Source organism: Neofelis nebulosa, chromosome X, assembly GCF_028018385.1.
Source record: "Neofelis nebulosa isolate mNeoNeb1 chromosome X, mNeoNeb1.pri, whole genome shotgun sequence".
Classification (NCBI taxonomy): Eukaryota; Metazoa; Chordata; class Mammalia; order Carnivora; family Felidae; genus Neofelis; species Neofelis nebulosa.
In genome coordinates, this window is record NC_080800.1 from 55,283,010 (window position 1) to 55,427,188 (window position 144,179).

The 144,179-nt window shown below is 37.6% G+C and overlaps 1 protein-coding gene across 1 annotated transcript; it reads right to left on the reverse strand.

Annotated features, from left to right (window-relative positions):
- Window positions 1–40,684: 40,684 nt before the first annotated feature.
- Window positions 40,685–101,339, reverse strand: EDA2R (ectodysplasin A2 receptor). Its single transcript, XM_058713093.1, is given in 9 exon segments — window positions 40,685–41,377; window positions 41,550–41,604; window positions 44,139–44,140; window positions 44,766–44,885; window positions 44,888–44,929; window positions 47,101–47,184; window positions 47,723–47,903; window positions 77,949–78,045; window positions 101,195–101,339. Coding segments are annotated over 8 exon segments (954 nt in total). The 5' UTR covers window positions 78,036–78,045; window positions 101,195–101,339; the 3' UTR covers window positions 40,685–40,994.
- Window positions 101,340–144,179: the final 42,840 nt, after the last annotated feature.

A 144,179-nucleotide genomic window follows, 5' to 3' on the forward strand; every position in this document is an offset into this window, starting at 1 on the left:
TCATGGTCTGTTTGTTCTGCCTTTTCTCCGAGAGAAGAATCAATGCCCTACAAGCTTCCCCAGAGCCAAGCCCACTGATCTTTAAAACTCCAGGCTTTAAACCCCACTGGTTTCAAGAACTTAAAATTTTGGCCCCCCATGTTCCAAGCTAATTGAAATTGGGATTTGTTTTTTCCCCACACTCTCCCCTGTGTGCTTCTTTGCTTCTCATTCTTCTCTGCAAATGTGGCTTCTTCTGAACTACAGTGGCCATGATCCACTTCTCTTCCAAGATGTCTCTCCACACTTCCTACCTTAATGTGATCTCTTCTCTACCTTTAGTTGTAGAATTTGTTGTGCAAGTTTTCAGATAGTTTTCTGTGGCATTTATGGTGATTTGATATTTATCTAGTTGTATTTACAGGATGAGGGTCCTATATACATTATACTATATTAATTATAAATATTATATAATTTTGTGTATATAATACCTTACCTTATTTATATATCATTTATATTATATATTGTAATATTATAATTAATTTTAATTAATTAATTATAATTATATAATTATAATAAATTATTTATTTATTATAAAATTACTAATTATAATTAATTATAATTAACGAATATTATTGCAATATATAATTGATATATAAATAAGATAATGTATTATATACATAATTATATAATTATAATATAGTAATATATGATAATTATATATAATATACAATATAATATATATATTAATATATGTATATATAATATGTATAGTCCTTTTATATATTCTATTTTTTCAGTCCTTTAAATTATATCCAGACTTGTTTTAAGGCCTAAGATATTATCTATCCTACAGAATGTTCCATAAGTACCTGAGAATAATGTGTATTCTGATGTTTGGATGCCGTGTTCTTTACTTTAAATTTTTTTTTTTAATGTTTGTTTATTTCTGAGACAGAGAGAGACAGAGCATGGGCGGGGAAGGGGCAGAGAGAGAGGGAGACACAGAATCAGAAGCAGGCTCCAGTCTCTGAGCTGTCAGCACAGAGCCTGACGCGGGGCTTGAACTCACAGATTGTGAGATCATGACCTGAGCCAAAGTCGGACACTAAACCGACTGAGCCACCCAGTCGCCCCTGTGCAGTGTTCTTTAGATGTCTAATTGGTTTATAGTGTTGTTCAAGTCTCCTATTCCATTCCATTTATCTTCATATTTGTTCTATCCATTATTTAAATTGGGTATTGAAGTCTCCAACTATAGTTGAAAGCATATATATTTCTTCAATTCAGTCAGTTTTGACTCATGTGATTTGGGATTCTCTGTTAGGGACATGTATGTTTCTAATTGACATATCTTCCTGATTGATTTTTTTCATCATAAAATGTCCTTCCATGTATTAAGTGGATGCATATTTATTGAATTACAATTAGTTCTATATTAGTTTCAGGCATGAAATACACTGATTCAACAATTATATACATTACTCAGTGCTCATCAGAATAAATGTACTCTTTATTCCCTTTATCTATTTCCTGCAATGACCTTCCCTCTGGCAACCACCAGTTTCTCCATAATTACAAATTGTTTTTATTTGTTTGTTTGTTTCTCTATTTTATTTTTACTTTGAGCATTTATATTTTTTCTTAAATTCCACATATGAGTGAAATCATGTTATCTGTCTTTCTCAGATGACATGTCACTTAGCATTATATGCTCTAGATCCATCCATGTTGTTTCCAATGGAAAGATTCTTTTTATTGCTGAGGAATATTCTGTCGTATATAAATATCACATTTTATTTATCCATTCATCTATGGATGGACACTTGTGTTGCTTTCATATTTGGACTATTATAAATAATGGTTCAATAAACATATAGATGCATATATCTTTTCAAATTAGTGTTTTTGCACTCCTTGGGTAAATATTCAGTAGTAAAATTTCTGGGTCACATAGTAATTCTATTTTTAATTTTATTATGAACCTCCACACTGTTTTCCAGAATACCTGCACCAGTTTTCATTACCACCCTTAGTACACAAGAGTTCCTTAATCTTCACATCCTTGTCAACGCTTTTTGTTTCTTGTGTTTTTTATTTTAGCTATTCTGACAGATGTGAGGAGACATCTCATTGTGGTTTTGATTTGCATTTCCCTGATGATTTGTGATGTTGATCATCTTTTATTTCCCTTTTTTTTAAGATTATGTATTTTGAGATAGAGAGCGAGCAAGTTGGGAAGAAGCAGAGAGAGAGGGAGAGAGAATCCCAAGCAGGCTCCACTTTTAGTGCAGAGACTGACATGGGGCTTGATCTCACAAACTCTAAGATCATGACCTGAGCTGAAATCAAGAGTTGAACGCTTAACTGACTGAGCCACCCAGGCACCCCTCCATCTTTTCATGTGTCTTTTGGTCGTATGCATGTCTTCTTTGAAGAAATATCTGTTCATATCTTTGGCCTATTTTTAATTGAATTATTTGTTTTTAAGTGTAGAATTGTATAAGCTCTTTATATAATTTAGTAGGTTGTCTTTTAATTTTGTTGATTGTTTCCTTGCAGTGGAAAAGCTTTTTATTTTGATATAGTCCCAATAACTTATTTTTGCTTTTGTTTTCTTTGCCAAAGAGGCATATCTATAAAAATGTTGCTATGGTTGCTGTCAGAGAAATTACTACCTTTGTCCCCTTCTATGATTTTTATGGTTTCAGAACTCGTATTTAGGGCTTAAATCCATTTTGTGTTTATTTTTGTGTATGGTATAAGAAAACAGTCCTCTTTCATTCCTTTGCATGTAGCTGTACAGTTTTCCCAGCACAATATGTTGACTAGACTGTCTTTTCCCATTGAATATTCTTGCCTCCTTTATTGAAGATTGGTTAAGTTTATAGCTAGGTATTTTATTATTTTTGGTCCATGTAATTGACCATATAATTGTGGGTTTATTCCTGGGTTCTCTATTCTGTTTTATTGATCTCTGTATCTATTTTTGTGACAATATCATAGTGTTGTGATTACTAAAGCTTTGTACTACATCTTCAAATCTGAGATTGTGATACCTCCAACTGTTTTCTTCTTTCTCAAAATTCTTCTGTCCATTTGGGATATTTTGTAACTACAAAGTGCCATACAAATTTTAGGATCATTTGTTCTATTTATGTGAAAAATGCTACTGGTATTTTGATAAGGATTGAAATAAATGTGTAGACTACTTTGTGTAGTATAGATATATTCACAATATTTGAGATTCCAATCCATTAGCATAAAATATCTTTCCATTTGTTTGTGTCATATTCAAATTCTTTCACCAGTGTTTTATGGTTTTCAGAGTACAGGTCTTTCATCTTGTTGGTTAAGTTTATAGCTAGGTATTTTATTATTTTTGGTCCAATTGTAAATGGGATTTTTTTTCTTAAATCCTCTTTCTGCTACTTTATTATTGGTGTATAGAAATGCAAACGATTTCTGTATATTGATTTTGTGTCCTTTGTCCTTACTCAAATCATTTATCAGCTCTAGTAGTTTTTGGTGGAGTTTTTAGGGTTTTCTTTATATATTATCTTGTCACCTGCAAAGAGCGAAAGTTTTACCTCTTCTTTGTAAATTTGGATACTTTTTTTTTTGTTGTCTGATTAAAGTGGCTAAAATTTCCAGTACCGTGTTCAATAAAAGGGGGAGATGGACACCTGAGTGGCTCATTTGGTTGGGCGTCCAACTTCAGCTCAGGTCATGATCTCACGGTTTGTGGGTTTGAGCCCCATATCGGGCTCTGTGCTGACAGCTCAGAGCCTGGAGCTTGCCTCTGATTCTGTGTCTTCCTCACTCTTTGCCCCTCCCCTGATCATGCACTGTCTCTCTCTGTCTCTCAAAAATAAATGTAAAAAAACAATTTAAAAAGGGGGAGATTGACATCCTTGTCTTGTTTCTGACTTCAGGGGAAAGAATCAGTTTTTCTCCACTGAGTATGAGGTAGGCTATGAGTTTTTGATATATATGACATTTATTTTGTTGAGGTATATTTCCTCTAAACCTGCTTTGCTAAATGTTTTTATCATGAATGGATATTGTACTGTGTCAAATGGTTTTCCCTCACCTATTACAATGATTATATGGTTTTGATTCTTAATCTTGTTGATGTGATATATCATGTTGATTAATTTGCAAATATTGAACCACTCTTGCATTCCAGGGGTAAATTCTACTTTATCATGGTGAATGATTTTCTTAATATTTTGTTAGATATTGTTTGCTAATATTTTTTGAGGATTTTTGTGTCTATGTTCTTCAGATATTGACCAGTAGTTCTCTTTTTTTAAGTGTCTTTATCTGGTTTTTGTATCAGAATAATGTTGGCCTCATGGAATAAATGTGGAAACTTTCCTTTGCCTTCAATTTTTTTGAGTATTTTGTGAAGAATAAATATTAACTCTTTTGATATTTTTAAAAATTTACCTGTGAAGTCATCTGGTCCTGGACTTTTTATTTAAGTTTTTATTTAAATTTCAATTACTCAACCTACAATGTAATATTAGTTTCAGGTGAAAAATATAGTGATTTAGCACTTCCATACAACATCTGGTGCTCATGAAAAGTACACTCCTAAAACCCCATCACCTATTTAACCCATTCCCCCACCCTTCTTCCCTCTGGTTAGCCAGCCATTTCTTCTCCATAGTTAAGGGTCTGTTTCTTGGTTTGCCTCTGTTTTTTCTTTGCTTGTTTCTTTTGTTTCTTAAGTTACACATATGAGTGAAATCATAATGCATTAGTCTTTTTTTGACTGATTTGTTTCACTTAGCAAAATACCCTTTAGCTCCATCTACATTGCTGCAAAAGGCAAGATTTCATTCTTGTTTATAGCTGAGTAAAATTCCATTACACACACACACACACACACACACACATCTGGTGCATGTATCCCTTTGAATTAGTATTTTTGTATCCTTTGGGTAAATACCTACTAGTGCAAATTCTGGTTCATAGGGTATTTCTATTTTTAATTTTTTGAGGAACCTCCATACTGTTTTCCAGAGTGGCTGCACTAGTTTGCATTTCCATCAACAGTGTAAGGTGGTTCCCCTTTCTCCACATCCTTGCCAACACCTATTATTTCTTGTGTTGTTAATTTTAGCAAATTAGACAGGTGAGAGGTGATATATCATTGTAGTTTTGATTTACAGTTCCCTGATGATGAGTGATGTTGTGCATCTTTTCATATTTCTGTTGGTCGTCTGTATGTCTTCTTTGGAAAAATGTCTATTCGTGTCTTCTGCCCATTTTTAAATTATATTTTTCATTTTCAGGGTGTTGAGTTTTAAAAGTTTTTTATATATTTTAGATAGTAACCTTTTATCAGATTTGCCATTTGCAAATCTTCCATCCCGTATGTTGCCTTTACAGTTTTGTTGATTATGTCCTTCCTTGTGGCAGAAGTTTTGTATTTTGATGAATCTGCACTTTTGTTTGTTGGGAATCATTTGTTTTTTTTTATTTTTTACTAGTGATTTAATTTCATGGCTGGTAATTGGTCTGTTCAGATTTTCTATTTCTTCCTGATTCAATTTTGGGAGGAAATAAGTTTGTTATGTTATAATCCTTTGTATTTCTGTAATGTCAGTTGTTATTTCTCCCCTTTAATTTCTGATTTTGTTTACTTAAATTCTGTCTCTCTCTCTCTCTCTCTTTCTCTCTCTCTCTTTCTCTCTCTCTCTGAGTCTGGTTAAGGCTTATCAGTTTTATTGATATTTTTAAAGAACCGGTTCTTGGATTCATTAATCTGTGTTAGGTTTTTTTTTGTTTTTTTTTAATTTCAAGTATTTCTGCTCTCATTTTTATTTTTTTTCTCCTTCTTGGAATTTTGTTTGTTGTACTTTTTCTAGAACATTTAGACGTAAGTTTAAGTTGTTCATTTGAGGGTTTTGTTTCTTGTGATAGGTCTGTATTGCTATAAACTTCCCTTTCAAAACAGCTTTTGCTACATCACAAAAACTTGGAATGGGTGTGTTTTTATTTTAATTTATGCATATGTAATTTTTTATTTCTTCTTTGATTCTTGGTTGACCCATTCAGTGTTTAGTAGCATGATATTTAACCTCCATGTATGTGTGTTTTTTTCTGATCTTTTCCTTGTGATTGATTCCTAGTTTCAGAGCTTGTTGGAAAGAAAAGGTGCATGGTAAGAATTCAATCTTCTAAAATTTGTTGAGACTTGTTTTGTGGCCTAACATGTGGCCTATTCTGGAGAATGTTCCATATGCATGTGGAAACAATTTGTAGTATGCTATTTTAGGATGAAACGTTCTGAATATATCTTTATATCCATCTGGCCCAGTGTATCATAAAAGATAATTATTTCCTTGTTGGTTTTCTATTTTGAAGATCTATCCATTCATGTAAGTGGGCGAATAAGTTTTCCTACTATTATTTTTTTACTATCAGTTACATTCTTTATATTGGTTATTAGCTGTTTTAAGTATTTGATTATTTCCGTGTTGGGTGCATAAATATTTACAATTGTTATATCTTGTTGGAATCTTCTTTCCAAGATTATGTACTGTCCTTCGTTGTCTCTTCTTATGTCTTTTTTTAAGGTCTTTTTTTTCCAATATAAATAATGATACCCCAGCTTTTTTACTTTTCACTTCCTTTTACATAATAAATGCTTTTCCTTCACCTTTACTTTCAATCTGCATGTGTCTAAAGGTTTGTAATGGGTCTTTTGTGTACACATATAAAAGGGCCTTGATTTTTATCCATTCAGTCCCCCCATGTATTTTGACACATTTAGTCTGTTTACATTGAAAGTAATTATTCATAGGTATGTACTTATTTCCATTTTGTTACTTAGTTAATGGTTGTTTTTGTAGTTATTGTCTATTCATTTCTTCTCTTCTCTCAAATTTTGCTGGCTTTCTTTAGTGATATGCTTTGATTCCTTTCTCTTTATTTTGCATCTCTATTACCAGTTTTTGATTGTGGTTACCCTTAGGTACATATATAACATCTTATACATATAAGATTCTATATTAAGCTGATGACTGCTTAAGTTTGAGCCCATTCTAAAAGCACTAAATGTTATTTATCCTTTCCCCATGTATCATGTATTTGATGTCATATTTTACATTCTTTCATTTTGTGAATGCCTTGAGTGATTTTGATAGATATACTTAATTTTACTACTTTTGTGGTTCATACTTTTCTTACTCCTGCTTATAGTATTTTCATTCCAAAATTTTTCTTTATTTCTTGTAAGTCTCATTTAGTGGTGACAAATTTCTTTAACTTTTGTTTATTTGGGAAACTATCTCTCCTATTTTGAATGATAGCCTGCTGGATAGAATTTATTTTGTTTTTAGGTGTTTTTTGTTTATTTTGTACTTCATTTTTGTTTTTTATGTTTCACCACTTTGAATATATCATGCCGCTCCCTTGTTGTCTGCAAATTCTCTACTGAAAAATCATTTGGCAGCCTTATGGGGTTTCCTAGAATGTGACTGTTTTCTTTTTTCTTGCTGCTTTAAAATTTTTCCCTTCATCACTATGTTTTGCCATTTAAATTACTATTTGTCTTGATGTTGCTCTCCTTTGGTTAATTTTGTTGAGGGTAATCTGTGCCTCCTGTGTTTGGATTTCTGATTTTTCCTCCCCATTCAGGAAATTTTAAGCTATTATTGCTTCAAATAAATTTTATGCCCCGTTTTCTGTCTCTTCAGGTATCCCTATAAGGCAAATGTGATTAAACTAATGTTGCTGAGATCCCTTAATCTATTCTCACTTTTTATTAGTCTATTAGCTTAATTGTTTTCCATTACTCTGTCCTTTAGAATGCTGATTCATTCTTCTACTGCCCCTAGTGTGCTATTTATTCCCTTTTGTATATTTTTAATTTCAAGTATTGACTTCTTCATTTCTGATTGGTTCTTTTTTTAGTTTTTTTTTCCTTTGCTGAGGATCTCATTGAGATCCTCCACTCTTTTCTCAAGTACAGTGAGTATCTTTATGAGCATTAACTTAAATTCTGTACCATGCATATTATTTACCTCCATATTTCATTTAGCTGTCTTGCTGTAATTTTGTTCTTTTATTTTGGAAATATACCTTTGTCTCTTCACTTCATCTAACTCTTTCCATCTTTTTCTTTGTGTTGGGAAAGTCATATACATCTACTACTTTTGAAAGTAATTTCCTTATGAAGAAAATTTCCTGTGGTGCCCTGTAGTGCAATGTCCCATATTCACCAAAATTTGGTGCTTCAAGAGTGTCTCCTGTGAGTGTTTTGTATTTACTACAGTTGTAGCTGAGCCACATTTACCTTGAGTCCAGTTGTCTGCAATGAATGTCAGATCTAAATAAACTTTTCTTTCCAAATATGACATACACATGAACAACAAGTACATGAAAAATGTCCAAATTCCTAAATATCAAGAAAATGTTGATCAAAACAACATTGAGATATTATCTCACACTTGTAATAGCTAGTATCATAAAGACCAGAAATAGCAAGTGTTTGTGAAAATGTGAAGAATAGGGAACCCTTGCTCACTGTTAGGCATATAAATTGATGCAGCGCTATGGGAAAAAAAATTATGAATGTTTCTCAAAACATTGAAAATAAACACAATAAATACAATCTTTCAGTTACCCTTCTTGGTATTTACCTGAAGAAAATAAAATGCTAACTTTAAAAAATATATATTTCTGGGGGAGGATCCAAGATGGCGGAACATCATGGAAGTTTTTTGTGTGTTTTGTGTCCATGAAATATAGCCAGACCAACACTAAACCATCCTACACACCTAGAAAACTGATTGGAGGATTAACACAACAATCTGCACAGTCTGAACCACAGAATTCAGCAATAACGTGGTGCAGAGAGTTGAAATTGGGGAGCAAGAAGGAGCAGGAAAGGAAGTGCTTTTGTGAGCAAAAAGAGGACAGAGACTGAGGGGAGTAGAATATGGGAAAAGCACCCCTCCCCAAAAGCAGCTGGAGAGAAAGTGGAAAATTGGAAGCAGTCACAGGGACTAAAATAAAAAGGGAGAAAGGAGAAAGGAGAGGATTTAAATTCCATTAAAACTGTAAACAAGGGGAGCACAGTCTGCAACTCTGCAGCTTGATACCTGGCAGTGCTCTGGTGGGAAATGTAAATCCCCAGGAATAGAGTGAGGTCCGGGAGTTTCTCAGACCACACAGGGAAAAGCGGTTCCACTGCTGGAAGGAAATTTGGTAGAGACTGTTGATGCCACCTGATCGTAGCAGAACCCAGAAAATGGCCACATCTGATGATGCTAGAACAAGGTCTTTAAGGGTGAAGCCTAGTGCCAGATGTGTGTTGTGATTTTCCATAATCCCTGAAAAGCTGCTGTTACACTATCTCACTTTTTCTGGGGCAGGCTGGCACCTGGTCGCAGTCTCAAGGCATTGGCAGCAGCAGGGTCCACCAAGCATTCCTGGGTGCAACTGACATTCGGCCATTGCTCATTCAGCCATTGCTCGGTGAGGCCCTCCCAAAGAGGGCTGAAACGGGTCAAAACCACTGTCCTTCAGAAGTAAGGGGCTGGGGAAAACAGACTCATCTGAGAAAAAACTCTGGAGAGAGGTACTGCCTGGGGCCTGGTCACAGTGAAAAAGTGGAGAGTGGATGAAAGCTGAAGACAGAGTACAAGTGTGAGATTGCTGATCCAGGAGAACAGAGTTCCAAAACTAGAGACTGGGTACAACAGAGTTCCAAAACTAGAGACTGGGTAGGTGGGTGGTGCCATTTTCACCACTCCCACGCATGTGCATATGCACTCCACCCCAGTAGGCTAGCAGCGCCATCTAAGGAAGATCGGAGCCCTTACACTGAGCCCTGCCCAACTGGGCCAACTTTGCTCTTCAGGAACACAAGTCTCACCACCTGCTTAGTTTATGGACTACAAAGCGCTACATAGTCTGACTTCTAGGGGAAAATGAAGTAATTTCAGTCCTACTTCATTCTGTCAGCAGGTCTATCTATTCAATTTTATTTTTTTCTTTTTCACTTGTTTTTGTTGAATACAGAAAGAGAAAAAAATCATTTTTATCTTCAACTTTTATTAAAAATATTTTTCAATTTTTATTACTATACATTTTACTTTTGTGTAATTTTTTTCAAATTCTACTTTACTTCCATCATCTCATTTTAGTCTACTTCAGTGTATTCATTTTTTCAAATTCTCAAAAGATTTCCTTTTTTTTCTCCCCCCCCTTTTTTTCTCTAATCTGTCAAACCACTTTCAACACCGAGAGAAAAACACAGGATCTAGCATCATTTATTCTATTTTGTGTGTGAGTGTGTGTGTTCAATTTTTTATTTTTAATATTTTTTAATTTTATTTTTTTTAATTTTAACTTTTCTACCTCATTAATTCATTTTCTCCCTTCAAAATGACAAAACGAAGGAATTCACCCCAAAAGAAAGGGCATGAAAAAATGACAGCCAGGGATTTAACCAAAACAGATACAAGCAAGATATCTGAACCAAAATTTAGAATCACGATAATAAGAATACTAGACCCCGAATAGCCAAAGCGATCTTGAAAAAGAAAACAAAAGCAAGACGCATCACAATCCCAGACTTCAAGCTATACTACAAAACTGTAATCATCAATACAGTATTGTACTAGCACAAGAACAGACAGATCAATGGAACAGAATAGGAAACCCAGAAACGGACCCACCAACATAGGGCCAACTAATCTTTGACAAAGCAGGAAAGAATATCCAATAGAATAAAGACAGTCTCTTCAGCAAGTGGTGCTGGGAAAACGGGACAGCGACATGCAGAAGAATGAACCTGGACCACTTTCTTACACCCTACACAAAAATAAACTCAAACTGGATGAAAGACCTCAATGTAATACAAGAAGCCATCAAAATCCTCGAGGAGAAAGCAGGCAAAAACCTCTTTGATCCTGGCCACAGCAACTTCTTACTCAACGGAGGGAAGGGAAACAAAATAAAAAATGAGCTACTGGGACTTCATCAAAATAAAAAAGCTTCTATACAGTGAAGGAAACAATCAGCAAAACCAAAAGGCAACCAACAGAAGGGGAGAAGATATTTGCAAATGACATATCAGATAAAGGGGTAGTATCCAAAATCTATAAAGAACCTATCAAACTCAACACCCAAAAAACAAATAATCCAGTGAAGAAATGGGCAAAGACATGAATAGACACTTCTCCAAAGAAGACATCCAGATGGCCTACCGACACATGAAAAATTGCTCAACATCAGTCATCATTAGGGAAATAAAAGTCAGAACCACAATGAGATACTACTTTACACTTGCCAGAATTGCTAACATTAACAACTCAGGAAACAACAGATGTTGGCGAGGATGGGGAGAAAGAGGATCTCTTTTGCATTGTCTGTGTCAATGCAAGCTGGTGCAGCCACTCTGGAAAACAGTATGGATGTTCCTCAAAAAACTAAAAATAGAACTACCCTATGACCCAGCAATTGCACTACTAGGCATTTATCCACGTGATACAGGTGTGCTGTTTCAAAGGGACACATGCACCCCCATGTTTATAGCCACACTATCAACAATAGCCAAAGTATGGAAAGAGCCCAAATGTCCATCAGTGGATGAATGGAGAAAGAAAATATGGTCTATGTATACAACAGAGTATTACTCGGTGACCAAAAAGAATGTAATCTTGCCATTTGCAACTACATGGATGGAACTCGAGGGTAGTATGCTAAGTGAAATTAATCAGAGAAAGACAAAAATCATATGACTTCACTCATATGAGTACTTTAAGAGACAAAACAAATGAACTTAAGGGAAGGAAAACAAAAATAATATAAAAACAGGAAGGGGGACAAAACAGAAGAGACCCATAAATATGGAGAACAAACTGAGGGTTGCTGGAGGGGTTGCGGGAGGGGGAATGGGTTAAATGGGTAAGGGGCATTAAGGAATATACTCCTAAAATCTATATGCTAACTAATTTGGATGTAACTTTTAATAAATTAAAAATAAAATTAAAAGAAAATGTGTGCGTGTGTGTATGTGTGTATATATATATATATATATATATATCCATGTTCATTACAGTATCGTTTACCATACCCATGATATGGAAACAATCTTAATTGTTCATCAATGAATACATGGATAAAGAGAATGTGGTATATATATGCAATGTAGTATTATTCAGCTGTAAAAAAGAATAAAATCTTGCCATTCGTGAGAACATAGATGGATCTCAAAGATTTTGGGTTATGTGAAGTAAGTCAGATAGAGAAAGAAAAGTACCATATAATCTCATTTATATGTGGAATCTGAAAAAAACAGAAACTTAAAAACAAACTAAAAAGCCATGTTCATCGACACAAAGAACAGATTAGTGGTGTTAGAGGTGGGGAGTAGCAGTGGGAGAAATATGTGAAGGGGGTCAAATGGTAAAAGTTTCCACTTATAAAGTAAAAAAGTAATGGGAATGTAGTGTACAGTATGGTAAGTACCGTTAATAATACTGGCAGTGCATGTTTGAAAGTTGCTGAGTAGTTTTTAAAAGTTCTATTCACTAGGGGCGCCTGGGTGGCTCGGTCGGTTAAGCGTCCGACTTCAGCTCAGGTCATGATCTCACAGTCCGTGAGTTCGAGCCCCGCATCGGGCTCTGTGCTGACAGCTCAGAGTCTGGAGCCTGCTTCTGATTCTGTGTCTCCCTCTCTCTCTGACCCTCCCCCGCTCATGCTCTGTCTCTCTCTGTCTCAAAAAATAAATAAACGTTAAAAAAAAAAAAAAAAGAATTAAAAAAAAAAAAAAAAAGTTCTATTCACTAGAAAAATTTATCTTGTAATTAAGGTGACTGATGTTAACTGAATTTATTGTAATAATTTCACAATGTATACAAACAATTGTGTTGTACACTGAAACTCATATAATCTTATATGTCAATTATACTTCAATTGGAAAAAATTTAAAAAGAAAATATTGTTTTCCTTTAAGACTATAAAAATAATACATACTCAGAGTTGAAGTGTGGACAATACTTAAGCACCTGCAATCATATCTGAGATAACTACAGTCTGAAGTATTTACTTCAAGTTCTTAAAATTATGCATATTGATTTTTATTTTTACATAATTACATAATTACATTTTAATTATACACACAAGGTACACATACGTATCCTAGTTAATTTTTACTAAATATTACTTTTATTTGTTAATGTTATTACAGACTTGCTTTAGAATATGATTTTCCTGAAATATGCAGGTATTGGGGGGGTTAAGATGGATAAGTAGTATGGGGACCCTGAGCTTGTCTTGACCCTGAAACACAGCTAGATCAACATCAAACCATTTTGAACACCTAGGAAACTGATCTGAGGATTAATGCAACAATCTTCATAATTAGGCAAGTACCTTGGCAAGTATGTGGTGCTGAGCAGTGAATTGGGGGAGAGAAAAGCCACAGTACTGCGCAAGGTAGGGAGTTGTTTTTGTGGAGGTAGAACATAGAAAAAGTAGGAGAGAATGCAGTGCATTGAGATTATGCAAGAAAACCATTCCCCCTGAAAGTAGCTGGAAGGAAAGAGGGAGGGAAAGAGAGAAAACACTTGCAGGGGACTGGACAAGAAATCTGTTCCCCAAAAACATTGATGGGGAAAAAGAAGAGGATGTCAATACTGCCATTGCTTTTATAAACCATGGACTGCAGCGTCTGAAGTTTTGGAGCTCAGTTCCTGGAGGTGCTCTGGTGAGGAAGTAGGCAGTGTGGTCTGAGGGGCCCCTGTTCCACATGGGGTGAAACAGTTCCCCAACTTGGAGTGCATTTGGTAAAGGTGATATGGCCTCTCTGTGAGCAAAATCCCCAGAGAGTTGCCATATTTACTGGTATGAGAACAAAGACATTGGCTGAGGGCAGCAAATCCTGGTGCTGGCTGTGTGTTGCAAATTACCATAAACTCTGAGCCACTGCCACTATAGGAACAAGTGAGTCCTTTCTGGGATAAGTAGGTACCCGGCCATTGCTTGGGAGACTCTCCCCCAGAGGATCAACAAGGACCGAGCTGCAGGGGTCTCTGAAGTGTGAGGTTTTGAATTTGAATGTATTTTGTTTGTTTGTTTGTTTCTTTGGAGAGTGGGGGGAGGGGAAAGGGCAGAGGGGGGAAAGAGAGAATCTCAAGCAAGATGGGAGCTATCAGCAAAGAGCCCAATGCAGGGTTGAATCCCATAAACTGTGAGATGACCTGAGCTGAAATCATGAGTCTGACACCTAAGCAACTGAGCCACCTAAGGACAACTGCAGTGTGAAGTTTTGAAACACAGCCCCATCTGAGATAAAAGTCTGGAAGGATCAAAAAGAAAAAGGAAAGGACCCAAATAAATAAAACCAAGAATAAAAGAGGAGAGATCACAACCAACACAGCAGAAATAAAAACAATAAGAGAATATTATGAGCAATTATATGCCAATAAAATGGGCAATCTGTAAGAAATGGACCAATTCCTAGAAACATATACACTACCAAAACTGAAACAAGAAGAAATAGAAAATTTGAACAGACCCATAACCAGTAAGAAATCAAATTAGTAATCAAAACTCTCCCCCCCCAAAAAAAAACAGACTTCAGGGCCAGATGGCTCTCCAGGGGAATTCTACCAAATATTTAAGGAAGAGTTAACACCTTTTCTCTTGAAGATGTTCCAAAAAATAGAAACGGAAGGAAAACTTCCAAACTCTTTCTATGAAGCCAGCATTACCTTGATTTCAAAACCAGAGACCTCACTAAAAAGGAGAACTATAGACCAATTTCCCTGATGAACATGGATGCAAAAATCCTCAGCAAGATATTAGCCAACTGGATCCAACAATACATTTAAAAAAATATTCACCATGACCAAGTGGGATTTATACCTGGGATGCAGGGCTAGTTCAATATCTGCAAAACAATTAACATGATTCATCACATCAATAAAAGAAAGGACAAGAACCATAAGATCCTCTTAATAGGCACAGAGAAAGAATTTGACAAAATACAGGATCCTTTCCTGATAAAAACCCTCAAGAAAGTAGGGATAGAAGGAGCATACCTCGAGATCATAAAACCCATATCTGAATGACCCAATGCTAATATCATCCTCAATGGAGAAAAACTGAGAGCTTTCCCCCTAAGGTCAGGGACAAGAGATGGATGTCCACTCTTGCCACTGTTATTCAACATAGTATTGGAAGTCTTAGCCTCTGCAATCAGACAACACAAAGAAATAAAAGGCATCCAAATCGGCCAGGAGGAGGTCAAACTTTCACTCTTTGCAGATGACATGATACTCTATATGGAAAACCCAAAGTATTCCACCAAAAAACTGCTAGACTGATTCATGAATTCAGCAAAAAGGCAGGGTATAAAAATTAATGCACAGAAATCTGTTGAATTCCTATATATCAACAATGAAGTGACAGAAAGAGAAATCAAGGAATCGATCCCATTTACAGGTACACCAAAAACCATAAAATACCTAGGAATAAATCAAACCAAAGAGTTGAAAAACCATACACTGAAAATTATAGAAAGCTTATGAAAGAAATTGAAGAAGACACACAAAAAAAGGAAAAAAAAATCCCATGCTCCTGGATTGGAGGAAAAAATATTGTTAAAATGTTGATACTACACAAAGCAATCTACATATTCAATGCAATCCCTATCAAAGTAACACCAGCATTCTTTACAGAGCTAGAACAAACAATCCTAAAATTTGTATGCAACCAGAAAAGACTGCAAATAGCCAAAGCAAACTTGAAAAAGAAAACCAAAGCAGGAGTCATCACAATTCCAGACTTCAAGCTATAGTACAAAGCTGGAATCAAGACAGTATTGTAGTGGCACAAGAACAGACACTCATATCAATGGAACAGAATAGGGAACCCAGAAATGGACCAACCAACGTATGGCCAACCAATCTTTGACAAAGCAGGAAAGAATATCCAATAGAATAAAGACAGTCTCTTCAGCAAGTGGTGCTGGGAAAACAGGACAGCGATATGCAGAAGAATAAACCTGGACTGCTTTCTAACACCATACACAAAAATAAACTCAAACTGGATGAAAGACCTCAATGTAAGACAGGAAGCAATCCAAATCCTTGAGGAGAAAACAGGCAAAAACCTCTTTGATCTTGGCCGCAGCAACTTCTTACCCAACATGTCTCCAGAGGCAAGGGAAACGAAAGCAAAAATGACCTACTGGGACCTCATGAAATAAAAAGCTTCTGCACAGCAAAGGAAACAATCAGCAAAACTAAAAGGCATCCGACAGAATGCGAGAAGATATTTGCAAACGACATATCAGATACAGGGTTAGTATACAAAATCTACAAAGAACTTCTCAAACTCAACACCCAAAAAACAAAGAATCCAGGGAAGAAATGGGCAAAAGACATGAATAGACACTTCTCCAGAGAAGATATCCAGATGGCCAACTGACACATGAAAAAGTGCTCACCATCACTCATCATCAGGGAAATACAAATCAGAACCACAATGAGATATCACCTCACACCTGTCAGAATGGCTAACATTAACAACTCAGGCAACAACAGATGTTGGCGAGGATGGGGAGAAAGAGGATCTCTTTTGCATTGTTTGTGGCAATGCAAGCTGGTGCAGCCACTCTGGAAAACAGTATGGAGGTTCCTCAAAATACTAATAATAGAACTACCCTACGACCCAGCAATTGCACTACCTGACATTTATCCACAGAATACAGGTGTGCTGTTTCAAAGGGACACATGCACCCCCATATTTATAGCTGCACTATCAACAATAACCCAAGTATGGAAAGAGCCCAAATATCTACCAATGGATGAATGGATAAAGAAAATGTGATATATATATATATATATATATATATATATATATATACACACACACACAACGGAGTATTATTCGAAAATCAAAAGGAATGAAATCTTGGCATTTGCAACTATGTGGATCGAACTGGAGGGTATTATGCTATGTGAAATTAGTCAGTGAAAGACAAGTGTCCTATGACTTCACTCATATGAGGACTTTCAGAGACAAAACGGATGAACATAAGGGAAGGGAAACAAAAATAATATAAAACAGGGAGGGGGACAAAACAAAATAGACTCACAAATATGGAGAACAAACTTAGGGTTGCTGGAAGGGTTGTGGGAACTGGGATGGGCTAAATGGGTAAGGGCCATTAAGAAATCTACTCCTGAAATCACTGCTTCACTATATGCTAACTAATTTGGATGTAAATTTAAAAAAAATTAAAAAAAATAAAGTTAAATCAAAAAGAAAAAAGAATACTAGTTCAGGTTGAAAAAGCATAGAAGACAAAAAGAATACCTTTCTACAGAGATAAAGGAACCAAAATCTAACCAGACAGGAAGTAAAAATTCTATTACTGAGATACATTCTCAAATGGATACCATGATGGCAAAGATAGACAAAGCAGAATAGTGAATCAGTCATATAGAAGATAAAATTATGTAAAATAATGAAACTGAAAAGAAGAGGGAAACAAAGGCAGAAGATCATGATACAAGACATAGAGAACTCAGTGAGTTGTTAAAGAGGAATAACATTCATATCATAGGACTCATGGAAGATGAAGAGAGAAAAAAAAAGGGGGCAGAAGATGTTTACTTGAGCAAATTATAGCTGAAAAATTCCCTAATCTGGGGAAGGACACAGACAACAAAATCTAACAAACACAGAAACTCCCATTAAATTCAATAAGAGCCTACCATCACCAAAGAATATCATAGTTAAATTCACAAAATACTACATAAAATGGAAGAATCATGAAATTAGGAAGGTAATAAAAGTCCTTAACAGACAAGGGGAGAAAGATCAGGTAGGCAGAAATCTGTTCACAGAAACTTGGCAGGCCTGAATGGAGTGCCAAGGATGTGTTCAAATTGCTGAATGGGAAAATTATGCACCAATAATTCTTTATCCAGCAACGATACTATTCAGAAGAGTGGGAGAGATAAGAGTTTCTCAGGAAAGCAAAAACTAAGAGTTTGTGACCACTAAACTAGCCCTGCAAGGAACTTGAAGGGGGACTCTATGAGTGGAGGAAAAAAAAGACCAAAAGCAACAAAGACTAGAAAGGATCATAGAACACCACCAGAAACACTAACTCTACAGGCAACACAATGGCACTAAATTCATACCTTTCAATAATTACTTTGAATGTAAATGGACTAAATGCTCCAATCAAAAGACATAAGGTATCATAATGGATTAAAAAATAAGATCCATCTATATGCTGCCTACAGGAGACTCATTTGAGACATGAAGACACCTGCAGATTGAAAGTGAGGGGAAGGATAACATCTATCATGGTAATGGATGCAAAAAGAAAGCCTTATTAGCCATACTTATACACACAAACTAGATTTTAAAATAAGACTGTAAGAAGAGTTGAAGAAGAGCATTATATCATAATTGAGGAGTCTATCCCTCAAGATCTAACAATTGTAAATTCTTATGATCCCAACATGGAATTCCCTAAATATATAAATAAGTTAATCACAAACATAAATAATCTCAATGATAATAATAAGATAATAGTAGGGTACTTTAACACCGGCCTTACAACAATGAACAAATCATCCAAGCAGAAAATTAACAAGGAAACAATGGATTAAAATAACACACTGGACCAGATGGACTTAACAGATATATTCAGAAGATTTCATTATAAAGCAGCAGAATAGACATTCTTCTCAAGTACACATGGAACATTCTCCAGAATATATAACATATTGGATCATAAATCATCTCTCAACAGGTACAAAAAGATTGAGATAAAACCATGCATATTTTAAGATCACAATACTATGAAACATGAAATCAACCACAAGAAAACATTTGGAAAAACCAGAAATACTTGGAGGTTAAAGAACATCCTACTAAAGAATGAATGGTTTACCAAAGAAATTAAACAGAAATTAAAAATTACATGAAAGCCAATGAAAAGGAAAACACCCTAGTGCAAAATTTTGGGATGTAGCAAAGGCAGTCAAAAGAAGGAAGTAGATAGCAATTGAGGTCTTCCTAAAGAAGGAAAAAAAATGTCTTAAATACACAACGTAACCTTACACTTAAAGGAACTAGAAAAGAACAGCATATAAAGCATAAAACAAGCAAAAGAAGTAAAATAATAAAGATTAAAGCAGAAATCAATGATGTTGAAATAAAGAAGAAAAAAAAACAGTAAGAGAGATCAATGACACTAGGAGTTGGTTATTTGAAAGAATTAAAAAAAAATTGATAAACTTCTATCCAGGCTCACCAAAAAGAAAGTAGAAAGGACCTGGGGTGCCTGGGTGGCTCAGTCGGTTAAGCGGCCGACTTCAGCTCAGGTCACGATCTCGCAGTCCGTGAGTTCAAGCCCTGCGTCGGGCTCTGGGCTGATGGCTCAGAGCCTGGAGCCTGCTTCCGATTCTGTGTCTCCCTCTCTCTCTGCCCTCCCCCATTCATGCTCTGTCTCTCTCTGTCTCAAAAATAAATAAAACGTAAAAAAAAAAGAAAGTAGAAAGGACCCAAATAAATAAAATCATAAATGAAAGAGGAGACATCACAACCAACATTGTAGAAATACAAATAATAATAGAATATTATGAACAATTATATGCCATGAAAGTGGGCAATCAGGAAGAAATGGATAAATTCCTAGAAACATATAAATGACAAAAATTGAAACAGGAAGAAATAGGAAATTTGAGCAGACCCATAAGCAGTAAAGAAATTGAATATTTAATCTAAAATCTCCCAACAAATAACATTCCAGGGCCAGTTGGCTTCCCAGGGGAATTTTAACAAACATTTAAAGTAGAGTTAATACCTATCCTTTCGAAACTCTTCCAAAGAAAAGAAATGGAATGGGAAATTCAAACTCATTCTATGAAGTAAGCATTGCCTTGATTCTAAAACAACACGGATACCCCCACTAAAAAGGAAAAATACAGATTAATTTCCCTGATGAACATGTATGTAAAGTTTTCCAACAAGATATTAGCAAATTGAATCCAACAACAAATAAAAAAAATTATTTATCATGATCAAGTGGGATTTATACCTGGGGTACAGAGGTGGTTCAATATCTACAAATCAATCAACGTGATATACCTCATGAATAAGATAAAGGATAAGAACCTTATGATCCTCTAAATAGATGCAGGAAATGCATTTGACAAAATACAGCATCCTTTCTTGAATAAAAACTCTCAAGAAAGTAGGGATAAAAGGAACATACCTCGACATTATAAAGGCCATATACAAAAGACCCAGAACTAATATCCTCAACTGGAAAAATCGAGAGCTTTCCCCCTGAGATTAGTAATACAACAGTGATGTCCACTCTCAACATTGTTATTTAACATAGTACTGGAAGTTCTACCTTAAGCAATCAGACAAGAAAAATAAATAAAAGGCATATGAATTGGCAAAGAGGAAGTAAAATTTCCACTCTTCACGGATGACATGATATGCTACATGGAAAACCTGAAAGACTACACCAAAAAAATTGTTAGAACTGATACAAGAATTTAGCAAAGACACAGGATATCAAATCAACATACAGAAATCAGTTGCATATCTATACACCAATTATGAAGTAACAGAAAGAGGAATCAAGGAATCTATCCCATTTACAATTGCAACAAAAACCATAAGATACTGAGGAATAAACATAACTAAGGAGTAAAACATCTGTACTCTGAAAACTATAGAATGACACATTTCTTTATGAATTCATCAGTCAATGGGCATTTGGGTTCTTTCCATAATTTGTATACTGTTGATAATGCTTCTTATAAACGTTGGGGTGCATGTGCCCCTTCCAATCAGTATTTTTGTAACCTTTGGGTAAATAACTAGTAGTGCAAATGCTGGATTGTAGGGCCTTTCTATTTTTAAATTTTTAAAATATCCTCCATGCTGTTTTCTGGAGTGGCTGTACCAGTTTGCATTTCCAACAACAGTATAAGAGAGTCCCCCTTTCTCCACATCCTCAATAACAACTGCTGTTTCCTGTGTTGTTAATTTTACCATTCTGACTGTTGTGAGGAGATATTTCATTGTAGTTTTGACATATATTTCCCTGATGATGAGTGATGTTGAGCATATTTTCATGTGTCTGTTAGCAATCTAGATGTCTTCTTTGTTAAATATCTATTCGTGTCTTCTGCCCATGTTTTATATGGATTATTTCCTGTTTGGGTTTTGAGTTTGATAAGTTCCTTATTTTGGATACTAATCCTTTATCAGATATGTCATTTGCAAATATGTTCTCTCATTCTGAATGTTGCATTTTAATTTTCCTGTTTGCTTTCTTCACTGTGCAGAAGCTTTTTATCTTGATGAAGTACCAATAGTTTATATTTGCTGTTTTCCTTGCCTCAGGAGACATATCTAGTAAAAAGTTTCAAAGACTGATGTCAAAGAAACTACTGCCTGTGTTCTTCTCTAGGATTTTTATAGTTTCCTGTCTCATATTTAAGGCTTTGCCTCCTGGATCTGGATGTCTATTTCCTTCCCCAGACTAGGGAAATTTTCAGCTACAATTTCCTTAATTAAGCCTTCTGCCCCTTTTCTCTCTCTTCCTCTGGGACTCCTAAGATACAAATGTTATTATGTAACATGGAGTTACTGAGTTCCCTTAGTCTACTTTAATGATACAAAATTTGTCTTTCTTTTGTTTCTTAAGCTTCATTATTTTCTATCTTCTATATGACTTATTTGTTCCTCTGTTTCATCAATCCTTGTGGTCATTACAACGTGTCAGTTTCAAATCTCGGTTATTGTACTTTTCATTTCAGTCTGTTTTTTTTTTTTTAGCCTGGCTACTACCTTTCTGATTGTTGCTTTATCTTCTGTATAACTCATATTACTTATATCTGCTTTGATTAGATCTCTGGCAATGAACTTGTTCTTTTTTGGGGGATGAATTCCTCCATCCTGGCATTTTGTCTAGGTCTCTGTATTCTTCTCTTTGTTAGAGAAACCTGTTATGTTACATGCTCCTGAGAGTAATGGCTTTATGAAGAAGAGATCATATAATGTCCAGGGCTTACTGTCTCAGGAAGTGTCTCTGGTGTATGCCACTGCATGAATTCTGCTCCTGTGTTTTGGCTGCTCTATCCCTCAAGTCAGTCTTATGCAGATGTCTCCTTGCTTGAAGTATGGAGTGTTTGGGCTTTGGCCAGAATGTGGTGAGTTTTAACTAGGTGTGCTCTGTTTTGCTTGTTAAAAGAGACCTTATCCTATTTCCACTAGAGCTGAAGCTTTGCAGAACTCTATGATCAGTAGATGAGGTGCCTGTGGAGGTTTGTGCCAGTTTTCTGGGGAAGGTCTTTGCTGTGCTGGTCCTTAAACACATTTGCTCAAGAAAAGCAATACCAGCAGAGTGCAGGGGCCAGAACTTGGTGTAAACAAGTTAGACCATCAGTGTTGGCCCTGCACTGTTGCTGATGTTGGTTTATCCTGAGGGGCAGGGGAGGAAAATAGCACCAGTCTTTTCCTTTGTCCCTATAGAGGGGAGTTCATTCTATTTGCTGCCAGTGAAGCACTTACAGAGGAACAAAAATCTTCCCCTCATGTGTCACAGGTATTTGTCAGATCACTGTTTTCACACTGTCTCTGGGTCAGTGGCCTGCCTAGAACAGTGCAGTGCACCGTAGGCTCTAACCCAGCAAGGCCTGCTGATTTTTAAAATTCCAAACTTCAGTGATCTGTTGTGGCTGGGACCTATGCTGGTCCTCAGAAAACGGTCTCACCCTGGTGGAACTGATGCAGTTATGATTAAAAAGGGCAGTTGTGTCAGAGTGTAGGGGAGTGGGATTTGGAGCAAAGCACATTAAACAGTGTCTAGGTTAGCCACCTTCATCAGTTGTCTCTTTGTGGGAAGTGAAATGGCTTCTGACTGTCTTGCCCCCAGAGAGGTAATACTACCTCTCAAACATGAGCTCCAACTGTCTCTCCCTATGTGCCTTAGGCAATCCTCAGATTGTGCAGTCTGCTCCAGGGTCATTTGCCTGCCTCTTTTCCAGGTGTAGGGAGGCATCTTAAGGTTCTGTATTCCAGCCAATCCTGGAGACCTCTAAAACTTCAGTCTTTGAGCCCCACTGGTTGCAAAAACTCATGAAAACAAGCCCCTCTATTTTCCCCAGCCAATGGCATTGGGGAAGTGTTCTCCTTATGCATATCCATGTGCTCTCCTCTCTCTCTCTTGCCTTCCCTTATGACCATGGCTCCCTCCCCTCCACAGTACCTGAGATCCATTCCTCCCCCAAACCACTTCTCCCTACTTCCTACCTTCCTCAGTGTGGCCTCTTCTCTGTCTCTCGTTGTGCAGTTTGTTCTCTCAGTCCTCAGTTCAATTTCTTGGGTATTCAGAATTATTTTATCATTATCTAGCTGTGTTCAATGGATGAAGGGATGAAGCAAGGTGTCCATTGATAGATTAATGGATAAAGAAGATAGGTATATTTATACAATGGAAAATCATTCAGCCATAAAAAAGAATGAAATATTGCCATTTGCTACACCATGGGTGGATATAAAGAGTATAGTGCTAAAAAAAATAAGTCAGAAAAACAAATGTCATGTGATTCAATCATATGTGGAATTTAAGAAATAAAACAAGCAACCAAAATAGAGAGAGACGAACCAAAGAAACGGACGCTTAACTATAGACAACAAACATAGTGAATAGGGAATCTGCATGGAGGATGGGTAAAGTAAATGAATAGGATTAAAAGTACACTTACCTTGATGAGCACTGAACAATATATGGAATTTTTGAATCACTATATTGTACACCTGAAAGTAATATAACATTGTATGTTCACTACAATGGAATTAAAATAAAATAAAATAAAATAAAATAATTAAAAACTATTAACTGAAAATAAAGAATTGTTAAATCGTCATTCTGTACACCTGCAACTAATATAGCACTGTATCTTAGTTATACTTCAATAAAAATTAAAAAAAATATATAAACATATTTAAATATACATAACATTTTATATAAAATCTAAAGAGAAATTGAATGGCCAATGGTGGCCAAGTGGGGTAAGAATATTTGAAAAGATCTGTTCTTGTTTTTCCTCCTGTTTTCTAAATTCCCTGCTATACGGTCATATTGCTTTTTTAAGAAAGTAGAAGAATAAAATCTATGTAGAATGTGGATATGTTTGAGTTGTGATATTAAGCAAAAAGCAGAATGCAAAGCTGGATCAACAATATAATTACAAGTGTATAAAAACAAGCATAGAAAAAATACTGGAATGATGTATTTCAAGTTGCTAAAAGTGTTTTTGTTTTGAGAGTTGAATTAAAGAGATTTTATCCATGTTCTCAATTTCAAAAATGCTGTAAAATGTGGTTAAATTACTTGTATAATATTTAAAGAGTAGATTAATTATGAATACTTCTTAGAACCTCGGAAAATATTTATAAAATAAGTGTCAATAGCCCCTCATACTGGGCTGAAGGTATGGTTACAATTATGATTAAATCGTTCTGCCTTTAAATAAGGTGTTACTTTAAAGGAAGAAAGAAAAGCATAATGTTATCGTGTTAGGGTGGTATGGTGAAATATGTTATTTTCCTTCTTTTTAAACGTTCAAAAGTCACAATGTTTTTCAATGAAGTGATGGTTTGGAGTATTAAAAAGCAATATGGAAAGAAGGAAAAGTGAAAGATCCAGAATAATATAATTAGCTGAACTCTTTGCATACAATTTTTAAATATATTTTTAATGTTTATTTTTGAGAGAATAACAGATCATGAGCAGGGGAGGTGAAGAGAGAGAGAGAGAGAGGAAGACAGAATCCGTAGTAGGCTCCAGGTTCTGAGCTGTCAGGACAGAGCTTAATGTGGGGCTCCAACCCAGGAACCACAGGATCATGACCTGAGCCAAAGTTGGATACTTAACCAACTGAGCCACCCAGGCATCCCTATTTTTTTAAAGTATGTACAAGCTGAGAAAATGTTGAAATGAAATAGAACAGAGTGATCAACAGTGACCTATGTTCCAGTGTTTTGTTTTGTTTTGTTTTGTATTTTGTATTAGGGTATTTTGTCTTCTCTGCAGTCTCCAAGTATTCTGTATTGTGATTATTTTCCTTATATAATTAGTAAATGTTCTTTTTTAAAATGAAGGAATAGACTACATGATATCTAACAGATGAAAAGGTGGTTAGATCTGAGGCCCAAGGCTGTATTCTAGTTATAATGTTTAAAGATGAAATGGAAGATTAGAAGTGGTTGACTCACTGACTAGTTCACTGCTGGTGGTTCTGCCAAACAAGTGAAAGAGACGCAGTTCCACAGAGTGGAATGTAATGCAAATGGTGTCAACTCAAGACTTCACATTGCTCCCTGTAAAGAAGATGGGAATATGAAGTAGGTATTGACTAGAAAATTAACCTCACAGGAGGAGTTAAGATGGTAGAAGTGAAGGGGAACCCTAAGCTTGTCTCATCCCTGGAACACAGCTAGATAGTAATCACATCACTTTGAACACCCAAGAAATCAATTGGAGGTGTAAAGGAACAAAGAAACCCTGCAAGTCCACAAGTAGAAAAGCAAAAATGTTTTGGAAGTTAGGAGGTGCAGAGAGTTGACTTGGGGGAGATATAAGTGAATATGATGGCAGGGATGGAGCCTGCTTATAGGAAGCTACTATAAAATATTATAAACAGCGGAGCACAAAATCTGAACTTTTACAAGTCCACTACTGTGGCAGACATGCCTGGCTTAAAGATTTTCAGGTGGAAAAGCAGGGTGGAGTCCCAGGAGTGACAGAAAAGATGGAGAATCCCCTGGGTTGCAAGAAGAAACCAGAGTGGTGCCAAAGTGCAGCACTCCTACCAGACATAGAAACAGGGACTCTAGCTGCAGGAAATGAGCTGGGGGGCTGACTTAGTTCTCTATTTTGCCATAAACTTTGAACTGCTGGAGTCATGCAACCACTTTCCTTGCATGACCAACAAATGGCAAAAGCGTGGTGAGACCCTCCTCCAGAGGAACAGTGCAGGTCTGAACTGGAAGAGTTTCTAAAATTTGGAGTTTCAAAACTCAGTCTCACGCCTGAGATACAAATGTTTGGACACAAGCAGGGCAAATACAAGGTTAGATGAAAACTGGGGACAGAAGAGGGGTAACTATTTGCTCCTCTGTGAGGGTTCTCTGAAAACTGGGGCTAGATAATGGGGTGCTAACATATTCATCCCTTGCATCAATGCTAAAGGCCTTCAGAGAGCAAAACAGCACCACCTAGTGGAGCCCAAATCTATGTACACCAAGCCCAGCCCCTCTACCTCAGAGGTGCATTTACACTACAGCAAGTCCACTTAAGAATCAGTGCAACAGGACCCTGCCCCAGAAGACCAACACAAACAACTCCCTTGCAGCTATTCTACTGATTGTAGGGTGCTGCAAATTTCAGTTCTTCGGGAAATGGGATCAATTTTCCTTTTAGTTTTACTCTTTATTTTTTATTATTATTTTTCATTTATTTGCTTATTTTTTCAATTCCTATTATTCATTATTATTATTTTTTTATATTTCTATTTAAATTTTAAGTTTATTTATTTTGAGAGACGGAGACAGAGACGGCATGAGTGGGAGAGGAACAGAGAGAGACAGAAAGAGAGAAAGAATCCTAAGCAGGCTACATGCTGTTAGCATGGAGCCTGACATGGGGCTCAAACTCACAGTGAGATCCTGACCCTAACCAAATCAAGAACCAGACACTCAATCGTCTGATTGAGGTGTCCTATATATAGGACATAGGTGTCTTGTATATATAATTTTTGTGTATTTATTTTATTTTATTTTTTTCTATTATTAGATCTAGTTATTTTAACAAGCAGACTAAAACACACCCAAGATCTCTTTTTTGTTTTGTTTTGTTTTGTTTTGTTTTGTTTCTTTGTTTTTTGTTTTGTATTTTTTATTTGTTTTGGTTCAATTTTCTTTTATGGACAAAATGACAAGATGGAAAAATTCAACCCAAAAGAAAAAAACAGGATCTATACCTCATGACCAGGAATTTAATCAATATAGATATAAGTAAGCTGTCTGAACTAGAATTTTTTTTTTTATTTTTTTTTTATTTTTATTTATTTTATTTTATTTTATTTTTTTTTTGGGACAGAGAGAGGCAGAGCATGAACGGGGGAGGGGCAGAGAGAGAGGGAGACACAGAATCGGAAACAGGCTCCAGGCTCCGAGCCATCAGCCCAGAGCCTGACGCGGGGCTCGAACTCACGGACCGCGAGATCGTGACCTGGCTGAAGTCGGACGCTTAACCGACTGCGCCACCCAGGCGCCCCTGAACTAGAATTTAAAATAACAATTATAAGGATACTATACTAGCTGGGCTTGAAAAAAGTATGAAAGACAATAGAGAATGCCTTTCTGCATAGATAAGAAAACTAAAATGTAATAAAGCAGAAATTTAAAAAGCTACAATGAAGATGTAAACCCAAATGAAAGCCATAAAAGCGAGGATAGGTGAAGCAGAGGAGCAAATCAGTGATATAAAAGATAAAATTATGGAAAATAATTAAGCTGAAATGGAGAGAGAAAGAAAGGTAATGGATTATGAATGTAGACATAGGGAACTCAGTGACTTATTAACATGGAATAACATTCATATCATAGGAGTCTCAGAAGATAAAAAGAGAAAAAGAGGCAGAAGGTTTATGTCAGCAAATTATAGCTGAAAAATTTCCTAATCTAGGGAAGGACACAGACATCAACATCCAAGAAGCAAAGAGAACTCTCATTAAATACATCAAAAGCTGACCATTGCCAAGACATATCATAGTCAAATTCACAAAACGCACAAAGAAAGAATCCTGAAAGCAGTAAGGGAAAAAAAAATCCTGAACCTACGAAGGAAAACATATCAGGTTCACAGCAGATCTGTCTACAGAAACGTGGTGGGCCAGAAAGGAGTGGCAGGATATATTTAACTCGCTGAATGCGAAAAATATGCAGTCAGTAATTTTTTATCCAGCAAACTATCATTTAGAATAGAAGGAGAAATAAAGGGTTTCCAATGCAAACAAAATGTAAAAGAGTTCGTGATCACTAAACAAGCCCTGCAAAAAATTTTAAGAGGGACTCTTTGAAGGGAGAAAAATAGACCAAAGCAACAAAGACTAGAAAGAACCACAGAACATCACCAGGAACACCAATGCTACAGGCAACACAATGACACAAATTAATATCTTTCAATAATCACTCTGAATATAAATGGACTAAATGCTCAAATCAAAAGACATAAGTTATGAGAATTAATTAAAAAAAAAAGATCCATCTATATGCTGCCTATAAGAGACTGATTTTAGACCTAAAGATGCCTGCAGATTGAAAGGGATGGAGAATAATCTGTCATGCTAATGGTTGTCAAAAGAAAGTCAGAGTAGCCATACTTATAACAGACATACTAGATTTTAAAACAAAGACTGAGGGATCCTGGGTGGCTCAATCACTTAAGCACCCGCCTGTTGGTTTTGGCTCAGGTCATGATCTCACGGTTCATGGAATCAAGCCCTGCATTGGGGTCTGCGCTGACAATGCAGAGGCTTCTTGGGATTCTCTGTCTCCCTCTCTCTCTGCTGTTCCCCCACTTGTGCTGTCTCTGTCTCTCTCAAAATAAATAAATAAATAAAACTAAATAAACTTTTAAAAATTTGAAGCAAAATTGTAACAAGAGATGAAGAAAGGCATTGTATCATAATTGAGGGGTCTATCCATCAAGAAGATATAAACATTATAAACAATTTTGCCCCCAAAGTGGAATCACCCACCATATAAATTAATCGATAAACAATGAAACAACAGAAAGAGAATTCAAGGAATCGATCACATTTACAATTACAATAAAACCATAAAATACCTAGGAATAAATCTAACCAAAGAGGTGAAAAAAGTATACACTTGAAAACCATAGAAAGCTTATGAAAGAAATGGAAGAAGACACACACAAAAAAGGAAAAAGATTCCATGCTCCTGGATAGGAAGAACAAATATTATTAAAATGTTGATACTACCCAAAGCAATCTACATATTCAATGCAAACCCTATCAAAATAACACCAGCATTCTTCACAGAGCTAGGACAAACAATCCTAAAATCTGTATGGAACCAGAAAAGACCCCGAATAGCAAAAGCAATCTTGAAAAAGAAAACCAAAGCAGGAGGCATCACAATCCCAGACTTCAAGCTATACTACAAAGCTGGAATCATCAAGACAGTATGGTACTGGCACAAGAACAGACACTCAGATCAATGGAACAGAATAGAGAACCAGGAAATGGACCCACCAACATAGGGCCAACTAATCTTTAACAAAGCAGGAAAGAATATCCAATGGAGTAAAGACAGTCTTTTCAGCAAGTGGTGCTGAGAAAACGGGACAGCGACATGAAGAAGAATGAACCTGGACCACTTTCTTACACCATACATGAAAATAAACTCAAACTGGATGAAAGACCTCAATGTAAGACGGGAAGCCTTCAAAATCCTCGAGGAGAAAGCAGGCAAAAACCTCTTTGACCTTGGCTGCAGCAACTTCTTACTCAACATGTATCCAGAGGCAAGTGAAACAAAAGCAAAGTGAACTATTGGGACCTAATCAAAATGAAAAGCTTCTGCACAGCAAAGGAAACAATCAGCAAAACTAAAAGGCAACCGACTGAATGGGAGAAGATATTTACAAACGACATGTCAGATAAAGGGTTAATATCCAAAATCTACAAAGAACTTCTCAAACTCAACACCCAAAAAACAAAGAATTCAGTGAAGAAATGGGCAAAAGACATGAATGGACACTTCTCCAGAGAAGATATCCAGATGGCCAACTGACACATGAAAAAGTGCTCAACATCACTCATCATCAGGGAATCACAAATCAAAACCACCATGAGATACCACGTTACACCTGCCAGAATGGCTAACATTAACAAGTCAGGCAACAACAGATGTTGGCGTGGATGGGGGAAAGAGGATCTCTTTTGCATTGTTTGTGGCAATGCAAGCTGGTGCAGCCACTCTGCAAAAGAGTATGGAGGTTCCTCAAAAAATTATAAATAAAACTACCCTATGACCCAGCAATTGCACTACTAGGTATTTATCCATGGGATACAGGTGTGTTATTTCAAAGGCACACATTCACCCGAATGTTTATAGCAGCACTATCAACAATAGCCAAAGTATGGAAAGAGCCCAAATGTCTATCGATGGATGAATGGATAAAGAAGATGTGGTATATATATACAATGGGGTATTACTTGGCAATCAAAAGGAATGAAATCTTGCCATTTTCAACTACGTGGAGGGTATTATGCTAAGCGAAATTCAACAGTCAGAGAAAGACAAATGTCATATGACTTCACTCGTATGAGGACTTTAAGAGACAAAACAGATGAACATAAGGAAGGGAAGTAAAAATAATATAAAAACAGGGAGGAGGACAAAACATAAAAGACTTAAATATGGAAAACAAACAGAGAGTAACTGGAGAGGTTTTGGGAGGAGGGATGGCTAAATGGTAAGGGGCAGTAAGGAATCTACTCCTGAAATCATTTTTGCACTATATTCTAACTAACTTGGATGTAAATTAAAGATAATAATAATAATAACATTTTGTCTTAAAAATAAATAAATTTAACAATAAAGTAATGAATGTGTAAAAAAGATGTGATTATATATATTTCTCAGCCATAAAAATGAATGAAATATTGCCATTTACAAGGACATGGAAGGAGGTATTGTTTATTATGGTAAGCGAAATACATCAATAAGAGAAAGACCCTATGAATTCACTCATTTGTGGAATTTACGAAACGAAAAGAATGCTCATAGGGGAAGAAAAGAGAGAGGCAATTAATTAATTATGTAATTAATTAATTAATTACAACATAATTAATTGTAATTAATTATTAGAGAACAAACTGATGGTTACCAGAGGGGAAGTAGGTGGGGGTGGATGTGTTAAATAGGTGAAGGTGATTAATGAGGGCACTTGTGATGAGCACCGGGTCTTGTTTGTAAGGGTGGAATAACTACATTATACACTTGAAACTAATATTACCCTGTATGTTAATTAACTGGAACTTAAACACTTAAAAAGTGAGGTATATCTATATTTTTATTTTTTTAATGTTTATTTATTTTGAGAGGGGGAGAGAGGCAGAGAGAGAGAGAGAGGGAGACACAGAATCTGAAGCAGGCTCCAGGCTCTGAACTGTCAGCACAGAGCATGTTGTGGGGCTCGAACTCACCAACCGCGAGTTCATGACCTGAGCTGAAGTTGGATGCTCAACTGACTGAGCCACCTAGGCACTCTAAGATATATACTTTTTAAAGTTTTATCTGTTTTGAGAGAGAAAAAGAAAGGATGGGGGGACATAAGGGAGGGACAGAGAGAGAGAGTATCCCAAACCAGCTCCACACTGTCAGCAAGGAGCTCCCCATGGGGCTCAACCCACAACAGGTGAGATCATGACCTGAGCCTAGGCAAGAGTTGGACACTTAACTGTCTGAGCCACCCAGGGGCACTGAGATATGGTTTTATAGATAGCGCATGAATGAGTAGAAAAGTTATATATGCACCATTATATATGTCTCTTTGTTGTTCCTACTTAAGGAAAGTTTACTTTCTTAGGAGCTGCTGGAAGATCTGTGGATAATCGTTAGGGGTACGTTTTAATCAAAATTTGGTTAAAATGTCAGGGGATTAAAAAAAGCTGATTCCAAAATGGAATGAAAAGCATCAATAAAGTTCATAAATTGTAAAAAAAATCACCTCTTGTTATTCACTCAGTTGTTTTCTAGTCACCATTTCTGGTTATTCTTTTCCTGCCTCTCCTTTGAGAACTCCTGCTACCAAGAGTGAGTCTACAGCAAAGCTAGATCTTTCATGTTCATTACCTATCAGTGTTGTAAGGCTCTTAGAGATCATTGTGTCTAATCTCCTTTGCGCACCAAGGGGAAAACTGAGGCCAAGGAAAGGGGGAAGGGTATTTCACCTAGGGAATGATGGAGGTGCAATAAGAACTCAGAACTACAGGATGCTCTCTCATTGACAGCATTGTGGCCAAAAGACAGCATAAGCAATGTGGTTCTTCTGATAATATGGGAATGATCATCATGAGCTGATAATACATTGACACTATTTTGTTATACATAGAAATTCCCAGGGAGACTCTTTGATGTAGCCTTCTAAACTTGGAACTATGAGAAATCCAGTGGGATAAATAGGATTCTCTTTTCTGGGGTCTGTCTTAGGGAGGCAGCTGTGGCATAATGGGGAATGCTTATGCTTCAGAATCAGAAAGACTGGGGCTGGAATTCAAGCCCAGCACTTACTACTGTATAACCATAGAAAAATCATTAAATCTTTTTGGGCTTCAGTTTCTTCTTTCGTAAAATAAAGCTTATAAAGAACACTCATCACCTAGGAACATCATGAGTATTAAATGAAACAAAATATGAAAGTGAGAAAACACATGAAAGGTAATTTGTAAGGGCTCAAAAAAAAAAAACAACAACTGAATAGGACTCAGGTTCTATCTCTTTTGTCCTGAATTGAGTAATTGGGTGTTGTGTGTGTGTGTGTGTGTGTGTGTGTGTGTGCGTGCATGCACGTGTGTGTATGTGTGTGTATATGGGGGAGGGGCAGGGGAGAGAGGTAGAAAGATAAATTGAAATTGTTTGGGATTATTTTTGGCAATGCAGGTGTTTGGAAAGTAATAAAATTGGTAGACACCAGAGTCTACTCATAAATCCGTGATCATAGAATATTTTTAAAAACAGCTTCTTTGAAGTATACTTTACATACTGTAAAATCCATTGACTTTGAGTGCATGTTTTAATAATTTTTATTACCTTTACAGAATTTTGCAGTCATCATTATCATAACCCAATTTTAGAACACTTTAATCCCCAAATAAGATCCTTCATGTCTATTTACATTTAATATTTTTTTCTCACCTCCAGCTCCAGGCAACCACTAATGTACTTTATGTCTCTATTAGCTTGCCTTTATGAACACTTTATAGAAATTGAATCATACAATATGTAGTCTGTTGTATCTTCCTTTTTCAATTAGCATGCTTTGAGGCTCATCTATAACATACTGTGTGTCAATTCAATCCTTTTTTATGACTGAATAGTATTCCATTATGTATATATGATTATTTGTTTATCCATGCACAATTGATAGACATTTGGGTTGTTCCTAATTTATGGATGTTATATGTTATGGATGTTATAATGTTTCTATAAATATTTGTGTAAATATTTTCAGAAGGTCTAAATAGAATAAGCTTGCATTTAAAAAATATGATAAAAATGAAAAAAAAACCACACACAAACTCCTACAAATTGCAGACTTCAGAAGACATATGCACAGTGTTTCAGAACCATGGAATCCTGTTTAAGAAGTATTAGTTTAGAACTCAACAATTTCTAGTACATCTATAGCCCAGATTAGAAGATAAATGTTATAAACAATTTAAAAGATAGAAGGATAGCTTGGGCTATAATCCAGATATTCTGAGTGACAAGTTACTGGATTCCACTTCCCCTGATGCTGCACCCACTGTAAGAAACACATTTTCTTATTTCCTTTCTGTATTCACTGAGCAAAGATACACCAGCCAAGTGAAACACTCTGGTTTTTTAAAAATAGAGGAAAAAAAGTGTTTGGAAGTATTTCTGTTTACTGGCTAATATGAAATTTTTCCAGAACATCAAAAACAAAACCTAACTCTGCCGGTAGCCACACATACATATGACTCAAGATTTAACAAAATTTCTATAAATTACCAATTTATGAGGGAAAAGTAATTAGAATTTAGTTACATTCAAAGTTAAACACCAAAGAACTTGATAGTAAGGTGGGCAGGGTGTTAGGGGCATGACAGATTATCTTCCAAGTATAGTAGGACTGTGTGTTGTGGAAAGAGTGTAGCAGTAGTGACATTCTTACCTAGCCTGAGTATGAGAAACTTGGAGAAGAAAATTACTCTCCCAGATTCTTTCCTGTCAAAATCCAAATCCAGGTATACAGAGAGGAATATAGTGAACCAAAAAGCAAACTCATTCCCAGCAAATATCTCCCCTCCCATACAAACAAAAGCAACCTATTTGGCTAGTTCAAATACAGACAACTCAACAATTATGTAGACTTGGGGGCATGTTGAAAATGTTTTTATCAGGGGCACCTGGGTGGCTCAATTGGTTAAGTGTCCAACTTTTGATTTCGGCTCAAGTGATGATCTCATGGTTCATGGGATCAAGCCCCACATCGAACTCCATGCTGATCATGAAACTTGCTTTGCATTCTCTCCTTCTCTGTCTGCTCTTCCCCAACTTGCGCTTTTTCTCTCTCTCTAAAAATAAATAAACATTAAAAAAGTTTTAAAAATTGTATTCATCAAGTGCCCTTTGTTCTTCCACTGACCAATAACTCTCCAGTAGAAAATAAATAAATACATACATAAAAACAAGGCACTCAAACAAAGATACCCACACTTTAACAACAATGGGAAGGAAATCTTTAAAAGTATTCTCCAGAAGCAAACAATTGAGTGTGATATTTGACATGGCCAAACAGCAATTACAAAGAATAAAAATATGTTTTACCTCACCTCTACATAAGACACCTTAAAAAGCAAAGTAAAACTTCATTTCCCTATTCCAATTGCCAATGCCAATTTTTGAACTTTAGAAAGGAAATTAGAACCAAGGTGATTCTGAGTATATTTTGGGGTGGACACATTGTGTTCATACTATGTGGACTTTGCTGTTGGCTGCCACACCTGTGAACTAAGGTAGCCCGAGCAACCAAGGCTTGTATTTTCATTGCTACAGGAAAAGTCAGTGCTAAGAAGCTCTTCTGGGCTAGGTATTCCATCAAAGAAGTCTGTTGTCTTGGGTGGAGCTCACACTGACCTTTGTAGTTACTGTGTTTATAGACACACCACTGGGGAATTTTGCTACCTGGAAGCTGCTTTTGTTTTGTTTTGTTTTGTTTTGTTTTGTTTTGTTTTGTGTTCTACAGTGTTGCCCCTAATGCCACTATGGTAACTGTACATTAAAACAGTTGTTAAAGGGGAATCCATGAAGCAAAGGAGAAAGCTTGCTTTGGGAATTAGAAGACTTGGGCCAGACTGACCTCTGGCCTGACAAGCCATATATCTAATCTGAGCTTGTTTCCTCTTCTTTAAAAAGGGATATAATAACACCCAATTCAGTATATCTTTCTCTGTCCCTTGTGGGATTTCCTTGCTCTCTCTCTCTCTCTCTCTCTTTCTCTCTCTCTCTCTTCTTCTCCCTCTCCCTTTCCCTCTCCCTTTCTGTCCCTCATTCACTTGTGCCCTCTCTGTCTCTCAAAAATGAATAAATAAATAAACAACAGCCAATTCAGGGTCTTATGGGGATGAAATGGGTGTAAATGAGCTTTGTAAATTATAAAGTCTAGAACAGGAAGAGTGAAGAGTGCCATGTCATTTTTGTCATTGTATTATTGTTGTTATTGCTGTGTTACAATCACTATTTTTTCCATAGAACAGCAGTGTTGGACTTGAACCACTGCCAGATGCATGGTGACATTTGAACACCTAAGGCCTGCTCAAGCTGAGTTATCTTCTTTTTTTTCCTTTTTGAGAGTGAAAGGGGGAGGGGCAGAGGAAGAGGGAGAGAGACATTCTCAAGCAGGATCCATGCCCAGCGTGGATTGAGCCACCCAGGCACCCCAATCTGAATAATCTGTTTGGGTACTAGTTCTTTCCCTACCAGAAGGTAAAGACATGACTAATAAAAGCCAGTGACATAAGAATAAACCATCTCAGAAATAAAAGAACAGAGAACCTAAATTCCAAGGCCTAAACCCTTGGTTCATACATATTTGCTAATACCTGTGTGATGTTAGGCTGCTTGGTGCAGACTTGTGTTCAATTGCTTCTAATACCCAGTACAGTACAATGGGGCCATTTTACTTTTTCTTAGGTGCTTTTAGCACCCTGATCAATGGGTTGCCCCAGGAGCCCTTAATCAATGATTATAGATGGACTAACTCCAAAGATGCATTTAATAAAATCCTGAAAGCAAAGAACTTGCTGTAGAGAACATTCCTTTGCCAGGTCTAAAACCTGATGATAAAGTGCACAAGCTGCCTAAAATACTTCGTTAACCACCAAGTATTTGTGGGGTGGGAGCTAGCTTTACAGTATTCAGAAAGATAACTGGATAATAAAGAAGAATACAGTCTCCAAGGAGCTTATTCCCCTCTACTCTAGAGATACATGAGTAGAAGCTAAAGCAAAAACACACTTCAGCATCATATGGGAAGGGGTTGTGAGAGACCTGGGATCCAATTAACATGATAATAGAAACACACAATGAGGCTCCTTCCCTCCTCCCACTCAGATGCCCCTAAATTGATTGGAGGATCTTTTTGGGAGACTTCTGGGAGGTAGTTTGGGGAAATTAAACTCCAGAAGGAGGGTCAGCTTGGCTCAGAAAGCTTCTGTAAGGTTCAAAGAAGGCAAGCCCCAGCCTTCCTCCCTTCTGGAGTTGCAGAATTATAGCACCTCAAATAAAGGGTGAGGCTCAGGTAATCCACTGGAAAATCACTTGCCCTGCCCTATGCTGCAGTACAGAAACATTGCTCTTCAAACATGTATTAAGAGCCTCCAGCTGAGCCAGGGAGTGCAGTGCATCTAGAGGAACCTGGAAAAAGGCAGAGGAAAACATAATGGCCATTGGAGGTAAGAACTATAGAGAGAGAAAAGAAAAAAGACAACTTTTATATCCTGGATGCAGATGAAATCCTATGTTATTTTTCAATGGAAGACCATTGTTACCTTAGCAATTTACAGACTATTGTATTGGGCCAGACGTTTTTCATAATAGTAGGGGTGAACTGCTTTAACCCATCTCCCATCTCTTAAGTCTCTTCCCTGGGAGCATTAGTGATCCTATAGGGTTATTTAGGCAATGTCTAGTGGAAAGAAATAACTAGTGCCCTTCAATAGTCTTCCCTGTCCTTTGTCATAACCATGGGCAGATTTTGCTCTACTTGTCCTTCCCTGGACTGCATATACGTTCATCCATAGGATCCACACTTAGGTCTGAGAGTGGGAGTGGGCATGTGGGACAGGTGGCATTTCCAAAATATGCATTGCTTTGGGTAAGTTACTACCTTTTTAGGCCTCACTTTCCTCATCTTTAAAATAGGCATAATGTGTGAATAAATTTTTATAGACTATGAAGTACTGAAGTTATAATTGACATGTTTGCTCAAATATCTGCAATTTACTTGGAGGAGGCTTTCAAAGATGAAATAACTGCACTCCTCCCACTTCCAAATAAAGTAAAAGTCTCAAGTCTTTGTCCAAACTAAGATCAGGGACTATGAAATTGGACATTGGAATGCGGGGAGAGGGCAGTAGAATGGATGCTCTCACTGGCTCCAGGCTTTATCTACTGTCTGTATACCACACAGGTAAAAGACAATAAGATAGACAGATAAAAAGAATCTTGTCTGGCCTTGCAGCCCTCCTCACTTTTTGACCTCTCAAGGGACAGTGCTAAATGGAAAGTCTCTTCGATTTACACTGGGGTCAGACTTGGCAGAGAATGTACATTCAGACTGGCTGCAGGGTGGGGGTAATGGAGTTTCTGGAAAGGGTAGAGGATAGACTTGGTACAGTGAGCAAGAATATTACCTCATTCACATCCAGGTATAAGAGCTTTATTTGTCTCTCCACCTTTTTTCTTCCAAAGATTATTGTTTTCTGGAACACATATGCCAGAAAATCAATATCTCTTTACTCAAAAACATTGTCTTCCAGAACATTAAATTTTCAAGAAATTAGAGAGGACTTGCTATTCACCCTGCATCACTGAGTAACTTAAGGCTAGTCACGTTCCATCTATGGACCTCAGTTTCATCATCTGCAAACTGGGAGTGGTAATCCTTGCCTTGCTCATCTTAGGGTTTGTATAAAGATCCAATAAGATAATGTCTGTAAACACACATTGCAAACTGTAAAGTGCAGCACCTGTATACGCAGTACATTTCAGCACTTTCACTCCTAGGATAACTGTGTCCTATCTCCATCCTTTGTTTTTACAAATTAAGTTACATCCAACATTCTGGACTATATAAGCTGTTCCAAAAGAAAGGAGAGAGTTGCTCTACTCATCTGGGAACTTTTTTTCTTCCAGATCTGATCTACTGTGGGGGAGTGTACATCAGATCAAGTGGCCCTTTATAGACATAAGAGGAACTTAAAAATAATCCATGATGCTCACATCTCAGCGCTGAGGTTCTCATTTGTCCTGTGCCATCAGTGTTGGAGAGTGAAGTTCCACCTTATTCTGGGAAGCAGGTGAAACTGGTGGTGAGTGCTCAGAAATTGATTTGTTCTGCTCTAAACCAAGAAAGCATCAATGGTCCCTGAGCTTCCCTAAGGTCAGACCTCAATGGGAAACATTGGCCCTCAGTGCTCCCACCCCAACCTCAAGAACTTCACTGTCACCTCAAAGACCAAAGTTCTGAAGTAAGTTTGGCCCTTGGGATCTACAGATTCAGCCTTGGGCTTTTAGATGACCAGCACCAGGAAGGGACAAAAGAGGCAAAAGTAGGAAGTTAAATAAAAATAGAAGGAACTTTAGGAAGTACCATTTTAAAGATCAAAAGGACATTGAGTTGAATCTCTGCTAAAGAAGGGTAGAGCCCTATATATGGGGAAGAAGACCCTGGTAAGTGGGCTAGATCCAGAGCTGTCCCAGCCACAGAAGTCTAGGAGATGAGTGGGGAATCAAGGTGTCAGGCCTCCCCCAAGATGCATATAGAGGTTTGTGTGCGTGTGTGTGTGTGTGTGTGTGTGTGTGTACTAAGAAGGGGGCAGTGTGAAGAAGCTAAAAGGGGAAGGATTTGATTTTGTCCCTAAAGTGCTAGATAGACATATCAATGTCTGAAGAAGAGGCCTCTCCTTCAGGTGTGCCAGACAAATATGCAAGGAGTAAAACTCTGCCCCATTCGTTGGCATCCCCTCCCTTTTTATCTATAACTAACTGAGGTAGGAACATGCCTGGTGGTTCCATGGCCAAATAATCTGGCTCTCCAAGCTGGCTAGAATAGGGAAGCAAGAAATGCTGCAGGTAAGTGTTGGGAAAATGGTGAAGAATCAGTCCTTGGTGGGATGGGATAAGATGTTCCCCATCCATAGAGCACTGGCTGTTGTGGATACCACATCCCAGGCCACTGCTACCATTGTGGTATAGGAACAAAGCAGGAGAGTCCAGAGAGAATGACTGGGCAAGGTTGCCAGAAGCCCAAGAGAACTAGGGAGGGAGGAAAGTAAGTTAGAAATCTGTGGGGGCAATCTCAATAGTTTCCTGAGCTCCTTATCTCTGAAAACAAAAACAAAAACAAAAACATAGTTTAGGTTAATCTTTGAGGATTCAATAGCAGAAATATATCACTTAGCTAGGTTGATGATAGTTCTACCCTCTTCTATACTAGTGAGACCACTCCTCATGAAACTGGGTTCAGTTCTAAGCCCCACATACTTTAGAGAAATCCAAAGTGATATTTTCTAGAGAAAAGATGCTTTATTCAGATCTTTATAGGGCTGTCAGAAGACAGAGGAATTAGATGAGGTCTGTGTGGCCCATGGAACAGAGCCAGGACCCATGAGTAGGTACTACAGGGAGACAGAGGTTTTTCTTTACATTGAGCTCCAGTCTACCAGTCACAGCTGCAATACACATTGGGCAGTAGTGAGCTCTCTGACATTGCAAGTATGTGAGCAAAGGTGACACAAATATTTGTTGGAGATATTACAAAAGGACCTCAAACATGGATTGGAAGACTTGGAGGGGAAGTTGGACTAGATAATCTGGAAGGTATCTAAGCTAACTGGTTTGATAGCAATATTAGGTTTCACCTACATGTTCACATTTTCTTAGGTAGATGTAGGTAAGGTAGAATCATTGAGAGGCCCGGACAATATCTTAGCTGCAGAAATATGGAAAAGGGTGTTAAAAGGTAGTTGGTTAGTTGTAAAGTAGGAATCTATCCACTCTGATGCCTCATATTGCCTCATGCTACTTAAAACTTTAAGAAAGTAACATTGGCTATGGAATAATTGCTTTGGTAAAGTTAAACAAACTCTGGAATGGAGGCCCCAAATGGGGCTCTAGCTTAGTTCTGCCACTGATTTGCTGTGTAACTTTCAGCAAACCACTTCCACTCTCTCAGTTCCTGCCTCAATAAAGTGAAGCTAACAAACCCTGACATGCTTACCACAAAGGTAACAAAAGGATGTTATGAAGATAAGACAAGTGTAGTCAATATGGAAAGTTGTGTAAATTATGTCTGGGGTGGAAAAAAATAACATGATTTAAACATCTTTAATACATCAGATGCCATAAAAAACACTTCAAACACTTCTTACTCAGCCCTCATAAGAACTTATGAGGTGAGTAGTACTTTCTACTTTTCACAGTTTAAGAACATGGAGTTCAAAGAGGTAAATTGATTTACACAAGGTTCACATAGCTATTAAGGAATAGAGGTAGATTTGAAACACAGGACTACCCGATGCCAAAGTTTCCATATTTTCCCACTGTTTCATGGTGCTTATACATGAGCAGAGATAATTGAATATTACTATTAGATATTGCATTCCTGAGAAAGCTTGTAAAAGGCCAGGATGGAAAGACTGGCAATCATATCAACCAAGCTACTACCTTGACAGCTGTAGGCCAAGAAATGTGATGTTTGGCTGACAGACTCCAAAGATTAGCATAATCACTGTTGCCCCCTTTAGTGTTTCCAGCTTGCTGTTCCTCTACCCCTAGCCCTACTGAACAACAGTACTGTAAAGAAAATTCCTTGAGGGTGGTACCCAATTTCTGGTCTTTCTGTCTCACCTTTCGAACTCACCTCTGTAGAGTTAATCACTGGGGACTTCAAAGGGCATATTGAACTCTAGCCTATCTTCAGAGTTTTCAGCTGTGCTCCCCCCCAATGTCTCAGATCCAGTGCAGGAGGGTGAGCTGGAAAACATTTGCAGGTCTAGTTCTGTGCATTCGATGGGGATGTGGAGCCAACGGGAGTGGCTTTCTGAGGCACAGGAGGCCATGGTAAAAGACTCCTGTGTGAGGAAGCCACAAGTTGAACTGCAGTCGTCATCCAGGATGGCGTTAAGTGGCTGGCTCTCAAAGATGCTTTCACCTAGTGGGGACTTAGGACTAGTCTCCTGGCCAGGTGGCATGGTGAAGAGAGATTCTTCCTCTGATGCCTTGTCAGCCTCAAACTGCAGCGAACATCCAGCAACTTGAAGCAGAAAGCCACTGGGTCACCCAGAGGCAAGAGCTCCTCTCAGTGGAGCACCTGGTCCTGAGTACAAGATAGGAAACCATTTGGAAACTAGTGTTCCCCTTCCCCTCCCTGAGGATCAAAGTACCTAGCACCAGGATGAGGTGATACACTTGGGAAACACCCTTACACTGAGGTGTCAAATTGAGGCTATCTAGTGGTGGATCAGGGAAAAGAGTCAATTTCTCCAGAGAAAGAGAAACCTTTTGTGAGCAGCAGGATTTTGACCCTCTTCCCCCATAATCTTTATCCTTTGGTGTTATGCTTGTGTGTTATGTTGTGTCATATGGCAAGAAGCACATTGCAAATGGAATTAAGATTATGGACCTTAAAATCGTGAGATTATCCTGGATTATCCAGGTGGGGCCAGTATAATTACATGTGCTCTTAATTTTTTTAATGTTTATTACTGACAGAGAGAGAGGGAGACAGAGCATGAGCAGGAGGGGCAGAGAGAGAGGGAGACACAGAATCCAAAGTAGGCTCCAGGCTCTGCGCTGTCAGCAAAGAGCCTGACAAGGGGCTGGAACTCACAGACCATGAGATCATGACCTGAGCCGAAGTCAGATGCTCAACCAAACTGAGCCACCCAGGCATCCCTTTTTTAATTTTTTTTTTAAATTTTTTACATGTATTCTTAAAAATAGAAAAGAAAAAGCAGAATAGTCAGAGAAAGTATCAGAGAGATGTAACATGGAAAGGACTTGACCCACCATTCTAGTTTTGAAAATGAAAAGTAGTCATAAGCCAAAGAATGTGGGTGTTCTCTAGAAACTGGAAAAGGTCCACAACTTATAGATAGCATATAAATGTCACCTCATCCCTAGAACTCTAAGTAATTGAATTATTCCATGTTCTGAAATGATAAAGAAAATGGATTCCCCCTAGAGCTTCCAGAAAGCAACACAGTCCTGTGAACACCTTGATTTTGGCCTTGTAGGACTCTAAACAGAGATCTAGCTGAGCCTACAAAGATTCTGACTCATGGAAATGGTGAAATAATAAATGGGTGCTGTTTTAATCTATTAAATTTGTGGTAATTTTTTTATGGCAGTGATAGAAAAGTAGTAAATGCTTCATGAATAAGTCTGATTCAGCATTGAGTTATAAACTGAGAGCCTATGGTATCTGTATTTATTTGACCCTCCGCATTGTGGTTGTTTTATTTGTTATTTACTTATTTATTTATTTATTTATTTATGATGGATGGATTAGAATTCATTGTCAGAGGTTAAAATTATTTCATACGGAAATTTAGATTTCTGGATTCTTTTGAAAATTCAACAGATCTCAAACATTGAATATTTCCTCATGGTAAAAAGAGAGAGAGAGAGAGAGAGAAAGAAAAAAGAAATTAAGTCACCTGGGCTGAGTAGCAGATTCCCATTTGGATAGGAAATGAACTCACTCTTTACTTTACCATAGCCCCTACTTCTCTCTATTGCACTGTTTATCAGATCTGATTCACACACTGATTTCCCCTATACAACTCCAGTACGCATAAGTCCTGATAAACTCCTGATAAACACCATTTCAAAAAAAAAAGGTTCATCCTCTTTCCCCTATGGAGACCCTAGTGAGCTGCTCACCTTCACATCCCCAGAGAAAGGTACTATATTATTATCTTGAGGACAGAAGAGGAGCAGAAAAGTGTTACCCATTTCTCATTTCCTGAAACAATAGGAAGGACACAGGCAGCTTTCAAACATTGCCTCATCTTCATCTTTCTGGGCTGTGACGCCCAAATGCTTCATTGTCCATATTTCATGCCCATGCCCAGACACTGGGTAGCAGCTTTCTTATTTGACAAACTGGCTCCAAAGTGGGAGACAAGATGGTCCACCCTGAGCCACAATGTTCCAGGATCCACCAAAGAGTAGAAGAGAAAGAAGCAGAGCTTGAGAAGGGTCATAAAGGGATAATAGTACTCCCTTTGTGTCCCTGCAGCCCATGAAAAGATAGATTCACCACTGCTTAAGTCAAAAATATAGGCTAGGTCTTTTGAAGATTAGCTGACATGTCTTACAGCCAAACTTACCCATGTCTATATAAAAGAAAGCTTCCCACAAAAATAGAGGGAGGTTAAAAAAGTGATATTGTTTTGTTCTTAGTATCCAGTGGGCTGAGGAGGAGTCCTGGGCACCAGTGTAAGAAAATTTATCCTGTAGGGGCGCCTGGGTGGCTCAATTGGTTGAGTGTCTGACTTTGGCTCAGATCATGATCTTGCATTTGTGGGTTTGAGTCCCATGTGGGGCTCTGTGCTGACAGCTCAGAGCCTGAAGCCTGCTTTGGATTCTGTGTCTCCCTCTCTCTCTGCCCCTCCCCTGCTCGCACTCTGTCTCTCTCTGTCTCAAAAAATAAAATAAAAACGTTATATATTTTTTTAAAATTATCCTCTCCTTTTCTTACTAAATACACTTTATTCACTAACATGGATTCCTGTTTAGGTATCTCTGCATAGATTTTAGTTCTCTCAATGACACTGAAGCTTCCCAGAGCCTTTGTACTCTTGGCTGGAGCTCTAAGTCTCTTACCTATTGCTGGTCTGTGCACCATCCCATCTCCCCCAATCTTTGCCCTCAGTGATCTGAACTTTCTGTCCCACATTTTGGCTAATGGCCAGAGTTGTGCTGAAACAGATCATAATGGTACTCTTGACTTTAAATATGACCTTCCATCTGCAATTTCACATGACAATCTCCTATGGGCTGGGCCAGACCTCTTTGGGTATCAGTACTGTCTGGGAAAAAATGTCTGGGTTCACCAACTCCTCTGGACACTGGGCTCTCAGTTACCCACATTTGAGATATTATTATACTAATAATAGTTGCCCAAGACCTCACCCACTTTTATTACAGTCATGTCTCAAATCCAGCCATCCATCCATCCTCCATTCCTGACAAGCTCCAGAGTCTATACATATAAGTAGAAATGGAGAATTGGAAAATAACTTGGAAACCGACTAATCCAACACCATCTCTCATTTTAAAGATTAGGGATAAAGAAGCCCAAAGAAGTTAGATGACTTGTCTACATTTACATAGTAATTTATGAGTTGATTTAGAACCTAGGTATCCAGATTCCTTCCCCGAGGGTTTTCTCATGATGTTGTGTTAATTTATGAATTCCCATACTTTAGGTGGATCAGGTTCCATAAGCTCATAGGGTTGAGCTCAGTTGTCTCTGAAGCCCCATACTTTCTACTGCCACCTCCAGATCATTTACCCCTAAGGTTTTCCAGAACTGTAGGGAAGGCCCATTAACTCTCATCCCCAGAAAATTCCTCTCTTCTGCTAATCAGAACCTTGCCCCTAAGTCATGCAATATGTGAAGCAGCCACCCTTACCACGCTGGCAATGTCTGTTGAAGAATTGCTTGCAGTAGAGGAAGAAGAGCCCCAGGAAGACCAGGGTAAACACCAGGAGAAGACTGCTCATCATTGCAACAGGTGTGGCCTCCTGAGGGGCACTGTGTGTACATCTGCCTTTATTAAGCTCAACTGGAAGGCACCTGTGAGACAAGAAAGTGGGGGAAGTCAGTCACTGTGTGCAGTCAATAAACACCCTGACCCTGGGCCTGGAATTCCTTAGGCCATTGCCCTCTCTCTATAACCTTCCCCAGTTAGGGTTGCTAAGCTGGTTTTAATTCTTTGTAGAGCAGGAAAAAATATAAAGAACAAAGTGAAGGAACTTGCATATACTGTTGGTATGGTATAAGTTAATACAATTATTTGAAGATGCACACATTGTGTAGTCTTTCTATGTCACATCTAGTTATATAACCTAGAAAAATGGAAACAAACTAAGATGTTCATCAGTAAGGCACAGGAAAAATAAATCATGATATAATCTTATGATTTAATATTATTATATATAATAATAAAATAAAAGACCTGTATGGATCAACATAAATAATCCAGAAGGGAAAAGCAAATTGAAGAAAGTGAGTATATAGCATGAAGTAGTTTATAGAAAACATCAAATATAAAATAATGGCATATATTTTATATGAATATATATCACTAAAAATGCAAGTGTTAAAATATGACAGTCATAGTTCTCGCCAATTATCCACCTGTGTTTCCTATACACCATTGTAGTAAGGCCATCAGAGTACTTCTGGCCAATGGTCTGTGAGTGTAAGTAATGTGTGTCCCTTGCAGACTGAAGTAGTTAAGAGCCACTATGTCTCTTCCATATTTCCCTTGTCCCATCAACCTAAAAGCCACATGGTGTAGATGGTATAGTCACAAGATGGAGGAATGCTTTTGTGCAGTAAAAAATAAACTTTTATTGTATTAAGTCATTGAGATTTAGAGATTTGTTGTAGCATAACCTACCAACAAGATGCATGCAATTTTATTTTATTTTATTTTATTTTATTTTTTTTATTTTTTTATTTTTTTATTTTTTATTTTTTAATATACGAAATTTACTGTCAAATTGGTTTCCATACAACACCCAGTGCTCATCCCAAAAGGTGCCCTCCTCAATACCCATCACCCACCCTGCCCTCCCTCCCACCCCCCATCAACCCTCAGTTTGTTCTCAGTTTTTAACAGTCTCTTATGCTTTGGCTCTCTCCCATTCTAACCTCTTTTTTTTTTTTTTTTTCCTTTCCCCTCCCCCATGGGTTTCTGTTACGTTTCTCAGGATCCACATAAGAGTGAAACCATATGGTATCTGTCTTTCTCTGTATGGCTTATTTCACTTAGCACAAGATGCATGCAATTTTATGACAGTCGTTGCCTTTGGGGAAGTAGGGAGAGAATGCAATTCAGGGAGGATCAAAAATGGAATTCTATTACACCTGTAGAATCTTTGTTCTTTTTTTAAAAAAAATTATTTTAATGTTTATTTATTTTTGAGAGAGAGAATGAATGTGAGAGCAAGGGAGGGGCAGAGAAAGGGGGAGACACAGAATCCAAAGCGGGCTCCAGGGTTTGAGCTGTCAGCACAGAGCTCGATGCGGGAATCGAACTCATAAACCCATGAGATCAAGACCTGAGTCGAAGCTGGATGCCCAACCAACTGAGCCACCCAAGTGTCCCAATTATTTGTTCTTTTAAAAAAGATCTAAAGCAAATATGCAAAACTTTAAAATGTATTAATTCTACATGTTGTGTAACTAGCCATTTCTATTTTTATTTTTTCTGGATTTTAAATATTTTTACATATTTGAAATATATCATGATAAAAAAGTTTCAAAAACTTAAAAAGAGTTAGTATATGTATGTATGGTAAATAGATAAAAATGATAGACAGATAAATGGATAGTGGTATGGGCATAGACTAGATCTTAGTATTTTATTCAGCCTTTTCTATTACTAAGCAGTAGAGATTCCTACAAACCTCATTATCATCTACAAATATACAAATGTTATAACTTATAAAGTGTTTTCTCAATATGTTAATTTATTAGACCTGGGCAGCCATCCAATAAGGTATGAAGAATGGTGATTATCATGGTTTACATTCTTTTCAGATGATGTGAAGAAGGTTGTGCATCTGCACAATATATTGTGAAACAATATATATTGTGAAACAAGAATTCAAATCTGATCCTTTACCAATCTGTTCTACAAGAAAGAGTACGACAGGATAGGGGAAGTCTTTACTATCCCATCTTGATACCACTCAATGGGTTGGGGAGAAAACTGGAGAAAAGAACTGGATACACACACTGAAACTCATAGGTGGGTGTCTGTTTTGTGCATGGGATACACTCTTGGTCTTGCAGTCCTCCAATGCATCTTTTGGTAGAAACTATGGTCAGAGATATAAAGAAAGGCAAGGTAATAAAATGAGCAATGCACTTGGCCTGATCTTTACTGAGACCATAAACAGCTTCTAAAAGTCTTGCCTTCTTGGAAGCCAGCACCCATTCCCAACCTTCATTAATTATTTGCCTCTATGTCTGATTCTGAATCAAAGTACCAGATGCTCCATGTCTTTGCTCATTCACCACACCCTATAGCCAAAGGGGAATTAGTCTCATAAGAGAGGGAGCACTGCTTTGACATCCACTGTTTCATAACCTCTTTGAGGTCTACAGTGGGATTTACCTTGAATCTTGGGTCTTGGCTTCAGCATGCCAGCAGGATGAAAAAGTAATTAAGTACTTATTTGTGGCTGACCATGCACTAGGCACGTTGTAGGTTGATCACAGGAAGACACTGCTTCTCCCTCATGGGAGCTTAAGCTCATCATGGTATGGACCATTAGAATGCTTCAACTAGACTCTGGGAAAAGACCTCCAAAGAATATAAAGGTCCAGAAAAGCTTTCTGTCATACAGCAGACACACCTAGGCAGACAGTCCCCACAGACGGCATTGGAGATAGCTGTGCAGTTGGCTTTTTGGATATGATTGATGACAGCACAGGTGATGCAAGTCTGACATCTACGGTGGCCCTAGGTGCTTTTGTATCTGCGGGGAAGGCAGGCTGTGCAGTATGCATCTCCACCTTCTCCATAACCACAATCCTGTAGAGAGATAGGAATCACTAACATTGCTCTACAGAAACTTGGAAAGAAGATCAGCTACAGGAAAAGTGGACATTGTATACAAGAGTGCTTTACAAACTGCAAGTTGCAATGCATTTATGACTCATGCTAGTTTAAGACTAGCATCGAAAATTGGGAAAAAAGACAAAATAATGATATCAAATATCAAAGTGCTTGTACTAAAGCTAAGTATGAATCAGCATAGGCTAGGTTATGCTATGGAATAAACAAATCCTAAATCTCAGTGTCTTTTTTGTTGTTCTTTTAAAAACAAAAGTTTATTTCTCACTCACACTATTTGCCTACCAGAGCTTTACTGGGAACTCTGCTTTATAATATTCTCACTGGGTTACACAGGGAGACAGAAACTTTATCTTTGTGTTGTCATGAGTGGAGCATCAGGGAAAAGAAAACATTGTGAATTGCCACTGGCTCTTACTTTCTTCCAGAAATAATCCATTTCACTTTGCTCACATCCTTTGACATATCACCTGATCATTAGTAACTACAAAAAGTAAAATAAAGTGAAATTCTACAATGTGCTAGAAGGTGGGGAGATAGAAAGATTTGACAAATAACTGCCTGTAATCATTACCTATACCTCAGTATTGTTTTGTAAATTTTTTTACAGATAAAATATATATAAGTATGTGTTAGATTGTGATGAAAAATGTATTCCTTACTCTTGGCAATGGTAAAAAATATGTTTGAATGCCGATGATATAGAGGAGAGATGAGTGATCTAGCTGGCTCTTGTCTTAGGTCTGATATTGTCTTAGTGTGGCTCTAGCCATTTCTGAGCATCACAGTCTCCAACATAGGACTAGGATGAAGTGGATAGTGTCTAAATATTCTTCCAATTCTGACATTCTAATTTAGGTATGGGGCTTCTGCCTGATATGTCATAGTTCTTTCTCCAAGACACAACTCTAGTTATCAAGGGATATTAACTATTTGTTAATTGTGGTAGAAGCTGGTTGATTATTTGCCAAACTCATTCTTCTTCCTAAGAATACCTCTAGCCAACATTCCCTAACCTCACTGTAGTTAGGTGGGGCCATGTGCCTAATTTTTACCAAATGGAACACGTATAAAATCATATATGCCTCTACTAAGTGTTAAAGGAGTGCTTCAGTATAGACCCAATCTGTAAAGACTGGGAGAGGTATGTTTTTGTTTGTTTGTTTTTGTTTCTTTTAACTTCTGGCAATCAAGGAAACTATCAAAATATTAGCTAACCATGATATAAATGAACACATATTAAATGATCACATATGTAAAGGAATACAGTGACTTCAAAAATAGTTTGGAAGTGGGGTGCCTGGATGGTTCAGTCAATTGAGCATCTGATCTCATGGTTATGGTTATGATCTCATGGTTCATGAGTTTGAGCCCCTGTTGGGCTCTGTGTTGATAGCTCTGAGCCTGGAGCCTGCTTCGGATTCTGTGTCTCCCCACCCCCTCTCTCTGGCCCTCCCCTCCTCATACTCTGAGTTTCTGTCTCTCAAAAATAAATAAACATTAAAAAATAGTTTGGAAAAACACCTAAATAAATGAACTTATATAGCCTTCAATGAATAAAATTTAAAAAGCTAAATGAAAGGAAGGAAAAAATCTGATTTCTAGTTACCAAATTATAATAAAAAATGACTAGTTTTGAACAAACAAAAAATGACAAGATATACAAAGAAACCCTAATGTATTAATCATTTAAAGAAACAAATAAAATTGATGAAAAGTGTTTCTGAAGGAGTCCAGCCATTGGACTTAGTAGCAATGACTGAAAGACTAAAATCTTAAATCTGTTCAAAGAAAACCATGAACTTTAAAAATCAGGAAATAAGTATGTGAACAAAATAGTATTATCAAAATTATAAAAAGAAACCAGAAAGAAATTATAGAGGTGAAAATTAAAATAACTGAAATGAAAACTTCACTATAAGAGTTCAATAGCAGCTTTCAAAAGGTACATAAAAGAATGAGCAAACTTGAAGGCAGGACAGTTGAAATTATCAAGTTCTGGGGAACAGAAAAAACAAGGAAGGAAGAGAGTAAACAAAATCTAACAGATACCACCAAGTAGACTAACATACAATTGGGATTCCCAGAAGGAAAAGAGAGAGATAAAAGAGCACAAAGAATATTTTAAGAGATGATGGCTGAAAACTTGCCAAATTTAATTAAAGACATGAATAAATACATCCACAATGTTCAATGAAATTTAAGTAGCAAAAATTCAGAGATCCATAATGAGACATATTACAAATAAGGTGTAGACCTTTGGGGTTCAAAGTCCTTTGGCATCAACATTTCTTTGTTTGAGAGACATGGGAAGTACGGATCGCACTTTCAACAATAGCCAAATTATGGCAAGAGTCTAAATGTCCATCAACTGATGAATGGATAAAGAAGATGTGGTTTACATATACAATGGAATACTACTTGGTAATGAGAAAGAATGAAATCTGGCCATTTGCAGCAACATGGATGGAACTGGAGGGTATTATGCTAAGTGAAATAAGCCAGGCAGAGAAAGACAGATACCATATGTTTTCACTCATATGTGGATCTTGAGAAACTTAACAGAAGACCATGGGGAAGGGAAAGGGGGAAAAAAAGTTACAGGGAGGGAGGGAGCCAAACTAAAAGAGGCTTTTAAGGACTGAGAACAAACTGAGGGCTGTTGGGAGGTGGGAGAGAGGGAAAAGTGAGTGATGGGCATGAAGGAGGGCACTTGTTGGGATGAGCACTAGGTGTTGTATGGAAACCAATTTGACTATATATATATATATATATATATGATGTAGATAGCCAAAGACATAGAAACATACTTATGCAGCAACACAGAAACAACTTGTCATGTACAATGGATCACATTTTTTTCTCAAAAAATTATGGAGGCTATGAGGCACCTGGGTGGATCAGTCAGTTAAGTGTCCAACTCTTGATTTTGTCTTAGGTCATTATCTCATGGTTCATGACTTTGAGTTCCATGTCAGGCTGACAGCTGGGAGCCTGCTTGGGATTTTCTCCCTTCTTTCTCTCTACCTCTCCTCTGCTTATGCTTGCTGTCTCTCTCTTTCTCTCTCAAAATAAATAAATAAACATTTTAAAATGTTGCTGTCAGAACAGAGACTGCTTTGGATCCTCTGTCCTCCTCTGTTTCTCTGTCTCTCTCGGTCTCTGTCTCTCTCAAGAATAAATAAAAAACGTTAAAAAATATTTTGAAAAAGATGATGTAGTGATGTCCAACAGACACATAATAAATGTTCAACATCACTAATCATCAAGGAAATGGAAATCAAAACCACAATGAGGTATTACCTCACACCAGTCAGATTGACTTTCATCAAAAAGAAAAAAAATAACTAGTGTTGGCAAGAATGTGGAGAGAAGGGAACCCTCATATACTGTTGGTGGGAATATAAATTGGTGCAACCATTATAGAAAACAGTATGGAGTTTCCTCAAAAAATTATAGACAGAAATATCATACAATCCAGCAATTCCACTTCTTTGTGGTTATCTGGAAGAAAACGAATACATCAATATGAAGAGAACTATGCACCCACTATGTTTGTTGCAACATTATTCACAATTGCCAAGCTATATGGCTTATGGAAGCAAACAATGTGTCTATCAACACATGAATAGATAAAGATGTGGTGTGTGTGTGTATGTGTGTGTGTGTATCCACACACACAATAGAATATTAATGATAAAAATAATGAAATATTATAATTTGCAACAACATGGATGGACCTAGAGTGTATTATGCTAAGTGAAATAAATCAGAGAAAGCCAAATACAACATAGCTTCATTTTTATGTGGAATTGAAAACAAAACAAAACAAGTAAACAAAACCAAATGGAAAAAGACTCATAGATACAGGGAACAAACTGTTGGTTACCAGAGGGAGAGTGTTTGGTGGTGGGGGTAATAAGCGAAGTAGATTAAGAGGTACAAAATTCCAATTATAAAGTAAACAAGTCACAGTGATGTTATGTACAGCATAGGGAATATAGTCAATAATATTGTAATAACTTTTTATAGTGACAGATGATAAGTAGATTTTGTGAGTATAATTTCTTGATGTATAGAAATATTCAATCGCTATGGTTTACACCTGAAACTAATAAGCTAAATGATAGTATGTGAATTATACTTCAATAAAATTTTTAAAAAATTAAAAATAAAATTATATTGAATTACTATTTTTTTACTTATTAGATTGACAAAAATCTAAAAAGATTGGCAACAGAGTTGCTAAACCTGTAGGGAAACAGGCATATTTTGGTGGTGATATAAAATGACACAACCCTTCTATAGGGGACTTCAGTAATATCTAACAAAATTGCATAAATATTTACTCTTTAACCCAACAATTGCAAATTTAGAGGTCTATCATACAGATACAATCACAAAAATACACAAAACCGTGGGCATTATTTTACTCATTGTAGCAATATTTTTAATAGCAAAACTGTCTATCAAGAGGAGACTGGTTGAATAAACTGTGAAAGATATACAGTGGAGTAACTTGCAGGTATAAAAAGAATTGTGGACTATCGATATATAATGGAATGCAATGATCTCCTAGATATATTGCCAATTGAAAAACATTAAGGTAGTGGAAAGCGTGATATCATTTATCTAAAAGGTGGGTTAGGCAAGTCTGGTCACAGTTCACACACACACACACACACACTTTGGTTTATATTACAAAAATAAAAATAATAAAATGGTAAGTGATAAAACTAAAAAACAAAGAACAACACCAACAACAAAACAGGAGAGAAATTGCCTTTAAAGGGAAGTGAAAGAATAGGTGGGATAGAACAAAGATAGAAGAATTTGAGAGTATCCCTTGTTTTGTACTTTTTACCTTGGAATAATGTGATTTTACATAATTATTAAACAAAATTAAATTTAGAAAAATAATCCCTAAAAATTCAAGTTAAAAAATTAACCTAAAATGGGAGAGTTTGCAGAAGGTGGCATAGTGGGAGGACCCTAGACTTTTCTGATCCCTTGAACACAGCTAGATAACTAGCAAATAATTCTAAATACTCAATAAATTGACCTGAAGACTGATTGAACAAACTGTACAACTACAGGGGGGAGAAGAGGCCACTGTGAGGAAGGAAGGAAGTACTGAGATAATGGTTACAGGGAGAAAAGGATTACAGATGATGCAGAGTGGAGGGAACCCTGGTCACAGAGAAAGGTGAAAGAGAGTGGAATGTACAAGGACATGCACAAGAAGAACAATTCCCCAAAGCCATTGGTTAGGAAAAAGACAGGGGCTGAATTTTGTGAGTTTTTGCAACCAGCAGGGCTCAAAGAACTAGTTTTAGAAGTCCCTGGGCTTGACTGGGATAGAGACTCTGAGGACGTTGTCCTAATCCTGGAGCAGAGGCAGGAAAACAACTCTGGAGCAGACTACATGATCTCAGGATCACCTAAAGGGCTCAGGGAGAGACTATTTGTATTTTTAGAGCATATCTGTGAGAGGTGGCATTGCTTCTGTAGGGATGAATGAACCAGAAGGCACCATTGCCCTCCTCTGCCCTTTAGCATACGCAGAGACACTGGCTGAGAGCAGCTAACCTGGAAACTGGCTATTTAGTCTGCTTGCTCTAAACCAACACCCCTAAACTCTTTCACGACTGCCTTTCTGGATCAAACCTGTATCAGTCCCAGTGCAATGAGACACTTTCATGGTACCAGTGTGGGTCCCTGCCACACCATGTCCCTGAAGTTTGGAATTTTAAAGTCAGGAGCCCTGGCTACAGTACAGCCCAAGTTGTGCTGCTCTACTCCAAGTAGGCAAGTGAACCAGAGACAGTGTGAAATCAGCAATATGAAAAATGCCTGTGATGCACAAAGAAACATATTTCCTCCCCTGAAAGTGTTTCCTTAAGAGAAGAAAGCAAAGACTTCCTTCTCCAGGGACAAAGGAGCAGGCTGGTACCATTTCCCTCCCCTGACCCTCAGCAACAAACAACTTCAGTAAATAGCACAATTCCAACACTGGTGGGCTAAAGGGCTTACACCAAGATCTACCACCTGCACTCTACTTGTACTGCTTTTCTTTTTTTTAATTAATTAATTTTATTTTTTTAACATTTATTTATTTTTGAGAGGCAGAGAGAGGCAGAGCATGAGCAGGGGAGGGGGAGAGAGAGGGAGATATAGAATCTGAAGCAGGCTCCAAGCTCTAAGCTGTTTGTTAGCACAGAGCCCGATGCAGGGCTCAAACTCATGAACTATGAGACCATTACCTGAGCTGAAGTCGGACGCTCAAATGACTGAGCCACCCAGGCACCCCTGCACTGCTTTTCTATAGCAAATGTGCCTAATGACCAGCATAGCAGATGCCTCCCACAAAACACCAGCACAAAACCCTGCAGGAACCATGTCTACTGATCATAGAGTTCTGTAAAATTTCAGTTCTAGAGGAAATAGCATGAGGCCTCTTTTAACAAGGAGACCGGAGCACACTTAGTTAGAACTTGCCATACTGTGGCCAACGTCAAAACACTCCCTAGGGCAAGAAAGAGAAATTCTGCATAGGACTTACCTGAGGGATACAACAGCCAAAACACAGCAGGTGAGTGCATGCAGAGACACTTCCTGAGTGCCAGGACCTCTACATTATAACCTCTTCTTCATAAAGCTATTACTCTTAGGAAGAGTTAAAATAACAGGCTTTCCTAACACAGAGAAGACAGAGACCTAGACAAAATGCCAAGATGGAAAATTTCATCCCAAAAGAAAACGTCATGGCCAGTAATCAAAACAGATATAATAAATATACCTGATCCAGAATTTAAGCAATACCCATAAGGATACTCACTAGGCTTGAGAAAAGCATAAAAGACTTCAGGGAGACCCTTATTGCAAAGATAAGAGGTAAAGAAATCAGTCCAAAATGAAAAAGGCAATAACTGAGATTAGAAACTGACTGAATGTAGGGGCACCTGGGGGGCTCAGTCGGTTAAGTGTCTGACTTTAGCTCAGGTCATGACCTCACGGTTGGTGACTTCGAGTCCCGCATTGGGCTCCATGCTGAAAACTCAGAGCCTGGAGCCTGCTTTGGATTCTTTGTCTCCCTCCCTCTGCCCCTCCCCTCACTCAAAAATAAATAAAACATTAAAAAAATTTAAAAAACAAACTGACTGACTGTAATGACCACAAGGATAAAAGAAGCAGAGGAACTTATAAGTGATATAGAAGATAGAATTATGGAAAGTAATGAAGCTAAACAAAAAATAGGAAAAATAGGAAGCTAAACAAAAAATTAGAGAACTCAGGGACTCCTTCAAACTTAATAACCTTTGTATTACAGGAATCCCAGAAAAAAAAGAGAGAAAAAAGCAGCTAAACGGTTTATTTGAGGTAATTATAACTGAAAACTTCCATAACCTGGTGGAGGAAACATATATCCAAATCTAGGAAGCACAAATAACTTCCATCCAGATCAACAAAAGCAGGCCAATACCAAGGCATTGTTAAATTTTCAAAATATTGTGATACAGAAAGAAAAAAAAAACAACTTAAAGCAGCAAGACAAAAGAAGTCCCAAACAAGATAAGGCCAATAGATTAACAGCAGATCTTTCCACAGAAACTTGGCAAGTCAGAAGGGAGTGGCATGATATATTCAAGGAGCTGAATGGGAAAAAAATATGCAGCCAAGACTGCCTTATTCAGCAAGTCTATCATGCAAAATAAAGAGAGATAAAGTTTCCCACACAAACAAAAACTAAAGGAATTTGTGACCACTAAACCAGCCCTGCAAGAATTTTTTTTTTAATATTTACTTATTTTTTGGGAGAGCACACAGAGGGACAGAACACCTTAAGTGGGCTCTGCGCTGGCAGGCTGACAGCATCAAGTCTGATGTGTGGCTCATATTCATGAACCATGAGATCATGACTGGAGCCGAAGTCAGACACTCAACCAGCTGAGACACCCAGGTGCCCCAGCCCCACAAGAAATATTAAAGGGGGTTCTTTGAGTGGGAAGGAAAGACAAAAAATGACAAAGACTAGAAAGGAACAAAGAAAATCCCCAGAAACAGTAAGACAACAAATAAAATGACATGAAATACTTATAATCAATAATTATATTGATGTAAATGATGAAATGTTCCAATCAAAAGACACAGGGCATCAGAATGGATAAAAAAAGACCCATCTATATGATGCCTACAATAAACTCATTTTAGATCTAATGATACCTGCAGATTGAAAGGGAGGGAATGGAGAAATATCTACCCTGAAAATTGATGTCAAAAGATAGCTGGAGTAGCAAAACTTATATCAGACAAATGAGATTTTAAACCAAAGACTGTAACAAGAGATAAAGGGGACTATCCAAAAAGAAGATATAACAATTGTAAATATTTATGTTGCTGACATGAAAACACCAAAATAGATAAAACAAGTAATAGCAAGCATAAAGGAACTCACTGATAATAATCCAACAATAATAGTAGGGGGATTCAACACCCCACTTAGAGCAATGGACAGATAATCTTAGCAGAAAAGCAACAAGGAAACGATGGCTTTGAAAGACACACTGGACTGCATTTACTCAACAGATATATTCACAGTATTTCATCCTAAAGCAGCAGAATACACTCTTTAAATGTACATGGGAAATTCTCCAGAATAGATCATATCCTACCTCACAAATCAGGCTTCAACAAATACAAAAAGATTGAGATCATACCATGCCTGCTTTATTTTATTTAATTTTTTATGTTTATTTATTTTTGAGAGAGAGAGAGAGAGAGGCAGAGAAAGGGAGACAGAATCCAAAGTAGCTACAGCCTCTGAGCTGTCAGCACATAGCCTGATGCAGGGCTTGACTCCACGAACTGTGAGATCATGGCCTGAGCCAAAGTCAGATGCCTAACCAACTGAGTGCCCCACCACGCATGCTTTATGACCACAATGCCAGGGAAATAGAAGTCAAACAGAAGAAAAAAAGATGGAAAGACCATAAATACATGGAGGTTAAAAGAACATGCTGTTGGGGTGCTGGGGTGGCTCAATCGTTTAAGCATCTGCTTTTGCCTTAAGTCATGATTTCATGATTCATGAATTTTAGCCCCACATTGGGCTCTCTGCTGTCAGCAGAGCCTGCTTTGGATCCTATGTCCACTCTCTCTCTGCCTCTTCCCTGCTCATGCTCTTTCTCTCTCAAAAATAAATAAGAAAAATAATTTTAAAAACATTCTGCTAAAGAATGAATGGGTCAAGAAGAAAATGAAAGAAGAAATAAAAAAATAATTACATGAAACCAAATGAACATGAAAACACCACAGTCCAAAACAACCGAGAAGGAGCAAAATTGTTCCTAGGAGGGAATTGTACAGCATTATAGGTCTACTTCAAGAAGCAAGAAAAATCTCAAATAAACCAGCCTTACATTTCAAAGAGGTAAAAAAGAAAAACAAATGAGGTCTAAATGCAGTAGAAAAATGGAAAAAATAAAGATTAGAGCAGAAATAAATGAAATAGAAAAAAACACATGGTAGAACAGATCAATAAAACTAAGAGCTGATTCTTCGGAAAAAAATAATAAAAGTGATAAACCTCTACACTGACTTATCAAAAAGAAAGATAAAGGACCCAAATAAATAAAATCACTAATGAGAAAGTACAAATAATACTCAACATGACAGAAATACAAACAAGTAAAAGAAAATATGAAAAATTATATGCCACCAAATCAGACAATCTGGAAGAATTCAATAAATTCCTAGATATGTATAAGCTACCAAAGTTGAAAAAAGAAGAAATATAAAACTTGAATAGACTGATAACCAGCAAAGATAGTGAATCAGTAATCAAAATTCTCCCAACAAACAAAAGTTCAGGGTTAGGTGGTTTCACAGGGTAATTCTACCAAACATTTAAGGAAAAGTTAGTACTTTTTTTTTTTCAAAATAGTCCAAAAATATAAATGGAAAGAAAAATTTCAAACTCACTTCATAAGGCTCTTATTACCTTCATTCCAAAACCCGTGAAGTCTCCACTAACAGAGAGAACTAACTACAGGCCAATATCCCTGATTAACATGAAGGTAAAAATTCTCAAAAAAATACTAGCCAATTGAATCCAACAATATATTAAAAGAATCATTCACCACTATCAAATGGGATTTACTCCTGGGCTGCAAGGTCGGTTCAATATTTGCAAATCAAACAACATGATATGCCACATTAATAAAAGAAACAATAAGAACCATATGTTCCTTTCAATAGATGCAGAAAAAGCCTTTGACAAAGTACAATACCCATCCATGATAAAAACTCTCAACAAAGTAGTTTGAGAGGGAACACACCTCAACATCATAAAGTCCATATACAAAACCCCTACAGATATCATCCTCAATGAGGAAAAAATGAGATCTTTTCCTCCACATTCAGGAGCAAGATACGGTTGTCCAGTCACCACTGGAAGTCCTAGTCACAGCAAACAGACAACAAAAAGAAATATAAGGCATCCAAACTGGTAAGGAAGAAGCCAAACACTACTTATAGATGACATGATACTCTATATACAAAATGTTAAAGACTCCACCAAAAAAATAGCCAGAACTGATACATGAATTGAGTAAAGTTGCAGGATATAAAATCAACATACAGAAATCTGTTGCATACAGATATTGGTGTCACATACACCAGTAATGAAGCAGCAGAAAGAGACATCAAGGAATCAATCACTTTTACAATTGCACCAAAAACCGTAAGATAGCTGGGAATAAACCTAACCAAAGAGGTAAAATAGTTGTACACTGAAAACTATAAAACACTGATGAAAGAAGGTGAAGATGACACAAAAAATGGGAAAACACTCCATGCTCATGGATTGGAAGAACAAATATAATTAAAATATTTATATTACCCAAAGCAATCTACACATTCAATTCAATCTCTATCAAAATACCACAAACATTTTTCACAGAACTCAAACAATCCTAAAATTTGTATGGAACCACACACAAAAAAAATAGGCAAATCAACCTTCAAAAAGAAAAGCAAAGCTGGAGACATCACAATTCTGGACTTTAAGTTATATTACAAAACTGTGGTGATGAAAACCCTATGGTACTGGCACAGAAAAAGACACATAGATCAATGGAACAGAAGAGTTATCCCATAAATGGACACACAACTATCTAGTCAACTAATCTTCAACAAAGCAAGAAAGAATATCCAATGGAAAAAAGACAGTCCCTGCAGCAAATGTTGATGGAAAAGCTGGGCAGCAACATGCAAAAGAATGAAACTGGACCACTTTTTTACACCTTACAAAAAATAAATTCAAAATTGTTGAAAGACCTAAATGTGAGACAGAAAACCATCAAAATCCTAGAGGAGAACACAGGCAGCAACCTTTTTGACATTGGCTGTAGTAAGTTACTAGATATAGCTCTTGAGTCAAGGGAAACAAAAGCAAACATGAACTATTGGGACTTCATCAAGATAAAAAGATTTTGCAAAGTGAAGGAAATAAATCAACAAATCTAAAAGAAAACTTTTGGAATGGGAGAAGATATTTGCAAATGGCATATCTGATAAAAGATTAGTATCCAAAATATATATATAAATTATCAAACACACAAAAAACCAAACAATCCAGTTAAGCAATAGGCAGAAAACTTGAGCAGACGTTTTTTGTTGTTGTTGTTGTTGTTGTTGTTGTTGTTGTTGTTGTTTTCCAGAGAAGATATACAGATGGCTAACAGACATATGAAAAGATGCTCAATATCACTCATTATCAGGGAAATACAAATCAAAACTACAATGAGATATCACTTCACTCCAGTCAGAAAGGCTAAAATTAACAACTCAGGAAACAACAGACAGGTTTTGGCAAAGGTACAGAGAAAGGGAACTCTTTTACACTGCTTTTGGGAATGCAAGTGGTGCATCCACTCTGGAAAATAGTATGGAGATTCCTCAAAAAGTTAAAAATAGAACTACTCTACAATCCAGCAATTTCATTAGTAGCTATCTATCCAAAAGTTACAAGGATACTGATTCAAAGGGGGTACATGTATCCCAATGTTAAGCTGTATTATGAAAAATAGCAAAATTATGGAAAAAGTCCAAATGGATAAAGAACATGTAGTATATATACAACAGAATATTAATAAGCTATAAAATATAATCAAATCTTGTCATTTGCAAAGATGTGGATGGAGCTAGTAAGTAGTAACCTAAATGAAATAAGTCTGTCAGAGAAAGACAAGTATTATATGATTTCACTCATATGTGGAATTAATGAACCAAAACAAATGAACATGGTGGAGGGAAAGACAGGCAAACTAGAATGCAGACTAGTAACTTAGAAAACAAACTGAGAATTGCTGGAGGGAAGGTGGGCTGGAAATTGCATTAAATAGGTGACAGGAATTAAGGAGGGTATTTGTTGTGATGAACACAGGGTGTTGTATGTCAGTCATGAATCACTAAATTCTACACCTGAAACTAATATTATATTGTATATTAACAAATTGGAATTTAATAAGCAACTTGGAAAAAATAAAATGAATGATAGAGTGGGGTGGAGAGGAAGAGGTATAGAGATAGAGAATATGAATGGATATAATATACTGTCATCATGCCTGGCATTAGTAAGTTCCAAACGAGGATTAGGTATTTTCTTTCAGGAGGAAAGTTTTTATATTATCAAAAGCACTGGAATCAGAAGACATGAACCTGACTCATCACTTATTCACTTACTGGAAAGGTAATGATGGGAGTTAGCTAGTGTTTACTGACAATTAACCATGTGTCAGCTACTTCTCAATATACTAATTCAGAATATATTATTGATCAACTACTATGTGCTAGGATGCTATTATGTATGTTATGTCCTGATAATTAAATTAATAAAACAAAAATTCCTTTCATGTACTTATATTCTTGTTTATTCCTCATAAATTTCTGTAAGGTGTGTATTGTCATTTATGTTTCACAAATAAGCAAATATGGGGCACAATGTTGTGTCATGAATGGTATCTCCTGGGAAGCTTCTTCCCTGTTACCCTGAGTCTCCTCATCCACAATTAGAGACACCAGGCCACAGGGGTACTGTCCAGAGGGATCTCAAAGACATAAGTGCCCAGTCCAAGAAGTTCCTTTGTCCTGTCAGTCTGATATTCATCTTCTCCACCTACAGACAATTTGCCATGGTGCACTGGCAAATGATATCCTATAACAGCAAGCAGTCTGACCTGGGATGTGTTCTTCCTCTCTACAACTGAGAGACTTCCTTTTTCAAGAGAAGTAACAGTTTCCTGGCCCAGAGAAATTCTTATACTCCTCAAGCAGCACCAGGAAAGAGTAGTGAGGGCCACAGTAGCATAAAATAAACCACATAGACCAAAGTCATACTATAAAACCATATAGACCAAAGTCATACTAAAAGATCATGAAAATCACAGCCAAGACAGGTATGCTAAACCTAAACAAGGGATCATCTCCTAAAATAAAAGATTTAAATAGAACACTTGGTCTCTTAGCAATTATGAAAATATCCAAGAGATATTTTTTTTTAATTTTTTTAATGTTTATTTATTTTTGAGACAGAGAGAGACAAAGCATGAACGGGGGAGGGTCAGAGAGAGGGAGACACAGAATCTGAAACAGGCTCCAGGCTCTGAGCTGTCAGCACAGAGCCCGACGTGGGGCTCGAACTCATGGACCACGAGATCATGACCCGAGCCGAAGTCGGACGCTTAACCGACTGAGCCACCCAGGCGCCCCTCCAAGAGATATGTTTAAAAACATCTCTTATCATAACAAGAATTAGGAAAATTTCACAAATGAGAAAAGGCAATCAACTGACACCAACACTTAAATAAATCAGATGTTGGAATTATCTAACAAGTATTTTAAAGCAGTCACCATACAAATGCTTCAGTCAGCAATTACAAATTATCTTGCAATAAAATAATTATTAGAAAATATCAGCAAGAAGTTACAAAATATTTTTCACATAGAAACTGTGAAAATAAAAAAAAAAAAGTTGAAATATAAATTAAAAACTCCCTGAATGGGCTCAATAGCATAGAGGAACTAACAGATGAAAGAATCAGTGAACTTGAGTACGAAGCAATAGAATTTATGCAAAATGAACAGGAAGGAAACAGACTGAAAATACAATGGACCTGTGGGAAAATAAAAAAAAATCATTAAACAATTATATTATCAGAGTCTCATTAAAATAGAAAGAAAATAATATATTTCTGAAAAAGTTTTCAAAGAAATAAAGACTGAAAACCACAAATTTGGTAAAAGACCTACAGATTCAAGAGGGTGAGTAAAACCCAAGTAGAATAAATTCAAATAAACGTATACCAGTAAGCATTAAAATGAAACTTCTGAAAACAAATGACAAAGGAGAAATCTTAGAAGCAGTCAGGAAAAAAAAATTACATTCTAAAGGCAACACCCATTGGAACGACCATGGATGGGTTTCTACTGAAGCCATGGAGGCCAGAAGGAAGTGACCAACATTTTTCAAGTGATGAAAGAAAATAACTTACAAATGTAAATTCTATATCTATCAAAACTACCCTATGGGAATGAAGGGGAAAGAAAGACAGTCTTTCTATGGCGAAGAATTTGATATTTAAAAGTGGAGAAAGCGGATGGCGGCGTAGGAGGATGCTGGGCTCACCGCGCGTCCTGCTGATCACTTAGATTCCACCTACACCTGCCTAAATGACTCAGAAAACCGCCAGAGGATTAGCAGAATGGAGTCTCTGGAGCCAAGCGCAGACGAGAGGCCCATGGAAGAGGGTAGGAAGGGTGGCGAGGCGGTGCGCACTCCACGGACTGGCAGGACAGAGCCAGGGCGGAGGGGCGGCCCGCCGGCCAAGCAGAGCCCCTGAATCTGGCTGGCAAAAGCGGAGGGGCCGGATGGACTGTGTTCTGACAGCAAGCGCGACTTAGCGTCTGGGAGGTCATAAGTTAACAGCTCTGCTCAGAAAGCGGGAAGGCTGGAGGACAAAGGGAGGGAGAGCTGCTGAGCCCCCGGACGACAGAGCTCAGTTTGGTGGGGAACAAAGGCGCTCGCCAGCGCCATCTCCCCCGCCCATCCCCTAGCCAAAATCCCAAAGGGAACCAGTTCCTGCCAGGGGACTTGCTCGCTCCGTGCAAACACCCAACTCTGTGCTTCTGCGCAGCCAAACCTCCGGCAGCGGATCTGACTCCCTCCTGCTGCCACAGGGCCCCTCTTGAAGTGGATCACCTAAGGAGAAGTGAGCTAAGCCTGCCCCTCCTGCCCCCGTGCACCTTGCCTACCCACCCCAGCTAATACGCCAGATACCCAGCACCACAAGCCTGGCAGTGTGCAAGTAGCCCAGATGGGCCACGCCACCCCACAGTGAATCCCGCCCCTAGAAGAGGGGAAGAGAAGGCACACACCAGTCTGACTGTGGCCCCAGCAATGGACTGGGGGCAGATATCAGGTCAGACTGCGGCCCCGCCCACCAACTCCAGTTATACACCACAGCACAGGGGAAGTGCCCTGCAGGTCCTCACCACTCCAGGGACTATCCAAAATGACCAAACGGAAGAATTCCCCTCAGAAGAATCTCCAGGAAATAACAACAGCTAATGAACTGATCAAAAAGGATTTAAATAATATAACAGAAAGTGAATTTAGAATAATAGTCATAAAATTAATCGCTGGGCTTGAAAACAGTATAGAGGACAGCAGAGAATCTCTTGCTACAGAGATCAAGGGACTAAGGAACAGTCACGAGGAGCTGAAAAGCGCTTTAAACAAAATGCAAAACAAAATGGAAACGACGACAGCTCAGATTGAAGAGGCAGAGGAGAGAATAGGTGAACTAGAAGATAAAGTTATGGAAAAAGAGGAAGCTGAGAGAAAGAGAGATAAAAAAAATCCAGGAGTATGAGGGAAAAATTAGAGAACTAAGTGATACACTAAAAAGAAAAAATATACGCATACTTGGTATCCCAGAGGAGGAAGAGAGAGGGAAAGGTGCTGAAGGGGTACTTGAAGAAGTAATAGCTGAGAACTTCCCTGAACTGGGGAAGGAAAAAAGGCATTGAAATCCAAGAGGCACAGAGAACTCCCTTCAGACGTAACTTGAATCGATCTTCTGCAGGACATATCATAGTGAAACTGGCAAAATACAAGGATAAAGAGACAATTCTGAAAGCAGCAAGGGATAAACGTGCCCTCACATATAAAGGGAGACCTATAAGACTCGCGACTGATCTCTCTTTTGAAACTTGGCAGGCCAGAAAGGATTGGCACGATATCTTCAGTGTGCTAAACAGAAAAAATATGCAGCCGAGAATCCTTTATCCAGCAAGTCTTTCATTTAGAATAGAAGGAGAAATAAAGGTCTTCCCAAACAAAAAAAACTGAAGGAATTTGTCACCACTAAACCAGTCCTACAAGAGATCCTAAGGGGGACCCTGTGAGACAAAGTACCAGAGACATCACTACAAGCATAAAACATACAGACATCACAAAGGCTCTAAACCCGTACCTTTCTAAAAGTGGAGAAAGCAAAGAAAACTAAATGGAAGTAATGTTTTGATACTTTACTCAGAATGGTAATTTTTTCCAGTTTTTTTGTGAAATAATTCACATTCTTCACTGTATATGTTTAAGGCATACAGTATGATGATGGTCTGATTTACATATATTGTGAAATGATTACCACAATGGGTTCAGCTAATATCCATCTTCTCATATACATACAATAAAAAGAAAAGAAGAAAAAGTCTCCCCTTGTGATGAGAACTGTTAGGATTTACTCTTTTAACAACATTCCTGTATATTATGTAGCAGGGCTAGTTATAGTCATCACATTGCACATTATGTCCCTAGCACTTATATATCTTACAACGGAAAGTTTGTACCATTTGATCATCTTTATTCACACCCCTCCCATCTTGACTCTGGTAACCATAAGTCTGATCTATTTTTCCATGAATTTTTGTTTTGTTTCAGATTCCACATGTAAGTGATATTATACAGGATTTTTCTTTCTCTGTCAGACTTGTTTCACTTAGCATAATGCCTTCAATGTCCATCCATGTTGTTGTAAATGGTAGGGTTTTCTCATTATTTATGGCTTAATAATATCTCATTATGTATGTAATAATATATCATTATGTATGTATGTATTTCTCTCTCCCTGTGTGTGTGTGTGTGCGTGAACCACAACGTCTTTATTTATTCACTCATACATGAAGAGTTAAGTTGTCTTCATGTCTTGACTATTGTAAATAATGATGCTATGACCATGGGAGTGCAGATATCTTTTCAAGTTAGTGTTTTTTTTTTTTTTAACCTTTGGATATATTCCCAGAAATAGAATCGCTGAATTATATGGTTGTTCTATTTTTAAATTTTTGAGGATCCTCCATAATGTTTTCCAATGGCTGTACCAATTTACAATTCCATCAAAGTTTCAGAAAGTTTATATGTATATGTATGTATATATATATATAGTTTATATATATATAGTATATATATATTATATAGTATATAGTATATATTATTATATATATAATATATTATATATAATATATAATATATATAATAATATATACTATTATATATTATATATTATATATTATATATATAATATATATATTATATAGTAATATATATACTATATAGTATATAATAGTATACTATAGTATATATAATACTAGATATACTATATATATATATTATAGATATATAATACTATATATACTATTATATACTATATATACTATATACTATTATATACTATATATACTATTATATACTATTATATACTATAATACTATATATAGTATACTATATAGTATATATAATATATATAGTATATATATATTACTATATAATATATAGATAGTATATATTATATATATATAATAGTTCTCAGCTATTACTTCTTCAAGTACCCCTTCAGCACCTTTCCCTCTCTCTTCCTCCTCTGGGATATATATATATATATATATAGCCTTTCTAACATGTGTAAGGTGATATTTTACTGTGATTTTAGTCTGCATTTCCATGACTAGTGATGTTGATCATTTTTCATGTACCTGTTGGAATTTCTTCTTTGGGGAAATGTCTGTTCAATTTCTTTGCCCATTTTTTAATTGGACTATTTGTTATTATGCTATTGAGTTGTATGAATTTTCATATGTTTAGTATATTAATCCCTTATGAGATATATGATTTATAAATATGTTTTTCCCATTCTGTAGGTTGTCTTTTCACTTTGTTGATGGTTTCTTTTGCTGTGCAGAGGCTTTTATGTTTGATATGGTCCCACTTGTTTATTTGTGGTGGTTGTTGCTTGTTCTTCAGGTGTAATATTAAACAAAATCACTACCAATACCCACGTCATGACATTTTGTTCTTATGCTTTCTTCTAGACTTTTTATGGCTTCAGATCTTACATTTAAGTCTTTTATTTATTTAAAGTTAATTTTTGTGAGTAGTTCAAGATATGCGTTGAGTTTAATTCTTATCAATGTAAATAATACAATTATCCCAGCATCATTTATTGAAGAGACTGTCTTTTCTCCATTGAGTACTCTTGTCCCCTTTGTCAAATATTAGTTGACTATATACTTGGGTTTATTTCTGGGATCTTGATTTTGTTCGATTGGTCTATGGGTCTGCATTTATGGCAGTACCATACTGTTTTGATGACTACAGATATATAGTATAGCTTGAAATCAGGAAGTGTGATTTTTTCTTCTTTGTCAGTATTTCTTTGGCTATTTGGGTTTTTTTGTGGTTCAATATAGAGGTTAGGAATGTTTTTTCTACTCTTATAAAAATGTCATAGGTATACTGAAATGAATTTCATTGAATCTATAGATAGCTTTTGGTAGTAGTGACATTTTAACAATATGAATTCTTCCATTTCATGAACATGAAATACCCTTCCATTTATTTATGTTTTCTTCAATTTCTTTCATCAGTGTTTTATAGTTTTCAGTGTAGAGATCTTTTCCTTCCTAAGTTAATCTATTCCTACTTATTGTTTTTGATGCTATTGTAAATGTACAGAAATGTTACTGATTTTGTATGTTAATTTGTATTCTGCAGCTACTGAATTCATTGATTAGATCTAACAGGTTTTTGATTGAGTCTTTAGGATTTTCTAGGTATAAAAGCATGCCATTTGCTAATACAGACAATTTTACTTACTTCTTTCCATATCTGATACATTTTATTTATTTTACTTGCTTAATTTCTCTAGCAAGGACTTCCAGTACTATGTTGAATATAAGTGATGAGAGTGGGCACCCTGATCTTACAGGAAAAGCTTTCATTCTTTCACCATTGAGTATATTAGCTGTTGGCTTATCATATTTGGCCTTTATTATATTGAGATGTGTTGCTTCTATGTCTAATTTGTTAAGGAGTTTTTCAACATGAGCGGATGTTAAGATTTTGTTGAATGCTTTTTCTGAATCTACTGAGATTATCGTATGATTATTTTCTTTCATTCTATTGTGATACATCACATTAACTGATTTGCATAAGTTAAACCATCCTTACATCATAGGGATAAATCTCACTTGATTATGGTAAATTATCCCTTTAATTTGCTCCTGAATTTGGTTTGTTAGTATTTTATTAAGAATTTTTGCTTCCATATTCATCACGGTTATTGGCCTGTAGTTTTCTTTTCTAGTAGTAAACTTTTCTGGTTTTGGTATCAAGATAATGTTGGCCTTGTAAATTAAGTTTGAGAGTGTCCCTCCTCTCTGATTTTTTGGAAGAATTTGAAAAGGATTCGTGTTAATTCTTGAAATATTTGGTAAGATTCACCAGCGAAGTCATGTAATCCTTGGCTTTTCTTTATTGGGAGATGTTTTAAATTACTAATATAATCTCCTTTCTAGTAATTGGTATATTCAGATTATTTATTTTTTCCTGATTCAGTTTTTGTAAATTGTATGTTTCTAAGATTTTTCCCTTTTCTTCTAGGTTGTTCAGTTTGTTAGAATATAGTTTTTAATATAGCCTTGCCTTTTATGATCCATGGAATATTTGTGCCATCAATTGTAATGTCTGCTTTTTCATAGATAATTCTGTTTGATTGGTGTCCTTTCTCATTTTTCCTTGATTATTTTAGCTAACAGTTTATAAATTTTATCTTTTCAAAAAAACCACACTCTTAGTTTAATCTTTCCTATTGTTTCTATTGTTCCTATTTCATTTACTTATTCTCTAATATTTATTATTTCTTTTTTTTTCCTACTAGCTTTGGTCTCTGTTTTTACTTTGCTAGTTCCTTAAGCTATGAATTAGGTTATTTATTTGGGATCTTTCTTGCTTCTTAATGTAGGCATTTGTTGCTAAGAATTGTTAGAATTCTTAGAATTGTTAGAAATCTTAGAATTGTTTCTGCTGTATCACATAAGTTCCTGTATGTGGTGTTTCTATTTTCATTCGTCTCAAGAAATTTTTATTCCCTTTTATTTTGTTCTTTGATCCATTGGATGTTCAAGAAAGTGTGTTTTAATTTCCATGTATTCAAAATTTTCCAGTTTTTCTCTTGTTATTAGTTTCTAGTTTCATGTCATTGTGGTCAAATAAAATCTTTGGTATGATTTCAGCCTTCTTGAATTTGTTAAGACTTGTTTTGTGGCCTAACATGTAGTCTATCTTAGAAAATATGCCATTTCCATCTGAGAAGAATGTGTATCTGCTGTTATTGGATAGAATGTTCTATATACATCCATTAGGTCATTTGGTCTATAGTGTTGTTCAAATTCACTGTTCCCTTATGGATTCTCTGTCTGGATCTATTGAGTGTTGAGAGTAAAGAATTAAGTCCCCATCTATTATTGTATTACTGTTTATTTCTCCTTTTAGTTCTGTTAGTTTTTGCTTTAACACTTTGGTGCTCCAAAGTTGGGCACATAAATATTTGCAATTGGTATATTTTCTTGATGTTTTGACTCCTTTATCATTATATAATTACCTTTTTTTTGTCTCTTTAACACTTTCATTTTCTTTATTCTTTTTAAATGTTTACTTTGAGAGAGAGGGAGAGGGAGAGAGCACAAGTAGGGGGGAGAGGCACAGAGAAAGGAAAGAATCCTAAGCAGGCTCTGCACTGTCAGCATGGAGCCCAATGTGGTGCTGAATCTTACCAACCATGAGATCATGACCTGAGCTGAAATCGAGAGTCAGACTCTTAACCGAAGGAGCCACCCAGTTGCCCCATCTCTTTAACACTTTTACGGTCTATTTTGTCTGATATAAGTATAGTTACACCTTGTTTTGTTGTTGTTGTTTGTTTGCTTTTACCATTTGTTTGAATGTCTTTTTCCATCCCTTCACTCTCAGTGCATATCTATATTTAAGGCTAAAGTGAGCTTTTTGTAGGCAGAATATTGTAGGATCTTGCTTTTTTATCTATTTACCCCATCTATATTTTTTGATTGGAGGGTTTAATCCATTTATATTTAAATAATTATTGATAAGCAAGTACTTACTATTGCCACTTTGTTAATTGTTCTCTGGTCATTTTCTAAGTCCATTGCTCCTGTTCCTTAACCTTCTATCCTTTGTGTTTTAATGTGTTTTAGTATCAGTGTTGCTTGATGTTTCTGTTGTGTTATTTTGTGTAATTATTACAATACTTTCCCTTTTTGTCACCATGAGGCTTACATAAAATATCTTAAATTTTTGACACCTTATTTTAAACTGATAACTTCAATAGAATTCATATATTTTACAATCTTACTTCTCTCTCACACATTTTAGGTATTGCTATTACAATTTAAAGATCTTCCTCAATTGACAATGTGGTTACATCCCAATAAAGGAATCATTTGAAAATATTATATTGAGAATACATTTAATACTCCTACTGAAAATCATAGCCTAGTCTAGCCTACCTTATATGGTTCCAAGAATGTGTACACTAGCCTAGAGTTGGGCAAAATGATATTAAATGAAACATATTTTGTAATAAAGTATTGAATATCTCATGTAATTTATTTAATACTGTACTGAGAGATAAAAAAAGAATAATTTTATGGACATGGATTGCTGTAAGTGTATTGTTGCTTTAACCTCGCAATCATGTGGCTGAGTGGGAGCTGCAGCTCACTGCTGCTGACCAGCATCATGGGAGAGTATTGTCTCACATATCACTACCCAAAGAAAAGACCAAAATTCAAAATTCAAATTAAAGTTTTACTGAATGTACATCACTTTAACACCATAACATTGAAAATGTGTATGTTAACCATTGTAAGTGGGGACTGTCTGTACATGTTATATATATATATATATATATATATATATATATATATATATATAGTGCAATTGCTAGCAGAAGATTATTGTATTTATGGTTATACATCTATATGTCTATATGTATATCTATATCTATATCTATATCTATATCTATATATTTCTTTTAAACTAGAGTTGTGAATAAAACACCAATATTACGATATTGCAGAATTTAACTATGACTATATGTTTGCCATTACCAGTGAAATTTATGTTACAAAATGATAAAATCTTGATACTGGTAGGGAGTGTTAAGTTACATGTGTATATAATAATACCCAGAATGATCTCTTTCTTACTGGTCTATACAACAATCAAGGTATAATCCCGCCCAAATTAGTTTACCCACAGGAAGTCAAGAAAAGACAAACAGAGGAACAAGAAAAATAAAATTTAAAAAATAATAAAAGCTCTAATATATCAATCATTACCTTATATATAAATGGTCTAATACAACACTTAAAAGCAGACATTTGCATACCAGATGAAAATAAACACTATCAAATTTTATTCAATAATAACTTATTGAATAAATGAATGAGTCATTTTCAGGAAATTAAAAAAGAACAAGGTATCATGCAAAAATTATACAAAGAATATTCTTTCCTAATTAGGAGGCAAAGGCAATTCTCTCAAATGATTAATGTACCGCAAATGTTTGCTATTAACCAGTTTTTTTTGTTTGTTTTCAGTATATGAAGTTTATTGTCAAATTGTTTTCCATACAACACCCAGTGCTCATCCTAAAAGGTGTCCTCCTCAATACCCATCACTCACCCTCCCCTCCCTCCCACCCCTCATCAACCTTCAGTTTGTTCTCAGTTTTTAAGAGTCTCTTATGCTTTGGCTCTCTTCCACTCTAACCTCTTTTTTTTTTTTCCTTCCCCTCCCCCATGGGTTTCTGTTAAGTTTCTCAGGATCCACATAAGAGTGAAACTATATGGTATCTGTCTTTCTCTGGATGGCTTATTTCACTTAGCATCACACTCTCCAGTTCCATCCATGTGGCTACAAAGGGCCATATTTTATTCTTGCTCATTGCCGCGTAGTACTCCATTGTGTATAAAAACCACAATTTCTTTATCCATTCATCAGTTGATGGACATTTATGCTCTTTCCACAATTTGGCTATTGTTCAGAGTGCTGCTATAAAAATTGGGGTACAAGTGCCCCTATGCATCAGTACTCCTGTATCCCTTGGGTAAATTCCTAGCAGTGTTATTGCTGGGTCATAGGGTAGGTCTATTTTTAATTTTCTGAGGAACCTCCACACTGTTTTCCAGAATGGCTGCACCAATTTGCATTCCCACCAACAGTGCAAGAGGGTTCCCGTTTCTCCACATCCTCTCCAGCATCTATAGTCTTCTGATTTGTTCATTTTGGCCACTCTGGTGTGAGTGGTATCTGAGTGTGGTTTTGATTTGTATTTCCCTGATGAGAAGCAACGTTGAGCATCTTTTCATGTGCCTGTTGGCCATCTGGATGTCTTCTGTAGAGAAGTGTCTATTCACGTCTTCTTCCCATTTCTTCACTGGGTTATTTGTTTTTCGGGTGTGGAGTTTGGTGAGCTCTTTATAGATTTTGGATACTAGCCCTTTGTCTGATATGTCATTTGCAAATATCTTTTCCCATTCTGTTGGTTGCCTTTTAGTTTTGTTGGTTGTTTCCTTTGCTGTGCAGAAGCTTTTTATCTTCATAAGGTCCCAGTAATTCATTTTTGCTTTTAATTCCCTTGCCTTTGGGGATGTGTCAAGTAAGAGATTGCTACGGCTGAGGTCAGAGAGGTCTTTTCCTGCTTTCTCCTCTAAGGTTTTGATGGTTTCCTGTCTCACATGCAGGTCCTTTATCCATTTTGTGTTTATTTTTGTGAATGGTGTGAGAAAGTGGTCTAGTTTCAGTCTTTTGCATGTTGCTGTCCAGTTCCACCAGCACCATTTGTTAAAGAGACTGTCTTTTTTTCCATTGGATGTTCTTTCCTTTGTCAAAGATGAGTTGGCCATACGTTTGTGGGTCTAGTTCTGGGGTTTCTATTCTATCCCATTGGTCTATGTGTCTGTTTTTGTGCCAATACCATGCTGTCTTGATGATTACAGCTTTGTAGTAGGGGCTAAAGTCTGGGATTGTGATGCCTCCTGCTTTGGTCTTCTTCAAAATTACTTTGGCTATTCGGGGTCTTTTGTGGTTCCATACAAATGTTAGGATTGCTTGTTCTAGTTTCGAGAAGGATGCTGGTGCAATTTTGATTTGGATTGCATTGAATGTGTAGATAGCTTTGGGTAGTATTGACATTTTGACAATATTTATTCTTCCAATCCATGAGCAGGGAATGTCTTTCCATTTCTTTATATCTTCTTCAATTACCTTCATAAGCTTTCTATAGTTTTCAGCATACAGATCTTTCACATCTTTGGTTAAGTTTATTCCTAGGTATTTTATGCTTCTTGGTGCCATTGTGAATGGGATCAGTTTCTTTATTTATCTTTCTGTTGCTTCTTTATTAGTGTAGAAGAATGCAACTGATTTCTGTACATTGATTTTGTATCCTGCAACTTTGCTGAATTCATGTATCAGTTCTAGCAGACTTTTGGTGGAGTCTATCGGATTTTCCATATATAATATCATGTCATCTGCAAAAAGTGAAAGCTTAACTTCATGTTTGCCAATTCTGATGCCTTTGATTTCCTTTTGTTGTCTGATTGCTGAAGCTAGGACTTCCAACACTATGTTAAACAACAGGGGTGAGAGTGGGTATCCCTGTCATTTTCCTGATCTCAGGGAAAAAGTTCTCAGTTTTTCCCCATTGAGGATGATAGTAGCTGTGGGCTTTTCATAATTGGCTTTTATGATCTTTAAGTATGTTCCTTCTATCCCTACTTTCTCGAGGGTTTTTATTAAGAAACGTTACTGAATTTTGTCAAAGGCCTTTTCTGCATCGATTGACAGGATCATATGGTTCTTCTCTTTTCTTTTATTAATGTGATCTATCACGTTGATTGATTTGCGAATGTTGAACCAGCCCTGCATCCCAGGAATGAATCCCACTTGATCATGGTGAATCATTCTTTTATATGCTGTTGAATTCGATTTGCCATTATCTTATTGAGAATTTTTGCATCCATATTCATCAGGGATATTGGCCTGTAGTTCTCTTTTTTTTACCTGGTCTCTGTCCGGTTTAGGAATCAAAGTAATACTGGCTTCATAGAATGAGTCTGGAAGTTGTCTTTCCCTTTCTACTTTTTGGAATAGCTTGAGAAGGATAGGTATTATCTCTCCTTTAAATGTCTGGTAGAACTCCCCTGGGAAGCCATCTGGTCCTGGACTCTTATTTGTTGGGGGATTTTTGATGACTGATTCAATTTCTTCGCCGGTAATGGGTCTGTTCAAGCTTTCTATTTCCTCCTGATTGAGTTTTGGAAGTGTGTGGGTGTTTAGGAATTTGTCCATTTCTTCCAGGTTGTCCAGTTTTTTGGCATATAATTTTTCATAGTATTCCCTGATAATTGCTTGTACCTCTGAGGAATTGGTTGTAATCATTCCATTTTCATTCATGATTTTATCTATTTGGGTCATCTCCCTTTTCTTTTTGAGAAGCCTGGCTAGAGGTTTATCAATTTTGTTTATTTTTTCCAAAAAACCAACTCTTGGTTTCGTTGATCTGCTCTACAGTTTTTTTAGATTCTATATTGTTTATTTCTGCTCTGATCTTTATTATTTCTGTACTTCTGCTGGATTTAGGCTGTCTTTGCTGTTCTGCTTCTATTTCCTTTAGGTGTGCTGTTAGATTTTTATTTAGGATTTTTCTTGTTTCTTGAGATAAGCCTGGATTGCAATGTATTTTCCTCTCAGGACTGCCTTCGCTGCATCCCAAAGTGTTTGGATTGTTGTATTTTCATTTTCATTTTTTTCCATATATTTTTTAATTTCTTCTCTAATTGCCTGGTTGACCCACTCATTCTTTAGTAGGGTGTTCTTTAAGCTCCATGCTTTTGGCGGTTTTCCAGACTTTTTCCTCTGGTTGATTTCAAGCTTCATAGCATTGTGGTCTGAAAGTATGCATGGTATAATTTCAATTCTTTTATACTTATGAAGGGTTGTTTTGTGACCCAGTATGTGATCTATCTTGGAGAATGTTCCATGTGCACTCGAGAAGAAAGTACATTCTGTTGCTTTTGGATGCAGAGTTCTAAATACATCTGTCAAGTCCATCTGATCCAACGTATCATTCAGGGCCCTTGTTTCTTTATTGACCGTGGGTCTAGATGATCTATCCATTTCTCTAAGTGGAGTGTTAAAGTCCCCTGCAATTACCACATTCTTATCAATAAGGTTGCTTATGTTTGTGAATGATTGTTTTATACATTTATGGGCTAATATATTCGGCACATAGACATTTATAATTGTTAGCTCTTCCTGATGGATAGACCCTGTAATTATTATATAATGCCCTTCTTCATCTCTTGTTACAGCCTTTAATTTAAAGTCTAGTTTGTCTGATAGAAGTATGGCCACTCCAGCTTTCTTTTGACTTCCAGTGGCATGATAAATAATTCTCCATCCCCTCGCTCTCAATCTGAAGGTGTCCTCAGGTCTAAAATGAGTCTCTTGTAGACAGCAAATTGATGGGTCTTGTTTTTTTATCCATTCTGATACCCTATGTCTTTTGGTTGGTGCATTTAGTCCATTTACATTCAGTGTTATTCTAGAAAGATATGGGTTTAGAGTCATTGTGATGTCTGTAGGTATCCGGCTTGTAGTGATGTCTCTGGTACTTTGTCTCACAGGATCCCCATTATGATCTCTTGTAGGGCTGGTTTATTTAACCAGTTTAATAATTAGAAGAACATTGGTGTTCTTAATTAATTTTACTCTGCTAACATAATTCTTATTCCAATTTTGGTGCTGATAGTGCTATAAGACTATTTATTTATTATAAATAAAATATTAACTTATAAAAGATAAAAGGATATGTAACCCCAAATCACAATAAAAATTGGTTTATCGTAGAAATGCAATATATCTTAATTTTTGGAATTTATTAATATATACAATCAAATTAACATGTCAAAGGGAAAATAGATGCAATTGTCAACACATGTTGATAAAATGAAACAAAATTCGAAACCATTTTATTTTTAAAGTCATATATATTATATAAAGTATTTAAAAACTATATTCTGCTATTTGTTTACTCAGGTTCCTTACACTAGTAAAGAATAAACAATGAATAGATGAGTAAAATAAGCAATTTGTAATATTTCACAAAATTCAAAATGCAAATAGACAATAAACTGAAAAAAGTTGTTTTTCCCCCATCAAATAGAAAAAAATTAAATAAAAAGGGTATATCATAAAGTTCTCATTAATTAGTAATTTAATAATACAAAGGAAAGCATAAAATTAATAGATGGTAGTTACATGCATTGTTCATATGTGTTATGGCTTTTAGGATATAAGAATTCCATGTAGTATTGGTAATAAATATAATTATAATGAAAATTAGCAAAAAAATTCAGAAGTGTTCTGCTTATATATATCAAGAATTTCTAAATAGTAGCATTATTTTGCGTGGTAATTATACTTCTAGAAATATGTCCTGAGGAAATACTGTTGATTTTCTGTAATGATTTATTTACAATGATGTTTAAAATCCATGTGAGTGAACTTTAAATAAAAGTAATTATAAAAACAAGGCCAATTAGGAAATTAGCTGCTTATCCAAATGTTATAGCCCATTTTCTCTCTTACTAATAGATAATTGATTTAATTCTGGGTTGTAAGGTGACCATCCTCAAGAACTGATTCTTGATTGGTCTTATTTAATTATGGTAATCCCATTCCCATTTGCCAGGTACTCATTTCCTAGCCTTTCTTGCAGTTTAGAGATATAGCATCCAATTCTCGCCGATAAGATATAAAGAAAATTTGCTCGGTTGCTTCTAGGAAGATAGATTTTCCCTAATAAAAGTCAAGGTGTTTTGTCCCTGTCCCTTCTTCCTGACTTTCACTTTGATGTGGCGATATGATGCTTTGAGTTATGGCAACCAAGAGGCCACAAGCATGAGGACAAAACAAGGTACACAAGATGAAGAGTAAAAAAAAAAAAAGTCTGTGTCCTTGGCAACATTGTTGGTCTGCTCAATCAAGCACATTCTCTTGACCTTTAGACTTCATTACATAAATAAATGTGTTTATGGTTCAAGTCACTGCTAAGTTTTATGTTACTTCTAGCTGACCATATCCTGAGTCATAGATAAACTAATTTGCCCACAGGAAAACTGAGGCTCAAACCCTTGTTTATGTGGCTCATGATTATTTTTACTGAACTATTTTGACTTTGAGCAAGTCGTGCATTCTCTCTGAGTATTAGTTTCCTCGTGTAAAATGGGGTTCATAATACCTCCTTGGTGTGACTGAGGACCAAATTCGGCAATGCACATGAAAGCTCTTTACAAGGTACAGACTACTATACAAGTACAATCTGTTTATTTATAAAGCTTTTCAGGAGCACAACATTGCAATTCCTTCATTTTCTCTGAGCTTTCTAGTGGTGCTGAAATAGACACATACACATTTCATCATTGGTCATGTTTTAAGAGTTTGGTAACGGAAGTTTGATAGAAAGACTCACTTTTCTCCCTTGGAGAAGTTCAATACGTAAATATGTAAATGTGGATAGCTTTAAACATAATGGCAATGTACATGATAGAAACATTTGTAAGAGACTGTTCTTAATGGGAGTGCCAGGACTTTTTATCAACATCAGTGTAATATTGAAAATAGATTCTGTCAAGCCCAGCAGCTTGGTCCATCAGGTCCATCCCAATGGCCAGCATGATCTAGCCTCTGATAACCTTTCCTGGGTCCTGGGAACCCTTATCAACCATGTGGGCACTCATCTGTGATACCAAATATTATGTGTAAAGAGTTAAAATTAGAGTTTGTACTTGCATGTGTTGGTATCTCTTGGACTCAGTCTCTTCATTTGTGAAATACAGATATAGGAAGGTGGACTAAATAATTGTGATATTTTACTTTACTTAGAGGATCATGTTACTCTTCTACTCAAAACACTCCAAAGGGTTCCTGGTGCACTGAGGGAAAAAATATGAAAATTTCTTATCATAGACTTCAAGACTCCACAGAGTTTGGCCTATACCCCTTCTATGACCTCATTGTGTACCACTCTCTATTTTACTTACCGTACATCAGCTGTCCTAACATTTTTCTTCCTTGAACATGTGTAATTCATTTCCACCTTGGGACTCTACTACCTATATTCTGTCCTCAGAAGGCACCTCCTTAGAGTTCCTTTGCTACTTGATCTGAAGTAGCTCTATAGCAGATCAGACCTGATATCTGACTCTTGAACCCCAAGTGGGTGAGCCCAACTTTAATTGACAGATTTCGCTAATGCTAAGGAGACTTCATGGGCCTCTGCACTCCACATTTCCTCTTGATATATGTCATTATATTGTGGAAACCTCCCTTGGCCCTGATCCTGTCAGGTGGAATTTTGTTGGCATTGCCACTGCTATTATAATCTTAGACTGTATGTTTTGCCCACTAAACTGTATTAGCCACAGGTAGGGCTGACTCTCCTAATCTTGGACCCACTCAGTTGCCAGGCTTGTTCCTAGAATGTGACAGAAATAAGTATCCTGATCAGAGGGACTTACCTTGGAGAGTTCTTGTCCAGGTCCACACAGTTGGCAGGTGACACACTGTCCCCATTGGTCCCAGTACTCATTTTCTTGGCAATCCATTGTGGGAAGGCTGTGGGTACATAACACAAATACTGGGGAGCTAGTGAAAAGGTATCAGAATGTAAGTAGTGGCTTCCATTTCACTTGATTTAAGAGTCCTCTTAACATAGTCTCTGGCTCTGAGTTACAGGGTTGAGGAAGCCAATCCAAAATAGCTAATGCTAATGTGCCAGGAAATCTTTTAAATACTTTACATTTAATATTTCATTCAATATTTTACACCAACATATCAGAAATTATCATTAGCCCCAATTTGCATATGAGGAAACAGAGGCACAGAGGCCAAGAAATTCACCAAAGTTCACAGAATTAGTTGCTATACCACTTGCTGACCTGGAAAGAGAATAAAGCAAGGAGCTAGCTTCTGCCTGGATGAGTAAAGGATAACCACAATTTCTCACATGTGAATAGCTATTAGCAGCTTATAAAACAGTTTCACATCCTTTATCATTTGATCCACACAATAACCATGTGAAGTAAACAATATAGAGATTATTGTCATTGTTTTGTGGATAAGAAAGCTGAAACATGGTCCTCTTTTGCCAAAACTGTCTTGAGTACCTTTGAGGGCCACTAGATGTTATTGCTTCTGTCCTAGGGGAAGATGACCCACCATGAAGAAATGCCCTGATATACTAAGGTGTAGACAAGGAGGAATACTATTCAGATACTAGTTTTTAGAATAAAGATGACATAGGGCAGTATCTTTAGCACAGGTTTGAGAATTGAGAGATAGACATTTTAATCCTGGCTATAGGGTAACCAATCATCCAGAACTAAGGGGTTTTCCCAGTATATGGGGTTTTCAATGTTAAAACTGGGACAGTTTGGGGCGCCTGGGTGGCGCAGTCGGTTAAGCGTCTGACTTCAGCCAGGTCACGATCTGGCGGTCCCGGTCCGTGAGTTCGAGCCCCACGTCAGGCTCTGGGCTGATGGCTCGGAGCCTGGAGCCTGTTTCAGATTCTGTGTCTCCCTCTCTCTCTGCCCCTCCCCCGTTCATGCTCTGTCTCTCTCTGTCCCAAAAATAAATAAAAAACGTTGAAAAAAAATTAAAAAAAAAAACTGGGACAGTTTAAGGCAAACTGGGATGGTGGGTCAACTTACCTAACATTTCTTTCAACCTATGACCTTGAATGAATCACTTTATTTTTTCTGGCCATAGTTATTTAGCCGGAAAAAAAGAGAACAGTGCATTCCTCACCTACCTTATATAGCTCTTGGGAAGGTTAAATGAGCTAAGGTTCATCAAAGCATTCTGAAGGCTTTGAAAAGCTCTACAAAGTAAGACAGAGGTAAGTATGCAGAGGAACAGTTTTCTACAAAGATGAATTATAATGAGGGGGACTCAAATAATGGATACACATGGCTTGCACTGTTAAAATATAAAGGTGGAGTGAGATTCTTTTGCTAACTCCTTAACCTCATAAAGTACTGAAAGTACTGAAAGTCCTAAGGATGTACATCAGAAGAGAGGAGAGTGAATGTGAACTTTGAGAAGGCATCAATCTTCCTCTCAAAAGTCGTCAGTGGTGATCAGGCAAGTCATCTTGGCTGGCATTCTTGCTTGAATGCATCTTTTCCCACCATCACCTGGGCCATTCTTCCTCATTCCTTCATTCAGAAGTAAGTGGGCTACAAAATTCATTTTTGTACAAACTAAAAACACTCCCTCTTGTGTTGTTTCAATTACTGGCCCATAGTATCAGCCTCAATAGCATGCTCCCCTCCCTCCCTACCTTTCTTAGTAAGGACAAAAACAAAAACCATCAGTGGTAGCATAGCCCTTATGACAAGGGAATTAAGTGTCATGGCCACAGGGCCAGCATACTGCTCTGAACAACTACCCTGTATCCTTTTCTTGCCCACAAAAACAAACAAACAAACAAACAAAAACATTGACAGAAGCCAAAAAGCAGCCCTGCCCTTGAAATGAGCTCTTGACATAGGTATATGAATCTCCACAGCACCTGCTTCTGGTGTCTGAAACACTCTATTCTGTTTGACTTCAGGAGCCTCATTTATCTAATAAATGTCATTTGTCATGTGTCTTAACATGTTTCTCTAACACTGACTTTGAAACCTATGTTTAGGCAAGGCAGGCTTATTACCAAATCCTCATAGCAAAATCCAGGGAATGAACGGAAGGCTTTTTTTCTCCTCTGTTTTTGTCAAACTGCTTACCTGAAGCATACCAAAAATATTCTTTCATTATAAGCTTAATGAATTGTCTTTATTAAAAAGAATGAAATATCATAGACCCTAGACTGTTTTGAAGTCACGGTATATGAGTAAAACTGTTTAATAATGGCTACATGTCATTATCCAAGGACAAACTCCAAAGTTATGTCAAAATTTTCCCTGTGGTCATCAGTGTCCTCTGGTAGATGTAATTGCCCTTTTATTTTGAGAGAAGGTGATAGTAATAATTAGGTTTTGAGAAAATCAAGGCTACTCTGAGGTTTCTCATAACTGCATCAACACACTCTTCTAGAGTCAGAGAAGATGAAGCTGAGTCTTTAAAATTCAAATAGACAAGCCTATAAAGTTTTTACATATGTATATAATCATATAAACACTACGCAGATAAAGATACAGAACATTTTCATTACCTCAACAGGCTGTCTCATTGCTCTTTCCAGTCAATATCATCCTGTTCTCCCAAGGAATATCTATTTTGGCTTCTTTCACCATTATTACTTTTACCTGTCTTTGAAATTCATATAAATTAGTTTAACGCAAGAGCACTCTTGTTTCTGACTTTCTTTGCTCAATGTTATTTCCCAGTGGATGAGATTCATCCATCATGTGTGTAGCAATCTTTGTTCCTTACCATTGCTGTTTAGTGTCCCATTGTATGGATATGCCACAATTTATACATTTTTTCTGGTTGATAGACATTGGGCTGTTTCCAATTTGTAGCCATCACAAAGTTGTTATGCTATGGTTAATTGATTTTCAAAAAGAGTGCTAAAGGCAATTTAATGGGAAAAGAACAGTTTTTTAAGGTGTTGTGACAACTGGATATTCACATGAAAAATAATTAGATTAGTCCCTTACTTCAAACTACATACAAAATTAACCCAAAATGGACCAAAGATCCAAATGTGAGAGACAAAACTATAAAACTCCTATAAGAGTTTTCTTAAAGAAAACATTTTTTGGTAATTTTTCTTTCTTTTCTTATAAAAAATATAGGGGTAAATATTGGTGACATTGGATTAGTAAATGTTTTCTTAGATATAATACGAAAAGCACAAGCAACAAATGAAAAAAAAGAACAAATTGTACTTAATCAAAATTTAAACCTTTTGTGCTTCAAAGGACACTATTAAAAAATAAAATGATAATCCATATAAAGGGAGAGAAAAAACTGAAAATTATAGATATCTGATAAAATACTTACATATATAATATATAGATATATCTTAAAACTTAACAATAAAAAACAATTAAAAATAGGCCAAGTATTTGAATATACATTATCCCAAGATGATATACAAGTGGCCAATAAGCACATAAAAAATGCTCAACATCATTAGCAATTACAGAAATGCAAATCAAAATCACAAATGGAATCCCACCTCACACCCACTAGGGTGGCTATAATAAAAAATAAGAGAGGTAAGCAAGTGTTGGCAAGGATTTGAAGAAATGGGAACCCTAAAATATTGCTGGAGAATTGGGACTGTTTTATGTTTTCCAACTGATCTATAAAGTATCTCTTTATTCCTTTTTAGTGGGTTAAAGTTTTTCAACTCAGACAAATAAAAAGGTGAAATAGCTGGCTGCTAGGTCCTTGCATGTGGTAACCAACTGTTAGAAGCCTAAAAGAATCAAAAGGTCTGCCACAGTCTGTCTTTATTAGCTTTCTAATTAAATATTCATTATCATTAGCCCTATGCTTTCAGAAGATATATTTTGTTTAGAGCTATTTGGCTCCAGAACTCTTAATCCTACACAAAGTAACTGGTATATCAATTAATAATTTTACTCTGAGTCAAAACATTTTAACTAGCCAATCAGTTGATAATTTAACTTTTTTTTTCTTTTCACTCATCAGCTGTAAGCAAAATCTTGTAGGTTTCTTTTTTTACTTTTTATAAATATTTTGTTTGTAGTTTTTAATCTTAAACACTGAATAAATTTTCTCCAAAAAAATGTAATATAAATGTAATGCAAAATGTGATGTAAAAAAAGAATGTGAAATTGTGCAGTCCTTTTGAAAAAATGTTTTTGTAGTTCCTCAAAATGTTAAACGTAGAGTTGCCATGTGACCCAGCATTGGTCATATACCCAAATAATTGAAACTATATATCCACACAAAAATTTATACACAAATGTTCCTAGCATCATTACTCATAACAGCCAAAATAGAAACAACTTGAATGTCCATCAATTGATAATGACTAAATAAAATATGGCCCAACCACACAACAAAATATTCAGCTACAAAAAGGAATGGAGTACTTGATACTTGCTGTAACATGGATAAATCTTGAAAACATTATACTAAGTGAACAAAGCCAGACACAAAAGGGCATATATTGTATGATTATATTTACATGAAATATCCAGAATAGGTAATTCATAGAGACAGAAAGTAGATTAGTAGTTGCCAGAGGTCAGAGAAAGGAAAAAATGGAGAATGACTACTTAATGGGTGAGCTTCATTTGGGAGTTATGAAATGGTCTGGAACTAGATAGTCATAATGGCTGCACAACTTTGTGAGTATGTTAAAAACCAATGAATTTTACATTTTAAAAAGGTGAATTTTATGGTATGTGAATTATACTTCAATTATTTTTAGAAAAGGCTGGTTCTTCAGCTTTTTCTTTAATACTATGAACTACCTTATATTATTCCAAGTTATTACCTGAGTTAACCCCAAAATTAAAATTTTAAATAGATACTATTAATATTCTTATATGTGTCCCTGTGATTTTTTTCACTCAACTTTTCACCCAAATTTATCTAGTAAGTGTTGTTTGGATATATCGATTGGGTTTAACCAGAGGGTCTGACAAGTGGCAAAATATCAAGAGGGTCTCCTTATTTCATCTCTTTGTCATGTGGCTGCTCTCCCACTCCTGCCCTGATTCCAAAATAATAATAATAATAATAATAATATAACCTAGAAGAGTAAGAGCAAGTAGGGAGGAGGAGAAACAATGAGGTTGACATTAACAATAATCCTCACAGTAGCTTATTGTGTCCTGAATGATCAATGTTGGCCAAGTTTCTGGTGGATGTGAGGTACTCTGGTTGCTGCCAGTGTACCTGCCTCTGGCCACAGCTTGCGGCTGCTGCTCTTCTCAATTTGCACATGCCTATGGGGTGAAATATGCTCTATCTAGGGTGAGTGGGCAAGACAGGATGACAGGTCTAAATTAAGAACTCAGGACTTTAGGGAGGATATTTACTTTGCCTAATCAGTGCAGGGGGTGGTATTAATGAGGGTGAGGAAGACAGCAGCTGGCCCATACACTATCCATTCCTCTCCTGTGGGCTTCCCAGTCACCCACATACATAAGACTGGTGAAAATCAAAGCGGTTGCTCAGCCTGGCCTTGGGAATATTGCCTTCTTTGAAAATTAAGCTTCTAATCTCACTCTAATAATGAGTTCCCTCATCATTTCCAGATGTTTGGCCTATAATCCAGATGTTGCTTTATTATTTGGTTCTGCTTCTCAGCTCTTTATTTCCTAGCCTGGCCTACAGCTACTCCTAACCCCAGCTTTCTCTTGTTTATAAGTTATCAAGCATCTTATCTTCCTCCTGCCCCACTATCTGTGAACTTGACATTCCCCCTTATGGTGAATGATCCCAGGCCCAGCTCTTCTATCAGAAGCATGTTCCTCCTCAGTGCTAGACTCAAGGTCTCCATTCATACTATAAGGGTTTGCCCAATATCTTTGACTAGCGGTTCTTTGTATAGACTGAACCTTGGGAGCTTCAAAAAATACTGATAGTTCTGTCCCATTCCTGAGATTCTGATGTAATCAGTCACAGGTGTGGTCTTAATATTTGGAATTTTTTTAAGTTCATCAGGTGATTTTTATGTGCAGCCCACTTTGAAAATCATTGCTTTAAGAGTTTTTTTTTTCTCTTGTCTGTTTGCCCGAGTATAAGGTGTAGTCAGAAAGGTTTTTGTTCTCCTACATTCAGAGAGAATTTGGTGACAGAGTTAACTGTGGCCTACCCAGTATTTATTTAAAGTTTATTTATTTATTTATTTATTTATTTATTTTGAGAGGGGCGAGGGGCAGAGAAAGAAATAGAAAGAGATAATCCCAAGCAGGCTTTGCAACATCAGTGTAGAGCCTGATGTGAGGTTTGAACTCATAAACCGTGAGATTATGACCTGAGTCAAACTCAAGAGTCACACTCTTAACCAAATGAGACCCTCCATTTTTTTTTTTTAGAAAAAATGAGTGATAAAGACAAAGAGGTTGAGAGTGGACTGTTAGTTTTAAAACATGTTATATCATGTCATTTCCAATCTCAAAATCCATTGATGGCTCTCCACCTTAATACAATTAAAGTCCTTAGAATGGTCAATGAGGCCTTAGATGATCCGCCTACCTCCCCTTACACCATTACCTCTTTGACCTTATGATCTCTTATTCTTTTAACTCCAGCCATGCTGGCCTCTTTGCTATTATTCAAGCTAACCAGGAATGTTCCCAACTTAATTAAGCGCTTCACGTGCTATTTCCTCAATCATGCATCTTTTCCCCTGGATATGCCCATGGCTCCCTCCCTTATCTTCTTCAGTTCTTTATTATACTATCTTCTTAGTGAGGTTTCTCTGACCATTACTTTAAAACCTTAACTTTGCTCCATATTTCCTATACCTTTTTGCTATTTCATTCTTCCCAATAGCCCTCCTGACCATCTGAAATCTTATATATCTTATTTATTTACTTCTTTATGGCCTGATCTTACTCCAATTAGAATGTAAGCACCATGAAATCAAATTGCTTTTTATGCTCACTCCTTTATCTCATATGTTTAGAACAGTACCTGGCACATAGTAGGCCCTAAATAAATATATATATTTTTTAATTTAGTGAATGGTTAAAGTCTACAGAATAATGGTCACACTCTTCTGACTGAGTGAAAGGTTTCACAATTTATAAAGGGTTTCACATCACTTAGCTCAATGGATCCTTACAATAACCCCAGAAGTAAGCCAGGTATTATCACAAATTATTAAATTAAAAAAATGTTGAAGCTCAAGGAAAAATAAATTCCTCTAATTTATTTATCTAGTAAGAAACACACCCAGAACTCACAGGAAACTTAAGACCCATGAGTCCATCATATTTTCCAAGGCAGTATTGAACTCTAAAATAGGGAACTGAGGTTTTCCAGCCTGTGACTGAAATTTAATTTTTTTATCAATAATATCTTAGGTTGGAAAAAGGCCATTTTCTGAATGTTAATCTGATTCTACTTTAAAGAATAGCTAGACAGGGTTACTTCCCAAGCCTTAAGTGATAAGGGCCAGGACATAGGTGGTAGCAATAAGAATAGAAAGCAAGTAATGGTGGGAGAAACAGACTTTACAAAAAAATCCTATAGAACCTTATAATTCCATGGACGTGAGAGCCAAAAGAAGGACATGAGTCAGAGAAAATTCTGAGGGTATCTGCCTGGACAACAAAGAAAATCTTAAAGCCCTGAAGAGTGTGAAACAGTTCCTTATTAGAAAATAAAAAAACAATATACTTAGTTTTTCAAATTATTTCAAGTACAGGGGGGACAAAAAAAATGTCAGTGATGGTGCTTAGCAGGCAATTAAAATATGTAGAACATAGGTTGGGGTTAGAGATAAGTCAAATTTGGATGTACATCAAAATCATCAAAAGGACTTACAAAATATACCTGTATCTTAGATCAATTAAATAAATACCTCTGGGAGGTTAAGAGCCACTGGCCTAGGTAAATTATGGTGGAGGCCTAGATGAACAAAGAAAAATGTCAAGAACAAAACATTGAGGGACATCCATATTTGAAGGTAGAAGAGGAAGAAAATCCAGTAGCAACCAAGAAGTGGAAGCCAGGGAAGAAACAAGGCAGGGAAGAAAAGAACTGTGTAGCCAAAAATATAGCAATATAATTAATAACATAAATGGGATGAAATGAAGACCAGCAAACTCTGGGCTGATTATGAGGGGAAATATAATTTTATTATATTAAAATTTTATTATATTAAAATATAAATTATATTAAAATATAATTTTAATAATTATTGAAACAGTCTTCCCAAGTGGGAGGAAAGGCACAGAAACTACCCTAGATGATGTTCAAAGGAAAAATGAGATAATGCATGTGTGAGTGCTGTGGAAACTCTGGTTTGTGCTACAAATGTGAGGGTTGCTATGATTGTTGTTACCATCCCACCTAGGGGGTACAGAAAAGGGAATTGGAAACAAAGCACAGGCTAAACAAACACTTAGCCAATACACAAAGCCTCTGCTTTGCTCCACTGTGGTCTCAGACAAAGTGAGTCAGTTATTAATGTACAAACCACAGACATCATGAAATTAAGGTATCCTCAAAAATTAGTTATCCCACCAAGAGGGCTGGGAGTAAATATTTATTGACTTCCCAGGGGGATATGATTTTTAGCTGAGTTGTCATAACTGGGAATTGGATTCGTGGCTTGATTTTTTGCAGGGCTGCACACTGGATAAAACTCAGTCAAGGGTATTAATTTCTGATTTCTATTAAGGTTTTTTGATCTTGCCTCACGTTCTCTCCACCCTGTCCAATTTACCAAGCAATCTGGAATAACTATATCTCTCTGAAGGTGTCAGTAAGAAGAGTGCCTTATCTCCCAAAGCAATTTAAATTCAATCAAGCACACTATCCCTTCCTCATAGGCCAGAGAATGAAATATCCCAAAGAAGCAAAAATACAACCTGATGACCATTTGAAAGTATAGCTCAGAGCCACTTATCTTTCCAATAGAAATGGAAGAACCAGTCTATAAAATGAAGCCTGTCTTTACAGGATGTGAGATATTGACACCAAAATGTTTTTTTTTTTTACATTTTTTTAGGATGCTCAATAAAAAGAAGAAACATATAAGGCTTGCCAAGGTAGTGGAAGAAAAACGAAACATGTAATAAGAAGCCCATGATCTCTTATATAAACACATATTCTGTAAGACAATTTATAAATAATACAATCTTGGAAGGAAGTTTAAAACTCTTCTTATCCCCAATTACCTGTTGCCAAATAAAGAAATATCATCTAAATCTACTTATTTTTGTTTTTAATAACAGGCACCTCATGGAGTGGTTGGGTGGCTCAGTAGGTTAAGTGCATGACTCTTGATTTCAGCTCATGTCATGATCTCAGAATTGGTGAGATTGAGCCCCGAGTCAGGCTCTGTGCTGACAGCACGGAGCCTGCTTGGGATTCTTTCTCTCCCCCCTCTCTCTCTCCCTGCCCCTCCCATGCTTGAACTCTCTCTCCACCACGTCTCTCTCTCTCAAAATAAACAAATAAATTTAAAAAAAAAGAAAGAAACAGGCACCTCAATATTCACATGACAGCATATTCCATTATTATTATTATTTTTTCCTCTTTGGCAGCTGATTAAAACTTCAAATCACCAGATAATTGAAAAACATATTGTCATGGAATCCCAAAAGGATTCTTCAAGACAACCTAACCCCATTGTTTGATAATCTAGATGCAAAGACTGAAACACAGAGAAGAGGTAAAATTTTCCCAAAGTCACATGGTTGGTCAGTGGCAGAGACAGGACTATAATCCAAGTATCCAAATTTAGGTCCCATTGGCTAGTCTATTTTCCATAATTAAAAAAAAAATGGGGGTGGGGAGTGGGCCCAGGTTGAAGACTAATTATTCAGTGAGTATATTAACAAGTTTCTGGCTTCTTTCCCTACCCCACCCTCACAGACTAATCTTGGCTCATTTTATTTCAACAGGAAAAAAATTTTTTTTTAATTTTTTTTTTAACGTTTATTTATTTTTGAGACAGAGAGAGACAGAGCACGAACGGGGGAGGGGCAGAGAGAGAGGGAGACACAGAATTGGAAGCAGGCTCCAGGCTCTGAGCCATCAGCCCAGAGCCCGACGCGGGGCTCGAACTCACGGACTGTGAGATCGTGACCCGAGCTGAAGTCGGACGCCCAACCGACTGAGCCACCCAGGTGCCCCTCAACAGGAAAAATTTTAAAGGGTAGGCTGGGTCAGGAATATGTGGCCCATAGAAAGGAAGTGGTCCTTTTGGCTTACTCACCATGGTGACTAACAATTTCCTGTAAGTAAAAACATCTTAGTCTTTGATTCTATCATAAACATTATATGACAATTCCTTTATTTTTAATAATGTCATGATATCTTTTGGGATACTTAATGGATATCATTACTATAGTCACCCTGGGAGGGGAAGGATGGATTTATTTTCACTCAAAAAGCACCTGAGAATTACCTTCTATGATAGGCCTTCTATTAGGACATGGTGGAAAGAGGACAAACCAGAAGTGAGTAAAGTATCTTCTCTACTTTAAAAAAAAAAATCATAGTCTTATGAGGAACATAGAAAACATATATAGTTAACTCTAACCCAAGACAAACTATAGCCATCTTCATATCTCCCATGAACACAGAATAATACCTTCCATTTTTCAGACAGATGGTGAAGTTGACTCACATTCCCCTTGTTATACACCCAATGGGAAAATTGACAGTTTCTAGTTTCCAGGCAGGAAGGAGAGAAAATTAGCTTTTGGTTCAATATCCAGCTTCAGCTATGAGGAATGGCTCCAAAATGTGCCTCACTCTCTGCAGAAGGCATTCAAGTACAGCATGTCAAGAAGACATCTAAAGGAAGGTTATACAGCCTGGTGTGTATTCCCAGGTACAGGCATTGTTTGCCTTTCCTCTGGCATGAGGGGCTTTTTCTCCCTTAAAAAGCTTCTCTAAATGAGGTCCCTTAAAAAAAGAATAACTATGTAAGGCAATTAGATAACCCATTCTCCTCCAGTCTCTTTAGTTTCAAAGTTGGCCCAGTTGCCCAGCCTATACCTTAAACAAAAACAGCTATGGAAAATGAAAAAAAAAAAAAAAAAAAAAAAAGGAAGAATGAATAAAAAAAAAAAACAATAACCACTAATCTTGGAGTAAGACAAATTTTACTTCCAGTTGTGGCTCAGACCCTTAGTAACTAAACAACCTCTGGCAAGTTTTATTTTCTTTGGGCCTGTCTGGCCACCTGTACAATTAAGAGAAGAAAACCCACACCTTTCCTAGTAGGGGTGAGGAGTCAGTGGGATGATGGATTTAAAGTATATAGCACATAGTGGAAATGTAAGAGTTAATAAATTATAAAGGAACTTGTCACATTCACCCATCCTATTCCTTATGTAGTTTTTCTTACCACTTTTAAGGTACCACCATCATCCCAATTTACATAGTTAAAAATCTCAGAGTCCTATTTGACTTGAAAACATGTCATGTGAGATATGGTAAGGTATGGGCTGTTTGACCTGGGATCAGAAGATGCAGGAGGATATGGTCTCCATCTTTCAGGTCTATAAAAACTGTCATGGAAGAGAATAAACAAACTGCTCTGAGTGGCTCCAGGGAGAATGACTAGGATCTCTGAGTGAAAACCATAGGGAGAATTAGTTAAACTTAACAAAAGGAAGAGCTTTTGAAGAGTCAAGGCTTTCCATGAAGGGGATGGACTTTCTCATAGATCACTAAGTACATTCCCCTCTGGAAGTGTTTAGGCAGAAACCAACAAGGATGTTTTAAGGTGAAGTCACTTGTGGTGGCAGGAGATTATGATTCCTAAAAACCTACTATGTGTCAGATACTGTGCCAGTACTTTACAGGGATTACCTCCTTTAATCATCCCAATAAAACTATGATGTAAGTACTGTTCTTCCTGTTTTTCAGAGTAGAAAACTGAGGCTCAGAGAAGTTCAACATTTTTTACTGGGCTTACAGCAGGTATTTTAAGTGGGTAGGTATAACAACTCTTTGTACTTCAGTCTTTGTATACAAAACAAAACCATGCTCCCCACACATACTTCTAAATGCTCTATAGAAATACAATCCTGACTAGGAATTATGGATAAATAATATGTTTAGGATCACAGACACCAGATAAGTAGACTCCGGACTTAAACACAGCTGTCTAAATCAGAAAGTGGATATACCTTCTACTGCACCATCAGAGAAGTGGATGAAAATGGGATGTATAACCTTTTAAATTTTAAGCCAGTCCTAAGAGATTTTGATTCTTCTCATTCCTCCTTTTTTCAATCTCACATAATTTATCAACTTTTAATTGTGTAGACTTAACTTTACGATGTCTTGCTAAATTTATTGCCTCCTTTCTATTCCCAAAGTTACCACCTCAGCCCCAAGGCCTCATCCCCTCTCTACATCCGATTTATCCACATTTTATGCTTCCCTATTCCAATCCAGCTGACTCATATTTACCAGATTATTCTTCCTATAATGTATATTTGACTTTTTTCTTTAGCTCAGAAATTTACAATGACTTTCCACTGTTTTTCAATTCAAACAAAAAGTGTAGCATCCAAAAGTTTTCCACAGTTTGCCACCAATCTACCATGGCAAACTTAACGTCCACTTTTCCCTGATTGTACCCTAAAATCAAGTGCAGCTTATGCTCTTTTCACATGCCCAGATCTTTCCTGCCTCCAAACAGTTGTTCCTGTTGCGTTTCCTTCTTTGCTTGCCTTCTATCTCCACCTGTTGAAGTCCTATCTGTGCTTCATGGTACATCTTAAATAATAATAATAATAATAATAATAATAATTAACATTTATTGAGTGATTATTTTGGTCTATTGTGATAAGTGTATACAAATATTTTACATGGATTATCTAATTTAATACTCACATAAACTTGATGAAGTAAGCTCTATTATTATCTCCATTTTAGTCTGGAGTAAACCAGAGTTCTGGAAGAGGGAAGTAATTCTAATTGTCCAACGTCACACAAGTTAATAAATAGTGGGGATGGGATTTGAACTCAAGTAGTCTGTTTCTGGAGCCCTAAAAGGTGTGACTATATCAAAAATGTCTTTCTGATTATCCCTGGTTCAACTTGACGTGATTCTTACTTTGACAACCTCAAAGTTGTCAAAACTTTGACTAAGCCTTTTGACATTTTGACTAAACCTTTAAAGCCTATATTGTGTCATATTTATTTGTTCTTAAACCTATGATGAAACTATCAGGTCCCAGTGCATCTTAGGCATCTATCTTGCACAGTATTGACAAAAAGTAGGTGCTCAGTGAGCCTGCTACATTGAATTGAAGGAATATTGAGGTGAAAAAGGGGATAGTGTAAGGGTTAAATTGTAGTGTAGGGCTAACACTTAGCTTGAAAAATAACAGCTTTGTGTTGACACTGAAGGTTGAGATAACAGCCTTGCTTTACTCTTGTAAATTACACCTCATACTCTTGTAAATTAGGCTTCACCAATTAAGGAAACAAAGAAAAGAGCATCAGAGGCAAGGTCGAGGAGATCCACTGGTTGCAACTTAGAGGCAGAAAGTCTAAAATAAACAAACACCTCATTGGGCAACTGTTTCTAACTCATCTGACAACTGTTTCTAACTCATCTGGAAACTGTTTCTTTGTTCTGTTCCCAGGTGATGATAAAACGATGTGCTCGGCTATAAAAACTCTGTACCCCGGCTGTTCAAGGCTGCACTCTTATCAAGAATGTTGGTCCCAATTGGTCGGCCTTGCCTCTCATTGTAATAAACTTTGTTGTGACTGTCACTGGTGCCCGTAGCATTCTGTTTCAGGAGTCATGTGGATGCAACATTTGGTGCATTGGCCGGGAAAGTTAAAGGTCTGAAACAGGGCCCTTTCCTCAGATTGTTCCGCCAGGAAATTTAAAGGTCTGAAACAGGGCCCTTTCCACGGATTGCTCCAACGACCCCTGGGAGGAAGCTCCGAATTGGGAAAGGTAAGGAATTCTTTCGCCATTTGAATGACTCAGGAGGGTCTGCTGGACGCAGCTATAGACCCAGAGTCAGGGATCCTACCGGGATGCCAGTGGACCCCATTCGGTTTGGTTTTTGTCAAGAAGGATCCTATTTTCAGGTGGCTGCCATGGCCTACTGGCCTAGAGATCTCAAACTTGTGTTTTCTTCGTGTCTTGTCTTCTTCCTGTTGACTGTCTGTGCATCCTTGTCAGTTCTGCCTATCTTTGTCATGGGTCAAAATCAGAGCACCCCCACCCCTCTGAGTCTCATACTAACCCATTTCCAGGACTATAGGAGAGCTGCCTCAGTTTTCGGCCTCCACGTTAAGAAGCCAGTCCTTCGAACTCTCTGCGAGGTGGAATGGACCAGCTTTCAGGTGGAATGGCCTCCACAGGGGACCTTTGACCTTATATTGGTATATAAGGTTCATGATATTGTCTTTTCTAGGCACAAAGACCAAATCCCATATATTGGAGCATGGAGAACCCTCATCGAAAATGCTCCAGATTGGTTAAAACTTCCCCTTCCCCATCCCCCTTGCCTCCCTAAAGTACAGGCTTTACCACTCAATGGCAGCCCATCTGGAACTCAAAATAAGAATCTTGATGGGACTAAGTGGCTGCCCCCTCTATCACCTGCACCAGAGGAAGAAGAAGAAACTTACCGCCTGCTGCCCTATAGTTCTCGCTCAAAGAATACAAGTCAAGATGCTTCAGATCAGGAGGCAAGCCCGAGTCGGGACACTACCTTGAGCTCATCTCATACCCAGTCAGGGACTCCCTTCCATCCCCCTCCCACTGCCCTACCCCTTCATCCAGGGCCACCCCTGCAGGGTGAAGTCCAATCCTTTATGACTTATGTACCCTTCTCCACTAGCGACCTTTAAAATTGGAAGCTTCAAAACCCCTCATTCTCAGAGAAACCCCAAACCTTAATTTCTCTTCTTGAAACTATATTTGTGACCCATCAGCCAACCTGGGATGACTGCCAGCAGCTCTTGCAGGTTTTCTTCACCACTGAGGAGCAAGATAAGATCCGTTGCGAGGCCCAGAAATTAGTGATGGGGCCAAACGGGCAACCCACCGAGGATCCTGCTGTGCTCAAGGAAGTTTTTCCTTCCTCGCATCCTGAGAATTGGGACCCAAACACTCCTCATGGTAGGCAATCATTAACCCTATTTCGCCAGACTCTATTGGGAGGTCTCTGAGCGGCCGCCCACCGGCCCACAAACATGTTTAAGGTAACAGAAGGAATTCAGGGAACTGAGGAAAGCCCCTCAGCCTTCTTAGAAAGGCTCATGGAGGCGTACCGCACCTTTACCCCTATTGACCCTGAGGCACCTGAAAATAGAAGGGAATTAAATCTGGCTTTTGTCTCACAGGCAGCCCCAGACATTGGGAAAAAGTTACAAAAATTAGATGGGTTTGAAGGAAAAAATTTATCTGAGTTAGTTGAAATAGCCCAAAAAGTTCTCAACAATAGGGATTCTCAGGAAGAAAGACAGAAAAAAAAATTAAGTAGGGTGGTGGCGGCCGTCCTGGATGCCCGTGAGGGAAGAGGACCCAGAACGACCAAAGAATTCTGGTCCGGACAAAAGAAAAAGGGTTAAAAGAAAAAGGGTTAAAAGGGTTAAAGTGTCACTAGGAAAAAGCCAGTGTGCATATTGCAAACAAGAGGGACACTGGAAAAAGGATTGCCCCAACTTAGCTCAACGCAAAACTCGGTCACCCCAGGTATCTGTGATGGGAGTCGATTCCAACTGATGGGGCCTAGGCTTGGTGGCCCCTTCTGAGCCGTTGGTTACTGTTAATATAGGGGGGCAAACTAAGACCTTCTTGGTGGACACTGGGGCAACCTTTTCAGTTCTAAAACAAGATCCTGGCCCCACCAGGCAAGGGGCAACCCTGATGCAAGGGGCAACTGGGTCCCAGACTTGTAAATGGACCACTGAATGACAAGTAGATTTAGGCCGTAAAACTGTTACACATTCTTCCCTAATCATGCCTGAATGCCCCTACCCTGGATTACTAGGTAGAGACCTACTGCATAAACTAACGACTTCTTTGAAATTCACTGAAGGGGGTATGCATATTAAAGTCAGCCAGGATGGCCCAACAAAAGTAGGTGACTGTGCCACTTGGGGAAGAGGGCCTGCTCACTCCAGTGCCTAATGAAAATGTCCATGCAATTGATCCCGTCCTTAAAAGCCTCCAGGCGGATTTCCCCCAGGTATGGGCCGAAACCAATCCACCTGGGCTGGCAATTCATCAAGCTCCCATAATAGTGGAACTTAAGGCATCTGCGCTTCTGGTAAGACTAAAACAATATCCCATGTCCCGGGAGGCTAGGCGGGGAATCGCTATTCACATCAAGCATTTGTGCGACTCCGGCATTTTGATCCCATGCAAGTCGCCATGGAATACTCCGCCTCTTCCTGTCCAGAAGCCTAACTCATCCGATTTCCAGCCAGTTCAAGACCTAAGAGCAGTAAATGCCAGGGTAATGGACATTCATCCCACTGTACCCAACCCTTATACTCTCCTTAGTTTGCTTCCCCCTTCTCAAGTGTATTATACAGTACTGGACTTAAAAGATGCCTTCTTTGCCATCCCACTGGCCCCACAAAGCCAGCCACTATTTGCATTTGAATGGAATGATCCTGAAGAGGGGAAAGCCGGACAGCTCACCTGGACGCAACTCCCCCAGGGATTTAAAAATTCTCCTACTCTTTTTATTTTTAAAAAAAATTTTTTTCAACATTTTTTATTTATTTTTGGGACAGAGAGAGACAGAGCATGAACGGGGGAGGGGCAGAGAGAGAGAGGGAGACACAGAATCGGAAACAGGCTCCAGGCTCCGAGCCATCAGCCCAGAGCCTGACGCGGGGCTCGAACTCACAGACCGCGAGATCGTGACCTGGCTGAAGTCGGACGCTTAACCGACTGCGCCACCCAGGCGCCCCTCTCCTACTTTTTTTAATGAAGCCCTGCACCAAGGTTTAGAGCCATTTCTGATCTCCAACCCACAGGTAACTCTATTGCAATATGTTGATGATATCTTGTTGGTGGCCCCTTCTCATTTGAAATGCCTGAGTGCCACCAAAGAACTCTTGAGTCTTCTACAAAAACTGGGGTACCGAGTGTCAGCCAGAAAAGCACAGATCTGTCATACTGCAGTGACCTATTTAGGTTACAACCTTAAAAAAGGTAAGCGCTATCTAGGTGAACAAAGAATTCGGGCTATACTCGATATTCTTCAGCCTAGAACTCGCAAACAAGTCCGTGAGTTCCTTGGGGCAGCAGGCTACTGCAGGCTATGGATACTTGGCTTTTTGAACTGGCAGCCCCTTTATATGCCACTCTCAAAGGATCTCCAGAGTCCTTCACATGGGGAGAGACTCAAACTAAAGCCTTCCAAGCCTTACGAGATGCTCTCATGACCCCACCAGCCTTGGCTTTGCCAGATCCCACCAAGCCATTCCATTTGTTTGTGGCTGAAAAATGGGGGGTAGCCAAGGGAGTTCTGACTCAGCGCCTAGGACCTTGGCGCCCTAGTCGCTGACCGGTGGTTTATTTATCCAAACAGCTGGACCCAGTTGCTTCCGGATGGCCCCCATGTATTCGACAAATTGCCATCACCGCGCTTCTAGTTAAAGATGCAGACAAACTAACCTTGGGGCAAGCATTGTCTGTCACGGGGCCCCATGCATTGGAAACTTTACTGTGGGCTCCCCCAGAGCGATGGCTGTCAAATGCTTGGATTACCCAATATCAAGCATTGCTACTCGACCAGCCCCGAATACGTTTTTGTGCCCCCACAACCTTAAACCCAGCCACTTTGCTACCCAAAGGACAGAATCCCCTCTGCACTCTTGCCCAGAAACCTTGGCAACAATCTCGTCCCTCCGCTCTGATCTTACAGACATTCCCTTACATGACCCTGATATCAGCATGTTTTAAGACGCCAGTAGTTTTGTGTTTCCTTTTTTTTTTTAATGTTTATTTTTGACAGAGACAGAATGCGAGTGGGTTAGGGGCAGAGAGAGAGGGAGACACAGAAGCAGAAGCAGGCTCCAGGCTCTGAGCTGTCAGCACAAAGCCTGATGTGGGGCTCGAACTCACGAGCTGTGAGATCATGACCTGATCCGAAGTCAGACGCTCAACCGACTGAGCCACCCAGGCGCCCCAATAGTTTTGTGTTTCAAGGTCAAAGGCATGCCAGCGCTGCAGTGATGACAGACCATGAAATTTTATGGCAACAGACCCTTCCCCCAGGAACTTCAGCCCAACACGCAGAGCTCATCACACTAACAAAAGCCCTAAAGTTCGGAAGAAACAAGTCAGTTAACATTTATACGGACAGCCGCTATGCTTTTGCAACCGCGCCTGTACACGGATCCATTTATCAAGAGCGCGGTCTCCTCACAGCAGAAGGCAAGGCTATCAATGATAAAGCTGAGATTCTAGATCTTCTAGCAACCATCTGGGAACCTGCAAGGCTGGCAATCATTCACTGCCCAGGACATCAAAAAGGCAACTCCCTAGAGGCAATTGGAAACTGCCTGGCTGATGCAGCAGCCTGAGAAGCTACCCTAACTAAAAGTGAAAGTGCCTTGGAGCTACCAATCTTGACAGAGCCTTTGCTTCCACCAGAGCCCAATTATAACCCTAAAGATTTGGAGTGGATTTCCAGAAAAGGGGGAAGTAAGATGACGGGACAAAAGTGGTTTCAGGATCCTGAAGGTAAGATACTCTTACCCGCGGCACTCGGGTGGCACATGGTGGGTCAGCTCCACCAAGGGACTCATCTGGGGAAAACGAAGATGGCGGAATTAGTGTGGAGAAAGTTCAAGGTCAAGGGCTGGGAAAAGAGATTGAAGAGATGATTGAAAGGTGTGTAAGTTGTGCCCAAGTAAATCAGGGTGCAAATAAGAAGGTTTCAGAAGCTAAAAGAGATAGAGGAATCGAGCCAGGCCGCTTTTGGGAAGTAGATTTTACTGAGATTAAACCAGGGAAATACACATATAAATACTTGCTTGTTTTTGTAGACACCTTCTCCAGGTGGGTCGAGGCTGTAAATCAGAAATGGCTCAGGCGACAGTTAAGAAATTATTAAATGAAATAATTCCTAGATTCGGGCTGCCTCTGAGCATAGGATCAGACAATGGCCCGGCCTTCATGGTGCAGGTGTCCCAGGGTCTAGCCCAGGCATTGGGAATAGATTGGAAATTACATTGTACCCGTAGACCCCAGAGCTCGGGTCAAGTAGAAAGGATGAATCAGACCCTAAAAGAGACCTTAACCAAATTGTCCCTTGAGACGGGCAAAAATTGGGTTGATGTCCTGCCTTTTGCCCTTTTGAGAGCATGTTGTACTCCATTTATCAAAGGATTTTCCCCTTATGAAATTTTATTTGGCAGACCTCCATCTATCCTGCCGAGGCTAGGAGACGACGTAATGGAACAGTTGGAACAGGACCATTTGCTGGCTTCACTCATGGCCCTGCAACATGTACAAAAGGAAATAACCAGGCCCTTGAGAGAAACCTTCGCTCATCCTCCTGTTCTTCCCCACCCCTTTCAACCAGGAGACTTAGTCTGGGTCAAAAGGCACGAGCCTAAAACCCTGGAGCCATGCTGGAAAGGACCACACACTGTGATTCTGACTATGCCCACGGCCGTGAAGGTAGATGGTGTCCGAACCTGGATTCATCACTCTCAGGTTAAGAAAAACTGCATGAAGGCGGGAACACCCCACACTGATACAGAACCAGATAACGAACAGCAATGGAAGGTTCAAAGGCACCCAGAGGATCCTTTAAAGCTAAGACTGATGTGGGCATAATAATAATTTTCTGGGTTTGTATGGTGATAAGTGTGGGGGACTGTGCGGAATTGCATCCCCTATCTTTTTGGCCATACCAATGGGAACTCAGGGACACTGTCATGGGAAAGGTGATAGCATTTAATATCTTTTCCACTGTGCCTTGTTTTTTGTTTGATTTATGCGACTTGGTGGGGGACTTATGGGGGGACTTTAATTACTAATTATAAACAGCCAACGGGCTTCGCTCCTCTGGTCCCCAAAAACCCCTATATGGTTACCTATGGATGTGGACACAGGGATCAAGAACAAAAATTGGCTAACATACCAAGGTTATACAGTTGCCCAGCAAATGGAAAGGTCGAATGTGAAGGAGAAGGCCAATACCATTGTGCAAAATGGGGTTGTGAAACGCTGGCTCTCTGGCTGGCAGGACAGGGTCATGACCCCTTAATCACCCTCCTTAGAACTCCAGATCCCAAATGTAAGACTCAAGGAAAATGTAACCTAACAAAAATATGTTTAAAAAAGGTTTTTAGTTCCAGTACCTTTTCCTCTTCCTGGGACACTGGACACACTTGGGGTCTCAGGATGTATGCTCCAGGAGTTGACAAGGGCATTTTCTTTACTATACAAAGGGTTAAAAGAAAAACTCCACCCAATCCGGTAGGCCAAACAAGGACATGATTTTACACCCCCACTTTTTCCGACTGTCCCTTCCCAACCTACCCTGCGATCAGGTGCCCCCACAAAGTCAGAGTTACCAACTACAGGTCATATCCAGTACCCGTTCTCCCCTGAGACACATTGGCTAGATGTAGTAGATTCTATGTATGCTTGGCTAAATTCATCTCACACCGAGATTGTACAAGATTGTTGGCTGTGTTTAAACCCTAAACCCCCATATTACGTGGGAGTGGCTACAAATGCTGGCATTGGACAAGACATAGAAAAGCATGTCGTGAAATTGCTAAATCCAAGCATGACATTGTGCCCTTGGGGTTCACGACCAATCTTAACCCTAAGAGACCTCCAAGGGCAGGGTTGGTGTATAGTGTCCCAAGAATATAATTGGCAGAACCCCCCTTACAAAAACTCTTGTGCAGAAGTGTATATTCCAAGTAGTTCAGATACTAATAGCACCCAAAATATAGCATACCGAGCCCTTACTGGAGCCTGGTTTGCTTGCTCATCAGGAATTACCCCCTGCATTACAGCCGCATACTTTTGGGTCGGCATCCAAGAGATTTGTATCCTAGTTCATATTCTCCCACAAATATACCTATATAGCGGAGAAGCAGGGAGAGAACATTTATGTCTATTTGAAGGACATTCCAGGGTAAAAAAGGCAGCACCAGTCCTCATTCCACTCCTAGTGGGACTGGGAATTGTGGGATCCAAAGCTATTGGAACTGCTGGACTCATTGTGGGGGACCAAAATTTCAAAACTGTAAGCAAGCAAGTAAATCAAGACCTAGGCTACTTGGAAACTTCAATTTCTCGGCTGGAACACCAAGTAGACTCTTTAGCCGAGGTTGTATTACAAAACAGAAGAGGGCTTGATTTACTCTTCATGAAGGAAGGGGGCCTCTGCGTGGCCCTCAGAGAAACGTGCTGTTTTTATGCGAACAATTCCGGAGTAATCCGAGACACTCTCAGTTTGGTCAGGGATAATCTTAGGACCAGGGAACATGCCAGGGAGGCCAGCAATAATTGGTATCAGAGTTTATTCTCTTGGCCCCCCTGGCTCACATCACTGCTCACCGCCGTAGCTGGGCCACTGCTATTGTTACTTCTCAGGTTAATTATTGGCCCGTGCATTATCAATTGGTTAGTACAATATGTCAAGAGGCGAGTTAGTGAAATAAAAATTATGATGATTATGTCCAATTATGTCCCCTTAGTTCCTAATGATGAATCAAGGGATTGATTCACTGAAAAGAAAAGGGGGAAATGTAAGGGTTAAATTGTAGTGTAGGGCTAACACTTAGCTTGAAAAATAACAGCTTTTTGTTGACACTGAAGGTTAAGAGATAACAGCCTTGCTTTACTCTTGTAAATTATGCCTCATACTCTTGTAAATTAGGCTTCACAAATTAAGGAAACAAAAGCTCAAAGAAAAGAACATCAGAGGCAGGGTCAAGGAGATCCACTGGTTGCAACTTAGAGGCAGAGAGTCTAAAATAAACATCTCATGAGGCAACTGTTTCTAACTGGAAACTGTGTCTTTGTTCTGTTCCCAGGTGATGATAAAACGATGTGCTCGGCTATAAAAACTCTGTACCCCGGCTGTTTGAGGCCGCACTCTTATCAGGAGTGTTGGTCCCAATTGGTCGGCCTTGCCTCTCATTGTAATAAACTTTGTTGTGACTGTCACTGGTGCCCGTAGCATTCCGTTTTGGGAGTCGTGTGGATGCAACAATAGGAGAGGAAGACACACCACATACTCTCTTGCCTAGCCACATTACATGACATGACACTGGCCAACACTGCCAACACCCGTCCAAACCAGACTTTGCAGTCTCTGCTTTCTGAGGTTTCTGGTGGGTATCTTCTTGCCCCCTAGTTCTCAGAGCTGCTTTAGCCCTGGCCAGTGTTTGGGTTAAGGCAGAATCAAAATATCACTGCCTTGGGCTCAGTTTCTAGAAGTAAGGGATCAAGTAAAACCCAGTAGGGTGGATGAAGGGGCAGACTGAAAGCCCCCAAATAGAGCCTGAGTGTTCTTTACACAAGCCCTGACTTGCAAAGGGGCCATGAGGGTGAGCTGGCAGCTGGACTTCCCTCCAGATGCTTAACATGCCTGATCCAACCCCTCCCTTTCGTCTCCTAAGCTCCCAGCCTCCTTCTTTTACTAAGCTCTAAATCCCAGGTGCTCAGGGTGTTTGGACATGTCCAGGCATGTCTTCAGAAGCCTTATGGGTCCAGTAAAACCCTACACAGGGGGGAACTGTCCCTCCAAAGCCATTGGGGTATTAACCCAGGTCCCTGGCACCTTAGATAGTATTCTCTGAATACAGATGGATGGACAAACAGACCACCAGAATGTCTTCTCAGACATTTTGATTCTGTAGCCTTTTAGTAAGGTCACCCTATCCTCATTCTGAACTTCCACCCTTATGTCCCACAGGTCTGAGCTGCCTTGCCATGCCAAGGAGTGTTCCCTGACTTACCCTGTAAATTTATGGATGGATGGATCTTGAACCAGCAACAGAATTCCTGGACAAACATACCTCAGCGCAGGCCAGACATGTCACTAACCCCCCAAACCCCCCGCCGCCACACACATACACACACACACACAGCCCCTAGCTTACATACCACGTTCACAGTAGATGAAATCCGTTGCAAGCACTCAGGCTAATTTCACATCCACGTGTAGCAAGAACAGCCTAAATCTATTCTCCTTTTCTTTTAGGTTATGCCTACTTCGCAGTCCCCCAGAAGCTCCCAAAGCTGCAACCAGATTACTTGAGTATCTAGGTGTGGCTATGCAAAGAAGTCCCATCCCTGAAAGGGGCACTGCTGCTGGAAGGCAGAGAAGAAGAGGTAAACAGAGACCAAGCCACTCCTATGGAAAGAATCCAAAAGCTCCAGGAACTGTGGACAGGCAGGGAGTTAGGTTTTGCCTGGTCTGTGGGAACAGAGGGAGGGTCAAGTGGTTACAGGCATGTGCAGACTTCTTTTCTTGTAATTATTGCACAGTAGCATGCAGCTCAGCTCCTTGAAGTTCTGTACATGAATGTTAGCAGGCCTAGAATTTAATACGGGAAATTAGTGACAGAAAATTAATGATTTTCAGACACAGGGAAAAGCCACTTCCCAGCTCTGGCTCTCCCTTTTCTTATATTCCTTTGTTCAGAAGGGTTGGTGGAATTTGGGCAGGAAGAAAGGAAATATAAAACAAAGGAAAATAATTCAAATTGAAGGAGAATTCAATTCTCTGCTCTGGGCCCCTGATTCTCTATACAAAGAATGGGCTGTACTAGACTCTAAGTTTTTGTTTTGTTTTGTTTTGTTTTTTTCCAGTAATGACAATGCGGGATCTCAGAGGCAGCAGTGGAGAAGTACTGGAATGTTACTAGTCCCTGACCTTGAAGAACTTGCAGAGGAATAAGGGAGATAAGACAGACTGGCTACTGTCAGAGAACAGCACACAGTACAGAATGAGGGGCCAAACTGTGAGGTACAGGCTAGAAATGTAGTAAGGGAGCAAAGAAAAGGGAAAAATAAAAGAAGAAATATGTGCAGGGAAGGGAAATGCTCTTCAATAGATTGAGACGGTCTAAAAAAATGTGGAGGAGCAAATTGCATTTGCGTAAATGGAAAAGAAGCTTAAGCCAAGGCATGGAGAAGGGTCTAACCAATGTGCCATGTTCAGACTCCGGGGGGGGGGGCCCACTTGGTGTGGGCTGAGGCTGTATGCTAGGTTCAGGGTAAGGTCTCAATACATAGGCTACAATGCCTTCAGTGGAAAAAAAAAAGGCTGAAAAGGCTCAGAGGTGACTTTGAATACGTCCTGAGTGAACTCCAAATATGGCCTCTGGTTACAGCTGGGAAAAGAATGTGGCCTTTTAGACTGCTACTATAGGTTCAGGCCTACAAGGATGGAAAACTGAGTTAGAATCCTAGGTCTTTCCCTCCTAGCTGTGTGAACTTGGGGAAATTACTTAACTCCTCCATGGTTCAGTATCCTCATCTGAAAAATGGGAACAATAGTAATCCTTTCTTCATAGGTTGTTTCCAGGATTGAATGAATTAATATATGTAATAGCACCTGAAACATGGGAAATGTTATATAACTAGATGTTATCATAATTTCCTTGGGTCTACAGTTGTTACACAATAGGTAAAATACAAGTTTAGGAAGGCATCTGGAAGGAATACAGACTCTAGAATCCACAGATCGCTATTACAAATCTGGTTCTAACATCTACTAGCTGTTGGATCTATAGTGGAGGACTTATCCTCTCTGAGCCTCAGTTGTCCCATATGCAGGTGGAGGCTAATAATTCTTTATGAAACTGTGGATGTGGAATTAGCCAATGTTCATAAAGCAAGGAGAATACAGTAGGTTCTCAAAGGAAATTCTAGAACCTAGAATTTTTTAAAAAATGGGTGTGGCTGCAGGTTAGGCAACAGATTGGCTGGTGGTAGACACTGATTAGAGGATTACTGCTAGGATCAAAGCAAAGCATAATAAGGGTCGGATCTATGTGATGAAAAAGGGGAATGGAAGCAGGAGAAATTGTGAAGTTAAAGTTAAAATCTGTGCTGTCAAGGGAGGACCTGAGTCTTCATGACACAGTGTCACTTCCTCATATAAGCCTTACTTGCCCATCTTGCCTTTGTCCTTGCACCCTGTTAATTTCCTTACTGGCACTGAATTAAACCTATAATCATTTAATTAATTTGCTTACTTGTTTACTGTCTGTCCTTTCCCTTCCACTAATTGATAAGCATCATGAGCTAATAATAATTCTTAGAGAGCATTTGCTATCTGCCAGGCATTCTTCACAATATTTTGCATATATTAACTCACCCAATCCTTGTAAATACCCTAGTACTAGCCACAACGTAGAGATGAGAAAACTGAGGCACAGACTGACTTGCCCAATGTCAAACAACTAGGAAATGGCAGGGCTCTGAAGGAGCCCGATACACAGCAGAGGGAACAAAACAAATTAATGAGAGGACTAAGATGAAAAAGACAAATTGGGAGAGACCAGGAAGACTTTTGAATATATTGAACTTCGGTTGTCAAAGACCCCCATATGTTGAAATGTTTCATAGATGAAGAAATATTAATTGGGAACAAGGACACTTTAGCCTGGGGACATTCTCCCACCTGGCACAACCTTGCTGTCTTTTATTTTTTATTCATTTATTTTTAAGTTTGTATTTATTTATTCATTTAAGTAGTTTCTACACCCAACATGGGGCTCAAACTAATGACCCTGAAATCGAGAGTCACATGCTCTTCCAACTGAACCAGCCAGGCACTCCTATCTTTTATTTTTTTAATCACAAGTCCCTTCCAGCTAAGATGGAGCATGCTTCAAGGCCAGAATTAGGGGCCTTTCTACAAGTTCAGTCTCACAGGCTCACCCAACTTTTTACTCTCAGCATAAGTGCTCTACCTCTTTTGATCCTACTTAGCAAACTAAGTATAAGAACCAGGAGCCATATTAGACCATTGACAACACTTACCTAAGTGAACTGAAGTGAAGGGACATTTGATGGTACATCAGCTAGGAGACAGCATAATCAATATTTGTATTTGAAGAAAAGGTAGGAAGAAACATTTACAGAACATTTATAAGTCATGAAAATGTGTCCCTTTGTAGCTTACACCAGTCCTATGAGATAGGGATTACTATGCCCATTATACAGATTAAGAACCTTGTACTCCATAATGCTTCCTGGATGATAGGAGGAAGCCTGAGACAAAGGTACCAGGGAAACTTCAGGGTCCACAAGCTTTTTCCTCATTATTTGGAAAATGACCTTAGGCAGCATATATGAAACTACTGTACACCACCATAACTTGTCTAATAATACTATAATAGTGACTAACCTTCACTGAGCACTTGCTAGGTACTGTTCTAAGTGTTTTACATGGATTAATTCACCCCTTTTTTACAAAAACCGTATGGAGCCAAAAACATTGGAAGCATCCTTGTCTCTTCTTTCTTCTCACATCTCATACATATTCAATCCCTCAGCACAATTAATCAGCTTTGTCTTCAAAATATACTATGAATCCCACAACTTCTCAGCACATTCACTGCAACTACTCTGTTGCAAGCCACCATCACCTTTCAGTTGGATTACTGCCATAGCCTCAATAAGTCTCCTTGCTCTTGAATTTACTCCACTGCAGTCAATTCTTAGCACAGCAGCCAAAGTGATCCTTTGAAAATGTAAATCAGCTCAAGTCTACCAAAATCATTCCAGTGGCTGGCTTCTAAATCAGAGTAAAAGACAAAGTTCTTAACAATAGTCTACACTCCTCCTGACTTCATCCCACCTCCACCATCCTACTCTTATATCTCTAATCTCATCTCCTACCACTGCCCTTTGACCACCATATCCAACAGCACTGGATGCTTTGCTGTATCTTTCAACACTCAAAACATTCTTTCTTTCTTTTTTTTTAATATGAAATTTATTGTCAAATTGGTTTCCATACAACACCCAGTGCCCATCCCAACAGGTGCCCTCCTCAATGCCCATCATCCACCCTCTCCTCCCTCCCACCCCCCCATCAACCCTCAGTTTATTCTCAGTTTTTAAGAGTATCTTATGGTTTGGCTCTCTCCCTCTCTAACTTTTTTTTTCCCTTCCCCTCCCCCATGGTCTTCTTTTAAGTTTCTCAGGATCCACATAATAGTGCAAATATATGGTATCTGTCTTTCTCTGTGTGACTTATTTCACTTAGCATAACACTCTCCAGTTTCATCCACGTTGCTACAAAAGGCCATATTTCATTCTTTCTCATTGCCAAGTAGTATTTCATTGTGTATATGAACCACAATTTCTTTATCCATTCATCAGTCTGGAAAGCAGTGTGGAGTTTCCTCAAAAAATTAAAAATCAATATACCCTATGACCCAGAAATAGCACTGCTAGGAATTTACCCAAGGGATACAGGAGTGCTGATGCATAGGGGCACTTGTACCCCAATGTTTATAGCACCACTTTCAACAATAGCCAAATTATGGAAAAAGCTTAAATGTCCATCAACTGATGAATGGATAAAGAAATTGTGATTTATAAACACTCAAAGCATTCTTCAGACTGTGTTTGTACTTGCTGTTCCTTCAGCCGGGGCAACTCTTCCCTCATATATCTGCATAGATTCTTCCCTCACTTCTTCTAAGTATCTGCTCAAATTTCACCTTATAAGAGAGGACTTTCCTAAATACCCTATCTAATATAGAGTAATGGAATTGCCAAGGCCTTTTGGACTTTTCCTCAGCACCAGCCCCCAAGGACCTGAAGGGGGATGTAAGGGTCAATAGAGTTAAGACTCTCAGCTCTGCCCTCTATGGGGATCCATTCTGGCTCCCATACCTGAGCAGAAGTGAGGTTGAATCAGCTCATTTCTGGGGAGATCTACTCTTTAGGTGGGCAGGAGTCACTTAACTCAAACCAAGTGCTCTCAGGTAAAGGGTATTTTTGATTACACCTCACTGATGGAATCAGACTGAAATGACATAACAGACAGGGACAACCTACCCCTTGCCTATTTTTGGGGCCAGAGATGCTCTTATGGGGCCCAGTGAGAGATTCAGGACCTCCTGATGCCATACTCATCTCTCTTTCAGAGGTTACCCAGGATCACTTGGGGGGAATATTGGCCTTGGCAATATTGGCAGAAGCAGAGACCTAAGGCACCAGGGGATACTGAGGCATATGGGGCATTCCCTGTGGAATCTAGCATCTATAAGGATGTATATACCTGAATACCAAGATAAGTTCCTGGTGCCTTTATGTCAGCCTATGTGATGTGTATAGATAACCATGGCCATCGATGTCTGAGGCAATGGCATATACAACAGTCTTGGATCTTCTGAATTAGAAAGGTGGGGTATAAGAAAGAGTTACTTCTAAGCCTGGGAGTTTTCAAAGTTCAGTTAAGTCCTAGTTTAATTAAACAGTCTTTTCACTCATCCTTACATCTTTCTTTCTACTTGCCCAAGATGGCTATTTCAAACTTACTCCTCTTATTCAAGCACCCAACATTAATATATAATACCAAAAACTCCTAGTAGATAAGACTTCTTCTGCAGTTTCACTGAGACCATAACATAGCACCATGCTAGAAACTTCTGAACAACCTCTTATCCCTCTACCTTCAAGCTTATCCTTGTCTTTATATCAGAGTTATTTTTGTTCCAGACTAATCTATCTCCCCACTTTATCTATTCTGCTTTGATTTACCTGCTATCTTCTCAGTCTCTCTTCCTCTGGATCATTCCCCTAAACTCTGTCTTTCTATTTTGAACCAAGATTCTGGAAAGCATTTTCCATAGTCATTGTTTCCATATCCTTACCTCTAACTCTTAATTTCTACTCACTACATTCTTATCTCTTCAGGATAGCCCATGAATTCCTTATTGTCAAACCAATGGTTTCTTCCTGTCGTCTTATTTGAATTCTCTGAAACATACAAAATTATGTTTTTCTTTTCTTTACTGTCTAACTGCCTTGAACTTCATGGAACCCATGACTCCTGTTTCATTTCTTTTCTTTATAACTTTTACCATGCTCTCCTGCTCCATTTGTCCCTCAAATGCTGAGGTTTTCCAAGCCCCCCCAACCCCCACCACACACACACACACACACACACACACACATTGGACTCCTTTCTTGATTCTAAGTTCTTTCCCTGGAACCTATGTGGCAGAGATCTTACCTGCCATCTCACTGAGTGATTAATTCTCACATAGAAAAGAGAACCTAAAGCATACTAAGGGTTCAATATATCCTTGTTGAGTAAATGAGTGAATAAACAACTGAATGCAGGAGAATGTTCACCTTTGAATTAATCCTTCTTCAATGAACACCCTGTCCTCAGGTGAGGCATCATACAAAGAAGATACCCAAAAAGAACATTTATGCCTATACACAAAATAATAACAATTCCCAACACTTGATCAGCACATGGATTAACTCTGTATTTCAGGCCCTGTGCTCAGTGTTCTACATGGAATATTTAATTTAGTCTTTTAATAACCTTACGAGGTAAATACCATATCCTTCTTGTTTTATAAATGAAGAAATTGAGTCACAGAAATGACAGGTAACTTGTTCATGGGGCCACAACTCGTGACAACTGACCCGACTCCCAAGAATAGTTAATGTCTAATTATTTACTACTGCACTCAAAAGTAGAATCTTTCCTTTCCAATCAGACTTTTCCCATCTTCTCTGGACAGCTATTTTAAACCACTAGCTTTTTAAATAAGTTTTTACTCAGGATTTGGGCTAAAGATGGCAGCATAGGAGGGTGCTGAGCTCACCTCGTCCTGCTGATAACTTAGATTCCACCCACACCTGCCTAAATAACCCAGAAAACTGCCAGAAGACTAGCAGAACGGACTCTCTAATGCCAAGCTTAGATAAGAGGCCCAAGGAAGAGGGTAGGAAGGGGGCGGAGAGGTGGTGCACACTACATGGGCTGGTCAGAGGGAGCCAGGTGGTGGAGGGACAGCCCATTCAACAAGGCAGAGCCCCTGAAGTCTGGCTTGCACAAGTGGAGGGACCAGACTCTGTGAGTTCTGACAGCCAGTGGGACTTAGCATCTGGAATGTTAAAAGTAAACAGCTCTGCTCGGAGAGTGGGAGGGCAAGAGGACACAGGAGGGAGAGTTGTTGAGGCCTGGAAGACAGAACTCAGCTCAGTGGGGAACAATGGTGCTGACAAGCACCATCTCCCTCACCCATCCCCCAGCCATAATCCCAAAGGGAACCAGTTCCCATCACCGAACTTGCTTGTGCCACACAAGCACCCAATGTATGCGTCTGTGGATGGATCCCTCCCATGGGTCGGCCTGCCTCCTGGAGCTGCAGGGGCCTTCCTGCAGGGGACCACCAATGGCAAAGCTAGCTAAGCCTTCCCTTCCCGCCCCTTTGCACCTTGCTAATATGCAAGATCCCATCAAAACAGCACCACAAGCCTAGCAGTGTGCAAGTAATCTGGACAGGGGCCATGCCACTCCACAGTGAGTCCTGTCCCTGGGAGAGGGGAAGATAAGGTAAACACCAGTCTGACTGTAGCCCCAGCGGTGGGCTGGGGTAGACATCAGGTCTGACTATGGCCCCGCCCACCAACGCAAGTTACTCCAGACAACACAGAGGAAGAGCCTTGCAGTTCCATGCCACTCCAGGAACTATCCAAAATGAAGAAACAGAAGAATTCTCCTTAAAAGAAACTCCAGGAAGTAGCGACAGCTAACAAACTGATCAAAAACGATTTAGGCAATATAACAGAAGATGAATTTAAGATAATAGTCATAAAACTAATCGCTGGGCTTGAAACAAGAATAGAGGACAGCAGAGAATCTATTGGTACAGAGATTGAGGGACTAAGAAACAGTCAGGAGGAGGTAAAAAATGCTATAAATGAGATGCAAAATAAAATGGAGATGACCACAACACGGATTGATGAGGCAGAGGAGAGAATAGGTGAATTCGAAGATAAAATTATGGAAAAAGAGGAAGCTGATAAAAAGAGAGATAAAAAAATCCAGGAGTATGAGGGAAGAATTAGAGAACTAAGTGATGCAATCAAACATAACAATATCCGTATCATAGGAATTCCAGAAGAGGAAGAGAGAGAAAGAGGGGCTGAAGGTGTACTTAAACAAATCATAGCTGAGAACTTCCCTGATCTGGGGAAGGAAAAAGGCATTGAAATCCAAGAGGCACAGAGAACTCTCTTCAGATGTAACTTGAATCAATCTTCTGCAAAACATATTATAGTGAAACTGGCAAAATACAAGGATAAAGAGAAAATTCTGAAAGCAGCTAAGGATAAACACGCTGTAACATATAAAGGGAGACCCATAAGACTAGTGGCAGACCTATATACTGAAACGTGGCAGGCCAGAAAAGAATGGCAGGAAATTTTCAATGTGATGGACAGAAAAACTATGCAGCCAAGAATCCTTTATCCATTCAAAATAGAAGGAGAGAAAAAGGTCTTCCCAAAGAAACAAAAACTGAAGGAATTCATCACCACTAAACCATCCCTACAAGAGATCTAAGGGGCATTCTATGAGTAAAATATTGCAAGGAAAACAAGTTCCAGAGACATCACTACAAGCAGGAAACCTACAGACATCACAATGACTCTAAACCCATATCTTTCTATAATAACACTGAATGTAAATGGATTCAATGCTCCAACCAAAAGACATAGAATATCAGAATGGATAAAAAAAAGAGACCCATCTGTTTTCTGTCTACAAGAGACTCATTTTAGACCTGAGGACACCTTCAGACTGAAAGTGAGGGGATGCAGAACTATCTATCATGCTATTGGAAGTCAAAAAAAAGCTGGAGTAGCCATACTTATATCAGACAAACTAGACTTTAAATTAAAGGCTGCAACAAGAGATGAAGAAGGGCATTATATAATAGTTACAAGGTCTATCCATCTGGAAGAGGTAACAATTATACATGTCTATGCACCGAATACGGGAGCTCCCAAATATATAAAACAATTACTCACAAACATAAGCAACCTTATGGATAAGAATGTGGTAATTGCAGGGGACTTTAATACTCCACTTACAACAATGGATTGAACATCTAGACACAGGATCAATAAAGAAACAAGGACCCTGAATGATACATTGGATCACCTGGACTTGACAGATCTATTTAGAACTCTGCATCCCAAAGCAACAGAATGTACTTTCTTCTCTAGTGCACATGGAACATTCTCCAAGATAGATCACATACTGGGTCACAAAACAGCCCTTCATAAATATACAAGAACTGAGATCACCATACATACTTTCAGAGCAAAATGCTATGAAGCTTGAAATCAACCACAGGAAAAAGTCTGGAAAACCTCCAAAACCATGGAGATTAAAGAACACCCTACTAAAGAATGAGTGGGTCAACCAGGCAATTACAGAAGAAATTTAAAAATACATGGAAACAAATGAACATGAAAAGACAACAATCCAAATGCTTTGAGATGCAGCGAAGGTAGTCCTGAGAGGAAAATACATTGACATCCAGGTCTATCTCAAGAAAGAAGACAAATCCCAAATACAAAATCTAACAGCACACCTAAAGGAAATAGAAGAAGAACAGCAAAGACACCCCAAAGCCAGCAGAAGAAGAGAAATAATGAAGACCATAGCAAAAATAAACAATATAGAATCTATAAAAACCGTATAGCAGTTCAATGAAACCAAGAGTTGTATTTTGAAAAAATAAACAAAATGGATACACCTCTAGCCAGGCTTCTCAAAAAGAAAAGGAAGACTACCCAAACAGATAAAATCATGAATGAAAATGGAATTATTACAACCAATCCCTCAGAAATACAAGCAATGATCAGGGAATACTATGAAAAAATTATATGCCAATAAACTGGACAACCTGGAAGAAATGGACAAATTCCTAAGTACTCACACACTTCCAAAACTCAAACAGGAAGAAAAAGAAAATGAACTGACCCATAACCAGCAAATAAATTGAATGTTATAAAAAATCTTCCAAAAAATAAGAGTCCAGGACCAGATGGCTTCCCAGGGGAATTCTACCAGACATTTAAAGCAGAGATAATACCTATCCTTCTCAAGCTGTTCCAAAAAAATAGAAAGGGAAGGAAAACTTCCAGACTCATTCTATGAAGCCAGCATTACTTTGATTCCTAAACCAGACAGAGACTCAGCCAAAAAAGAGAACTTCAGGCCAATATCCCTAATGAATATGGATGCAAAAATTCTCAATAAGATAATGGCAAATCGAATTTAACAGCATATGAAAAGAATTATTCACCATGATCAAGTGGGGCTCATTCCTGGGATGCAGGGCTGGTTCACCTTCCGAAAATCAATCAATTTGCTACATCACATTAATAAAAGAAAACATAAGAACCATATGATCCTGTCAATCGATGCAGAAAAAGCATTTGACAAAATTCAGCATCCTTTCGTAATAAACTTCCTCGAGAAAGTCGGGATAGAAGGAACATCCTTAAACATCATAAAAGCCATTTATGAAAACCCCACAGCTACTATCATCTTCAATGGGGAAAAACTGAAAGCTTTCCCCATGAGATCAGGGAAAGGACATGGATGTCTACTCTCACTACTGTTGTTTAACATAGTGTTGGAAGTGCTAGCATCAGCAATCAGACAACAAAATGAAATCAAAGGCATCCAAATTGGCAAAGATGAAGTCAAACTTTCACTTTTTGCAGATGACATGATATTATACATGGAAAACCTGATAGACTCCACCAAAAGTCTGGTAGAATGGATAAATGAATTCAGCAAAGTTGCAGGATACAAAATCAATGTACAGAAATCAGTTGCATTCTTATACACTAATAATGAAGCAACAGAAAGACAAATAAAGAAACGGATCCCATTCACAATTGCACGAAGAAGCATAAAATGCCTAGGAATTAACCTAACCAAAGATGTAAATTATCTGTATGCTGAAGACTATAGAAAGCTTAAGAAGGAAATTGAAGAAGATATAAAGAAATGGAACAACATTCCATTATCATGGATTGGAAGAATAAATATTGTTACAATGTCAATACTACCCAAATCTATCTACATATTCTATGCAATTGCAATCAAAATTGCACCAGCATTCTTCTCGAAGCTGGAACAAGCAATCCTAAAATTTGTATGGAACCACAAAAGACTCCAAGTAGCCAAAGCAATTTTGAAGAAGAAGACCAAAGCAGGAGGCATCACAATCCCAGACTTCAGCCTCTACTATAAAGCTGTAATCATTAAGACAGCATGGTATTGGCACAAAAACAGACACACAGACCAATGGAATAGAATAGAAACCCCGGAACTAGACCCTCAAAAGTATGCACAACTAATCTTTGACAAAGCAGGAAAGAATATCCAAAGGAAAAAAGACAGTCTCTTTAACAAATGGTGCTGGGAGGGCTGGACAGCAACCTGCAGAACAATGAAACTAGACCACTTTCTTACACCATTCACAAAAAAAAAAAAAAAAAAAAAAAACAACTCAAGATGGATAAAGGACCTGAATGTGAGACAGGAAACCATCAGAACCCTAGAGGAGAAAGTAGGAAAAAAACCTCTCTGACCTCAGCCCCAGCAATTTCCTACTTGATACATCCAAAAGGCAAGAGAATTGAAAGCAAAAATGAACTATTGGGACCTCATGAAGATTAAAAGCTTCTGCATTGCAAGGAAACAATCAAAAAAACTAAAAGGCAACCAACGGAATGGGAAAAGATATTTGCAAATGACATATTGGACAAAGGGCTAGTATCCAAAATGTATAAAGAGCTCACCAAACCCCACACCTGAAAAACAAATCATCCATTGAATAAATGGGCAGAAAACATGTATAGACACTTCTCTAAAGAAGACATCCAGATTGCCAGCAGGCACATGAAAAGATGCACAACGTCGCTCCTCATCAGGGAAATACAAATCAAAACCACTATCAGATATGACCTCACACCAGTCAGAGTGGCTAAAATGAACAAATCAGGAGACTATAGATGCTGGCGAGGATGTGCAGAAACAGGAATCCTCTGTTCTTGCACTGTTGGTGGGAATGCAAACTGGTACAGGCACTCTGAAAAAGAGTATGGAGGTTCCTAAAAAAATTAAAAATTGACCTACCCTATGACCCAGCAATAGCACTGCTAGGAATTTACCCAAGGGATACAGGAGTGCTGATGCATAGGGGCACTTGTACCCTAATGTTTATAGCAGCACTTTCAACAATAGCCAGATTATGGAAAGAGCCTAAATGTCCGTCAACAAGAAATTGTGGTTTATATACACAATGGAATACTAGTTGGCAATGAGAAAGAATGCAATATAACCTTTTGTAAGCAACGTGGATGGAACTGGAGAGTGTTATGCTAAGTGAAATAAGTCATACAGAGAAAGACCATGTGTTTTCACTCTTATGTGGATCCTGAGAAACTTAACTGATGACCATGAGGGAGGGGAAGGAAAGAAAAAAGGGGTTATAGACAGAGGGAGCCAAAACATAAGAGACCCTTAAAACCTGAGAACAAACTGAGGGCTGATGAGGGTTGGAGGGAGGGGAAGGTGGTTGATGGGTATTGAGGAGGGCACATTTTGGGATGAGCACTGGGTGTTGTATGGAAACCAATTTGACAATAAATTTCATATTAAAAGAAATTAATTAATTAATTAATTAATTAAGTTTTTACTCTGGCAACTAATTCCTAGTCTAGAAAATGAACTTCTCTTCATCAATAAAACAGATTCTGTTAAGTATGAAATCCCTCTACCAAGTCCCCTTATGCCTGTATTGTTCTGTCTTCAGCCACTCTGGCTTCTCCTCTGGAAGGACGGGAAACGAGCATGCCCATCTTCTCCCTCTGCTGCCCCTTATGGACTATGCTTTATCTTTTAACCCTTCTCTCACTGATATCTTTATTATTCACCTTTCTTCTTGGGTCCAGACCCTCTGTCCACAAACATATTGAAATTCCTCCCACTACAAAATAAAATCAAACCTTCTTACACATTGCCTTCTCCTCAAATAACAGCCTCCTCTCTCTTTCTTCCTTAGCCAAATTTCTGGCTACAGTAATCTCGACTCACTGTTTCCATGTCTTTTTCATTCTATTAGATTCCGAATCTAATGACGCCTGGCTCATAGCTCTATTTTCTCTCCCTGGGCTCACAAGTGACCTCTTTAACTGCCAAATTTTAAGGAACATTTTCACTTATTTTTAAAATTTATTTGAAGTGTTTTGTCCCCAAAGCTGGGCACTGTTTTCTTTGGGAAACATTATTTCTTTTTCTGGAAAACATCACCATCTACTGGTTTCCCTTTATGTCTCTAATCCCTCGTTCTCAGATTGTGTCCCTGGATATTGTCTTTTATCTCACTCTATGAGATTAGTGACTTTGGGGCCCGCATGCCACTTTATACATATGATTTTAATTGCTCAAAGAAAAACCTTTTGAAGTAGGTATTATTTTCCTTATTTTATACAAGAGGCAACTTAGGACCAGAGAAGTTAAGTGAATTACTCAAGAACACACAGCAAGTGCAAGATTAATCCAGTACTATAGTTAGAACCTAACTCTAAGCATGTCACATCATGCTGTGTTGCTCCAGTGAGTATAGCAGTAGAGTGGCTTTGGATTTTGGATTTTGAATTGGTATCCTGGATCTATGACTTACTAATTTATGTGCTACATGACCATAAGCAAGTACTTTAACAACTAAAAGTCTTAGTTCCCTCATCTATAAAATATGAAAAGAAACAAGGTGTCTGGGAAAATTAAAGAGGGACATTTGCAGACTTCTTGATCCAGTTCCAGATACAGGAACTTAATAATTGAGATCTGTTAGAATGATGGTGATAATGATGACTATAGTTATTAATCTTTTGCCCCACAACTAATTTTCTTACCCTTTGTCTAACCTTATTAGTCTTATTTTGTTACTAGTTTCTATTTTTGTTTGTTTTTGCCTTACTAAAACCTCTTTTGAAAGAATATAATTTTGACTGATGCAAGTCAACACTCCCCTGTGTCTTTTTTACACACTACCTCTGCAGGCCTAGGCTTGGAAACTCAGCACACACAATGACCAGAAGGCTGTGCAACTCTGACTATTTTACACATACATTTGTTGATAATATTACTTTAAAGTAATGGGTACCAAAGCCCTTTAGATTTATGTATACATGTACACATCTAATCCAAACTTTATAACAACAGGAAGGTGGTATTACTATTATGCCAATTTACTAATTGAAAAGGGAAGAAATGCAATCTCTTGAATGTGTACTATATGCAGGCACTGATAGGCAATTTATACGTTATCTCACAAACATTAGAGCAATTCCATGATCTGAGGATTATTAGCTTCATTTGTAAGATGGAAAAAATGTACAAATATTACACTGTATGTAAACAAACTGTAATTTAAATACAGAGTTTTAAAAAGAAAAAAATGGATGTATAAAACATTAAATTACATCCAAATGAATACAACATCGATAAGCAGAGGTGTTGAGATATGAATCGAAATTTTCTAAGGCCAACCATAAAGCGTTTTTTGCTGCACCATGCTACTTCTTACCTACAGGCAGCCTTGTGGGGATATAAAAAAACAAAACAAAATAAAACAAAACAAAACAAAAAAACTATCACTGAGAATGCAAAAAAGTTTGAGATAGTTCACTCTAAAATCCTACTTATAAAATAAGGGCCATAGGGCTTTCCAACATCATTTTTGCAAAATTCCAGGGTTGTTTAGATTGCTTTAATTCCCCCCACCCCCCAAAAAAACTGGAGCATGATATTCTTGGACAAAAATAAATAAATAAGTGAAGGACGGAAGGAAGGAAGGAAGGAAGGAAGGAAGGAAGGAAGGAAGGGTAAAATTTATTGTTTTGAGTGGCAACATTAAGGGATATATAATCACATAAACAATTCATAATTGTATGAGATTTATCTAGTGTTGATAGGACAGGTTTTAAGATTCTTATTACTTTTAATGTTGGTAAGACATCCAGATACTCATTTCACTACCACCCCACTATCACCATGTTTGGTTTGAGAAGATTCAGGAAGATTTGGTCACTTTCTGCCAATATCTGAAGCGCTGTCATAGGGTACAAGGAACAGATGAGATTTGTATAGCTTAAGGGAGCCAAGTGAGGATCTATGATTAAAAGGTACAGGCAAATTTATGGTCAGTGTAAGGAATGATTTTCTAATAATAACTATGAAGGGTCATGTCAGTCTCCAGAGCTCCAGATAACAGTTTCTTCTTCCATTTATCTCCACTAATATTATGTTGCCAACTTGAAGTCAGGCAGCCAGGGTCATTCTCCTCTGTGTCTGCCTCCAGCCTGTCTGGATTCAGAATGATTCTTCCAGGGGAGAGTTTAGACCTAAGATTTCCCTCAAACCAGCTCTCAAGCCCTTTCTTCAGGAGGGCTTTGCAGGGCTTCGCTGTGTTACCCTCAGTAAGTTGCAAATTGACCCCTCATGGGAAAGCTCAAGGCCAACCAGGCAGGCTGGGGCTCTCACAGTCTTTTCTGGAGCAAATCTAAAGGATGATCTAAGGATGAAGTAGATTCAAGTTTAGGTGTAGAAGCTCAGAGTTACAGATTAGCCTCAGGGAGCTGGCCTCTTAAGAAATTCCCTAGAAACCAGTCAGCACCTATGAGTGAGAAGAAGGCAATCTTAGGGTCTGGACTTAGAGATGGGGATAGGGCAAAGAGGAAAGTTTGGCAGAAAAATGCCCAGTCTTCTTGGATTCCCAGATAATCTTGAGTACTCAATATTACTGACACGCTACAGTCAGGCCCTGTTCTAAATGTCTTAACTAATTTAATTTTCACAACAGACTTATGAGAAAGTTACTATGACTATCGTTCTTATTTTTCAGATGAGAAACCAAGAGACAGAGAGGCCAGTGAACTTGTTCACGGTCATACAGCCAGGAAACAGCAATGGATTCAAGAACTCTAATTCAGGTTTTTAACCATCAAAATAATCACTGGAAACTTGTTTGAAATACAAATTATCTAGTACCACCCCAGACATAATGAATCAAAATTTTCCAGGGGTAGGCCCAGAAATCTGTGGGATTTGTTTTGTTTTGTTTTGGCTTTTGTTTTTGTTTTTTGCCTCTGGAACATAATTTTATTTATGGAGACCATTTGTGAAGCATTGGGAGAGAAGAAGTGAGATGAGATCCAGACTCCAGGACATTGCATGGACTGTGACCTTGCTGTCCTAGCACAGCAATGCACAAAGCCTCACCCCTGCCAGGGTTGGGGGCCATTAACTGCTTCTCAGAGCTCACCCTCTGCAGTTGGTGGCAAGTCCCACTGGTTCAGCCAGCAAATGCTCCAGGGCTTCCACTAGGTGTGGGCCCAGCCACCAACTTGGCTCAGTCTCCTGGACAGTCACTGGGTGTGTGGGGGAGCACAGCTCTCCAGTCTCCACTGGTGCCCCAAGTGTTCCTAGGGATGGGCTAGCAGCCCTAGCAGTGAGTCTTATCCTGATGGTGCCACCAGGGCACCCTTGCCCCAGAAACCATTCACAGAGCCATGCAAGGACTCAGGAGTGGGGGTGTGGTCCCATCTAGGCTCTGAAATCTGTGTTTTAGCAATATCTTTGGGGCTAATTCTGATGCCCATTCAAGTTTGAATACCACTGTTCTAAAGCACTAAGTAAAATATTTTCTCTTTTTCCAAAATGTTTTTCCCCATCCTTCCTGCACAGCTATTCTAAACATCTACCTTTTCCCTAGAGTCCTTCCTCGGGCCTCTAGTTATCAGTACAGGAAAATGGACCCCTCTCCAGAAAAAAAAAAGATTCTATTAGGTATGAAGTCCTTCCACCTATTTCCCTTGGCCTTTGAATTTGTCTCTCTCTCCACCCATCCTGGCCTTTCCTCTTGGTGGAGAAGGAGGAGAGTGTGTGAGCCCTTTGGACCATCCTTTATTATTTTATTTATGTATTTATGTATTTAAATTCAATTTAGTTAACATACAGTGTTACAATTAACATAAAGTTTTGGTTTCAGGAGTAGAACCCAGTGATTCATCAGTTACATGCAGCACCTAGTGCTCATTCCAAGAAGTGCCCTCCTTAATGCCTCTCACTGGTTTAGCCTGTCCCCCTACCCACCTCCACTCCAGCAACTCTCAGTTTGTTCTCTGTATTTAATAGTCTCTTATGGTTTGCCTCCCTGTCTCTTTTTACCTTATTTTTCCTTCCCTTTCACTTTCCCTTTCATCTGTTGTATTTCTTAAATTCCACATGTGAGTGAAATCATAGACGAAGTCTTTCTCTGACTGGCTCATTTCACTTAGCATAATACACTCTAATTGTATCCATTTTGTGGCAAATGGCAATATTTCATTATTTTATCACTGAGTATTCTTTATCTACTAAGCAGTTGATAGATATTTGGGCTCTTTAATTTGGCTATTGCTGATAGCACTGTTATAAACATAGGGTGCATGTGCCCCTTCTAATCAGCACTTTTGTATCCTTTTGATAAATACCTGAAAATGTTGGGTCATAAGATAGTTCTATTTTTAATTTTTGAGAGAACCTCCACACTGTTGCCCAGAGTGGCTGCATCAATTTGCATTCCCACAAACAATGCAAAAGTGTTCCCTTTTCTCTGCATCCTTGCAGAGAAACAACATCTGTTGTTTCCTGAGTTATTAATTTTAGCCATTCTGACAGGTGTGAGGTAATCATCAAGATAGTATGACACTGGAACAAAAACAGACAAATGAATCAATGGAACACAATGAAGAACCCAGAAAGGGACCCAAAAATGTATAGCCAACTAATCTTCGACAAAGCTGGAAAGAATATCCAATATAAAAATGACAGCAAATGCTGTTGGGAAAACTGGACAGCAACATGCAGAACAATGAACCTGGGCCACTTTCTTACACCATACACAAAAATAAATTCAAACTGGATGAAAGACCTAAATGTAAGACAGGAAACCATCAAAATCCTAGAGGAGAACACAGGAAGCAAACTCTTTGACCTTGGCCACAGCATCTTTTTACTAGACATGTGTCCAGAGACAAGATAAACAAAAGCAAAAATGAACTATTGGGATATCATCAAGATAAAAAGCTTCTGCACAGTAATAAACGCCAATGGAATGGGAGAAGTTATTTACAAATGACATGTCAGATAAAGGGTTAGTACCGAAAATCTATAAAGAATTTATCAAACTCAACACCCCCGAAATAAATAATCCAGTGAAGAAATGGACAAAGACATGAATAGACACTTTCCCAAAGAAGACATCCAGATGGTTAACAGACACATGAAAAGATTCTCAACATCACTCACCGTCAGGAAAATACAAATTAAAACCACACTGAAAGACAATTCTTTATTTTTATTCCCGCTCTTGCTGTACCTTTATCACTCACCTTTCCTCGTGTCTAGCTCCTCTACCCACAGCATATTCAAATTCCTCCCACTAAAGCAGGGGAACACTTACTTCTACTTTGACTCCTTGAATTACTGTGCCTCTGGGTTTATTTCAAGAAACTTTAAAATTCTCCAGAAATAACCCTATGCATGCCTCCACCAAGCCACTTCTTTTTACTTCCCTCTGACAATCTACTTTCCCTCACCCTAGCCCTCCACCTATGGAAAAACAGCCTCGTTAAACTCAGAAGTTCCCTGAGACCCACCTAGAATCCACTCTTCAACTCCAAAACACTACTAGTTCTCATATTGTCCCTGTTGGGGAGACTCTATTCTCATCTGGCATAATAAATAGTGCGTATGAAACATTGATACAATGATACAATGGTAGTAAATTAAGGGGGCTTAAAGGTGGGAGTAGCAGCTAAGCAAGGTTGGAAAAGGATGAACTGAGGCTGAATCTCCTACATTAATAAGCTAATCAGTAAAGAAGTCTCCTAATGACTCATAAGTGAACCTCTTGAACCCAGAAGGCATAAGTATCCAGTAGACATTATCCAGAGAGTCAAAGAAAACCAACAGAGAGAATCACAGGTATGAGCAGTTAAAAGATGTTTGTCCTTATTTTCCTGTCCCCTCTGTCCCCAAGACCAGAGCAGTTAGTTGAGTCTTGAAAAGGGTTGAAAAGGTAAGTGGAGAAATTACCTTAAGAACTTGATCCTCATCCTCCCGCAACACACATTCCACAGTTCTGGAGAGGGAGAAAGAGAAGGAAAATAACATTCTGGATAATCTCCACAATTTAGGTCCCTCAAGCTGAGGATCTGAATATGAAATCATTGTGGATTATCCGAGTGGGCCCTAAATCCATTGACAAGTATCCATCTGAGAGACACACAGAGGAGAGACATACAGGGAGAAGGAGGCAGCCATGTGAAGGTGGAGACAGAGATTGAAGTTGTGCAGCCACAAACCAAGGAACACCGACAGCCACCAGAAGCTGTAAGAGAAAAAAGAAAAAAGAATATTTTTCCCTAGAGCTTTCAGAGAGTATGGCCCTGCTTACACTTACATCTGGTCTCCAGAACTATGAAAAAATGAATTTCCGCTGTTTTAAGCCACTAATTTTGTGATAATTTGTTAGGGTAGCCCTAGCAAACTAATAAATTGCCTCGCGTTTTTAAATCTTCCTTTATTAAAGCATAACACATAAACATAAATTAAAAAAAAAACACCCCAGAAGTTCACCTTATGCCCTGTTCTAGTCACTATACACCTCCAAAGCCATTAATTAGGACTTCTAACAGCACATATTAGATTTCACTCTTTTTGTGATTTATATGGATGGAATCATACAATTTATATTTATTTGTTTCTGGTTTCCTTTGCTTGTGAGATTCATCCTCATTGTTGCATGTAACTGTAGAAGTTTCATTTGAATTGTGTACAGTATTCCTTGCATGTAATGTATTTATTCATTTTCTCCATCTAACTATTGCTGTGTGTATGGGGAGTTTCCAGGATTGGGCTATTACAAATAGTGCTGTTATGAACATCCTTGAACAGGTCTCTTGATGAGCTTATTTACCCATTTCTGTTGGTTATATACCTAAGAATAGGGTATGCCTATGTTCTGTTTTATCAGATACTATGCAACAGTTTTTCCAAGTGTTTGTGCCAATTTACATTCCCACTGACAGTAGATGAGAACTTCAGCTGCTCCATGTTTTTACCAAAACTTGGTGTTTTCCATCTTTTTTATTTTAGTCATTCTGGTGAGTGGTGTCAATTTAATTTGTATTTTGATGATGACTAATGAAATTAGGCACTTCTTCGTGTGCTTACTGGGAATTTGGATATAATTTTTAAAAACGTATTCAATTATTTTGCCTATTTTTTGAATAGTCTTTCTTATTAATTTGTACATAATTCTTCACATATTCTGGATATGAGCCCTTTGTCAGATATATTGCTCATATTCTCTCCAACTCTTGGAATTGACTTTTTTCCCTTGACAGGACTTTTTTTAGATACAGAGAGAATATGCAAGCTGAGGAAAGAGGCAAAAGAAGAGAGGGAGGTAGGGGGGCAGAGGGAGAGGAAGAGAGAATCTTAAGCAGGCTCTATGCCAAGTGCAGAGACCGAGGCCAGGCTTCATCCCATGATCCTGGGATCATGACCTGAGCCAAAATCAACAGATGTTCAACTGACTGAGTCAACCGGGCACCCTGACATGACATCTTTTAATGAACAGAAGTTAGTAATTTCAATTTAGTTCATGTTATTCAACTTCACCTTTATGGATACAGTTTTTGTTGTCCTGTTTCATAAATCTTTGCATACTCTAAGGTCACGAAAATGTATATATATATATATATATATATATATATATATATATTTATATTTATAAAGTCTTTATTGTTTACTCTTAAACTTTAATTTTATTACACATCTGAACTTGATTCCCAGGTATGGTTTTATAGAGGTCCAGGTTTACATTTTTCCCAATAGGTCAATAGAACTGACACAGAACCATTTACTGAAGAGACCGTTATTTCTTCACTACACTGCAGCAGTACCTTCATCATAAATCAGTTGTCTATATATGTGAAGGTATATTTCTGGACTATCTCTTCTGCCTCTTTGGTCAGTTTGTTTATTTCTGCCCAGTGCCAAACTGTCTTATTTACTATAACTTTATGATAGGTCATATTTGTAATATACATCCTCTGGCCAAGACTGCTTTAGCTATTTCTAGCCTTTGAGATTCTGTGTGGGATTGTGTTAAATCAATATATTTATTTTGTGAGGAATTGAAATCTAAAATGTTAAGTCTTCCAGTTCATTAACATGTTGCATCTCTCTCTTTATTTAAGCCTTCTTTAATTTGTTTCAATATCATTTTGTTGTTCTTAATTTTTTCATAATTTTTGTTCCTAGATATTTGATAATTTTGATGATAATATAAATGGTATCTTTTTAAATTTCAATTTCAATATATATTTTTGTATACTGACCTTGCATCCACTAAACTTGCTACATATATATACTAATTATAATAGTTTTTAGATAGATAATTTTGGACTTAATACATACACAAATATGTTCTCTGAGAACAATAACAGTTTTATACCTTTTTTTCCAATCTTTATTTTTTTTTCTTATCCTACTGTATGGGAAAGAACTTCAATATAATTTTGAATCAAAGTGGTGATAGCTGGAATTCTTTACTTATTCCTTATTTCAGGAAGAAGGTTTTAATAATTCACTACTATTGTACTGTTTTTGTAGGTTCATATATATTCTTTACCATATTAAAGAAGTTCCCTTCTATTTCTACTCTTCCAAAGATTTTTACCACGTATAGGCATTAATTTTTTCAAATGTTTTCCTGCATCTGCTAGAATTATCATAATTTTCTTCTTTTTCTGTTAATGATCTAGGTTGTGAAACCACCCTTGCAGTCCTAGAACAAACCCACTTGCTTGCTTAAAGCTGGGTTCAATTTAATAATACATTGGCTATTATTTTTGCATCCATGTTCATGAGCGATTGGTTTATAGATTTGTTTCTTTTTTTTAATATGAAATTTATTGTCAAATTAGTTTCCGTACAACACTCAGTGCTCATCCCAACAGGTGCCCTCCTCAAAACCCATCACCCACCCTCCCCTCCCTCCAATCCCCCAAACACTCAGTTTGTTCTCAGTTTTTAAGAGTCTCTTATATTTTGGCTACCTCCCTCTCTAACCTCTTTTTTTTTTTTCTTCCCCTGCCCCGTGGTCTTCTGTTAAGTTTCTCAGGATCCACATAAGAGTGAAAACATATGGTATCTGTCTTTCTCTGTATGACTTATTTCACTTAGCATTACACTCTCCAGTTCCATCCATGTTGCTACAAAAGGCCATATTTCATTCTTTCTCATTGCCATGTAGTATTCCATTTTGTATATAAACCAAAAATTCTTTATCAATTCATCAACTCATGGACATTTAGACTATTTCCATAATTTGGCTATTTCTGAAAGTGCTGCTATAAACATTGGGCTACAAGTGCCCCTATGCATCAACACTCCTGTTTCTCTTTGGTAAATTCTTAGCAGTGCTATTGCTGGGTCATAGGGTAGATCTATTTTTAATTTTTTGAGGAACCTCCACCCTGCTTTCCAGAGTAGCTGCACCAGTTTGCATTCCCAACAACAGTACAGGAGAGTTCCTGTGTCTCCACATCCTCACCAGCATCTATAATCTCCTGATTTGTTCATTTTAGCCACTCTGACTGGCGTGAGGTGACATCTCATTGTGGTTTTGATTTGTATTTCCCTGATGATGAGCGATGTTGAGCATGTTTTCAAGTGTCTGTTAGTCATCTGAATGTCTTCATTGTAAAGGTGTCTATTCATGTCTTCTGCTTATTTCTTCATTGGATTATATAGTTTTGGAATTAGTTTGATAAACTCTTTATAGATTTTGGATACTAACCATTTATCAGATATGTCCTTGGCAAATATCTTCTCCCATCCCGTAGGCTGCCTTTTAGTTTTGTTGACTGTTTCATTTGCTATGCAGTAGTTTTTGTTTGTTTGTTTGTTTGTTTTTGTTTTTATCTTGAAGTCCCAGTAGTTCATTTTTGCTTTTGTTTGCCTTGGAGACATGTCTAGTAAGACGTTGCTACACCTGAGGTCAAAGAGGTTGCTTCCTGTGTACTCCTCTAGGATTTTGATGGTTTCCTTCTCACATTTAGGTCTTTCATTCATTTTTAATTGATTTTTGTGTATGTGTTAAGAAAGAAGGCCGGGTTCATTCTTCTGCATGTTGCCGTCCACTTTTCCCAACACCTTTTTTTGAAGAGACTGTCTTTTTTCCATTGGGTAGTCTTTCCTGCTTTGTTGAAGATTAGTTTATCCTGTAGTTGTGGGTCCATTTCTGGGTTTCCTATTCTGTTGCTTTTTAATTTTGTTTTTAATCTATGTGACTATATTTGTGCCAGTACCATAGTGTCATGATGACTGGAATCATGATGCCTCCAATTTTTCTTTTTCAGGATTGTTTTGGCTATTCAGGGTCTTTTGTGGTTCCATACAAATTTTAGGATTGTTTGGTTATAGCTCTGTGAAAATATGTTGGTGGTATTTTGATAGGGATTGAATTAAACGTGTAGATTGCTTTGGGGTAAAATAGATATTTTAACAATATTTGTTCTTCCAGTCCATAATCATGGAATTGTGTGTGTGTGTGTGTGTGTGTGTGTGTGTGTGTGATCTTCAATTTCTTTCATAAGTTTTCTATAGTTTTCAGAATATGGATCTTTTACCTCTTTGGTAAGGTTTATTCCTAGGTATCTAATTTTTTTGGTGCAATTGCAAATGGATTCAGTTCCTTGATTTATTTTTCTGCTGCCTCATTATTTGTGTATAGATATGCAACAGATTTCTGTATACTGATTTTATATCCTGTGGCTTTGCTGAATTCATGTATTACTTCCAGCAATTTTTTGGTGGAGTCTTTCAAGTTTTCTCCATAGAGCATCATGGCGTCTGCAAATGGTAAAAGTTTGACTTCTTTCTTGCTGATTTGGATGCCTTTCATTTATTTTTGCTGTCTGATTACTGACGCTAAATTTCCAGTATGATGTTAAATAGTAATGGTGACAATGAACATCCTTGTATTTTTCCTGACTGTAGGGAAAAGGCTTTCATTTTTTCCTTGTTGAGGATGATATTAGCTGTGGGACTTAATGATGTTGACGTATGTTCTGTCTATCCATACTTTGTTTACAGTTTTTATCAAGAATGGATGCTGTATTTTGCCAAATGTGTTTTCTGCATCTATTGATAGGATCATATGGTTCTTATCCTTTCTTTTATTAATGTGTTGTACCACAATGATTTATTTGTGAATAATGAACAAGCCCTGCAGTTTAGAAATAAATCCTACTTGATAGTGGTGAATAATTTTTTTAATATAATGTTGAATTCTATTTGCTAGTATCTTGTTGAGAATTTTTGCATCCTTGTTAATCAAGAAAATTAGTCTGTAGTTCTCCTTTTTAGTGGGGTCTTTTCTGGTTTTGGAATGAAAGTAATTCTACCTCATAGAATCAGTTTGGAACTTTTATTTCCACTTCTACTTTTTGAAACAGTTTCACACAAATAGGTATTACTTTTTCTTTAAATGCCTGGTAGAATTCTCCAACAAAGTCATTTGGCCCTGGACCAGTTTGTTGGGAGATTTTTATTCCTATTTTGACTTCTTCGTTGGATATGGGTCTATACAAATTTTCTATTTTTTGTTGTTTCAGTTTTGGTAGTTTGTGTGTTCATAGGAATTTATACATTTCTTCCAGATTTCCCAGTTTGTTGGCAGGTAAGTTTTTCATAATATTCTCTTATAATTGTGTTTCTATGGTGTTGGTTGTGATCTCTCCCCTTTCATTTGCAATTTTATTTATACGGATCATTTCTTTTTCTTTTTGATAAGTCTTGCTATAGGTTTATCAATTTTTGTAATTCTTTCGAATAACCAGCTCTTAGTTTTATTGATCCGTTCTATTGTTTTTTTGTTTCTATATTCTTTATTTCTCCTCTAGTCTTAATTATTTACCTTATTCTGTTAGCTTTAGGCTTTGTTTCCTGTTCCTTTTCTAGTACCATTAATTGTAATGCTAATTTTTGCATTTGAGACATTTTTTTCTTCTTGAGGTAGGACTATATTGCAATATTATTCCCTCTTAGGACTGCCTTTGCTGTATCACAAAGGTTTTGTACTGCCGTGTTTTCATTTTTGTTTGGTTCCATGTATTTTTTTTTAATTTTGTCTTTAATTTCCTGGTTATCCCATTCATTCTTCAGTAGGGTGCTCTTTAGCATCCATGTATTCATGGTCATTCCAAATTTTTTCTTGTTTGTGATTTCAAGTGTTATAGTGGTGTGGTCTGAAAATATGCATGGTATGATCTCATTCTTTTTGTACTTGTTTGGGGCTGATTTGTGACCCAGCATGTGATCTGTTCTGGTGAATGTTCCATGTGCACTGGAAAGGAATGTGCATACTGCCACTTTAAGATGGGATGTTCTGAATATATTTGTTTAATCCATCCAGTCCAGTGTGTCTTCCAAAATCAATGTTTCCTCACTGATTTTCTGCTTAGATGATCTGTTCATTGTTGTAAGTGGATGCTAAAGTCCTCTACTATTATTCTATTATTATCAATGAGTTTCTTTTTGTTTGTTAGTAATTGATTTATATATTTGACTGTTTAAAGTTGGGGACATAAATATTTGCAATTGTTAGATCTTCTTGATGGATAGATCTTGCAATTCTGATATAATGCCTTTCTTCATCTCTTGTCACAGTCTTTAGTGTTTTTTTTTAATATAATATGGCTTTTTTGTTTTTTTTTTCTTTTTTTTGTTTTTGTTTTTGGTGTCCATTAGCATGAGAGATGGTTATCCACTTTCTCACTTTCTTTCTTTTTTTTTTTTTTTTTAAACATTTTTTTTTCAACGTTTTTTTTTTTTTTTTTTTTTTTTTTTTTTGGGACAGAGAGAGACAGAGCATGAACGGGGGAGGGTCAGAGAGAGAGGGAGACACAGAATCGGAAACAGGCTCCAGGCTCCGAGCCATCAGCCCAGAGCCTGACGCGGGGCTCGAACTCACGGACCGCGAGATCGTGACCTGGCTGAAGTCGGACGCTTAACCGACTGCGCCACCCAGGCGCCCCCACTTTCTCACTTTCAATATGAAGTCTTTAGGTCTAGAATGACTCTCCTGTAGGCAGCAATTATGTGCCTTGTTTCATTTTTTAAACCATTCTGGTACCCCATATCTTTTGATTGTAATATTTATTCTATTTACATTCAAGGTGATTATTGAAAGATATGAGTTTAGTGCCACTGTTTCCTCTAAAATTGGTGTTTCTGGTGATGTTCTCTGTTCCTCTATAGTCATTGTTGTTTCTGGTCTTTTTTTTCCCATGCAAAGAGTCCCATTTAATATTTCTTGTAGGGCTTGTTTTGTGGTCACAGACACCTTTAGCAGTTACTTAGTTAGTTAGGGAAACTATTGCTATTTTTATTTTGAATGGAAGCTTTGCTGGATAAAGTATTCCTGACTGCTTATTTTTCCCATTCAACAAATTGAATACATCCTGCCATTTCATTCTGGCCTGTCATGTTTATGTGGACAGATCTCCTGTGAACCTGATCTGTCTTCCCTTGCACATTAAAGACTTCTTTCCCCTTGATGCTTTCAGGATTCTTTCCTTGTTGGTGCATTTTGTGAATTTGGTTATGATATGCCTTGGAAATGGCTGGCTTTTCTTTAATTTAATGGGAGTTCTCTGTGACTCCTGGAGTTTGATATCTGTGTTCTTCCCCAGATTAGGTAAGTTTTCAGCTATAATTTGCTCAAATAAGCCTTCCTCTGCTTTTTGTCTCTCTTAATCTTATGAGACTCCTGTGATAAAAATGTTATTCCGTTTTAATATGTGGCTGAGTTATTTAAGTCTACCTTAGTGATCCATTACTTTTGTTTCCCTCTTCTTTTGAGCTTCATTATTTTCCACACTTTATCTTCTATATCGCTAATTTGTTCCTCTTTATCCTCTATCCTTGCTGTTATGGCATGCATTTCGGTTTCCATCTCACGTATAACATTTTTTTAAATTTTGGCCTTGCTGTTTTTTATTTCTTTTATCTCTGCTGTAAGGGATTCTTTAGTGTCTTCTATGCTTTTTCCAAGCCCATTTAGTACCCTTAAAATTGTCATTTCTTCCTATTCTTTCTTTTGGGTGAATTTCTTCATCTTGTCATTTTAGATGGAAAAATAATAATAAAAGAAAGGAAAAATTAAAAAAAGATATTAGGGGAAAATAAAGGAAGCCAGATCTTAGGTGTGTTTTGTTCTGTATGTTAAGAGAAACTTGATTGAAAAAATAAAAAGGAAAAAATAAATTAAAAATTAATAAATTAGTAATAAAATAAAATAAATAAATATATTTGCTCTTTCTATTTCCAAGAATAAAAACAAAAACAAAAACAAAAAAAGGCAGAAACCAACAACAACAGAAAATAAACAAACAAACAAAAAGCTAAAGGAAGCTAAATCCTTTTCCCCTAGAGCTGAAGCTTTGCAGCACCCTATGATCAGAAGTCTTAAAGTTTGGATGGGATTTGTGCTGGTCTTCTGGGGCAGGGGCCTGCTGCTATGATTCCCAGACTGACTTCCCCTAGTAGAGATGTGTTTGGAGGGTAAGGGTTGCAGGGCTGGGTATAATGGCTCTGTTCTTCACTTGGTGGCAATGTTTAGCTAACTGAGAGGAAAGTTGTGCCCTCACAGATGTGCAATCAATCACCCTTCTTGTGTCCCAGGCTTCCTTCAGATCTCTGTTTCACCTTGTATGTGTCCAAGCTGTCTATCTAGTGGCCCCACCCTCCTGGGTTTTACCTCAGGTGTAGCTGAGTTTCAAAACCCCACACTTCAGAGCCCCTGTCTGGACACCCACGCTCATCCTGTCGGGGAGTGTCTAGCTGTGCTGTGGCTAGTTTTGGCTTGTCCCAGAAAATAGTTACATGACTGCACAGCTGCAGCAGCTCTGAGTTTATGTTAAATTGCATCAGACAGCCTGTACCGGGGTTTGCTGCCCTCAGCTGGCATCTTTATTTTTTCAACTTTTTTAATTTAAATATTAGTTAGGTAGCATGCAGTGTATAATATTACTTTAAGGATTAGAATTCAGTGCTTCATCACTGACATGTAACATCCAGTACTCATCATAATAAGTGCCGTCAATACCCATCACCCATCTAGCCCATCTCCTAACTCCCTCCCTCCATCAACCCTCAGTTTGTTCTCTATCATTAAGAGTCTGTTGTGTTTTTTCCCCTCTCTCCTCTTTCCCTGCTTCCCAAATGTTGATCTGTTTTGTTTCTTAAATTCCACATATGAGTAAAATCATAATTGTCTTTCTCTGATTGACTTATATCACTTAGCATAATACATTCTAGCTCCATCCACATCGTTACAAATGGCAAGATTTCATCTTTTTTGATGGCTGAGTAATATTCTTATATATATATATATATATATATATGTATGTATATATATGGTAATATATATATGGTTATATATATGGTTATATATATTATATATAATTATATATAATATATAATTATATATATATTATATATATATTATATGGTTATATATATATTATATGGTTATATATATATTATATATAATTATATATAATATATAATTATATATATTATATATATATTATATGGTTATATATATATTATATGGTTATATATATATTATATATATATATCCAGTGTATATATATATTATATAATATATATAATATATATATGGTAATATATATGGTTATATATATATTATATTATATATATAACCATATATATATATTATATTATATATATATATAACCATATATATATAATATAATATATATATATCCAGTATATATATATATAACCATATATATATATATATATATAACCATATATATATAACCATATATATATATATTACCATATATATATATATATAACCATATATATATTATATATAATATATATACTAGAGATATATATTATATATAATATATATATAACCATATAATATATATATAATATATATATCTCTAGTATATATATATATATATATACTGGATATATATACATATATATACATATACATATATATATATATATATATATATATATACTGGATATATATACATATATATATACTGGTGATATATATACATACACATATATATTTCATCTTCTTTATTCATTCATCAGCCAATGGACATTTGGTTTCTCTCCACAGTTTGGCTATTGTTGATAATGCTGCTATAAACATTGGGATGTACGTATTCCTTCAAATCTGTGTTTGTATCCTTTGGGTAAATACCAGTGGTGCAGTTCCTGGATCATAGGTTAGTTCTACTTTTAACATTTGGAGAAACCTCCATAGTATTTGCACCAACAGTACAAGAGGGTTCCCCTTCCCTTGCATTCTTGCCAACACTTGTTTCTTGTGCTGTTAACTTTACCCATTCTGACATGTGTGAGGCAGTATCTAATCATGGTTTTGATTTGCATTTCCCTTATGATGAGTGATATTGAGCATCTTTTCATGTTTATTAGCCATATGGATGTCTTCTTTAGAAAAGTGTCTATTCATGTCTTCTGCCCATTCCTTAACTGCTTTTTGTTATGTTTATTTATTTTTGAGAGAGAAAACACAAGTGTACGAGGGGCATAGACAGAGAGGGAGACACAAAATCCAAACCAGGCTCCAGGCTATGAGCTGTCAGCAAAGAGCCTGATGTGGGGCTTGAACCCATGACTGTGAGCTGAAGTTGGATGCTTAACCAACTGAGCCACTGAGGTGCCCCAGGGTTGTTTGCTTTTTGAGTGTTGAGTTTAATAAGTTCTTAATGGAATTTGGATGATAACCCTTTATTAGATATGTCATTTCCAAATATCTTGTCCCATTCTTTGGGCTGCCTTTTAGTTTTGTTGATTGTATCATTTGCTATGCAAAAGGTTTTGTTTTTTTTTCTTGATGAAATCGTAATAGTTCATGTTTGCTTTTGTTTCCCTTGTATTTGGTGACGTATCTAGTAAGAAAATGATCCAGTTGATGTCAAAGGGGTTGCTTCCTGTGTTCTTCTATAGGCTTTTGATGGTTTCCTATCTCACTCACATTTAGGTATTTCATCCATTTTGAATTTATTTTTGTGTTTGATGTAAGAAAGTTGTCCAGTTTCATTCCTCTGCATATTGCTGTCCAGTTTTCCCAATACCATTTGTTGAAGAGACTGTGTGTTTTCCATTGGATATTCTTTTCTGCTTTGTTGACAATTAGTTGTCCATATAGTTGTGGGTCTATTTCTGGGTTTCCTATTCTGTTCCATTGATCTATGTGTTTGTGATCTATTGTTTGTTATAACTGAAAAATTCTGTTGGCATTTTGATAGTGATTATATTAAATGTATATATTGTTTTGGGCAGTATAGACATTTTAACAATATTTGTTTTTCCAATCCATGAGCATGATTCCATCCTTTCTATTTCTTGTGTTCTCTTTAGTTTCATTCAGAAGTGTTCCATAGTATAGGATTTCTAACCTTGATTAGAATGTGATAAAAATCATAATGTTGGCAATTATTTTTAATTGGAGGTGTTCTGTACGCAGGTTGGTAGTTAGCAATACAGGTGCAGAAATTAGGAGGAAGACGGAAATGTAGTACAGCTGACCGTTTAACAACACAGGAGTTAAGGTTACTGATCCCCCAGCACAGTAAAAAATGCACATATAACTTTTCCCCCCCCAGACTTAACAATTAATAGGCTACTGTTGACGGGAGCCTTACCAATAACATAAACAGTTGATTAACACATGTTTTGTATGTTATATATATTATATACTGTATTCTTACAATAATACCTAACTTTTTCTCTTTCTCGGTCATATAGTTTGTGTTCAAGTTTTTTTTTTTTTTTTCAAATTGTCACAAATTTCCAAAATTTTTTTTCAGGGGTCCTGTTCATGTTGTTAATGGGTAAACTGTATTTATTTGTGAGAAGCCATGGGGATGACTGACATCATTCAGTGATTTTGTCATGTGAATAAAAGAGGGAGCTAGGCTACAACTTTAGAGAATCCCAACTCTGAGTAGGGAAGGGGGTGAAGGAAAGAAGCCAGTGAAGAAGCCTGGAAAGGAGTGTTCAGAGAGATAACACAGAAGCAGAGGAATAGGAGATTTTATAATGAGGCAATAAATCACAGTGATGTTGGCAAAAAAATGAAACAAAACCAAACAAAACATCTTTTCACCAAATTGGTAAAAGCAGAAACCAAAACGAAGGATGTCTGGAATCACTGGGAAAGAGAAAAGTACACAAAAAGAAGTATGAACAACTTTCTTCTAAGTTTTGTTATGAAGGAAAGAAAGATAATTTGAAATGGAAAATGTAGAGTCAAGGAGGATGTTTCTTTTTTGAAAGATAACATAATGATTAGAAAAATATCTTGTTAGCAAGGAAAATTTCAAACAAAAAAAGTAGAATGAATACTGTAGTGAAACAATATGTAAACGTCACCCACTTTCAATGGTTGACAACCCATGGACACTTGTGTTTCAGCCATATCAACTACCCATTTTCCCCTTCCCCAACATCATTTGAAGCATATGCCAGAAATTAAATTACTTCATCCACAAAATATATCAACATGTATTTATAAATAATAATTTATTTTTAAGGTATAACTATAATATCACATCTAAAATATTAATATATCAAATATATGAACAATATTAATATGTCAAATATATGATCAGTGTTCAAATGTCACTCATTGTTGCCTCACTTTTGTGTGTTGTTGAAATAAAGCCTATATGTTATTGTTTGTATGTCTATTAAATCTTTTTTTTTCTATACAGATTCCAGGGGAGTGTATTTTATTTTTATTAAATTTAAAAAATACCTGAAGTATTTCAATAGAAAATAAGAGAATCTATTTAGCAAAGCCCTTGACAAAACTGACATGGAATCACAAAATTATTTATTGAGCACTTAGTATGGGCTAGACACTGTGTACTAATCACTTAACATACAAATATTATGGCATTTTAATCCACACAAATACTCTTAGAAGTAATTATTACCATCTTTGTAATGGTCAGGAATACTTCAATTGAAGTGAAAACATTTTAATTTCTTTAATGTTTATTAATTTTTGAGAGACAGAGAGAGACAGAGCATGAGTGGGGATGGGGCAGAGAGAGAGACACACACAGAATCCAAAGCAAGCTCCAGGCTCTGAGCTGTCAGCACAGAGCCTGATGCATGGCTTGAACTCATGGACTGCAAGATCATGACCTGAGCTGAAGTTGAACACTTAACCGACTGAGCCACCAAGGTGCCCTGAAGGGAAAGATTTTTCAAAAGCTCAAATTGGGTTTAAGCAGAGAATGGGGTTTACTGACTCATGTAACCAAGGACAAAGGGCCACGTCTGTCTTGTTTTCTGCAGTATTTCCATGCCTAAAACAGTTCTTGGAATGTATTAGGCACTCGACAAATATTTGTTAAATAAATACATTGAAAAAAACTCTAAGGGTAAATAGCTTCAGGCATGGCTGTGTCTAAGGGTTCAAACCATATCAAACCCAATATCTTTCAGCTCTTCTTTCCACTATGCTCATAACACTCTTAATAATGCTTCCCTCCATAGGGCAGCCCCCACTAGCAACAGGTTTGTGTCTAACCTTATTTTACTCCATAAAAAGGAAATTTCTTCCTCAATTGTTTAAGAATATTCTTATATTACTTTGGAACAAATTGAATCACGTGACTATCTCTGAATCAGTCCGCGTGGTACACAACTAATCATTACACAAGAGTTAAGTGCCCATGCATGGAACAACCACTGTAGCTAAAGGAATAAAATGCTGGATGGTCATTTCTGGGGAACAATAATCAAGAGTAAAATCAGCTTCCTCTCACTCAACCATGTGGACTGGTTCCCAGAGAAATATATGTTTCCAGAGTAGAAGTGGTTCACAGAGGAAAAATATGGGTTCTACTACCAGAAGGAATAACAGACACTGGATAGGCAAAACAACAAATGTCTTCACTTTATGGAAGTGGAAATTGAGTATATTGCTTCAAAAAGGCAGGATAGAAGAATAGTTAGGGGCACGAGTTACAGAGTTTGACAGTCCTGTATCTGATTCCTCCTTTTCTACTTCCTGGTCCTGTAACTTTGAGCAAGTTCCTTAGCCTTCCTAATCATCAGTTGATCATCTGTAAAGTTAGGGTAATGATAAAACCTATCATATATTTGGTGTAAGAAATAAATTGGAGAAATGCCAAAAAAGCACTTAGTATAGTTCCAAGAACATAAGTACTGAAAAATAATAACTATTAATGTCATCTAGTGTGACACAGCTAGTATGGGCCAGGATACTGTACTAAGGTCTAGCAAAATGGAATGTGATAGGGTGAATAAGTTTTTATCATTCTTATGTACTTGCATTTTGACAAGAGTAAACATGGGAAAATATGATTTCACACACGGAAAAAGGTGCTCCCTTCATCAAGGCATGTTTGGAGACTTTTGCCATCGTCTGGAGGGAAAATCAGCATTCAGTGGCAGTTCTCATTTACTTTCTAGTCTTCAAAATCTCTATACAAAGGCTTGTGACCAAACCTGTCACTGGCCACATTCTTTCTAAAACTCTGCTTTCAAATAATTTATATCCATGGATACCAGAACCACTGAAGTAAGTAATCTGTTCAGAAAACCCAAGAATTAGACCACCTTAACCTTGAAATCTAAAATGTTAACCTAGAGGCAAAAATATGCTCTTCAGTCATATAGTTATATAGTTGCATAGATCTGGGTTCAAATTCTAGCTCTGCTACTTCATAGCATTGTGAAGTTCAGGGGCATCTGTGTGGTTCAGTCGGTTAAGCATTTGACTCTTGGTTTCTACCAAGGTCATGATCTCACAGTTCCATGAATTCAAGCCCTACATCGGGCTCTGCACCGGCAGCACAAAGCCTGCTTGGGATTCTCTCTCTCTCCCTCTCTCTTTACCACTCCCCCACTTGCTCTATCTCTGTATTTCTCAAAGTAAATAAACTTAAAAAAATTGTGAAGTTCAGTTTACTCCTGAGAGTATTAGTGTTTCTCCATGTGTAAGGGGATAACAAATCATTGCTCACAAGATTATTGTAAACATTCTGATATAAACATATACAAAGTAGCTTGTTCATTGCCAGCACAGAAAGTGCTCAGTAAGTGGAATTTTTCATCTCTACTACCAACAGTCATTGGCCATCCCACGACGGAAGCATGTTTGTTAACTTTCTTAGAGTCATACCTTATCTTCAGTGCCCCACACTTTCTCTTGGTCTTAAAAGATACATTCATCAGGGCGCCTGGGTGGCTCAGTCAGTTGAGCATCTGACTTCAGCTCGGTCATGATTTCATCATTTGTGAGTTCAAGCCCCACATCGGGCTCTGTGCTGACAGCTGGGAGCCTGGTGCCTGTTTCGGATTCTGTGTCTCCCTCTATCTCTTTGCCCCTCCTTCGCTCAAGCCCTGTCTCTCTCTCTCTCTAAAAAATAAATAAAAATTTTTTAAAAAGATACACTCATCAAAATTACTCACTTGTTCCAGCCCACCAAACGTCAACAAAAACTTTGACTCTTTCTTGAATAGACTTTTGGCTCCATACTCCCTGGACCAGATAACTCACCCATTACAACTTCAAGATTGTTCCTTATGCATTTACATGCATATATTATGCACTTGTGGAAATTGTGTAAATATGTGGCATTTTGTCTATTTTCACATAAATGGCAGCATTCTGAATATACTGTTCTTCAACTTTTAAATTTTTTGTTTACCCCCTTACAATGTCTTGGAGATGTTTCCATAGTATATATCATTTTACATTTTACATAGGACCCAGACTATGAATGTACCCAAGTTTGTTTAACTAGTTTATAGACATTTAGATTTTTTTCCATTTTTTCATTATTACAAAAAGCATAATGGTGAAAGAACATCTACATATATGTCTCCTTGTGCATATTTTTAAATTATTCTCTAGAGCAGATGTTAAGAACTAAAACTAATGTGTCATAGAGAAAGCTATTTTAAATATTAATAGGTACCGTCAAATTGTTCCTCAAAATATAGCCATGGAAATTTACACTCCTACTAGTAATGTACCAGAGTATTTGATTTCTCAGACTCTCCCTACATATGCTATTGATAAACTTTTAAAGAGTTTACTCATTTCACGAGTAAAAATGGATACCTCATTTTAGTCTTTATTATCCTTAAAATTGATGATGTTGGACATATTTTCAAATACTTATTAGCCTTTTGTATTTCCTCTTCTTTGAATTATCTGTTTATTATATATGTCACCTTACTGTCAGTTTGTCATCCTATTGATTTATTGATATATAAGATATATATATATATATATATACATATGGAATATACATAATATACATACATATTTTAATATATTCTAGACATTACTTTTTAAAATTTTATATATGTTGCAAACATTTTTCCTTGTCTACTACTTGTCAATTGTCATCTTTCTTTGTTTATAGTGTCTTTTGACATGCATAAGTTTTTAAAAAGTATATGGTCAAATACCTCAATATTTCCCCTTTGGTTTTGTTTGTTTGTTTGTGCCATAGGATATTACTTATCCCAAGTTTATTACATATTCTGATAATATTCTTTCAATATTTTTATAAGTCTTAACTGTTTTTAAAATATAATTTATTGTGAAGTTAGCTAACATGCAGTGTATACAGTGTGCTCTTGGCTTTGGGAATAGTTTCCCATGATTCATCGCTTACATACAACACCCAGTGCTCATCCCAGCAAGTGCCCTCCTCAATGTCCATCACCCATTTTCTCCTACCCTCCACCCCCACCATCAACCCTCAGTTTGTTCTCTGTATTTAAGAGACTCTTATGGTTTGCCTCCTTCTATGTTTGAAACTATTTTTTCCCTTTCCTTTCCCCCATGGTCTTCTGTCAAGTTTCTCAAATTCCACATATGAGTGAAAACATATGATATCTGTATTTCTCTGAATGACTTATTTCACTTAGCATAATACTCTCCAGTCCCCTCACCCCCAAGTTGTTGCAAATAGCAAGATTTCATTTTTCTCATTGCCAAGTAGTACCCCAACGTTTATGGCAGTGTATCAACAATAACCAAATTATGAAAAGAGCCCAATTGTCCATCAACTGATGAATGGATAAAGAAGATGTGGTTTATACAAGTCTTAACTCTTACATTGAGATTTGTAATCTATGTGTTATTTATTTTTGTGAATGATATGAGGTAGAGATTTTCCCCCTAATATACCTAGCCAATAGTCTCAAAAACATTTCAAATATAGGCCATAACTTCTTCATTGATTTTAACTGTCAACTTATATTAAATTTCCATATATACAAGGGTTTATTTCTGGACTCTTCTGTTCATTAGTAATCTTTAAAAAAATACCTCCTGTATCTATTGGTTATATCTAAACATTACTTCTTTTTTATTTAAATAAATTAAATGTTTACTTATTTTTGAGAGAGAGAGAGAGCACAAGTTGGGGAGGGGCAGAGAGAGAGAGAAGGAGACAAAGAATCCAAAGCAGGCTCCAGGCTGTGAGCCATCAGCACAGAGCCCGACGCGGGGCTTGAACCCACAAACTGTGAGATCATGACCTGAGCCGAAATCGGTTGCTTGACTGGGTCACCCAGGTGCTCCTGAACATTACTTCTAATGTTATTTAGCTGTGCATTCTCTTTTTATTTTTTTAAATACTTGTCACAAGTTTGTCTATTTAATTCGCCTTTTTTACAAAAAAAAAAAAACTTTTGGTTTTACTGACCAACTCCATGGTTTGATGTATGTTTTATATTCCATTAATTTATTTCAAATGCATTAACTTTCCTACTTTCTTCTCCTTCATTTTTCAACATTTTTGTTATTTATGGTGAAAGATACTCACTCCAAACTGTGGGTCCAACAGAACCTATCTTCTAAAGGCAGCACAGGATTCAAATTAAAACTATAACATTTTAGCAGTGCTAACAGAATTGTAGTTGTTGAGTACTCAACTCTTGGAGAGCTAATGCTCTCCAGTGTTCATGAATAAGTAAGAGGTAGTTCAAGAGACTCAAGGACAAATATTTTTTGGCAAAGATTCATGATTGGCAGGGTCCATTCCCTATTACAATTAGGTTTCAAGTGTTTGAAGTATGTAGGCCCAGGAATTTCCGATATTGTAGGTTCTGTGGTATAAAATTATGTTGTTAGAAGAAAAAACTCAAGGAGCTGCAGGTAGTAAAAAAAGCAATTTAAACATTATGAAGTCACTATGTCATCTGAGTTTCTTATCTATCTGTTAAATGAATTATTCCTTTCTATTCCCCAATAGAAATAAGGTTGTAAACTCTCCAAGGGAAGGGATCACATGTCTGTCTTAATTATCGCTTTTTTTTCTGGTTCCTTGTCTGGCACTCAATAGGTTTTCCATAATTATCTACTGAATGAATGAATGAATGGATGAATGGATGAAGTTCTTTAAGTCTCTGAGATACCTGTTGAAATTGATAAAACAGAGCATGCTGATGAAGAAAAAATACTGGCCTTTGTGTCCCCTATAAAACCTAGCATTGTGCCTGGTACATCATAGGACCTTAATATATTTGTTAGCTAGATCAATGAATTAATGATAACAGATTCAGGACTATAACTCAGGTTTCTCAAATCTAGTACTTTAATGATACCATGCTTTGGGGAATTTTACACACACACACACACACACACACACACACATACACATACACATATTGTACGTGGTCACATTGGATACAATATTCATTCCATGGAATGTAAAATGAGGAAACAGCATAAGATATTTAATTTGGACACTTAACACTCCTCACAAACATAATTTTGTAGTGTAATAGAACTGGCAATAAAAACTAGAAATACACTGACAGGGAAATTCCTTCTGAGATTTCTGTCTCTTCAGTTGAGATCCAGAGTATTTAGAAGTTGGGTATGCTAAAATGGGTAGATTGAGAACAAACAAGAGAAAGACATAAACTCAGGTCTTTGTTCCTTCAGCAAGCTGAACAAGTAGTAAGTATGAATTGACTCAAAAAGAGTTGTGATAAACCTTGGGATTATGAAAGTTTCATAGGTTCTTAGGAAAATCTGAACAGATTTGGGGAATTGCAAAGCATTGGGGGTGGCATCTGTCTCTAATGGAGCAGTTAGAGAAATCATGAGACTCATGAGAGGAAGGATGCAAAAAAGGGGAGGGGTGCCTGGGTGGCTCAGTCAGTTGAGCTGCCAACCCTTAATTGACTCTTAATTTTGGTTCAGGTCATGATCCCAGCACCGTGGGATCAAGCCTTGTGTCAGGCTCCACACTGAGCATACAGCATGCTTGAAATTCTCTCTCTCCCTATGCCCCATCTCTCCTGCTTGTGTTCTAGCTCTCTGTCTAAAATAAAAAAAAAAAAAATGGGGAGGGGAGCACTTCATAAGTCCTCTCTGAGTAGGGCCTGTTACAGAAATAACTTAATTCATTTAAAAATTTTTTTTTATTTTATCATTTTATTTTTGAGAGAGAGCGAGAGGGAGAGAGAGCACATGCAAGTGGGAGAGAGGCAGAGAGGGAAGGAGAGGTTCTTAAGCAGGCTCCATGTTCAGCATGAAGCCTGATGTGGGACTGGATCTAACAACCATGAGATCATATCCTGAGTTGAAATCAAGAGTTGAACACTTAAATACTGAGCCACCCAGGTGCCCCATAACTTATTTCATTTTAATATAAATATATTGAAATTTATTAATGTTTTCCTCTATGAATTTTTGTTTTTGTGCCTTGAAAAAAAAATATTTTTTTTTCTTCTTTGTGTGCTTACTATGGGCTAGGTCCACTGCATGGCACTGGAGATGAATAAAGAAACAAACAGCATAGCTGGTACCTTGACATACTTACAGTCTATGAAGGGTGACAGACATATCAGCAAATAATTACAACATAGTTTCATGCAATTATATAAATATGTACAGAATACAGAAATAGGAGAAGAAAGTAATAAACTAAGAGAGTGAGAAAAGGTTTTAAAGAGGAGGTGATGGCCTGAACAGTCCAAACAAGTATTTACTAGGAAAACTAGGTGAGAACAGGCATTATATGAAGAAGAAATAATAGTCAAAGGCATAGAAACATAGAGTATCATGGTATATTTAGGGAATTGCAAAGGGCAAGTGATAGGCAGGGAGTCAAGGATCTTGGATATTATCTTGTACCTCCTGCAGAACCATTCAAGGGCTTCAAGCTAGGGAGTTAAATGGTCAGATATGGCCTTTAGATATAACACTCTGGAAGCAGTGTGGAGAATAGATCTGAATGAGCAGATCCACAGAGGATGCTATTGAAACAGTTCAGGCAATAGATAATGAGAATCCAAACCATGACAGCAGTAATGGAAAGCCAGAGAAAAGAAAAAAATTAAGAGCTAACTAGGAAGTTAAAACAGGATTTCACATCTACTTCCAGATACTTCCTCATTTTTGTTTGTCTCTCATAACTAATCTTAGAAGAGCTGTCTGCACTATCTGGTAACATTTCTTCACCTTTCATGTACTTCTCAACCTATTCTAATATGTTTTCTATGTCCAAACCAAAACCCAAGTTCAGTTCTTGCAGGGTGCCCAATGACCTCCATGTCAATAAAGCCAATGGACATGTGTTAGTCCTCATCTTACTTGACTCCCTTTCTTTTTAAAGTACTCTCTTCTTTTGACTTCTGGAGCAGTAGACATTCTTAGATATCTTCCTACCTATTTGCTTCCCCTCTCCCTCTCTCCCCCTCTCCCTCTTTGCCAATTCATGTCTCTCTCCTGGATTTTTCAGACTTTGAGCTCTGCTCCTTGTAAAAACTTGTCACAATAAGCCCCTCTTGTTTTCCTTTTCAATAGTTTTGGGGAAGTGTGTGTGTGTGTGTGTGTGTGCACGCAATGCCCTGCACCCTGCTGTCTGTCTGTCTCTCTCCCTCTCTCTCCTCTCTCCCTGATCAGGGCTCTCTCCCATCCACAGCACCAGGGATTCTTTTCTCCCCAAATAAAGTCTCTATACATCTTACCTTCCATGATGTAGCCTCTTTTCTCCCTCTAGTTGTGCAGTTTGTTCTCTCAGTACTCAGATCAATTTATTGGGTGTTCAGAATGATTTCATATTTATCTAGCTGTGTTCAAGGGATGAGGCAAGCATAAGGTCCCCCTACTACTCCACGACTTTAACTCCACTCCTGTCTCCTGGGTTTTTCAATGTCAGAAATCCTCAAGGCTCATACCTCTATTCCCTTCTCTTCTGAGTCTATATTCTCTCCCTAAATTATCTCATTCATGCTCCTGGTTTCAATGGGAAATTTTAACTAAAATTAACATGGCATCCATTTCAAGAAGTATTATTATTTTGTGTATCACTGGGAAGGCAAAAAAATGTTTTCAATTAAACAGTGATATCTCAAATTCAACTAATCATCTCACTGCACACCAAATTTGTTCCTCCTTGTAATATTCCCAACTCAGAAAATGACACCAACATTCACTTAGCTGTTCAAGTAAGAAACTAGAAACCTCTCTCTACATCTCCACTTCCTACTTTTCATATCTAGTCAATCTCAATGTCCTATTGCTTTTAATTGCTAAAATAATACCTGAATATGCCCATCTCTGTGACCTTCACTGTTACAAACCTAATAGAAGCCACCACATCTCTTGCCTGATTTACCTCAAAAGCACCCTAACTGGTTTCCCCAATCTTCTGATTTGCTATTCAGGAGGCAGAGTTATCTTTTCAAAACCCAGATTTGATCATGTCACTTATATGATGAAAACCCTTTAGTATCTCCTCATTAGTCTTAGGAAAAAGGCCAAATTCTTCCTATGGCCTATAAAGCCTCTGCCCAACTTCGCAGTCTTGTCTCATGCCACTTTGTCTTGTGTTCTGAAAAGTGCCAACCACACAATAAATAGCCTTTTTTATTCTCAAATATGTCACCCTCCTCACTGCCTCAGATCCTTGTACACATACTGTTTTCTCTGCTCAGGCTCTTTTACTTCTCTTTATCTAATTAATTCCTATTCATTCCTCAGCCCTCAATTCAAATATCACTTCCTCAAGGAAGTCTTCCAATGATTCCAGACTAGGTGCTTTCATAGCATACCATTCTTATCATTCTAAGGGATTAAAATTACAATTAAGTATATAAATCACAGCTTAATATTGGGCTTGGTACAGGAATGAAAGTTGCACAAAGACAGGCGCTGTGTTACAGACTGGGTTTGGTGCTATATCCTCAGCATCTAGCATAATGCTGCAAACAAAGAACGTGTTCAGTTAGTATTTCTTAAGTGAACAGATAAATTGATGATTGATGGGATATAAGAGTTAAAGTAGAAAAATAAATTTAAAAATATAGTCAAAGTTCTAGTTTTGGTGACTAAGGTGGATGGCAGCACTTTGGATCTGAAGCAAGGGGAAAATGACAAATTCAGTTTTAGAAGAAAGAGCTGGAGGTGCTTGTGATATATATGGTAGGCAGTTTTATATGTGGGTCTTAAGTTGAGGAAAGCAGCCTGGGCTATGGGCACAAATTTTAATAGCCATTAGCTACAGGTGTTGGTCGAAACTCAGTGAGGGGATAAGATCGTCTAAGAAATAGGGGTGCCAGGGTGGCTCAATTGGTTAAGCGTCTGAATCTTGATTTCAGCTCAGGCCATGATCTCACAGTCTGTGAGGTAGAGCTTCATGTTGGGCTCTGTGACAGGCAGTCCCTGCTTGGGATTCTCTCCCTCTCTCCCTGTGCCTCCCCTGCTCACACGTACTCTCTTTATTTCCCTCAAAATAAACATGTTTTAAAAAGATCATCCAGGAAATGAATGTAACATAAGAAAAAAGGACCAAGATATATATATCTCTATAGAACATCAATACTTACAGGATAGGCAGAGGAAAATAAACCATAAAAGGAAAGGGAGATGGTACCTTACAGGTCAAGGGTCAACAGGGTTATAAGAAACATATGGGTCAAAAGAGAGCCTACTGACTTTGCCAATGAGAAGGACACTGATTGAATGCTTAGGGAAGTGAGTTGATAGGTGAGGCAGAAGTGAAGGCTTTGAAGCCCTTAATGCACAGCCGTCTTTTTTGAAGCCGGATGAGAAAAGGAAGAGAGGGTGACAGACAGCTGGAAAGGGAGCAGGGTCAAGGAAAGCTTTTATTTTCTTTTAATATGTGAGAAAACTTGTTAAATCTGAATGTTAATAAGGAACATCACAATTAAGTTACTTTACTATAAATGAGTTGGGTTGCCCAATATGAAATTCGCTCCGTCATATGTATTCAAGCCCAGGATGGATACAGAACCACCTGAAGATTTATTCTTAACAGCAAAATGAGTGTCAGGGTTAGAAGTTTTAACCCAAGTTTTCATAAGGGCCTTTGCTCTAGTCCATCACAGCACAATAGAAAGAACACTAGTCCAAGAATCTAGAATCCCAACTTTTGTCATTGACTAATTGAACAACCTCATATAAGTCATCTAGCCTCTCTCCTTATGTGTAAACAAACCCTACAAAAATTCATAAAGAGGATCAAAGGAGAGAATTGATGTTGATAGTGTAACAAGAGATCCTATAATACTGTCAAGGGTTATTAAAATTTTGAGGAAGCCATTAAATTATTTTTTAGTTAATAAATGCTTATTATGACAATTTTTAGTTAGTAAACTCATTTTATAACAACCCTGAGAGGTAGTCACTACTATTATCCTCATTTTAAAGATGAGTCACTAAAGTACAGGCAGGTTAAGATGCTTAACCTAAAATCACACAGCTAAGGGTTAGTAGATAGACTATAGATGTGAAACCAGAGAATCTAGCTTTAAAGCTCTACTTACTCCTTACAGTACCTAATCCTTGGACTAGAACTTCAACCTGTAAAGAAAAGATTCATCAATCCT